Raw genomic sequence first — 141,703 nt, 5'->3', positions numbered from 1 at the left:
AGGGGACCCCGTTTTCCATGACAATGCCAAGGCGGCGCGTACAAAGGCGCCGCAATCAGCGTTTTATTGGTTCGAGTTAATTATCTGAGGAGGGGAGGGCGGGCGGGGCAGGGCGATTCCTCCTGAGGCTTGGGGGCTTTGGGGGTGGAGGCGGAGGGGAGGCGCGAGACCCGAAGAGGAGGGGGCGGTGGGAAAGCGGCCTCTCCCAGTCTCGTCGGTGGCAAAGCGTCATCGCCCCCTGGTGGGTACCTCATTCATTCATTCCCTCATTCATTCGTTGGCTAGCTCACCAGTTACAGGGATGCGCTGCGAAGCATTGCATTTGAGTTAGTGGCAAGTGAGTCACATTTTTAAGATGTCCCTTCCTGGACTGGGCCCTTCTTAGTTCCATCCTCACCAGCGAAACACTCTCAGCCTAGGTAGGCTGACTTATAAGCAATTATAATGCATAATATCTGCCTATGCTAGAGTAAAGGCAGCAGCCAGGGATGGGGGCTCCCAGAGCAGGACCTTCGCTAGAGGAAGAAATCCGAGAGGCTTTACTGGAGGAGGCTCAGTGGAGATGAGACGGGAGACAGGTGAGCGGGTGGCCGGTCACAGGAGATGCTGGCCTTGAAGAAGAGGGTTCAGCAGGTGCAAAGGGGTTGTAGTAAGAACAAGTAAGGTATACGCTGGGAAGAGCAGCTTGTTGGGGAGAGGCCTGGAACTTACCTGCAGGGGGTGGAGGAGAGCACTGAGGTGGAGAAGTGGGCTGGGGTCAGATAAAAGCATGGGCTGTGGATGGGGCTGTACAGGAACTCCTGTCAGATAATTTCAAGATTGTCATCTTCTTCTTTAGGTTTGGAGAGCATTGGCTTGCCCTCACCCCCACCTAAATTGCTCCCATATGGGTTCAGGCCTTATCATTCTCCCACCCTGATGTCGGTTCCATTGTCTCCCTGTCTCTTTATTTTGCTGTTCAATCTGCTTGCACTCTGTCACCCAAAATGGTCTTTCTAAAAGCAAAGCTATGTGGCACTATTTTTCAAAATTACAAATATACATTTTCGATAACCTAGTGGCTGTCTGTGACAGAAAACTCATAATAATACTTGTTTAAACGAAGTAAAAGAATTTCTTGCTCCTGTAAATAAAGTCTGAAGGCAGGCAGTCTAAGGCTGGCATGGTGCTCCATAGTTTGGGGAACTAAACTCCTATCTTATTATTCCACTATACTGAGTCTGTGGCTTCCATTTCATGGCCCAATGTGGCTGCTAAAACACTAGCCATCATATCTGCATCCCAAATAGAGAGACTTCCAGTCATTTGAAAGGAGAAAGGAGTCAAGAAGGGAGGGAGGTCCCTTTAAAGACCCTTTCTAGAAGTCACATATGATCCTTTTACTTATGTTTCATTGGCCAGAACTTGATTACATGGCCAGTCTAAGCTACAAGAGAGGCTGAGAAATATGATGTGTGTTCTAGGCATCATTTGTCCAGATAAAAGTTGGAGTTTTATTTCAAAGGAAGAAGTGGAGCCTGGATATTGGAGGACAACGATTAGTCTCTGTCACACTAAGGATTTCCACTTCTTGGAGTATCCTACATGTACACTTGCCTGTGTGACATATCTACAAGGTTATTTATTCATTTCAGCTGTGCTTGTGACAGCAAAAGACTGGAAACAACCTCAATAGGGGACTGGTTAAACAAATTTTGAGACATCCATACAGTGGAGCATTATGCAGCCATACACACAAATGAAAAAGCTCACTGTGCACTGATATGAAATGGTATTTCAGACATTCCACTTTGGAAAACAGTGGCAGTTTCTTACGAAGTTAAACATGTACCTACCCTATGATCCTGTAACTTCACCCTAAGGTTTTTGCCCAGAAGAAATAAAAATATATGTCCCCACAAGGACTTGTACACAAGTGTTCATAACAGTTTCATTTGTAATAGACAGCAACTGGAGACAGCTCAATGTCCATCAACCAGTGAATGGAGAAACAAATCGGTGAATCCATATGGTGGACTACTACACTGTAGTATGAATGACTGAACTAATGATACATGCAACAACACAGAGGAATCTTAAGACAGGCTGAGCAGAAAACAAGCTGGACACAAAAAACAACTTGCTGCAATGATGCCATTTATATGAAATTCTAGAACAGGTGAAATTGATCAGATCAGTGGCTTCCTCTGGGGGTGGGGAGGTTGATTGGGAAGGGGCATGAAAGTATTCCTGGTTCTGGAAATGTTCTGTATCATGATTGGGTGTCGGTTCACAGGTGCATTTCGCTGCAAGTAAATTATACCTCAATATTTTTAAAAAGCAAAGTACAGAACAGTGTATAAATTATGCTATCCTTTGTGTTTAAAAATAAAAAAAATTGCTTGTATCTGCATAGACTCCAAAAGAGGCTGGTAACAGTGGCTGCCTATGGGAGGGGAACTGGGTGGGTGAGGGCTGGGGAAGAGGGAGGTTTTTTGCCATATCCTGCTGTACCTGTTGACTCTTAAAGACATAAGTGATTGTATTACCTAAATAAAAATGAAGAGATCAGTTGTACGCAAATTTGACATCAACACACCCCTCCCTTAACTTCTTTAGTGGCTCCCCATGGCCCTCAGGGCAAAGTTGACTTTAAACTGCTCCTGCTTATCTGGCCGCACCCTGGCAGCATCCTCTCCAGCTACTCGCTGCCTACTGCAGACAGCTCCATGCCCAGGTGCTGGCAGTCCTTTCTGCTTACACCCAATCCCTCAGCTGTGCTGTTCCCTCAGCGCAGACACTCAGCTGGTTGGTGAAGCTCTGGTCCCCAGCTGGAGCCGGTTCTTCTAGCCTCCATGGGTCTGCTGCACTTTGCCCTCCCCTCTTCCTCATCTGTCCAGACCACCATGTTTACTGGCACCCACTGTGAGCTGGACCCCAGGCTCCCTGGAGACAGATGGGAGCAACCTTTAGGGACAAACCTACTTCCATGTCTGTTCCCCTCCAAACAGCAGGCTTCTTGTGCCTGACCAGACACTCCATCAGAGTCCCCTCCCTCCGGTCCAGCTCTGGCCTGCGGCAGAGGCCTTGATAAAATGTATTGTTATAAAATTCAGGGATGACTGCATAGAGAATATATCCAGTGAGAAGGCCGACAGTCTCCTGCTTTCAGACTGCATCGAGGAAATGTGCTTGTGGGGTTGTGAAATAGACTGTAGTCCTCACCCCTGGAACCTATGAATGTGACCATCTTAGGGAACAGGTCTTTGCAAATATAATCAAGTGTGAAGTCAGACTGGATGAGAGTGGACCCCAATCCAAGGACGAGTGTCCTTACCGGAAAAGGGAAATTTGGACACAGACACAAGAGAGGAGAACGCCACGTGGTGACAGAGGCTGAGGTCAGAGCCATGTGTCCACAAGCCAAGGAGCAGCAAGCACGCAGGCAGCGCCCGAAGCCGGGAAGAAACCAGGGCGCACCCATCCTCCCACAGAGCCTTCAGACAGAGCAAGGCCTTGCGATGCCTGGGTATCTACCTTCTGGCCTTTGGAACTGTGAGCGAATACATTTCTGTTGCCTTAAACCACTCAGTAGTAGCACTTTGTTACTTCAGCCTGAGGAAACTGATACACACACTAAACTGGTCAACACCTAAGACAATTCTAGATGGTAACAAACAGTTTGGGAAAACAAAACTGAACATGTATACGGGGCATGTGATAGAGAGTGATTGGGAACAGGGTCACATTAGCCAGGGTGGTCAGGGAAGGCCTCCTGGAGGAGGTGACATTTCAGTGGAGACCTGTAAGACCTGCAAGAGGAGCCCACCACATAAGCATCAGGCAGAGGTGCTGGGGGCGGGACCATAGGTGTGGTGGGTCTGAAAGCTACTGGATGCAGCCCTGACAATGGAGGACACCTTGCTGAGGTCTTTGGGGAAGTCCCCAGGAGTGAACCAGGAAGGGACAGTGCTCTCGTTGCTTCTGTAGGGCCTCAGAACCTGCTGTGTGGCTGATGCAGGTCACCCCTCAGCCTGGGCCGGCTGGCAGCCGATAGAGGAGGCTGGCTTCACAGCTGACACTCTGTGCTGTAATTGTGATTAACTCCCGGGTCCTCCTCCCTGCTTGGGCCTGAGGCCGTGGGTGTGACAGCTGCAGAGTGAAGCAATGAGGCCAGGAAGGGGTTAATGGGCTGCCCCTCCATCTGAGCCCTTTAGACAATGGGGGGAGGTGGGAGGCCTCTGGTGGGCTGTGTGGCATCAGCTGCTGTGAGAGAATGGAGGGGACAGAGGCCTTGTCCCTGCAGACAAGGATGAGTGTTCTGTGGGGAGAGGGGTCAGAGCCCTCCCCCTTGCTATTATTTTCATCCTCTCCCCTCCCCGGCCCTGCCTGAGCATCCCAGGCAACTGCCCTCCTGGCTCTGGAGTGGGCAGCCTCTCCAGCCTCATGGAATACTCTGGGGCAGAGGCTGAAAACCAAAGATCTGCTGAGTCCTGAAATGCCACCACTGTGCACAGTTCATTGATTCCTGTCATTTTCAAACTTCTTTGCTTAATTATTAGCTATAGAACCCAGAACCCCCACCCCCACCTCATTTTCTCCCCAAAGAATAAATAGTGGGTTGATTATACTGAAAACAGTCTGGGTGCCCGCCTGCCTTGTTCATCCCCAGTTCTGCCACTGACAACTGGGGCACCTTGGGGCTGTCATGACAAATGCAGAAATCATGTAACTACCACCACAATTGATATATAGAACATATCCACCACCCAGAAAAGCCCCCTCATGCCCCTTTCCCCTAATCCCTGGTGTGGTAAGGCCCCCAAAGACATCAGGTTCTAATCGTGAATTTTCTAAATGTTATATCCTTTGGAAAAAAGCATCTTTGCAGATGTCATTAAATTAAGGATCTTGAGAGAAGGGCATTACTCTGGGTGATCTGGGTGGATCCCAAATGCCATCATGAGTGTCCTTATTAGAAAGAGACAAGCACACAGAGGGAGAGGCTGTGTGACCAAGGAAGCAGAGACTGGAGTGATGTGGTCACAAGCCAAGAACTCCTGAAACCACCAGAAGCTGGAAGAGGCAAGGAGCAGCTTCTCTCCTGCAGTCTTTGGTTGAGTGCCCTGCAGACACCTTCATGTCAGACTTCTGGCTGTGGAACTGTAGGAGGATACATTTCTGCTGTTCTAAGCTGCCCAGTTTGAGGTGCCTTATTACAGTAGCCCTAGGAAATGAGTACATCTGACAACAAGACCAGGTTTCTATCTGTATAGTTTTGCCTTTGCAAGATTGTTTGTTAACTGGAATCCTACGGTATACACAGTCTTTTGAGTTTGGCTTCTTTCACTCAGCATAACAGCATGAGAGATTCATCCACACTGTTAGGCTTAGCAGGAGTCCCCTCCTTTTTATTCCTGAGTAGTATTCCAGTGAATGGACACAACATGACATATTTATCCATTCACTAGTTGAAAGGTATTTGGTCATTTCCAATTTTTGGCAATTGTGAATAATGCTGCTGTGAACATGTGCACAGTGGTCTTTGTATGAACACAAATGGTCGTTTTTCTAGGGTGGTCACAGGAATGGGATTACTGGGTCATATTGTAAGTATATTTATGATTCTATGAGAAACTGACAAACTGTTTCCAATGTGACTGCACCATTTTGCATTCCCAGTACTTAGGGAATAAGTATGTAGTGATCATAGGGTTATCGTGCGGATTAAGTGCACATATTGCTGAGAGTAAAGCCTTGTGCATCAGCACATGGTCCCTGCCTCAGAAGTGTTAGCTCCTCCTATTTTTATCACCACGGGGAGGCCAGGACATAACATGGGTTGGAAAACTCCAATGTTGGGTGGGCTAGACAGGGGCACTGGGGAGCTGGCAAACACATGCCCACTGTGAAGGCCGGGGTCCCTAGGACACAGACCATGACATGGAGATTTGGGGTCAGGTGCTTTTCTGGGGAGTGCTCATGAGATCTTGGGGGCATGAAGGATGCAGAGTCAGGCAGTTGCAACAGAAGAAGCCCTGGCCAGTCACACGGGGAGCTCTGGAGCTGGGATAGCCCTGTGGAGGTGTAGACTGGGCAGACAGGCCTCTGTAACCTGCACTGAACAGGGTGGCTTTGGAGCAGCTGCCTCTGGGAGAGATGTAATCTTGGGTAAAGCAGCCCCTGCCCATGAACAATTAGCAGCCAACATTGTAGGCATGTGGGGGCTGGTGCCATGATTCAGGGGACGTCCTTCAGGAGGGAAAGCAGGTCCAAGCAGTCAGAGCTTTCAAATTTTCAAAAGTAGTTTTAAATCTAGATTTTGATGTTGTCTCCCAACTTTAAAAAAATTCTGGAAACTCTCTCAGGCTTTTAGAACATGTTAGGAGGAGCTAACATGCCAGGCCCAAGAGCCGGATGGGGCCTGGGGCTCCTTGCTGATGTCCCCGGATATAAAAGTTGCTCTGCCACCACCTGACAGGTTAAATCATTTTAGGGTCTGTTTCCCTAAGGGGTAAACTCCATGGGGCAGGAACCTTTGCGTTGGATCCCCCAGCATTCCTAGCATATAGGGTGGGGCTTGGCATGGACCCAGGGTGAGCGGAAGAAGGCAGAGCCGAAAGGGGTGAATCGCCTCAGCTTGCAGGGTATGTATTTGCAAAGAAAGGAGCCACTATGTTTTGAGTTAATTTGTTACCCAGCACTCAGTAACTAATACCTTATTACAGAATGTATGTTATATATTTTATTGTGTATAATAACAATTTCTCTCACACCCACACATCAAATTCTGTTAGTTCGTCCTTCAAAACCTATCCAGAGTCTGAATACCTCCTCTCACTTGCAAAGCCACTCCCGGGTCCACAGCATCATCTTACCCATTGGGCCATTGCCATGGCCTCCTCACTGGTCTTTCCACTTCCCACCTGCCCTCCTCCAGCCTCTGCTGCCCCTCACTGCATAGGTGGAACAGACACAGAGGGTGGTGTCAGGGCCCCGTTATGGCCTGTTCGCTTCACAGCATGCAGGGGATCTTGTACTCTGCACAGTTTGGAGCCGCCCTGGCTGAGCATGTGTGAGAATGGGGTGTGCCTGTGCATACCTGTTTGCCCTTTCCCAGAAGGCCTGGGAGTGCCGTTGCTTAGAGCACAGCTCTTGTGTTCTGCCTCTGTGGCCTGGGGCAAGTTGCCTAATCTCTCAGTGCCTCTACTTACTCCTCTGTAATATAAGACTGAAAATACTAATACCTGCCTCATAAGGCTGTTAGGAAGATGAATGAGCTAATATGTACAGAAGGGCTTAGGCCAGTATTAGCACATGTAGGAATTACATAGGGTTAGTGGTTGATATTATTACAGGAATAGATCAAATCCCAGCTCTGTCAAGGTCAGGCTGTATGACCTAGTCAGAATAGTGCCTGTTCAGAGAGGCAGGTCACTGCCTCTCTGGGCTCAGTTTCCCCACCTGTAAAATGGGATCATTTTGGCACTATGCATAGAACAGCTGTGAGAATTCAAGGAGATCCCGTATGGGAGGGACTTGTTCTCATTCAACACTGGGGGAGCCTCTGGGTGTCTGCCTAGTAGGCATGGGCAGGCACACCTGTGGCTCGGACTGCTGTGTCTGCTCCGAATGCCCCGGCTCTTCAGGTCCCCAGCTGATGGACCTAGGCGCACCACTTTCTTGTCCCCCATTCCTGCTTCTTGGGCTGCAGTGTCACCTGCTGGCGGAAAGCTACATTACACCCAGAGCCCACCGCCTGCGTGAAGGGAAGGGAATATGCACTTCAGTCGCTGCCTTGTGCAGAATACTTACATTTACATATATACACGCCAGTGTAGGCATCAGCCTATATCTATACAGACTGAACCTCAGGGAAGTCACACAGAGCCAGTTGTGAAGCTGGGGTTTGAATCCTCATCCCCTTTCCTCCTGCTCCTAGAGTGAGCTCAAGTTATTTGGGGGACAAGCCCTCCCCTCTAATCAGAAAGGAGTCAGGAGCTGAGGCTGGGGGGTCCTTGTGAGAATGTCAGGGAGAGTCCAGACTGAAAAAGAAAGGGCACTGGACTGGCTTGCTCTTGTTCCCCAGACACCAGCTCAACCACTCTTGGAAAACCTCACTGTTTATTCCAGCACTTAGCATTCTGAAATATAGTTACTATGGGGACAGCATTTAAGGTGGGCATTAGGTTCTAGTGTGAAGAGAAAATTACAAAAATAAATAAAATTTTAAAAAATCTTAGAAGTTTTAAAAATCCTCCATAAAGTACAATATGGACAGTTTTCTGAATATAGTCCTTTGCAGTCATAAATATACTGAACATAAAAGGGGCAGTGTGTGGTAGCATTGGCATAGGTTTGCAAGCTATAATTTTAGATTCAGCTCTCAGATGTGTGGGATTTCGTCCATGTCCCCCGTGTCTTGCTCACAGCTGGGCTCACGTCCAGGCAGAATTGCCCACACTGTGTACAGCCTTCTCCCTTCTCTCGCTCTCTCTGGGCCCACACAGTTGCATTTCTGAAGTTTCGTAATAAAAACATCTAACATTTACTGAGCATTTATTATATATCAGGCACTATTCTGACCCCTTTACCTGCATTAATTCATATTATTCTAACAATGCTACAAGGTAGGTACTGTTATTACAGATGAGGAAACTGAGGCACTGAGAGGTTAACTAACCAGCTCAAGATTACACAGCCAGTGACTGGTAGAGTACAGATTTGAAACCAGAACCCACACCTCTAACCATCATGCCACTCACTTGAATGGAGGCCGCATGGGAGCCATGTATACATGTCTGTGTGTCTGCTGTTACCCACAAGCTCCACTGGGCAGGCTGGGTCAGTCTGGATCATCTTGCATCCCCATTACTGGTCCTTTCAGTCCAGGGCTCACTCAGGGTGTGTGCTCAATAATTGTTGAGCAAATGCACATGACTCACTGAGCTCCAGCATCTTCACCTGTAAGGGAGGAATAATAGCCCTTCAGATTGCTGGAGGGCCCCTGTTAGCAACTTGGTGGGGAAGCTCTCTTTAAAGAGCCTCCTTTCTCCCTCCATTCTCCCATCTCCTGTTCACCTGCTCCTTAGGCTTTCCATCTGCCCAATTTAGTGGCCTCCATCAACCTGGGAGAGTTGATTGTGTGCATCTTTTCTCAACACTGCACTTTGTACCATCATATCTATAGCTTGAAATTAGCAACAGCGATGGTATTTATACCATGGAAACTGGCAATGGTATAAAGAGGGTGGTTTCCCTTTAGAGATGTTAAGCATTAACCACTGCCAGGAGGAAATGGATCCTCTAATGATCCCCTGCAGGGAGCAGCCCAGTGGAGTGATCACACCTATTGGCTCTGGACCCAGACCACCTAGGTTCAAACTCCAGCTCGGTCACCAGCTGTGTGACCTGGTTCAGTTATTTAACCTCTCTGAGCCTGGTTAGTCTCATCCATAAGAAGATTACCTATTTCATTAGAGATTCACTGTGAGCATCCATGTAAATGCTCTCTCGATAAATGTTACTTATTAATACTATAAATAAGCCTAGAAGGTGGGGGAGCTTGTTTCTGCACCTGAGGGAAGGGGTGATGGGAATGGGGCTTGCAAAGTCAAAGAGGAACCTTGGCAAGGGCAATGTGTAATCCCAGGCTGAGGCCCTAATGGAGGGTGTCTTGAATAGCAGCATGCCAGATCTTTGTGAGCCAGCACCAGCTGTGTGCATGGCAGTCAGAGAATAAGGGCCTCCTCCAGTTCCTTGGAGGGAGGGCTGCTGTTAGCTCTGGATCCCAGAACAGATTTCTGGGGAAGCAGGTGATCTAGCCAATGATTCCCTCTGCCTTCCCCTTGCCTTCCTTGTTACTAGTGAGCATTCCGAGAGGGAGTGTTGTGGGGTTTTTAACATATAAGATATAATACATCTGACAAGAATAATACAATAAGGGAAAAGAAGGAATAGAATATATAGGAGTAATGTTTCTATATCTCACTCTAATTTATTATAACTCTAAACTTGATCCTGATAGATGAAGATGTATATGGCAAGCCTAAGCAGTCATTAAAACAAAAACTATTAAATAAATTAAAATGTTACATCAGAAAGACTCATTTAATGTGAAAGAAAGCTGTAAAGGAAGAATAGAGGGAAAAAAACACAGGAAACACATAGAGAACATACAGTAAAGTGGCAGGCATAAATCCAATTCTACAGTAACAGTGAAAATGTGAATGGATCCAATCAAAAGGCAGAGATTTTCTGAATAGATAGAAAAATCAAGCTCCAACTATATACTGTCTACAGGAGACATACTCTAGATTCAAAAGTACAAATAGATTGAGAGTTAAAGGGTGGAAAAATGTATTATGCAAACAGTAATCATAAGAAAGCTTGATTGACCATATTAATATCAGAAAAAACAGACTTTAAAACAAAATATGTTATAAGAGGCAAATAAGGACATTTTATACTTTTAAAAGGGTTAATCCATCAGGGTGATATAGAAGTTATAAACATATATGTACCTAACAACAGAGCCCCAAAATATATGATGCAAAAAGGGACAGAATTGAGGGGAGAAATGGACAATTCACTAACAATAGTTGGACACTTTAATACCCTACTTTCAATAATGGATAGAACAACTAGCAGAAGATCAATAAGGAAATAGAAGACTTGAAAAATTCTATAAGCCAGCTAGACTTAAAAGATATCTATAGAGCACTCTACCCCAGCAGACTACACATTCTTCCCAAGAGCACATGGAAAATACTCTAGGGTAGACTACATGTGAGGCCACAAAATGAAATTTCAATAAATTTTAAAAGATTGAAATCATAGAAGCATCTTCTCTGACCACCACCTTTAGGAAGTCTGTAAAAGGGTTCCATATTAAGAATTAGACAGAGGATTTCATGTTGTTTGTCTGAAAACTGGAAGCTTCTAGAAATTTTCAGAGCATCTTTCTAAGCATTACCTTTCTAAGTTAATGCTTAGAAATATCTGCATGTCTGTCAGCAGGAAGGGGGAAATGGGAAGTGGAGGACCTGCCCTTTCCTTTTAAGTACACAATTCAGAAGTTGTACATGTTATTCTCGGTAACATCCCATTTGTCTGAATGTAATCTCATGGCCATCCCTAGCCACAGGGAAGCCTGAGAAATATGGTCTTTACTCTGGAACATTGGGCTTTATAGGAATATAGAAATGAGCGGTGTTATCTGTTGCTTATCTTCATTCTCTCAATAATAATATCTTTCCCCATCAAGAGAGAAAGTTCTGTATCTTCCATTCTAACCGTTGAACCCTCTGAGAGAACAGTGGCCTGGGCTAAACTGCAAGTTGTAGCAGGACAGACTTTCTTTCTTAAAGCACACCTGGATGCCAGCTGCTCCACCAGCAATTTTCAAATGCCGGGAATGGCCAGCAATCCCTGAGACGGTGGGTGAAGGATTATTCCACACTACAGGAAGAGAGGAGAAGGCGAGGAGGTCAGCGCTCAGAGGCGAAGACCCTTTTCCTCCGTTCGCTCTCACATTTATCGTGTGTGCTTTCAAATCTTTACAACATGATTAAAAATACCAGAGGTGCAGATCACAAGAGTGCAGAAGTTACAGGGTGTGATTAATCTTAAACCTTTCTACAATCAAAGGTTTTCACGTGTTGATTATTATCAGAGACACAAAGCAGAGCTCTATGTGTGCTAGGTGCTTGGTTAAACTAGAACCATACGATGCAGAAACAGCATTTGTGAAAAACACCTTCTGGCTCATGGGAACAACAGGAGCAGGCAACTCTCGTGGCTTTACAATGATAGTCTTTTTGCAGACCCCAGCATTCCAAGGGTCCACACCCCGTCCTGCAGTCTCATGAGGCCTTCTGGAAGTTTCTATGTATGTCTTAGCACAGCCCCATCATTAACATTTCCATCCCCCACATTCAAATGAAAGTCACAATCCTGACCACTCCATTTTTCATGGCACGTTTGTGTGATGTTACATCATTACTAGGATCGGCAAAGGCCATCCCATCGTAAAACTGGAATTACAAGATCAGGTGTGTGACGAACCTCTCTGGCAAGTTTCAGCCCCTCTCCTCATCATTTTGAGAGTGATACCATTAGTCTGTGTACATATGTGGAAGTGAGATCCTACCTACAAAAGCATTAATTTCTTGTCCCTTCTTTTCACTTCCAGAGGAGTTGAAGAGTGTGTGTGTGTGTGTGTGTATGAGAGGGGTGGAGGTGGGGTGGAGTAGGGGCCATGGGAGTGGATTGGAGTGTTTTATTTCCATTTGAAATATTTCCATTTCAAACCAGAAGGCAATGAACCCAGGCAGGCACTTTTATCTCTGGGTGGCTCCATTTTCCCATCTGAAGCCAAGGTTGTCCTGACTGGTTCACGTGCTTTGAGACTCATGTCTCTGACACAAAAAGTTCACTTAATATGGAGCCTAGGGAGCCTTAGTCTGAGTCCTGGTTCTGCCATGCGCTGGCTGGGTGGCTTCAGCCAAACACTTGACTCCTCTGTGCCTCAGTTTCTTCATTTGCAAAATAGAACTGATAATGATAAGAATTTCATAGGGCTTCTGTGAGAATTAAATCAATGACGCCTCAGGAATTGCCCAGGGAATGGCGAGGTCCCAAGCAGATGACTGCAGGAGTGACTCTGTGCCCTGGCATCCGGCCAACCAGGAAGGGGGAAGTGGGAAGCCTCATTAGAGCCATGAAATTGATGGTGATGGAGGTGGACATCAGTGGGGGTGGGCAGGTTAGATGCTCCGTTTTTGGGCATTCCAGGGCTGACCAACCCCGAGGAAGCATGTTGGTAATAATACCTTCCCAGTTCTTTCAGATGACTTTGTGGGTCTCTCCTCAGCAGTCCTGACCTGATTTTACATTTCCCAATTCCTGGAGCCACGTTCCTCCAGGATAAATCTGAAGTGTGGAACCTCAGTATTTATGCCAACAGCTAGCTCATTAGAAAGAGCCCTGGATTCAGAGCCAGGGTCCGTGCCTTGACTTTCCGGCCCATTTTCTGGGGGACTCTGGCTAGATCATTCCCCCGTCCAGACTTTGGTTTCCATATGTGCAATGTGATGTCGGATTCTGGGGACTGTTTTGTGGCTGTCGAAATGTTCATGAGTGTACTTTACAAGCCTAAGAGGCTGCTCAGACCAGGGAGGGAGCCCAGTGTCATAAGTTTTATGTTGCTACTGTAACAAATTACCTTGAACAGCAACTTAAAACAATGCCAATTTATTATCTCATCCTTCTGTAGATTAGAAGTGGGACACAGGTCTTACAAGGCTAAAATCAGGGTGTCCCCAGGGTTGTGTCCTGACTGGAGACTCTGGGGAAGAATCGGCTGCCATGCTCACTCAGTTGTTGGTAGAGTCCAGTTCCTTGCTGCTGCAGGACCGAGATTCCTGCTTCCTTGCTGGCTGTCACCCCTGGCTGCCCTTGGCTCCCAAGAGCCTCTTTGCCTGTGGGCTCCTCCTGCATCTCAGAGCCAGCCCCCTTGGAGTCTCCCTCCCTCCCTTCCCCTCTCTATTCCCCCCGGCTTTATTGAGATATAATTGGCATGTCGCAATTATGTATAAGTTTAAGGTATACAAGAAGATAATTTGATACATGTATATATTGCAAAACAATTGCCACAATGTTAGTTACTGCCCTCATCACTTCACATAGTCACCATTTGTGGGTATGTATGGTGAATATTTAAGATCTCCTCTCCTACAACTTTCAATGTACAAATAATATTGTTAAGTGTGGTCCCCCTGCTGCACATTACATCCCCAGAACTCACTCATCTTGTAACTGGGAGTTTGTGCCCTTTGACTAATATCTCCTCCTCTCTCTCCCTGCTACACCACCCCAGCCCTTGGCAACCACCATCCTATTCTGTTTCTGTGAGTTCAGTTTTTTCAGATTCCACATGCAAGTGAGATCATGCAGTATTTGTCTTTCTCTGTTTGACTTATTTCACTTAGTATACCACCCTCCAGGCCCATCCAGGTTGTCACAAATGGCAGGATTTCCTTTTTCATGGCTGAATAATATTCTATCATGTATGTATAATATGTTTTCTTTATCCATTCATCTGCTGGTGGACACTAAGGTTACTTCCATATCTTGGCTATTGTGAATAATAATGTGGTGAACATGGGGAAGCAGATCTCTCTTTGAGATGGTGGTCTCATTTCCTTTGGATATACACCCAGAAATGGGATTGCTGGATTGTATATGATAGTTCTATTTTTAATTTTTTGAGGAACCGCTATACTGTTTCCATAGTGGCTGCGTTTATAATCCCACCACCAGTGCAGGAGGGTTCCCCTTCCTCTCCATCCTTCCCAACACGTATCCCTTGTCTTTTTTGTGACAGCCATTCTGTCAGGTATAAGATGATATCTCATTGTGGTTTTGATTTGCATTTCCCTGATGATAAGGGATGTTGAGCATCTTTTCATGTATCTGTCAGCTGTCTGCATGTCTTCTTTGGAAAAATGTCTACTTGTGTCCATTGCCCATTTTAAAATTGGATTGTCTGTATTTTTGCTATGGAACTGTGTGGTGCCTTGTCTTTCTTCTTACCTCTTCGGATGCTCTGCTTTTTGGGCCTCATGTGATTAGATTGGGCCCACTCAAGTAATCCCAAATCACCTCCCTGTTTTAAGGTCAGTAACCTTAATTCCATCAGCAAAGTCCCTTTGCCATGTAATGTAACATATTCACAGGTTTTAGGAATTAGTGTGTGCACATTTTGGCGGAGCCATTCTGCCCGCCGCTGTCTGGTATGTGCTGAGCCTTTCTCAGGGTGAGGCACTGTGCTGGGTTCTGGGAGGTCCGAGGTGAACAGTACAAGTACAGACTCAAACTCTCTCTCTAGGGGCTTGGAGACTTGAAGAGCAAGGACCACCACTGGCACACCACCCCATCTGCAGGGCCTGAGACATACACCTGGAGGCTCTTGTGCCCTGTATGAAGCATTAGAAGGTACGAATCAAATCACACCCATTGTGCACCCAGCTCTTTGCAGTTTCCCTGGGAGGCGTATAGGGTGTTCCCAGGACAGGGCAGGGCAGGGCAGAAGCCATGTCCATGTCATGACTCCCCAGGGCACTGCGGCCTGGGGGACCCCTTCCCAGGCCTCACTTTTCAAGGTCCGATTTCCAGACTGTTCTAAAGTCTTTCAGAGTATACTACCCAAGCCACAGGGCAGGAGGGAATATCTCCTGTGGACCCTTATTTTGGGAGTTTGGGTGACCAGCTTGAAACCAGAGCAGCAGCCCCTCTTGCTCTGGTTTCCTGGGCAGAGGCTGGGACGTCAGCCCTTCCCACAGTCATATCCCTTCAGCTCCCATCCGCTGGCATGGGGTGGAGGGAGGATCGTGCTATCCTTTCCCTATAGACTCCCTTGCTCAATAGGTCACTGACCTCCAGAAAAAATTCTCAGGAGGCCAAAAAGAAGGACAGAGTGCACATTTCAGTCTGTAATTCAGGCCCTTTTACAATGCTCACCCAGGGCAGGGCCCTCTATTCAACATGCCTTCAGTAGCTTCCGAGTCTGTCTTATCTGCTGTGATCCCTGCAATGTCACTCTTCTCGCCTGGAAAAAAAAACCCCACACTGGCCAGCACAGCCCTCCACCCCTTCATAACCTTGGCCTCTGAGGTCGGGACTCTGCACACTGCCTCTGGGCTCCTTTCGGATGCCTGAATGGAGCTTGCTGTCTCCCCACGGCTTTGCAAGTGCAGTTTCTGCAGGTTGGAAGACAGCGTCCTTTACCTCCTTCCCTTCAAACACCTTGTGATCTAGCTTAGGGGGGCAGCCTCAGGGAAGCCCACCCACCGCCACCCTAGGCCGAGTCCTGAGTCCTAACCTCATTCTTGGGGCAGTTACTTGGTTGGGCCAGAGATGTCACGTGACTCACACGTGGCGTTAACTCTGGGACGGCAGGGCTGAGAGGCGGCATCCAGGATCGGTAATGGAAAATCCCACAGAGTGGATGTTTTTAAATGACATTTATTGAGCATTTATTGTTCGCAGGTGTGGTGCTAAGAAGCACTTCACACTTATTAGCTCAATTAATTCTCACTACAACCCTGGGCGGGACATGCTTTTATCGTCCCCACTGTACAGAGGAGACTGAAGGAAGCCGACTCACGCGCCTTAACTTAAAAGGTCGGCAGCGCCATGAAGATTTCCGAGGACGGTGGGTGAGGCCAAGGCAGAGAGGGGGCTGCCAAATGGAGGTGACTTTTTGAAACACTCAGTCACTTACCCTCTTACCTAGTCCTTGAGAGAATATGTCAACATGGCTAGCTCCATACTTGGCCTGCTTTCCGTGCATGTCTGCTTTCCCTGCGTGTGTAGTCTTGGAGCACCTTCCCTCATCAGCACAGACATCTTCTTGCTCATTATCCACCCAATACCCTTGTATTTGCTAACATTTGCATAATCTCTGCAAGACTAAACACAGAACTAAAAGTGTAACCAAGTGGAAAAGTTGGTATCTCTTCCTCCATATTGTATGTCTTCTTTGCTGCTTAGTCTTTGGGTCAAAAGAACTTCTGCTCAGCCCTGCAGCCCACACATAGGCTTGTTAACCATCAAAACGAATTTTGCTCATGACTGAAGATTGATGCAACCAGCCCCTTATGCAAAACTCACTTACCTGGAGGATATAAAGTATGTACAAAAATGATGACTGGATTGTCAAGGACTTGGGGAACATAATGGCCCGACTTTTGTCAAGAAAATGACTGGAGTCAGCTGACCAAGGACAAGGAGTTTCATCACCCTCCTCAGACCCTTGCTGACATCCAGATGTCTGAGCCTATTGTCACCTCCTGACCTCAACCCCTCCTGCTCCCTGCTTCCCTAATATAAAAGAACCTTGAAATCAACCCCAAGTTAAGATAGTTCTTTAGGACAAGTCTGCCAACCTCTCAGTCCTCTGGCTTTCAGAATAAAGTCGATTTCTGTGCCTCAGCACCCTGTCTCTTGACTCACTGGCATGTCATGTGGTGAGTGGTGCAAGCTTGGACTTGCTGACAAATGTGCTCATGTGTGTTAAAAGGAAATGGGAAGATGGGGGAGAGGAGAGGGATGCAATTTTTTTGCTGAACATCGTTTTATATTTTCTGATTTTTGAAACACATGACTATATTATCTATTCAAAATAAATAAAAAAGGAGGGGTGGTGGCAAGCAACCAAAACAGGCCACTAAAGAAAAGAAATCCTGGGAACCAGATGTTCTCTAAGCACTTGATTCTATTCATTTCTGAGCTTATCCTTGACCCCAAACAACCAAAAATTGATTATATTGATGCATTTTTGGTTTCAGGCTGGACTTTTCCTTGGAGGGCAGATCTTAGTGTAAAAGCAGGGAATTTTTTATTATTTAAAAAAAGTAAAGCAAAATAGCAATCAGTTAGCTAATGCACTCCTCCCTCCAGTAGAGAGAACTGCTTCCCAGGGTCCTCAAGGTCCAGTGCTTGGCCTTGGTGAAGTGGGGACACACACTCTCAGAGGCTTGGTGTAGCTCCTCCCCACGTCATCTCCCTCCTCTCCCAGGAGGTTACTTGCTCTCCAAGGAGCAGGGCTTCACAGGTCAGGAGGAGTGACAGGAAAGAGTGTGTGGGGTGCAAAGTCCATCCACACTGGGAACTGGGGAGCCACATGCCTGAAATTCCACCATTAGCCATCTGCCCTCTAGAACTTCCTCTGTGAGGATAGTAAAGGAAAAAATGATACAGAGCAGGGGTCATCTCTCCAATCCTCTGGCCACTTCTAGGTGGTGGTGTCACTCTTGCTGTTTCTGTGGGGGCATCAGCTCAGGAAGTGGACCAGGAGGGTTTGCTCCATGTTGGGTATGCCTCCCTTCTATCCCTGTGCCAAGACTATGAGGTAGGTGTTATTTATTATAATCCCCATTGTATGGATGAGGAAACGGAGGCACAGAGATATCAAGTGACTTCCCCAAGGTCACACAGCTTATAAGGGCCAGGTCACCTTCCCTGCTGTTTCCCATCTAACACCCTAGAGCCTGCCTTCAGCTGGATGTTGCAAATCAATTCTCTCTCAAGAAATGAGAGGAGTTCTGAAGTGGTGGAATCACAGGCCTGGTGACAGAGCTGGGGTAGGACCGCGCTTTGCTTTTCCATGGCCTGTGGGATGCCTGTGGTGTTCCCCACCGTTCCCGAAGCAAGGTTTGCGTTGATGGTTCAAGTACTCAGGCTCTGCCTCCCGGCTCTGCCTTGCCCTCTGACCTCGGAAGCGTTCCTGGCCCATCTGGGCTCCAGCTTCAGGCGTTAGTGGGGGCGGGTCAGGGCCTGTAGCGGATCTTGCCCCTCCAGGTGGCCTAGGTGGAGCAGTGCAGGCTGCAGAAGTCAGCGGACGAAAAGAGCCTCAGGACGTTGACCAGCGGGAACATGAGCCCCGCTCCCAGCAACGAGCCCAGCTGCACCGCCGCCCCGCACCACACGAGGGCGCTGCGGCTATGGTTGCGGAGGATCACGCCCAGCATCACTTTGACGTAACTCAGACTGCCAGTGAACAACACCCACGAGACCACCTGCGGGGATGGAGAGAGGCAGAGTGAAGGTTTTTGGGGCAATCCTCACAGGCAAAGGGTGCTTGTAGGGTGACCTCACAGGCTAAGGCGACCCTCTGAGCTGAGCCCCTTAAGGGCGAAGGAGAACCCCATGACTTTTCTGGTCCCCATGGTCAAGTCAAGGGAATCCGGAGAAGGCCGCATGGTGGGAAGAGTGCGGCAGTTGGGGCAGAGGCTGGACCATCACCTTGGACCAGGCACCTCACCTGCCTAAGCCTCTTCCCAAGTGAGAAGCGTTCCTCCTCTCCCTGCCGCCACCCAGGGCTTCCTGAGTGAGCAACCGCAAACACTGGTTACCTGGAAGACTATACCCCAGGTCTCCCCATGTCTTGGCTGGGTGAGTGGGGAAGGAGGAGGAGCTGCACAGGCCAGGTACTTACGATGAGGACTTCTCCACCCCAGTGGCCCTGCAGGAGGGGGCAGGGGCTCATCACAGCCATGGCCATGTTGTAGGCCCCAAAGCTGGTCCCAAGCATTGTGAGGACCCCCAGGAATGTCAGAGACCTAGGGAAGAGTGGGGTTTGGTGAATGGAGGAGGTGAGAAAGCTGACTTCTGCACCCCCACTCTGGAGGCCAGGTGGAATGGTCAGCATCTCCAGGGTTAGAGGTTAGACCTAGGTGGAAACTTCTAGGCCTTCCTGCTCAAGTAGGTCAGTGAGGCTCCTGAGGAACAAGGCTGGCTGAGGTCACCTTGAGCATTAATGGCAGGGCCCAGCATCCCAGCAGGAGAAATGGAGCAGACTCTGATGCTACACAGACCTGGTTCAAATCCCAGTTCCCATCTAAGCTGCAAGACTGGGCCCTGAGCCTGTCTCCTCACCCTGCTAGGTGAGTCTTGCCAGGCTTTGGGGACCTGTGGGAGCAGAGCGTGGGCCCTACCTGATATTTCTCCTGCTGCCATTTCCTCCTGCAACACTCCCAACCTCCTCTAAGAAGCCAGGCTGACAAGAAGGTGGCTTTGATCTTGGCATTGGCACTGAGCATGTGCTGTGTGACCTTGGTTGACCCCCTTTCCCTCTGTCTACAAGGTGACATTTGCATAATCTAGAGGGCCTGGTGTCTGGCTCAGATGTACTCGTGGCCTTTCATGTAGGCCCTATGTGTGACAAATGCGGACACCATCCTTCATTTAGGTCTGTGCTGCCAGGGTCTCCCTGTGCATCCTCTTCTGAACCCTAAGACTGATCTGCACTTCTGGGTGAGTAGAGGGTCTGCCCCTGTCTAAGTACTCTTAATGCTTCAAGATTCTTGAATTCCCTGACTCTCAGGTCATGTATATCTAACATTCTGGGCATATGAGATTCCACAGGTCTGTTGCCTTTGGTCCTGCTTACCCAGAAATCTCCAGATTCCCTCCATAATGTTTAAGCCCTAACAGAAAATTCAGCTTTCTGGCAAGCTCACATTTTCTGTCTGGCAATCTGACATTTTCTAACTCTCCTGTCCTTATTCTCCCTTTTGTCTGGACTGGATGAGGTGAGTACAAGCAAGCCTGAGAGGCCAGTGAGGGCAATAAGGCAGAGGGGTGGATGGGAGGCTGTGGGACCTGAAGTTTCATGACCCCAAAGTTTACATTTCTGTAAACCCCAAAGTTTACAGGTCTGAGCCCTTGCAGCAGAACCACTGAGGGTGCTTACTAAAAATTGAAAACCCATGTCTCAACCTAGGCTGGCTCCATCTGCACTGCATCAGTTTGCCCAGCCACACTTCTAGAACTCTTTTTGCTACTCTAAGGGAGCCAGTGTGGGCTGGAGGCAGGAGAGCAGGGCTGAAATTCTAGGAATTAGACTAGAGAAAGCCCTTTCTCTGAGCCTCAGGGTTTCCATCTGTAAATGGGAGCCTCAGTTCCTGCGGTTTGCTCCTCCTCACGGGCCAGTGGCGGTGCTGGCTGAACACAACAGACCTGCTGTGCACCAGGCACTGCTCTAAAATCATTACAGTATTAGCCCATCTCATGCTCCCAGTGATGCTAGGAGGTAGGTCTAGTATTATCACTAGGAAGCGGCAGAGGAAGGATTTGAATGCAGGGAGCCGAGCCCTAGAATCCATATTCTTAACCATAGTACACACAATCCGGTGTGTGGGGTTTGGAATTCTGGCTTTTGGAATGAAATGTGCCCCCAAACCAGAATTCCCCAAGGCTAGATGGGGGTAGACCTGTTAGGCAGGAACATGGAGAGGAGGCAGGTGAGAGGGCTGGCCATGGAGCTGAGGGTGGCGGACAGGTGGTAGACAACAGGCCCGTAGGACAAGCAGGAGTAGGTCTGCACAGAGGGCAGCACGCCATTGGTGAGCGCGTTGACAAAGGCCACCAGGGTGTAGATGAAGGCCAGGCGGGCTGAGTGGTGGGGCGCCGTCTTCTCCTCTAGATCCCCCTGGCCCTTGTTGCTGTCCACTGGGCCTGGGCCCAGGTCCTCTTCCCGTGGCCGGATGGAGTGGAGAGTGACCTGGGAGGTGAGAAGGTCTTCTATGGAGGCTTCCCAGTGCCTGGCTTGACGCTGGAGGAGGAAAAAAGCCACGAAGCAGCAGGCCATCATGGAGGAAAGCAGGAGGAAGAAGACCAAGGGCGAGAAGTTGGCGGGCAGGTAGCGGCTTTCCAGGTGGACCATGGGAGACGCTGGCCCAGTGAGGTCAGACAGAAAAGTGGTGTTAACACCCTGCGGAAAGACAATACGGTCCGTCAGTTCCCTGGGTAATGTCGGGGCCGAGGGCACAGCAACATTAATCATGATGACATGTGATAGATATTATGCATTATTAATAAATAAGTGACGGACAATAAGCACATTCACTACTAAGGTAATAATAGATGCTCACACTGGCTGCTCATCGGGCATGAGCACTTTGCATGTGTCAGCTTGTGTGCACCTGTGCAGCAGGGACCGTTATCCCAGGTTTGAGAGGGAACAGTGTGTCCTATGAGGGGAGCAGGGAGTATAGGGTGGAGTCCATCCACTGGCTTCTTCCTGACTCAGAAGCTGTACCTTCCCCCATGCTGCTGCCTGCCCTCCAGGTCTGGCAACTGAGAATGTTCTGGAGGAGCTGGCCAGAGACTGCCCAGTGGGAGAACAGCCCCACCCAAAGTATCCTGTGCTGATGTGGCCCCAGGGTGGCCAGATGTCTTTGCAAGAGATACTGCACATCTAGATTTATATATATGAGATTTCAAAAAAAATTAAATGTGATCTGCTAATTTCAACACTTAAAAAAAAATGCTTGAGGGCTAAAGTAGACACTGACTGGCAACCACTGCTGTGGTTTGGGTAATACCAGACCTATTGGGTAAGTTGTCCAATAACCACTGAAGAAAAGTTTGACGTTTTTAACGAGGTATTGAAGTAATGGCTAGAGTCTATGGTTCTCAGCTGTGGCTGAACATGGGGAATTTTGAACTAATACAAGATTACAATTTTTACTTTGCAATTCTGAATTGAAATAAGTTCTGAAAGTTAGAAATTTTTCATGACTCAGCTGGCAGGAATGGAAGGCAAGTGGGGCTCTTTACAGCCCTAATCTGCTTACAGGGGACCCCCTCCGGGGCTGTGGGAGGATTAACACTGTGTTGAATAATCATACTCTATCAGATGGGGTAGGTGTATTCTCACATCTGAAACTCGAGATTCCAAAACAAATCTGGCCTCAAGAATTGAAGAGAAGCTCCACCCTCAGAGAGTCTTGTGCAATGGGTCTGTGTGTGGGGGATGGCTCTCTGGTCTGTTTCATTCGACCTCCCAGGTGATCTAAGGTGCAGCCAGGTCAAGAACACTGGTCTACCCAACATATGGAGAACACAAGCCTTCTGCATGATCTTGCTGTGACCAGGCTCGGAGCCCTGCAATGGTCTGGGTAACGCTGGGTACCTGTGGGATGTCGGTCTTCCTGGTGGTCTCAGGGCTTGGGGTGGTGTCTGATGTAGTGACATTGACACAGGTGGTGAGACCTGAGCCCTGGGCAAGAGCCACCAGGGCAGGCAGGAGGCCACTGAGTCCTTCGCCGATGAAGAAGGTGGTAAGGTAGTGGGTGGGCAGCCGGCTCATGAAAGGCAGGAAGGTGACAGAGGAGGTACAGTCCACCAGAGCCAGGAAAAAGGTGAGGACCATGAAAGTGATGCTGTGCTGGCTCCCCAGCACCCAGGAGGTGACGTTCCAGAGGAAGGCGAAGAGGGTGCAGGCAATGGTGCCCACACCCAGCACAGTGAAAACAATGGGCACCTCGGAAAGGTAGCCAGGCCGGAAGTGATGGAGCAGAGTGACGAGGAGGGGGCCGACATTGGCCAGCTGGATGACCACTGTGAGGTAGGAAGGCAGAAACCAGCCCTCGGGCAGCTCCGCCACCAGCAGAGGCAGCTCTACCCAGAGGCCATTGATGGCCACCCAGGAGCCCATTCCGAAGGTGCAGACCAGCAGGTGTATCAGGAGGGCCATGGTGATGTCTGCCCTGGGCTGCAGGCTGCCACCTCCCCAAGTCAGCCTGTAGTGGGGCCAATGGAGAAAAATACCATATGAAAACGAATACATGACTATTAAAATTAAAAAAGGAAAGAAGTTCCCCATAAGGTACCTCCTGAAATCACCAGTAATATATGCACCATTTTGGAAAGAAATGTTGATTGGGCGAATCACCTCCTTTTACAGATGGAAACCAGGATGGAAGGGTGGAAGGCTCTCCTGAGACTGGGAGGGAGATTTTCAGCTGGCTACATCTGGCTCCCTTCCACCCCTTGGTGACACCTGATCGCTCGGTTCCACCCAATTCACACGGTCTGTCTTTAACACCTTGTCTCCCTTCTAGAGCATGCAGGAGTGTCCCTTGTCACTATGCCTCACCCAGGAAATTCTTGACACTCCAGGGGCTCCCCCACATAGAATTGGGGCTCAAGTCCTGGTCTCCCTGCCTACTTCCTCCACTGAGAAAACCCAATCCACCCCTGCCCGGAGCCACATCCCTTTCAGAGTGCAGCCGATCTGCTTTCATTCCCGCTCCACCATTTCCTGCTGGGGGCCTTAGGCAAGTCCCTTAAGCTGCTGTCTCACCTGTGAAGCTGGCCTGACAACTGGCACAGGACCCACCGAGAGAGACGCTCCAGGCGACTGCCCCTAGCTTCTCTGCCCTTGCCTGCTCTCCTAGCTTAGGGCACCATCCCTCTGTCTCTGTTTACAGCACAGCTTTCTTAAGGACCCCATCCTCCAGGAAACCTCTGCCTGCCCAGCCCCGGCTCCAGGGTTTTCTCATTTGAATATGTGCAGGTACGTTTCCAGAGCTGACTGAAGCTTTTAGATGGCAGCAGGCAGTGTTGGAATCTGGCATTTTGAAGGCAGAAGAGCCTCTTAAGATGACCTAGCTCAGGATTTTTAAACTAGTAACTCAATGGCCACTGCCAGGCAGCAGATGTGTTATTTTGGTTTGCTGTGTGTTTTAAACAGTTAGTTATTGAAATATGTAAGTCAGGAGGTGGCACACAAAACTCAGGATTTCTGGTTTCTCTGGAGTGTTTTGGAAGACAATGGCAGCAATCACTCTTGGCCCTCTTTAACTTGGGGCACCTGCCTGAGCCCTTCTGTAGGCACTGTGACCCCTGAGCAAGCCCAGACTTTATTTTTTATAGGGAGGTGTGGCCTTGTCAAGGGTCCCTCAGGAACTAGGGGCTGGAAATCCAGTCTTGGTGCCTGACACATAGTAAGTGCTCATTAAATGTTAACTATTGATTATGACTTCAATAAACATGTCAATTGTATTTGAAACATGCAATTAACCTGAACACACTTCTGGGTACAACACAAATAATTCATGATGGCAAAATTTTGTCATCACTTCCTCCTAACCAATCAGCGGGGGACTATTAAGCACCTACTTTGTGTCCAGTACTGGACAGAGCAAGAAGAAAAGCCATAGGAGCCCTCCCCAGGGAAAAGTGTGAGGAAGAGGTGTGTGGGCCACAGAGCCCAGGGGTGATTACTGGCCGAGGCAGAGGTGGAGTTGTGGCTGCAGAGGGGCAGCTGGGACAGGGACAGGGAGGCGGAGCTTCCCACCCTACAAAGGCTACAAAATGGAGGCAGTTCCTCCCTGGAGGATGGAGAAGACTTTTTAAAAAGGCTAGGAGTTCTGCATAACTTCTTGGGTGCCCCCCACCCCACCCCCAATCAGAATCTGGTGTCAAGCATGCAGAATCCCACTGGAAAAAAGCTACCCTGTGTCAACTCAGGCAGAATTCTGCCTATGATTGGTGAAACAACATGGAAGGGGAAAAAAAAGATAGGGCATTGTATGATACTCTAAGGCAGAGGTTGTTAGCTGCTTCCCATTAGCCACTTGTTCCTTTCTCTTCAGTTATAGAGACCATACTTTTGGCTGGGCCAATGGACACCAAGCTAAAGGACTACATTTCCCAGTTATCCTTGTAGCTGTGCATGGCCATCCTATCAAGCCTAGGTCAATGAGGTTGTGAGGACTTTGAGAAATCTCCTTAAAGATGAGGCAGTGTGCCCTTTTGCTCTTCCTTTAACCTGCTGTCTGGAATTCAGATGTGATGGCCAGAACTCCAGCAGCCATTATGTACTATGAAGGATGGTGTAGGGATCTAGGTGGTGAATAGAGGCACAGAACTCCCATACCAGCCCTGTTTTTCCTGCCACTGAACTATTTTGTTTGTTTAATGTTGTTGTTTATGTTGTAAATAAGCTTCTACCTTGTTTAAGCTATTTTTATTTTATATACAGCAAAACACTGGGCATGTGTACAGAGATGTGTGTTCAGGGATGTATATCAACTGATTATAGTAACCAAAAACTAATGAGCCCATTTACCTTCATTACTATCAATGTCCCAATTCAGAAACTTAGGTGGTCCCCAACTGGGATTTGATAAAAAAACCAGCAACAAACAAAATTAATTGTTGAGATACAACTTAAAGAGACACCAAATGGTTAGGAATAAACTTGGGGACAAAGGTCTTCCAGAGAAATGCAAAGAAAGAGATGGAGAGAGAGAGAAACAAAGAGCTCTGATATGGAATTTGATGCCAAAAGTATACACTGAGGCTCAGAGTCATTTCATATTCATAACAACTATAATTCATAATGGAGTTAAACAAGTAGTGAAATGTACATTCTGTATAATATTGCCCCAAAGCCTCAGACATGTGAACAGAAGCACAGTCATGATGGGGCGTTGACTCACAGTTTCAGGCCTCTACAGCAGAAAGTGATGTAAAATAAACAAGGATACAGAGGAGGTGATAAGTGGTAATAAAGAGGGATAAGTAAATAATTAAAGGGAGGAGGTGAATTTGCAGAAGATGGTTACTTTTATCATTTGAAAAACTATTAAACTAATGAGAGAGTTCAGCAAGGTAGCCAGTTACACATTTACAGATATGTAGTTCTCCTGCATAGAACCAGTTGTGACTGGGTCATCTTTTGGGAAAAACAAATAAAGCTAGATATTTCTTACTTCTAACCCTCCTTATGCCCCTGCCCCCCAAATCAATTCCTGTTGGATCAGATGTTTAAATATTTTTTAAATTGAAAAATAATTAAAATGCCCAAAGAACATATAGGCAGAGAGAACAGTTTGTGCAAATTTCCTGGGGGCAGGAAAGAGCCTGAGCCAGTATGGCTGGAACAGTGGACGTGATGGGGAAATGAGGGTAGATGGCAGGTAAGGGGTGTGAATTTCGTTGATGTGCGATGGGTCCTCTTAACTCAGAATTTGCCATGCAGCTGAGTTCTGATGCAAGTACCACAACAGTTGTGTAATTTCAGGCAAGTGACTTGTTTCCATGAGTCTGTTTCCTTATCTGAAAAGCAGTCATGACGATGGTATGGCTGCCCTGCTCTGGCCTACTCCCAGTCAGCCACACCAAGTGCTATGTGCTCCTGAACCTAGGAGACGCAGGAACCCCACTGATGGGGGACACAGCCATCAGTGACAACGAATGGAGGGATGCCCTAGGCAGAGGGAACTACATGTGCAGAGGCCTGGCTAGAACTAAGTAGTGACTCGGAATGACTGATACTCAGAAGTTGTTGGGGATATTTTTAAGAAATGCATATCTCTTTTCTGTTTGTTCTGTAGTGGACTGTTCTTGTTCATTCATTTAACCAGTGTTTAGTGGGTACTTGCTATGTGCTAGACAACAATTTCTTCTCTCTTTGCGCTAAGCAAAGAGCAAAGCAGGGATACGGAGCAAGTCAGCTGGGGTTCACGGCTGTGAAGGAAAGCGAAGCTGCAAGGAGCTGGCAATCGGGAGCAGTGGCTGCAATGGTAAATGGGGTTGTCAGAGAGAGCATGGAGGGAGTGTGGGAGTGAGCCATGTTGGGGAAAGAGTAGTCCAGGGTGAAGGAGCAGCAAGTGTAAAGGCCCTGGGGTGGGGCCTCATCTGCCATGTTCCAGAAAATGGGTCTTAGTATTGGAAGGGCAGCCAGGCAGCCAATGTGGCTGCAGCAGCGCTAATGGGGAGGAGATGGGAAGGTCACATAGGGCTCTGTAGGCAAGAGTTTGGGTGTTTTCTTGGAACCAAATATTCCATTGCTGGGCAGAGGGAGGACCAGCTCTAATTTAGTTTTTAACAGAATCATGCTAGCTGCTGTGAGGAGATGATGTGGGGCCAGGGCAGGGGCAGGAGTGAACCTGTTGACTGGAAGCTGGTGTAGTAATCCAGGCAAAAAATAAAAATAAAAATATAAACAGTAATAACAACTACAAGGGCAGCTGCTATCTATTGGCTGCTTAGCCTGCCAGGCCCAAGGCTAAGCACTTCACACACATTATCCATCAAATCCTTTCAATAGTTCTGATAGTCATTATGATTATGTCCATTTTATAGATGAGCTACTGGAAGCTCAGAGAGGGAAAGTAACTTGCCCAAGGTCACCCAGCTGGTCATCTGGGAGCTGAGATTTGAGCCCAGGCATATGTGACTATGGACCCGCCCTCTTAACCAGCCTGAGCAAGGCCGTCAGGCTGAAGAGGTTGTGAAGCAGCCACAGAGGGCCGGCTGAGCAGCATCTGTTTTCTCTCACCCCCCACCTCTGCAGCACTGGGGTGGGAAGGGGAGAAATGGAAGACAGGCTCCTGAGAAGCTGAGAGGAACTCCAGGACATACCTGTCTCCTGGAGCCCCTCCAGTGATTGTAGGAGACTGAAAACCTAAGGCTGTGACACTAAGGTTTGAAACCCAAGATGCAAGATGCTCCCCTAATAGATGGGAAAACAGACAGAAGCCAGAAGGGCCACCCGGGTAAAGCTGAGAGCCCCAGGCCCGGGGGAGTGCAGGGTGTGGGCTGGACCACCTCCTCCCCTGCCCGGCAGGAAGGGCCCTGTCTGACCTTGACCTTCAGGGCCCGGGCAGCCTCCACCTCCGTGGCCAGCTCTGCTTCCCTCCCTCACAGTGTGATCGGGCATCAGCCTGGTCACCGGCTCATCTGTGTCCATCTGCTGGGTGCCGCTCTCTCTCCATGTGAGCAGGGCCCTGTCCTTTCTCCCTGTGTCCAAGCGGCCACCTGGTTTGCCAGGGGCTCAGCCCCCGACCGAGCCTGCCTCACCCGTGCGGGTTGAGTGGGCCGGGCCACGGCCAGCCGGCAGCATGAACAACGGCCACATCCTGCTTCTGCACAAGGGTCTGGGTCAGTGTTGTCCCATGTTCCAGACTCCTGGGGAACATGGCCCAGAGCCCTCGGTGAGTCCTACAGAGACCCCACCCTTGTGAGATTAGAGCCCGGTGGATGTAGTCCAGGCAGGAGTGGGGTGGCTCTGAGGTGACAGAACAGGGAGACTGAGAGGATCAGAAACAAAAATCCTACAGGGAGAGATGGAGAAAGAAAGGGGAGAGACGGAGACAGAAAGAACCATGAGCTAGAAGCTGTAATGGGCAGAAGCAAAGACAGGGGCACAGGCAGGACCCAGGAAGGAGCCGAAGCAGGGGGGCGGGGAGCCAGTGCCCTCAGCACTCCGCAACACGAGGCAGTCACCTGCCCTGCCTCAGAGGCCCTCCAGGCCTTGTCCCACTCAGTGCTCCCACCTCACAGGTGTGGGGGACCCGAGGCCCGGAAAGGTGGCCATGCTTGCCCACCCCCTCCCTGCACCCCCACGCCTGTGCTCACTGGCTGTGTGTCCTCAGACCAGCTGCTCACTGTCTCTGGGCCTCAGTTTCTTGGCTATGAATGGGTCTGGGGAAGCCCAGGCTTGCTCAGCTTAGTTCTAGTGAGGAAGCAAGGAGATAACGGGAGCCTAGGCCTGCCAGTGGGGACTGTGAGTTCCCTTCCTTCTCCTCCTCCCTCCCGGGGCTTGGAAGGGCTTCCTGCCACCCCCGGGGCTGACCTTGGCCAAGCAACCTCCCCTCGGTACCCATCCCAGCTCCCAGTCCCTGTGCCAGGCTGGTGAGGTTCCAGCCCCCACCTGGCAGGAGCAGCCATTTAGACATACCAACGGAGGGAGCAGAGGCAGTGGGGGGCTGGGTGGGGGTGGGCACCCAGTCTTCTGGCCTGGGAAGGCCCTGGAGTCCGTCCAGCTGGCTTGGGGTGTCTCAGCTCTGACCCAATCGGCCAGCCGGCAGAGTAGGAGGCCCTTCTATCTATCCTCTGGCCTCCCGACCCAGCAGCCTGAAACTGGCGGAAAGGCCACAGCCACCCCCTGTCCGCAGACAATTCCCCCCGCCCCATCCCTTACCGCTCGGTGCCTGGTGGTCCCTGCCAGCGACCCCTGGTACCTGCTGCCCCCACAGGCCCGAGCCACTCAGCTCTACCCACTTACCTGCTGGTCCAGTTCCGAAGCCACTCTGCACGGGAGGGGCTGGAGCAGCTGGGTTAGTATTAACCTGTCCCCGCCCCTGAGGTGGAGGGAAGGAGGGGAAGGCTGGGTGGGGCTCCCAGCGTCCCCAAGAACCTACTGTGTGTCTGGAATCCTCTCAGCAGCCTAATCCTGATGGTCCTACTGATACAACAGTAACAATATACAGGGCTCATATTATCAAGGGCTTACCCCAACCAGATTTTACGAGGTCTGATCCCCTAGAAGGCAAAAAACCTGCCTAGGCAGTTGGCTCTGACCCCACCCTGAGGCCACTGTAATTCCTTCCACACAGGAATAGGGCTCCCTGGTGCAGAAACTCTTGGTTCAAATACTCACATAAGCAAGTCACTTGGAAAGCGGGGGTGATACTAGCATCCTCTTTGTAGGGCCAAAATCTTAACAGTCAGTGTGTGCCAAGCTGACTCAGTGCCTGGCACTGAGCTTGATATACATTCATGTATTTAATTTTTACCACAGTCTGTGGAGAGATACTGTTACCATCTCACTGTACAAATGAGGAAATGGAGGCCCAGAGAGGTCAAGAGTCTTACAGAGTCGATCTCTGATGCCCACTGACTACTACTACTCTGACTGACAGTAATAGCTCACATCTGATGGAATCTTTCAGTAATCCCAGGCAGTAGACAGGTGCTACTTTACTACTTTACAGATAGGGAAACCGAGGCTCAAAGAGGTTAAGGGACTTGCTCAAGGTGCTATAGCAGGAAGTACAGGGTCAGGATTAGAACCAGACTCAAACTGGTCCCACATGGTATAAAAAGTATTGCACAGGGCCTGGCACCTAGTAAGTGTTCATTGCACATTGACCTCTATGAATAATACTGACCTGCTTTTTGTGTTGCTCTCCCAGACATGCATTTCCTTGATAAGCAATCTCTCTTCAGGCAAATTCTTGGGGTGGGAGATGAGCTGTCATGGAGGGAGGAGACTGCCCCTTTCTCAGTGGGTAGGGGCTCAGCAAGTGTTGGTACCAAACACTCTGGGTTTCTGGACCCAAGAATTTGTCCCCTAGGGGAGCCTGGAGCATGTCCTGCACCAGGGCTCAGCAGGGAGGCCACTCCCCAGGCCCCTTTGGACCCCAGCAGGATGTCTTCTGTAGGTGTGACCCACATCCCTGCTGAGGTACCTTCACTTCTGGTCACCTCACAGTGGCCTCTTACTTTATTTTCATTTTATTTATTTATATATTTAATACAAATATGTTTTTATTACCAATCTTCAAAGGCTCTCCTGTGGCTCCCCAAATTAAGAAAAATGTCTACCCCTCACATTTATGTCCTTTCTCAGCTGGTACCGATAAACCTTGCAAGTTTGCCACTTGCTCTTTCTTATGTGTAGGCTTTGCTGTTTACAGACAGAACTGCTTCTTATTTTCTAAGTATTGCTAGTACGTCTAAGCCACCGAAACTTCCACACAGATATTTCCATTAAAATATCCTTTCTGCCCCATTTCTTTCTGCCCCAATCCTATCCATATTTCAAAGTCAATCTCAAAAGAAGCCTTTCCTAATATCTCTAATATAACCAGTATATATCAGGAGCTTAATTACTGTTTGTTGCACACACAAATGAATGAAACCCAATCAAAATGTTCTCCCCTGCCTTGTCAAATACAGATATTTTTATAGCCTTTGTTGTTATTTAATTAACAGACTTTTTTTTCAAGAGCAATTTTCAGTCTACAGGAAGACATTCCAGCCACATTTTTTACATACGAGGGCATTATCATCCACCTTGTTCTGAAGCTTGCCCTTCCTGAGAGTTTTCTCTGTCCCGTACATAGAGATCTTCATTCATGGAACACAATTCTATCAAGTGCCGGCTGTATGTCAGGCACTGTGAGAGGTGCTTGGGATATATACTTGAACCAAATAGAGCCCATGCCCTTGGAAAGCTGACATTTTAGTAGTGCAAGATGGACGGTAAACATAATAAATAAGGAAATTATTTAGTATGTTAGAAGATATGTTCTGTACAAAAATGATAGCAGGATGCGGGGCACCGGGAGTGGGGGAGGCAAGCTGCAGAGTGGCGGAGCCAGGAGAGCCTCTCCGAGGGGCACAGAGTCCCAGGCTGACTCCTTGGGAAGGGCAGACACCTAGAGGTGTCCCATTATCCAATGAACCCTGATGATGTAAGCCGGTCCCCAGTGTTGGTTGTGTATCATTTGCCATCAAGAATAATGCTGCAGTAAACACCTGGTAATCTCATTCTGCCCATTTGCAGAAACTTGTAGAATCAATTTCTAGAGTGAAGTACCGCAAACTTGATAGAGATCACCCAGTTAGTTGCCTTTGAGGCAACCAGGACCTTGAATTCCTCACAGAAATGCTGCTCCAGGGCACTCTCAAACTGTGGACTCCTTTGGCAGGTCATGAGGGCGCTCACATTCCTCCAAGAGAATTCTCAGGGCAGAGATCAATTAATTCGAGTCTGGGTCCCCCCGGGCAGGCCCTTGGATATAGATGGTGGGTGGGCAGTACTTCCTGAACCGGTTGATGGGTGAATAGTTCAGAGGCTAGAGGCGCCGCTGCAATTACTCAGAGAAGACACCAGGGGGCGCAGGGAGCTCCAGTCTCCGGAGATGACCCTTTTTAAGGGTATCTGGTGGCTTAGGACTTTCAAGGAGGTTGTGAAGGGCCTAAGTGCCAGGGTGGGAAAAAGGTGGGAAGAAGGGGAGTAAGGGTAGGGAAAAAGAGACATGGGAAAAGACGTTAAAGAAAGGGACTTCCCAGTGTGCCTCCAGACCAGTTAGGGAGTAGTTTGCTCACATTATAATACAGCCGTTCATCAAAGCAAATACTATCTCACATCCATGAGTTGGACTCAGAGCCCAGAACAAAGTGGAGAAAAAAGACACAGGATAAATATGTACAGTATTACTCCATTGGTGTAAAAAAATTCCTGCAAATAAATGATACATATTCTTGAGGTGTGTGTGTGTGTGTGTGTGTGTGTGTGTGTGTGTGTGTGTGTATTTACCACAAATACACTCATAAAATCTGCAAGGATGGATTTCAAGTTGACAATAGTTATTATCTTTGGAATTGTGTGTATGTGTGGAGAGGGTCAGGGAATGGGAAGGGGGATAGGAGGTGATCAAAATGGATTTTAGCCTTAACTGAATTATTTAAATTTTCTAGATATCTATAATCCTGCTAGGTGTGGAACCTGAAATTAAAAATGAATTTAGAAAAAGAAAAATGAAGAAAAAGACATAAAAGAAACATCTAATGCCATCGTGTGTTGCATCAATAGAGGTCTTACATGCAGCTCAAGGGAGGTGACAGTCCTCTCTGCTCTGCTCAAAGCACACCTGGGACCTCCTTTCCTCTCCTTGGCCCTGTCCTGTGAAGAACAACAGCTCAAGGTACGCCAAGAATTGAGGGTGGGGGAAATTTTGGTGCCATTTGAATGGGGTGCAGATAGGGAAGCATGTCCTTTATGCAAACTGGAGGCACTGGGCTGGGAGGGAAGCAACTTCCAGGTGTATGTAGCAAATGGAACCCTGTAGTTAGACCTTTGTTGGGTGCAGGATGGTGGGAAGTACAGTGCAGGTGGGATAGAGACTTCTCATCCTGCTAAATAGGGATGATATGGGCTAATTTGAGGACTTGGGAGTGCATAGACCTAGAATGTATGCAAGCCTAGGCAGTGTGATGCTTCCTAGGAAGGTAGGAATGTCCAGAATGGACTCCTAGTATCCTATGGGATGGTGTGGGGGATTCCCTGCCAGGCCCATTCAGCTCTGAAAAACAATAGCTGAGACCAGAAGGGGTGGCTGTTGAGATGGAGATGAAACCTCAACCTTAGGTGGGCCTCAGTTAAATGGATGAGGGGTGTAGTGTGGTGTTCTGATCTTATCCAGCTTGGAATCTTCCAGGGTGCGCCTGTCTGTGGCTCATGGTCCTACAATTTGCAGTCCCCAAATTGCCACTAGAGGTCGCATCTGACTGGCTTGAGAAAGAAAACGCCAGTCTGGTGTGAAGGTGGACCTTGAGGCTGGAACTAATTTTTTCCTTTATTTGCTCTTTCTCTTTCAGTAACTATTGATTGAGGTCAACCCTGTTCCATGCCCTCGGGTAGCAGCAAGGAACACTGCCTTTAAAATGGAGGGTGGCTTTCTTTCTGACTCCTTTTTCCTTCCACACCCCATGTCTGATCCCTTAGCAGACGCAGAGCTGGGCCACCCTGTCCAGCCTCCTTCATGTCCTGCCTGGACTATTGCAGTAGTTCACTGCTATCCTACTTCCATGCTTTCTCTCCTTCACCCCCTTTTCAGCCAAAGGGATGTTTTTGAAACACAAGTCAGAGCCTTTCCTGTTTCTGCTCACAACACTCCCAACCACGCTCAGTTCTCCTACCTGGAACCTACCACCTGTGTGGCTCTGCCCCCATCCACGTGACCACATCTCCCTCCCTCCTGCCCCATGTCCTGCCTTCCAGCCACACTAGCCACTCTCCTCTGGCAAGTTCAGTCCCTGCCTCAGGGCCTTTGCACTTGCTGTTCCCTCTCCCTGGCATTCCCTTCCTGCAGATGGCCCCATGGCCCCTCCTCACATTATTCAGGCCCCCTCAGAGGTGACTCCCTCATAGGATATTTGCTGTCACTCTCTGTCTTCTCATGCCACCCTATGTTTCTTCCTTGTGCCCTGGATGGTGTGATATATGTTCACTGACTTACCTTGTTTGGTGTCTGTCTCCCACCCGTGCCAGCTCAACAAGAGTGGGGCTGTGTCTGTTTGGTTCACGGTGGAGACCCTAGTACCTAGGTTGTGCCTGGCACACAGGAGGAGTTTAGGAAATATTTGTTGACCGACTGAACAAAAGGGGAGACCTTGAGGAGGGCATGTGACTGGACTTGGGGGTGAGTGAGAGTCAGGGCGGACATCAACGTCCGGGTTTCTGACTGAAGGGGGCACCTTGCCTTGAGCTGGGGAGACTGGGGGGCTCACTGAGTGTGGGGCATGCCTGTGGAGGGGAGAATCCTCTCTTGCTGGGCTGGAGGCCCACAGACTGCATCGATTCCCTCATTTCAGATACTGGCCACGTCTGCAGTCCTGTCCCCTACCCTCTGCCTATGACCTGGACTGGTTGGGGGCCAGAGGCCAGTTTCTGCCCTTTTTATACCCTGGGCCTTCTCTTCACATCTTCCCTCTGCAGGATTGTGTGTCCTGGGCCCTGGAAACAGAGAAAATGGGTCAGGCCTGGGCCTCAGTTTCCCTGCCTGTCTGATGATGTAAACAGCAAGACAGGTGCCTAGGCCCATGTCCACAGGGGTGGGGTGAGCTGAGGAGAAGGGGCTGTGTCTTCTGCCTGCTGCTCCTGCTCTCACCCCCACCCAGACACTAGCAGAGTGGTCAGCCTCTCAGGGCTCAGACACAGCTAAGCTGTTGGCCTCCTCCAGGTGCCAGACCTGCGAGCAGATGTACCTGGGAAAGGGGACAGTCAGTGCCAAGGCCCTCAGAGCTGATTGCAGCACTGATGGCAGCGCTGCAGGTGGGGGGGGGCGGCGAATTGGGATGTCCCAGGGGAAGGCGCCTCACGCAGAAAAGAGAGGCATGGGGCTTGTTTTCCCAGCCCAGAAAGTTCTTCCTAGCTTGCCCAGACTTCTACTCTCCTTTCATGTTCACAAGTTTGGCCATACCGAGGGTCCACCGTAATGATTGTTTCTTAATGTTTTTCTTTAAAACAACTGGCTTTGATTGAATTGGAATAATTTTAGATACAAACTGAAATAGAGAATAACATTATGAACTATATGCCCCAAACCCAGATTAATTAAGCATAAACAAACAAATAAACAAAGCATTTTTCGTATTTGCTTCATTTGTTTCTTTCTGAGGTATTTTAATGTGAATTATAGAAATCATGAATTTTCACCTTTACATACTTTGGTCTGCATCTCTAAACAGTAAGGCCATTTCCCTGTGTGACTCAGGGCCGCTGTTTCATCCACAATACTATTTTTCTGATATCTAATACTTAGTCTACAAGTGGTGTCTCCAATTGTCCTGAAAATGTGTTTTACAGTTGACAATGGATTTATTTTAAAAGGAGACTTGGTACACAAAATGAACAAGTTATCTTTTGCCATAAATAGAAGGTACCTCTGGAAATGGACATGCTCCATCCTGGGCAGTGCCCAGGCTGTGGCTGAGGCCCGCTCTCTATCCATTATAGAGGAGGTCAGTGGGCATTAGGCATTAAAGACAGAGCAGCCCCAGAGACAACTTTCTCTCTGATGTAATGAAACTGCAAAAGGATACTCAGAAACAGAATCACCTTCTCCATGGGGTCAGTGTTATTTAATGCAGGACTGGTCTGCCGGAGTGGAGAGGAAGGTGGAGAAGTCCCTTCCCAGGACTTCAGAAGGTTCTGGGGAAGAAATTGGTATTCCCAATGGTGATGTAGTGTGAAGAACCCTGCACAGGGAGTTGAGCGCATATGCATCTGTCCCTGCTCTGATTTGGGCTTCTATGTTTTTGTCTGTAAAATGGGGAAATAGTACTGCCAGGATAGGGCCTTCTCACCCCACTGTCCCGCCAAACTGACAGTGCCCCTTCAGGACCTGTGTGACCTCTGTGATCTGGTTTCCCACCTCCCCTGGGCCCAAACCTCTTTCTGTTCCCCTCCCATGCTCTGGCTGGCTCATGTTTGCCATGATACGGTTAATTAACACATTTGTCATCTCACATAGGCACCATGTGTGTGTGTGTGTGTGTGTGTGTGTGTGTGTGTGTGTGGTAAGAACATTTACAATCTCCTCTCTTTGCAACTTAAAGTATACAATACAGTACTGTTAACTATGGTCACCCTGCTGTACATTACATCCCCAGAACTTACTTACTCATCTTATAATTGGGAGTTTGTGCCCTTTGACTAACATCTCCTCATCCCTTCCCCCGCTAACCCCAGCCCCTCACAATCACCATCCCACTCTGTTTCTGTTCAGTTTTTTTAGATTCCACAGGCAAGTGAGATCATTGAGTATTTCCCTATTTCTGTCTGACTTATTTCACTTAGCAAAATTCCCTCCAGGTCCACCCATGTTGTCACAAATGGTAAGATTTCCTTTTTGTGGCTGAATAATATTCCATTATGTATACATAATATGTTTTCTTTATCCATTCATTTGCCAGTGGACACTAAGGTTTCCATTTCTTGGCTATTATGAATAATGCTGCAATGGACATGGGGGAGCAGATCTGTCTTTGAGATGGTGATTTTGTTTCCTTCAGATATACACCTAGAAGTGGGATTGCTGGATCACATGGTAGTTCTATTTTTAATTTTTTGAGGAACCTCTATAGTGTTTTCCACAGTGACTGTGCCGGTTTATAATCCCACCAACAGTGCACAAGCTTCCCTTTTCTCCCCATCCTCACCAGCATTTGTTATCTCATCTTTTTGATGACAGCCATTCTAGTAGGTGTGAGGTGATAGATACCTCACTGTGGTTTTGTATATTTCCTTGATTTGTGACCTGAGTGCCTTTGAATATACTTCTTGGCCATTTGTCTACTTTTGGAAAAATGTCTATTTGGGTCCTCTGCCCACTTTTTAATTTTTTTTTTTTGGCTATTGAGTGGGTTCCTTGTATATTTTAGGTATTAACCCCTTATCAAATATACAGTTCGCAAAAATTTTCTCCCATTCCATAAATTGCCTCTTCATTTTGTAATGGTTTCTTTTGCAGACAGAAACAGTGTGGGTTTGATGTGGTCCCACTTGCTGATTTTTGCTTTTGTTGCCTATGCTTTTGGTGTCATATCTAAAAAATCATTGCCAAGATCAATGTCAAGGAGCTTTTTCTCCTGTGTTTTTTCCTGGGAATTTTACGGTTTCAGGTCTTAAGTTTAAGTCTTTAATCCATTTCCAGTTAATTTTTGTTAATGGTGTAAGATAGTGGTCCAATTGCATGCTTTTGCATATAAATATCCAGTTTTCCCAACACCATTTAGTGAAAAGACTGTTCTTTTCCCATTGACTATTCCTGGCTCCTTTGTCAAATATCAGTTGACTATATATGCATGGGTTTATTTCTGGACTTGACTATTTTTATACCATTCCCGTACTGTTTTGAATACTGTAGCTTTGTAATACTGATTTATGTTTAAAAGATTTGTCTCAGCTGGGGGGGAGGATGAATAGGAGAAGAGAGGGCAGGAGTGGCCCAGGGTCTGATGCAGAATCCAGGCACAGATGGGTCATGCAAGCCCATCTTATGTCCCCCAAATGCAAGGGGCCTGAGGCTGTGCTGAGGATGGGCCTGGGATGCAGGCCTGGGGCTTCTGTGTCCTAGATGGCCTGACCTGGAGGATGGGCCCCAGCAAGGGAGAAAGGGAGGCGGGGCTGCAGCCGCAGCCACAGGATAATTTGCATCTGATTTGCACGTGGACTGGAGGGGTCAAGTTGAAAGCCGGAAAGGCCCCCTGCAGCCCCTTGGGTGGAGGGTCTTGGTGTTATGTTTCCACAAAGATTCTGTCTCCAGGCAGTGACCTTTCAATTCCGGAGGGGCCCTACTCCCCAACCTCCCTCCGGCTTGGCCCTACCATCTGTGATTGGGATGCGAGGACAAAGGCCCCCTCACTCTCAGAATCCTCTTCCCCTGCAAAATCCCATCTGTCAGGTCCAGCCTCTGACCTTGGACAGCTCTGTCAGCACAGGCCTAAGAGTAGGGAGGGGAGAGCCCGCTGACCCTAAGGGAGACCCAAACCTCCCCTCCCAGCCTCTGCCATCTGTTCCAGGCGGCAGGAACATCCTGGTGCTCCTGACACCTGCTCAGTGTAACCCAGGCCAGTCACCCCCATTTTCTGGGCCTTGGTTTCCCCATGTGTCACATGCAGAGGTGGGACTGGGTGGCTTTTCCAAAGATGAGTGACTTGTGTCCCACTTTTGTAATTGGTGCCATATCCATGATCCCCCTGTTCCATTAGTGACAAAGTTTTTTAAGGGAACTTACTCTCTTTAAAACAGATTTAATTTAAAAAGAAATTTCATAGTACCACTGTAGGTGGAAATTCATTATCATTTGCTGTAATTAGAAAAATATTAAGAAAAAATATTGGAGTGAGAATAGAACAATGTTATTAAATTTTAATCAAGCTTCAAGTGAATGAAGCCCGACACATTTGTATGATATTTTAGAAAAGGCAAAACTCAGAGAAAGAAAACAGATTAGTGGTTGCCAGAGGGAGGGGCAGGGAGGTTTTCCAGGTGATGAAAACTATTGCTTGATTGTGGTGGTATTTATAGACTATACACATCTGTTCAAAATCATGGAAGTGAACACTTGAAGGTGGTGAACTTTATTGTTTTTACCTTTACCTCAACAAATTAAAAAAAAAAACCCAAAATTCTAGTTTAGCTCCAAGTTGAAGGCCTCTTCTTTTTGTTAAGATAAGCCAGTTAGGGAGCAGCTGACTAACAGATTAACAGTGAACTAAGCCCGTTAAGGTGACCAGAAATTGGAAACTGTGAAAGAGAATTGAAGAGGACAGAATTTTGACTCTAGAGCCATTCTGTTGAATACAGTAACCACCAGCCTCATGTGGCTATGCTCATTTTAATGAACTAGAATTCAGTAAGATTTAAATTACGTTCTTCAGTTGCACTGGTCACATTTCAAGGTCTCAACAGCCACATGTGCCTAGTGGCCACTGCACTGGACAAGTACAGCACATTTTGCCCTCACGGAAAGTTCTAGTGGACAGCCCTGCCCTGGAGGATTTATTTGATGCATATATTTTAAAACAGTCATTCTTCCTGTCTCTTGCTTTGGGAAACACTGGGTTTGATTGTAACCTCACTCTGTGAGAGCCAGCATCTCCTTCCACTGACTTCACCTGTGTCAGATGATGACCCAAAGACCAGTTCACTTACACAGACTAAAGGCTGAGTGTGGTGGGCATCTTGGGTTTTAGACTGAAGGGATTCTAAGGGTTTGAAGACCTCAGGCTTAAACAATTCTGGGATTTTCAGATTCAAAACTTGTTCCTGCTTCCCACTGGTGTCTGAACACTTTGGATGTAGGGAGATGACGGGGCGCAGCCAGGGCCAGCTTCAGCCTTATAGCAGGCTTCTCTGGTCCCTCAGCTGCCAGCCTGCCCCTAACTGCCAGAAGGCTGCTGGAAGCCCCCAGTCGTTCTATGCTGGTGCTTGGTTGTGTGGCCGGCTCCAGGGCACAAGCGCGTGTGCTCTCTGCCAGGATTTGAGGAGGTCTCTCAGGAGCTCCATGGTTGTGCTAATCTCTGATACTGTCATTACCGTAGCACACGTTTAGGAAGCCACCCTCTAGCCAGGTTCTGTGCGAAGGGTTTTACTGGCATCATCTTGGGGACTCAGCCTAACAACTTACAACATAGGTGAAATTTTTCTTCCCACTAAAAATGAGGGAACTGAAAATCCAGATTATGGAACTTTCCTAAATCAGGCAGCTGGCAGGCGGTAGAGCTGGGATTAGAAAGCTGACTGGCTGACCTCAAAATTCCCAATTTTGACCTTGAACTGCTGCTTTTTAAAAAATCTAAACTCCTCCCTGTGGCCTACAGACTCTCAGCAATTTAGCATTGGTCTCGTACTGTCCCTCCATTCTAGCCACTGGCTTGTTGGCTCAAATATACCAAGCTTGTTCTTGCCCCAGGACCTTTCCACATGCTGTTCCCTCTTTATTTTCCTCTAGATTTCCACATGGCTGCCTCTTTCTTACTCTTCATGTCTCACCTCATAGGAGAGGTCTTCCTGACCATGCTATATAGAGCCACGCTTTTTCCATCATGCCCATCCCCTTACTCTGCTTTATATTTACTTATAACATTTTTCACTTCTTGGTTCACTTACTTGTCAGTTGTTCTGTCTCCCTCACTAGAATATAACTCTCTGTGTTCTCATCTCTCTCCTAGTAATTGGCACAGACCTGGGGCTCAGAAAATATTTGTTGAATGAATGAATACATCTTGAAACAAATGAAGAGGAGGTGAATGGGGGAGGTCTACAGGGGCAGGCACACTGTGCCCACGTCCTTTCTCCAAATCAGCAGCTGCTGTCTCTTGATTATCCAGACAGAAAGCTGAAGCTCAGAAAAATCGAGAGACAGAGGAATGCTCAGCCTCAGCAGCAGCTCAGTGATAAGAGCCCCACCTGGAGAGCCCTGTTTTCAGACTTCCCAAGCCCTTTTCTCAGATGCTAGGCCCTGGGAATGTGCAGGAGGTCAGCAGGTTGCTATCATCGCCTCCATCTACCTGATAAAACCCTGCAACCTGTGAAGTCAGGAGACTTGCCCTGGGGCTGGAACACTGTAGTGGTACAATGGGGGGATCTTAGGTTTCCTATCTCTGTGCAGGGCTCTAGCTTTACTGTCACCCCTTGCTGGGGCCAGAGGTTGAAAAACACAGAATCTTCCCTCCCCCAACATGATAGAAAGGGGGTCAGGGCTGATCTGGCCACAGATGGGGCTTTACTCTGATGGGACAGCCCAGGATTCAAACCAGGAACTTTTTAGGGGAAACAGGTGGGACTTTCACTCTGAGCTATACTAACAATAATTGTAATAGTAGTAGCAATAGTAATCATAGTGTTTTTTTGATCACTTACCATGTGACAAGCCCTGGGCCCATTATCTCATTTGATTCTCATAACTTCTCTGTGAAGCTGTGTCACTATTCCCAGTTTGCAGTAGAGGAGATGGAGCTCAGAGAGGTGGAGACATTTTCTGAGGATCACATAGCCAGGAGAGTATAGAACAAACAGCATTTGAATGCAGGCCCATCAGGGCTCCCAACCTGCACCATATCACCCCTCTGAAAGGCCCTCAGGAGGAGAGGACCAGGGAGGATGGGGGTGGTGTATAGGCAGCAATTTGCAGGTTCTTTCTCAGTTCTGTTCTCAAATGTTTATTGAGTGCCTGCTGTGTGCCCTGTGCTGGGCACTGGGGCATCAGAGACGGAGCAGGCCAATCCCTCCTACCCCTAACATGCCCACTGTCACCTGTGTAGGGAGAGTAGATGTGTGCAACACAATCTGCTATGATGGGAGAAACCCAGGAGACCATGGGAACATGGAAAAGGGCCCCCCAGCTCAGCCAGGGAGGGGAAAACAAAAGGTTCTGAGGAAGTGGCTTCTACAGGATGTGGTGGAAGAAAGCTAGAAGAAAGTGAGGGAAGAACATCGTGGGCAGAGGGCACTGAGGAAAGCTTGGATGCCATGGGGCAGGCGGGGGATGCAGCTCCAAGCAGCTGGAGGTTGCTGGGTGGGCTGCACAGGGCAGAGAGTAGGGGAGTGGGGACCTCAAGGGCTGTGCTCTCAGGGTGCTCCTCCTGAGCTGAACCCCACACTGCTGTATCTCCCGGCTGCACACCTCTTCCCCGGAATCCAGGGGAAATAGGGCCCCATGAATTCGAGGGTTCGGCAACTACAGCTTGGGCCTGTGGTTGCTCTAATCCTGTCTGGTTTGTGATCAAATCTTTCCTGTGGATGGAAGTCCAGAACCTCACTTGGCCTGTGTATTTGGGGCACCTTCCTGGGTCCACTCGAAGTGCATGTCATTATCTCCATTGTACAGATGAAGAAACTGAGGGTCAGAAATAGGAAGGGCCCAGCTCGTGGACACACAGCCTGGCAACTGAGCCAGCAGGGGATATCCTTAGACCTGGAAAATGACCACAGCAAGGTGAACCCAATTCTTTGGCAACCTGGCTCCCTGGAGACACCAAGGTGGTTTGAGAGGCACGCACTATGGGACCTGGAGATGGAGGGCAGTTCCAGTGCCTGGGCAGTCTGGTCCCAGAGGAGGTATCCTGTACTTTAAAGGGAGCACTGGCAGAGGATGAGGGGACTATCATCACATCCCAGAGACCCACCCTCTGGAGGCAGTGTTTTCAGTGTTTCTGTGGGCTGTTTAGTAAATGTTGTGAGGACATAGGGCTTCAGAGTGGAATACATTTGGGAAACAGGAGTGAGTAAAGAGTAAGGTGTTTCTTTTCCAGAACTTTTCAGAGCCTTTACTATGGTGATGTGCACTGTGAATCTCTATTTGCAGGAAAAGTGTGGAGAAGACCATTTGGAGGGGGACTGAGGCTCCCAGCCTACATCTGTACCAACTTGCCAGCTATGTGCAGGCCCACCCTTGTCAGACCTCATGAGAAACCCTGAGAGAACTGCCAAACCAAGCCCTTCCTGAATTCTTGTCCAACAGAAACCATGAGAGAGAAAAAATGATTATTGTCTTCAGCTGTTAAGTTTTGTCATGATTTGCTGGCCAGCAGTAGATAATACCTAGGGAGTTTTATAAATCCCAATGTCCTAGTTGCACTCCAAATCAATTACAGCTGAATCTCTGGGAAGGGGGCCCAGGTATCAGGTTTTCATGTGCAGCCAAGGTTGACACCCACTGGGAGAGCTCCTACTCAGCTCCCAGCTCTTGCAGCTCTCAAAGACCTTAACTAGTTAGCGGCCACTCCCCTGGGCTTCCACAGCCCCCTGTGTCAACTTGGCCTATGCAGACCCAGTATTGCACATGTAATGTACATTTACTGTCTCTCTCCTGCACCAGAATGTCAGTTCCATGAAAGCAGGGACTTTTGCTCGCTACTGTACCTCCACCTGCAGCCAATACCATGCTTGTCACATGGTAGGGGCTCAAAAAATATTTCTGGAATGAATACATGAGTTGAGAGATACACTATTAAAATCTTGTCATATCATTTAATCTTCAAAGACATCATTTTTAATGGTTGCATAGTTTTCTATTACAGTCTCATTCACTGTTTCCATTGGCTTGTATCCAGGTAATTAGGTTGTGGTTGTTTTTCTCTTCTCTTCTTTCCCTGTTTCTTTATTTTTTTCATCTCTTTCTTTCTTTTGTCTTTTTTTCTTTTGCTCCTTCTCTCCCACCCTCCCTTCTTTCCTTTCTCTCTCTCTCTTTCTTTTCTTTTTTTCTCTTACTAGCAATGCTGTAACAAAAATTCTTATTGTTAAATCTTTCTGGAATTTCCATTATTCACTTAAGGTCAATTTATGAAAGTACAGTTACTAGATCACAATATAGACCTATTGATATAACATTTACATTTTTTTGGAAAATGTGCTATGTTGCCCTCCAGAAGGGACATCTAAATTGACTGTCACCTGCAGTGTCTAGAGATATATTTGGGCCGAGCTTTCTTTTAATTCACTGACAATTTTGTTCTCTCATAAAATATTCTTAAAAGTGTTACTTACAGTTTTAGAAAGTAAAGAATCCATTTATAAAGTACAAAACCAAAAAGGTCTAAAAATATTTTCTAAAAAGCTTTCCTTCCTGCCTGGTTCCCCAGTCATCTCAGTAGTCACCACTGTGACCAGTTTCTGGTAGGTCCTTCCAGAGAAGTTCATATGCAAGTAAATATGTATAGAGAGAACAGCCTTTAAATTAAATGAAACAAAACAAAATGCAGGCATGAGGTGCAAAGACTATAGGGAGCTGCCGTCTTGTGCCTGATTTCATCTCAGTTTCAAACTGAGTGGAGAAAACACTGCCAAAGTCAAGGTGCTGGAGGAGGCACTGAAGCAGCCTCGGGCCTGTGCATGGGCAGGATGTTATTGTTACCCACATGCTGGATCAGGATAAGGTCATAAGGATGCTCCAGCTCCCTCCTGTCATTAGGGCATGCTAATGACAACTTGTCCACCTTTCATTCTTATGTGTTTTCCCTCCCACATGGTAGGGGAGGGGAAGGACTGGGATCATTTCAATCACTGGGAATTGGCACCAGGTGCTTAACAAATCCTGGTGACGATTGGGGACATCACCAAATGCTGGCAGCTCATGAAGATGCTCAGAGTTCTAGAATCTGAGTGTGCCCAAATAATCTCTTTGTGGGACCTAATTTGGAGTCCAGGGGAAATTCATTCAGCTCTCTGTTTGACTCACTTTCTTAATCTGGGAATGAGGCTCAGAGTTTTTGTGTTGTTTTGTTTGTTTTAAGCTCCAGGGCATTTGGAGCAAACACAAGTTTTGAAGATCCAGGGTCAGCAGGGCCTTTTCCCAGGCATCTCAAATATCTGCCAACCCCTGAGTAAAATTGTCCAGCAGCACTGCTGTCATTCCCATTTTAATGACAGGGAAGCCAAGATCTGGGAGGCACCCTAGCAATTTGTCCAGGTGGTCACATGCTTTGTAAAATTTGCCAAAGTGAGGTATTTAAACTTCATTCTGTTAAAACCACCATCTCCTTCCACTCTGACTTCTCCTTGTATCAGATGGTGTTGCAGTAAGTGCGAGCATTTTGGGGATCTGGCTAAGAGGACCTTGACGTTTAGTTTGGGTTTAGTGGTTTTATTTATGTTGTTTCCAGTCATTTTTGTAAACAGTTAAATTATTAACAATTGACCTGGTATAGGAATGTTTTCCAGGAATACCCCTACCTAGCACACAGAGCCTACTCATCTGGTACTGTGACATGAAAGCGTAGGGTCAGAAGTCATATCTCGATCTATATGAATTGTTTTACAGTGTCCAATACCACCAGCATGTGGTAGCAGAGGAGAGGTTTCAAGTGTATACATGCAGCCAGGAGCTTGTTTGTGGAAAAAACTATAGAGGTATGTCCAACATGTAATTCATAAAAATAATGTTTTCTGGATTTGTAATGTTTGTGGAATTTCTCATTTGTTGAGGTTTTATCTTTCTAACCAAATAATTGCTTTATTACCTAATTTTATGTTTGTAATTTTGTAATTATTTTCTTAAATAACTCTCCCTAAATTGTATAAGCCACAGGAAGCACAAAGTCTGGATCTGTTCCTGCTCAGTTTCTCCATGTCTTTTAGGATCACAGGATCCTCCTTTTGCTGCCATTGTCAAACAGGTCTTGCACATTTAAGTGGGACTATAACAGAATGGTTCAAAGGACTCCTGCTGGTTGCAGAGAAACCTTAGTTATCTCATCTATAAAATGGGAATAGTAATAGAATCTCTCTCCTCAGATAGTAATGAAGTCAAATGAGAAAATGTGTGTAAGGCCTTGAGCACAGTCTAGCAGAGGGCACAGTTAGTGTCAGGTTTGGTATTTAGTTGCTTCTTATGGATATAGCAGGACTCCCTGTTTATGACAGTACCTGTTCCAGTTTCATTGGTGCCCATGCCAGAAAACACAATTGTTAGCTATTGACATATTATTAGTTCCCCTCCCCCACTTACCCAAGGCATGTATGTAGTAAATACTCAGTCCTTGACAATGCAATCAAAGAATAAAAGACACCTGGAATAGATAACAGAGGCTGGCTCCAGACTGAGCAATGCCCTAGGCCCAAATAGTGACTCACAGCTATAAAATTTCCTCATCTAGTGCTTGGAATTAATTTATTCTAATCCTCTTTAAAAAGTGTGTGTGCATGTGTGTGGTTTCTTGAGATGTTGTGTTGGAAATGTGGAAAGTACACAAAAGTACAATGAAGAAATTAACTGCCACTATTCTAAATGTACATATATACATGTGAAATTACAATCATATATTTAATAGATATTTATGTTGCACATAGTGCTTTGAAACATACTGTTTAAAAACCTAATACTTTTGTAGCATTTCCCCCACACTTTAAATATATTTTAATGACATAATTTTTAATGGCTGCATTAATATTCCTCATCGGAAAGTGGGGATAATTAAAAGTATCTGTCTCAGAGGGTTATGCCATGAGCACTGACACGAGTTATATCATATAAAGCTACCTGGCACGTAAAAACTCAGTTAATTTAGCTCCTCTGCAGGAGGGATGGGTTTCTATAATCAACCTTCTTTCGCTGAGCTTTGAAGTCATTTCCATCATTTTTTTAGAATTTATAATTCTGTGCTGTATTCATCTAGGGTCATTTCCTTTGTAAATTTCGGGACTGCTGGGTATGCACATTTTAAAACTAACCCACTCTCATTGCGCAGTTAGGGGAACAGAGAAGGAAAGGGCCCTGTCCGGTCTCACATAGTGCGTTAGCTGCAAAGTCAGGACAAGGGACCAACTGGGAACCCTAAAGGGTGCCTCATCCAGTTGGGGACCAGGAGAAGGTATCGACTGAGTAAAGTAAGAACTAGGCGACGAGCTGAAGCAGCCGCTGTAAGAACTGGAGGCCAGCGGCGATGGGCGGGAGGCGTAGCCTCCGCCCTCGCTAGTCCGGCCGCAGCTGAGCGGTCGCCTGGCAACCCCGGGCGGCGCGGCGTTCGAACGGAAGCGAGGAACCAATCAGGATATCCGGGGCAAACCATTCCGGTGACGGCGGGGGTGAGAGGGAGAGCGGCGTGCTCACTTCCCCTTCCTCTGTGTCCGGGGGACTGGAGCTCTGGTGGGGGCCTTGGGACAGTCAGTTCCCTCGCTAATCACGGGGCGGAGGGTATCTCGGAAGAGGCCTCTGCGGGTCCCCACGCGGGGCTGGGGCCTCCCGAGCCTTACTGGGCGCGGCCATTCCCCTGCGGGTCCGAGCTGTCACCCTCTCCAAGACCCGCTCTGGAGGAGCCAAGACTCGCTTAGCGCGGGCTCCAGGTGAGAGCGCGGGTGGTCTGGGGCAGGAGCCCGGGTCTAGGGAGAGGTGGGCTTCAATCACCGAGCACCTGCAGTGTGTGTCCTACTTGTGTCGTACCTACGGGGAGGCGGTGGTATCCCATTCCACAGATGAGAACGCGGAGGCCCAGAGAGGCAAGTGTCCTAGCCTGGCGAGGTCTGGTAGAGAATAAACTCCCGGACTTCCTGCTTCACCTTCCAGTCTCTAGTCCAGATAGATCTCGATTTTGAGAGGCCCAGATGGGCAACTGACGGTCACTTTCTCAGCTTCTTAGCAGCAGGGACATGGCCAGAGGATCCCTGGCTGGATCACCTCCCTTCTGCCCTTCCCTCGCACCATCCTCAGAGCGGTATCTGGACATCTGTCTTCTCTCCAGAACACCAGGGGTTGGACTGAAGGCTCATTTGGGGGTCCTTCTGCGCATGGGGTTCCGAATTGCAGTGTTCTCCCTCTTGGAGCGCTGCTCATGGGGGGAATCTGGCTGGATTGGTATTTCTGGGCTAGATGCCAGGTGGGCAGCAGGTATGCTGGTCCTGGAGTCTGTTGGATTCCTGGGAATCTGCTCCAGGAAGAAAGGATAGAGGTAATTCCTCAGCTGAAGCCACCAGTCACCAGAGACTTTGGAGTTGGTGGGTCCAGGACCCCACCTGGTGGAGCATCTGACCTAGCCCAGACTCTGCCTCCTGGGGATGCCCCTCACCCTAGATTGCTATTGTTGGTTTCCTTGTGTAATGGGGAAACTGAGGTTCTAAGGAGATAAGTCCCTTGTCCAAAGCCACCCAGTCAGACTTGGCTGGCACCCTGTCTGCCTGGCTTCAATCTTAGATTCCTAGACACTCAGAATCAAAACATCTGAGAGTCTTCAATTTCTTCAAGGGGAGTTACTTATCCTCTCTCCTCACAACCCTTCTACTGGCTTTGGGGAGAGGAGCTCTGGGAACTCAGAAAGAAAACAAGTCTTTCATTTATTCTTTCAACAAATATTTATTGATTTCATAAGCCCTGTCCTCCCCCCTGTCTATTTTGTGTGTGTGTGTGTGTGTTTTCAGTAGCATTTACTCCATCTGATGTCCTATATATTTCACTTATTAGGGAGTTTTTATATCTTCCCTGACTGGAGTGTGATGCAAGGAGGGACTGAGGGAGGCAAGTGAGGAACTTGCCTCCAGTGCAAAACTGCGGGGTGCCAAAGACCTCTGTAATTAAAGTGACTAAAGCTAACGTTTATTGGCCATTTGTTGTGTGTTCCGCTGGTGGGAGTTCAACTCATATGGCCTCCCTGGAGCACAGTCCCCCATCTCTGTCACAATTTCAGGTGAGTGCCTTGACCCTGCTGTCCCACCTCCAGGGGGAACATGATGTAGGTGCTGGAATGTGGCAGTATTGTTTGTAATAGGAGTGCCAGCCTCTTTCCTACGGTTTTGAATGATATCTCCCATTAAGTTTCCCCTGCAAGCTCCTTTGTCTTAAATTTTGCAAACTTAGATATAAACTGAGGCCCAGAGATTCAGTTGGTAGAAGTGGGCCAAATAGGAGATAGAAGCTTTAGGCAGCTGCACTCATACCCTGCCTTCAGCCTGCTCACCTCTCCCTTCTGAGGTTTGTTTACGGCTGCCCTGGGCAAGGTTGACTCCAGGCAGGCCAGGGCATGAATGTCTGGGGAGACTCCAGAAATAGTATGGGGCCTGACGTGGCCCTGGAGGATGCCCAGCTGAGTGTCTCTGACCCGGACAGCTGGGCTGAAATCGAGCTGGGGCTGCCCTACTGGCTGGGTCCCTCCCCACTGCCTGGAGCCTCCCTGATCCTCCTTTAGGGCAGGTGAGAGCCTCCCTGTCTCTACCCAAGGCTGGGCCATGCTTCTGCTGAGAAGAAAGAGAAGCAAGTGGAAGGAAGGGTGGGGGTGGGGGTGCAGAATGTCATGAAAAGTATAAACAGAAAACACACCTCCCACCCTCTTGGCAATGAAGAAAAATCAGTAACATCCCTGGAGCACTTACTGTGTGCCAAGTACTTTATGAGTATGAACTCACTGAGTTCCCTCAGTGCTATGATGTAAGGTTATTCCTGCTGTTATTGTTTGCACCTTACAAAGGGAAACAGCACAAGAGAGATTTAGTAACTTGCATGAGGTCTCCCAGAGAAATCTATTGTTCTGCGAATCCAGGGAGTTGGCTTCTAGACTGCACTTTCTCTCTCTCTCTGTTTTTTGGATGGAGGTGTAAAATGTATATAAAATAAAATTTACCATTTTAACCATTTTTAAGTGTACAGTTCAGTGGCATTAAATATATTCACATTGTTGTGCAATCAGCACCATCATCCATCTTTAGAAGTTTTTCATCTTCCCAAATGAAAATTCCATACCCAATGACCAGTAACTCCCCCTTTTCTCTGACCCCTATGCCCTGGAAACCACCTTTCTACTTCGTGTCTATGGACTTGATTACTCTTGGTACCTCATACAAGCAGATTCATACAATATTTGTCCATCTGTGACCGGTTCATTTCACTTAGTATAATGTCTTCAAGGTCCATCCACGTTGCAGTATGCATCAGGATTTTCTTCCTTTTACAGGCTAAGTAACATTACATCGTGTGTATAAACCACATTTTGTTTATCTATTCTTCTGTTAATGGGCACTTGGGTTGCCTCTACCTTTGGGTTCTTGTGAATAATGCTGCTGTGAACATTGATGTACAAACTAGCTGTACATTCCCTGCTTTCAATTTTTTGGGTATATACCCAGAAGTAGAATTACTGGAGCCTATGGTAATTCTCTTTCTAAGTTTTTGCCTGTCATACCATTTCCACAGTTGCTGCACCATTAGAACCAAAATAGGATTCTAATTTCTCCACATCCTTACCAACACTTGTTATTTTTTTTTTTTTTTTGTGTGTGTGTGTGTGTGTGTGTGATTTTTTTTTACAATGGCCATCTTAATGGAGTGACATGCTATCTTATTGTGATTTTGATTTACATTTCCCTAATGATTAATGATGTTGAGCATCTTTGCATGTGCTTATTGGCCATTTGTACACTTTCTTGGGAAAAATAACTATTTTAGTGACTCTGCACTCTTACATTTGTAACCTCTGAGAGGAGTGGGTCAACATTCTGGGCTGATGAAGCCCAGAGAGCTAGGCACTGGGGTATCAGTGTGATCGAATAGTTTCACAGCTCACATTTGGGTGGCATTTGTCATGCACAGGTCTCATGCTGAGAGGGAGGCACTGTTACAAGTCCTGTTTTACAGTTGGGGAAACTGAGGCCTGGAGAAGTTGAGATCTTACCCAAGGTCTCATAGTCACTGGTGGAGCTGGGATTTGAACCCAGGCAGACTGGTGCCAGAGCCCATGCTATAGATGTGGCCAGGGGGATGGAGTGGAAAAGGGCAGTGCTGGCTGCAGACCCAGTGTGTGCACAGCTTTGTATGTTTGGAGAAAGCACAGGCTCAGCTTGAAGTGGCTGGGTGGGGGTAATTTGAGGCTGGAGAGGGGGGTGGAACAGATGGGGGAAGGTCTGAGGCGGGGCTTGGGGGTTGGGAGGAGGCTTCCTATTGAATGGCCTTGGCCTTTGAGGTGGCCTGGGTCCCAGTGATGTGCCCTCATGTGCTTGGTTTCCAGAAGAAGAAAATATGGAAGAGTGTAAGGGAGTTTCCAACCCAGTGGGAGAAATAGGAAACAAGTGATAGAGAAGTGACTATTTATAATGACAGGGTGTGATGAATGCTTAGAAGGGAACACCCTGGTGAGACAGTTGGCAGGAGTGTTGGGGTAGTTAGGGAAGCCTCTCTGAGTAGGTGACATTTGAAGTGAGCCTTGAAGAAGGTGAGGAAGAGGTTCCAGGCACAGTACAGGTGGTGCAAAGGTCCTGTGGCAGAAAGGACCTGTGTGCTCAGTAACAGCGGGGAGAGCTATGTGGTTAGTGCAGAAAAGGTTGAAGAGGTGGGAGAAGACAGGGGCTGAATCCTGGAGGGCCTGAGGGTCCAGTTTTGAGTTTGGATTTATTCTAAGGTGTTGGACAGCCACAGGGGAATAGCAGCACAGCGACAAGATATGATTTCTGTTGGGAAAATATTGCCATTATCCCCCCCACCCCCACCCCAGTTTTATTGCTGAGGAAACTGGGACCCAGAACCACAGCCAGGGAGTGCTTCCTAAAGTGGCGTAGGGAGGGAGAGGGAAGGGCCCAGAGAGGGAGGCTACAGATTCCTTAGGAGTTCCCTGATGAGTGGCCAAAGTCCAACACCGAAGACTTATCTCCTCCATCTCCTGGTGTGCCCTGAGACTCTTGCCTGGGTTCAAACCCTGGCTCTGCCATTTACCAGCTGAGTGACCTCAGGTTAGTGGGCCCACCTCTCTGTGCCTCAGTTTTCTCAGCTGTAACGTGGGCATAATAGTAGTGTTTACCTCACAGGGTGGGTGTGAGGATTAAATGAGTTCATATATATAAGGAACTTAGAACTGCCAGGTACAAAGATGGCACTCAGAAAAGTTCTTAGATATTTTATTATGAACATTGTTACTGTTAACTTGTATTTACTCCTATTAATACCTAACTGAGCCCTCCCCCTTTGCCCCTACCCCAGTGTTGCCTCAGTGGAGGGCCAGGCAGACCATTGTGGGGAATGATGGTCTTGTCACCTCCCTCACCCTCCTAAAATCAGCTCTAGGGCCTGGAGGAGGCCTCAGGGCTGACTCACTCCCAGGAGGTGGAGAGCTGTTGCCTGAATCACTTCCTCTTCCCTCATGCCCTCCACCTCAATCCAGGCATAGCCCCCACCAGCCACAGATGTGGAACAGGGCCCTTTGCGGCTTCCCCAGGGCTCAGGCCTGAGGCCAGTGGGCATTTCCTTCTCCAGGCCTCAGGAAACTGGGCTAACCAATATGCCACTGGGAGTGATACAACAGGGCTTAGGCTGGCAGAGGGGACATTCATCTCCCTTCCAAGGGGGTCCAGAGATTTAAATAAGCACAGTGCCTGGCACTCAAAAGTTCTAGTTACTATGACTTATTGCTGTTGTCACTGATGTTTATAGCTTGCACAAAGAACTCATACTGACTAGGCCTGGAAGGTGGGCCTCTCCTCACTTGGGCAGTCGGCAACCTGCTCAGGGACGCACAAGTAGAAGGGGGTGGCATTAAGGCTTTGTCTGGAGGAAAAGTGCCCGGGTTGGACGCCTCGGGGTGACTTTGGGCAACTGACTCAGTTTGTCCCAGCCTCACTATTCCATTAGTCAGTTGGGGTTAATAGAGCTTACCTAATAGGGGTTGTTGGGAAGATGAAAATGGGTTAATTAATAGTAGGTAAGGCACTTGTCTGTACCTGGCACAGTGAACATCAACCGTGGTCATTGTTGCTGTGGGGGAGGGGGTCTTCAGTTTTTCCATCTCCAAGCTGGATGCGCGGGCTGGTGTGGGCCACTGACACTCCATGCGCCAGATGTGCGGATGTGGCCGGTGCAGCTGTGGAATGGGCGGCCCGGCTCGCTTCCTGGAGTAGGCCAGTGGTTGGCTGGGACCGGGTTGCTGCCCTTGCCTGCCTTTCGTTCTCTCTTTTCGGGTAATCCTGGCCGGCCGTTCACCTGAAGCGGGAGGCCGCCGGAAGTTGCGCAAACGCGTGTTACCTGAGCCTCAGGTGGGCCGGGCCGGAGGAGCGCAGCGTAGCGGCGCGGGCGCAGCCAGGTACGTGCGGGCCGGGGCCGGGGGTGGCGGGCCGGCTTAGGGAGCTGCCTGGGCACACCTCCCTCCTCCAGAAGAGGAGACAAGGCAAGGGCTCGCCTTCTGGCTTGGACGAGGCAGTAGGAGTCGTGCTGTGAGCCCCCTCATTAAGAGCTAGGCCAGCCCGGGCCCAGAGCGGGGCGGCGAGGGGCTGTAGTCACAGTGCGCCCGCCAGGCTCGCGGCCTCTTCTGCCGCTGGGGGGTCCCCAAGGTTGTCCCGAAGCCGAGAAGGGCAGAAGCCAGACCGGGGATCCGAGCGCCCCGTACTCGCCCTCCGCAGCGTTCTGAGGCTGACTTCGCGGAAGCCGGCGGGGAGGGGGCAGGTGCGGCCGCTTGCCCCGGGATGCCACCGAGAAGGGCCCGGGACCGGCGCGTTTGGGGCCATTTGTGGGTGGCGTTTGAAATCCTTGGGCGTTGAGAGGAGGCCTCAGAGAGGACGAGGACTCTGGCTTCAAGGGACTGGGACTTTGGCTTCAAGTTGCTGGAGCCGCCGCACCTCCCTTGCCTACCTGTGAAGCAGGGCTTGTTCAGATCAGCTCACTGACTAGCCTCTGTCTTGTGCCTCCTTTGTCCGCGGCTCCCATTTGGAGTTGTTAGGGACCCCTGCGAGGGGGTGCTCTGCAGGCTTGGGTCATCAACGCCATCATAAAAAACAGGATCCGCGTTCTTGGACCTCCACCTTTTTGCTAGGTGCTGAAGAAAGTCCTCGGCCCGTTTTCTCTCTCCATCTTCACGGTGACCTGGAGGCTCAAGAAGGTCTATTTTTAACCGCATTTCACTGATAAGGAAACCTAGTCTGTGAGAAGTGCAACTGCTTGCGCAAGGCGCACAGCAGGCCGGTGGGCGAATCCCAGACGAGCGGGCCCGGGGCCCCAAAGCCGGCCTTGGCTTGGGGCAGCTGTCCGGGCCCCTTGGGAGGAGCCCCTGAGCCAGCTGGTCGGCCGGGGCTGGGCGTGGGCGTCGTGTGGGGGTGAGGGGTGGGGGTCGCGCGGGGCATCCGGCCAGGCCCTGCCCATCTGACCTCCTTCCTCTCTCTGTTTCCCGGGATGGTGCCTAGGAGGGAACTGCCGCAGCGGACGGGTTGGACTGGTTTGGGAGGCGGTGGCCCAGGGGTGGAGCAGAGTCTACCTACTTAGGGCTTAGCAAGGGTGCTTTTCCCTCCAGACCCTTTCCGCTTGAGGTCTCCTGGGGGTCGACTATGAGGGGGGCAGCCTTCCTTTCCCACCTATTCCAACCCTTCTACCTCGGAAGTACCTGTGGGCTAAAACCCCCAAAGTTCTATTCTCAACTTGCCATTGCTGCTGCAGAGTTCTCAAACTGGAGGTTGGGGGCCAGATTAGGGGAGTGGGGAGCAGATATGTTTACAGACATGTTTGCCCCATCCATGCAATGTTTTAAAATTATAATTACCGACTATGCTAAGATTTAAGAATCTAGAGTTGTCATGCACTTCTGGATTTCTGCTTCCTAGAACACTCTGCACCTACTGCTTTGGACCTATATGCCTGTAGTCAGCGGGTGTGTCCCTTTCCAGTTTATCCCCACTCTGCCCATTCACATTTGGCTTCCATAGGCATCCTAATTCCATAAAAATTTATTGAGTATCTATTATGTGTTGAGAGCAGTATCTTGAAACAGATACAATGAACAAAACAGACAATCCCCCCTTCCCCCTGCCCCACCCTGCTCATGGAGTTTATGTTTTAGGGGAATGGGAGCAACAAAGAGTAAACCTGCCATAAACAAAATAGATGTGTGACTCAGGCTTGATAGGAATTTGTGCTGCATTTATCATCTCTGGGATCTAGCCTGGTCACTTTGCTGAGTCGCAGTTCTCCAGTGAGATGACAGTGACCCATCTTACAGGCTTGTTAGAGGGTTACGGGGGAGGACGGTGTCAGACATCTAGCACACGGTAGAGATCCCTGCCTCCCCACCCCAATCAAGACTCTCTCTCCTGGCATCGAATGTCTAGGTGGGGCTGTCCAGCATAGCTCTCTGCTGTGGACGGAAATGCTCTAATTGGACCACTGTCCACATATAGCTATTGAGCATATGTGGCTAGTGTGACTGAGAAACTGAATTGTATGTTTTTATTTAGCTAGGGTTGGGTACCATATGTGGCTTGTATTGGATTAGACAACATAGTTGTAGATGGCTTGAACTGCCAATCCCCTTGGGGATCGCCTGGACAGAGTCCTCCTTTCCCTATTTTACAGATGAGAAGATTTGGAACTTGGCCTATGGTTTTTCTTCTAGACTATCTTCAGGGGGATTTTGGAGGCACTGCTCCAGCCCTTCATTGGAAAAAGGGTCAAGGGTGGCCTTATGCCACCAGGCCCTGATGCTTCTGTGATCATGTGCCCAGGTGTGGGCCTTCCAGCTCATGGGTGCCCATCCTGTGGCTGCTGGCAGATCCAGAGTCTGCCGGATGCTCCCAAGAAGGGCTGTGCGATCTTGGGCATTCCTGGCTCCTCTTGGAGCAGCATAGCTGAGGCCTGACGTTTCCACCTGACAGATCACTGTGGGCTTGGTATTGAAGTCCCATATTGGAAGCTGATGGGTATCTGGACGCCACTGAAGCAGGGGTGGGGATTTTCTACACTCCTCCCGCACAAGCTCTGCTGCTATGCCTAGGGCCTGGCATGTCTAGGCTGGTGGATGGCACAGGGCAGCTTCCTGCCTGGGTGGGTGAGGAGTAGAGGTGCTAGCAAGCTCTCTGTAGGTAGTTCAGGTGGGGTGTGGGGTTGGAGTTCTTTTTCTTGGTCACCCAACCCCGAGACCCCTCTCCCAGCACTTCCCTGCTTGGAAGCAAGGGAAGCCACCAACCTCCTGAGTTAGCTTAATCCCGTTGGTTACCCGCCTGGGCTTCAGTTTTCCCATCTGCAACCTCAGTGAGAACCCACTGGTGACCAGCACACAGCCCACTTTGCTTCCTTGAAAGCGTGCCTTGCCCTGTATTTTCTGCTCTGATTGCCCGTGTCTTTCTTTTTTGGCACCTTTTTTCTCTCCCGGCCTGGTCCTCAGAGAAGGGCGGGAATGTGGGCGGAGCCACAGGCCCTTCAGCTGTTGCCTTCTGCCCGCTGATTGGCTCTCTCAGAAATCAGGGGCGTGGCATTTACCTTTTAATAGGGAAGGCGTCTTCTGCCTCCTTTCAGTCTTTGCTGAGCCTTTGTTTGAGCGTGCTCAGCCCTTCCCTTTCGTCCCTTGCAGCCGTTGCAGGCGTCTTTCTTCTTGAATCTCATCTCCTCATTCTCCGGACTCTTCATACCGAAGCCTTCAGGGTATGTAATAGCCATGCCTGTGGACACACTGAATCCTGGAGGTCGAGACACCCCCTCCCTACCTTTCCGCCTGCGGACCAAGGTTCCCAGCTACCTACTACGCCGGCCAGCAGATGGTGGAGCCCGGAAACCCAGTGCTGTGGAGCGCCTGGAGGCCGACAAGGCCAAGTACGTCAAGAGCCTGCATGTGGCCAACACCCGTCAGGAACCTGTGCAGCCCCTGTTGTCCAAGCAGCCACTCTTCAGCCCTGGGACTCGCCGCACGGTGCTCACACCTAGTCGCCGAGTCCTGCCTGGCCCCGGCCGCCGGCCGCAGCTGGACCTGGACATTCTTAGCAGCCTCATCAACTTGTGTGACAGCCCTGTGTCCCCTGCTGAGGCTAGCCGTGTCCCCGGAAGGGCAGAGGGAACCCGTCAGGACCCCCCAGCCACCTCCCAACGCCCGCCGCCCAGTACGACTGCAGTCCGCCGAGTGGATGTCCGTCCCCTGCCTGCCTCACCTGCTCGGCACTGCCCATCCCCAGGCACTGCCACTGCCTCCAGCCCAGCTCGGCCACCAGGATTGCAACGCTCCAAATCGGACCTGAGTGAGCGCTTCTCGCGGGCAGCTGCTGACCTTGAGCGATTTTTTAACTTTTGCGGCCTGGACCCCGAGGAGGCACGGGGCTTGGGTGTTGCCCACCTGGCGCGGGCCAGCTCGGACATCGTGTCCCTGGCCGGACCCAGTGCTGGGCCGGGCAGCTCTGAGGGGGGCTGCTCCCGCCGCAGCTCTGCCACTATTGAGGAGCGGGCCCGGGAGCGTGTCCCCTATGGGGTGTCGGTGATAGAGCGCAACGCCCGCGTGATCAAGTGGCTGTACGGGTTGCGGCAAGCGCGGGAGACCCCAGCAGCTGAGGGCTAGGCCTCCAGTGGACTGGGCATTAGCCACAAGGCCCGCCTTAGACAGGCAGGTGGCCCCTTGATCTCTCCTGCGTCTGTTTCCTGGCTTGGGGCAAACCAGGGGCCGTGCCTTGTGTGAACTTGGTGTTGAGGTAGAAGCTCAGAGGCTGGAGCAGCATCTACCTGACAAGGAATGACCCTGGAGACAATTGCCTCTTTGTCATGGACCACCCCCTACCCTTCACATGTTGGGGTGTTGACATGAGTGTACCGCTGCTTGGGTGGTCTCATGGGTTTGGATTTAGGGCACTTAGCCTTCCCCTCTGAGAGTGAGGGCCAAGGGAATCTCACCAGGCCTGGCTCACCCAGCAGCTCTGTTCCCTTCTTCCTTGGCCTCTGTCCTTTGCTGGCTTCCTCTTCCTTACCCAGGAGGCCCTGTTTCCCCGGGAACTCATCCTGGGGTGGGGGCAGGGAGGAGTGGCCTGTGCACTATATGTCCAGGGCCTTGGCAGCCTGGCCCAGATGGGTAGACTATAGGAGGGACTGATAAGAGTCTGCAGTGCTCTAACTTCCCTCCCTTTGGTTAATAAACACAAATGCTTGTTTTTTAAAGGCTGGGTCATCAAGCTCTTCTGTGTTCATAAGGGGAAGGGGTGGGAGAAGTCCTGTGGTGGGGCCTTCAAAACTCCCTGTTTACCACAGGGTCTGGTGGGCATGAGGTCAGTGCTGGCCTGAGACTTGCCTCACAGGGGATCTTCACAACCCCTCTGGAAGATTGTGGGCCTCCTTCATAGAGGAAGAAACAAGGTCTGGCCACAGAGTGAGTCTGGCTAGAGCTGGACCTGGGGTCTTTCCCCTGTACCAGGAAGCGAACCTGCAGGGGCTTATGGGTACATGGACCTTCCCTCCCCCTTCTGCCCAGTTCCCAAGAGGGCAAACCCTCAACTTGTGGTTACACAGGCTGTAGATTGGGGGTTGGAAGTGGGAGTTCTTGGAGGAAGAGGGAGTATGGGGAGAACAGTGCAAAACAAGTGGCCCTTCCTCCAACTTTGGGGGACCCTGGACAGGATGAACTCCCTCTCTGGTTCTCCATGGGAGAGTTGGAGGCATAGACCTATCTGGGTTGCAGGGAGGGGAAGGAGTAGGCTGGTACTGCGCTTTGAGGTTTCAACAGTTTCCTGTCTCCCTCTAGGTTAGTTACCTGCTGGGAGGCTCCACCATGGCTGGAGCTAGGGCTAGGACTGGGCACACAAAGGGTGAAAGCCTGGGTGGCCTCTGCCCACCCCTGGGGTAGGAGTACAGAGGGCCTGGGTGGTGCTTCCTCTCCGCAGACTGCCTTGGCTGCAGCACTCAGGAACAGGAAGCTCTAATATGGGCCCTGGTGACAGGTTTGATGTAGGTTTTATTTTAGGCATAAAGAGGAGATTTCCGTTGGCTGTTGACAAACATCCAGGTCAGCCCAGCTGTCTGTCTGTCTATCTGACAGTCTACCACCAGCCCCCAGGGGATTGGGCTGGGCCTGGGAGGTTGGGGGAAACAAGGGAAGATAGGGTTACAGAAGAGTTTGGTGTCCAAGCTCTAAGAATGGAGTCTACCCCCTCATGGTACAGATGAGGAGACTGAGGCACAGAGAAGAAGATGACCTGCCCACAGGCACCCAACAGCTTTGATACTGCAGGAGCTGGGCCTCCTGGTCCTCACGTTAAAGGAGTCATATGGTCAGTGTGATAATCTGGGCAGGCTCTGCAGAGGCACTGTCCTTTGAAGTGTCAAAAAACCAGCAGGCAACCAATCCAGAATTCTGTGCTAAGCCTCACCCTTTGCTGTGACCTGCCAGCTACCTAAAAACCCAAGAAAGTGGGGTGTTGGCTGCATTTTACATGTGAAAAAATTGAGGTTCAGTTCACAGGACTGATGGGTGATGGGCCAGGAGACCCTTGTTCCTGGAGGAGGCTTCTCTGCCGGGCTCAGACCCTTCACATGCATTCTGTCACTGAATACTCTAGGTGACCTTTTGAGGGTCACCTTAGAAGGTTATCTCTGTGTTAGAGAAGGAGGGTGGCTTGTGGGCTGTCACAGAGAAGGTCTGCACTCCAGCCTGGGGTCACACCCTGCCACTAGACACCCCACAGTTAGCAGCAGTCTAACTCCCTGATTCTCCCGACACAGGTGTTTCCTCCTGGTCACTTTCATGAGCACTTACTGGATTCCCAGTAGTGGGTAAGACAGTCATGGGTCTGTCTTGGGGGAAGAAAGGGCAGCTAAGAAGCAAGCACATAGTCAGGTAATCTAGAGCAGGTATGTTCAGTGACTCTGCCCTAACACCAGAGCTGTTCCCAGGAGCTGGGCTGGGGGGCAGCTGAGAGGTCATGGGAGGGTCTGTTGGGAAGAGAGCCGGGGTGGTGGTGGGGGGATTCTCGGAGGTGGAGAAGGTGCCTATTCGAGCTTTGACTTCCCTGACAAGGGTTTCCTGCCTCCAGGAGGGCTTCCCCTCCACCAGGATTCTGAAGCTTACCAGCCTCCCACATGGAGATCCGTGAATGGAGCAGCTGGGGGCTTCTGCCATTCGTCACTCCTTCACCCAAAACCCCAGCCCGCTAGTCCCAGCCTGCTAACCTCGGGGATCTGCAGAAACAGCCCCTCTATTGTTCTGCCTCCAGTTGGAGTGTGAGGGGCAGTAAGCGCAGCCGCTGCGTTTCAGCCCCTCTGAGGGCCTGCAGCTGCTGCCCCATCCCCTGGGGCTGCCTGGCCTCTGTAGCAGCTACCCCAGGACAGACTGGCCCCAGCTGCCTAGCCCCTAATTAGAAAGAAATGAAATCTGCTCCCTGATCTAGTTCCCACCAGCTAATTATATACACGTGGGCTTGGGAGACCAGCGACCTGGCTGCTTGCTTCCATCATGAAGGTGTGATGGGCCCCTGGGAAAGGCACCTGTCCCCACCTGCCAGACCTCAGTTTACCTTTTAGGCAGAGGATGGGAGGTAGCCCTAGAGGGCCTTGTTCCTGTCCCTGGTGAAATAGTTCTGGTTCTGTTCCTGAGGCATTTATGGGGAGGCGACTCCCATCCTGCCTGACATCCTGTGTCCAGAGGGAGCAGTGAGGGACTGAGAAATTAGACTCTAGGGTCCCAGCTTGGAGTGGAGACATAAGTGAGAGCATGGTGACAACTGCCCCAAGATGGACATGCACACAGGAGGGCTAGTGTTCATTCAGGCCCAAGACAGAATGCCCCATCCAGGTTTTAAAAAATGTAGTAGTATTTTTCAGGTAATACATTCTTATATTTCCCCCAATACTTTATTAAGAAAAATGTAAAACTTAAAGTTGAAAGAATTATACAGAGAACACTTCTACACCCACCTATTGGATGTATGATTCTTAATATTTTGCTAGATTGCTCTATTAGGCATCTGTCCATCCTATTAAGACAACTTATTTTTGAAGCTTTTCCAAGTATGTTGTAAACATCTATACCTGCCCCTTAAAGGCACCTTAGTGTGCATCTCACTTGTTAGAGTTCAATATTTGTTTACAGTTCTTTTTTCTTTTGCAGGTGTACAGGAGGTAAAATTTACATACAGTGAAATGCACCCACCTTAAAGGTACCATTTGCTGAGTTTAGACAAGTACATATTGTACCGCAAACCCCAATTAGGGCATAGAGCAACACCATTCCCACGGAATGTTCCCTGGTCTCTTCCTTGTCACTTCCTGTCCCCACCTCATGGATATATGTATGTGTCTATATAAATTAAATAGTACTAGTATAAAAACATTCCCTTGCCCTTCCTTCTCACTCCCAACCCCAAAAGCAACCACATTCAATTCTTTTAACTATTTCTTTTGATACTTTGATCCATATTTCTAAGTAACCTGCTTTTCCTGCTGTTTTCTTTATTAATTTTAGGCAAATATTGACCAACTTTCTAGTCTATGTCTTCACTGCGTGGTTTCTGTAGCCTGACTGCCTGGGTTTGCACCCCATGTGACCTAGGGCAAGTAACTTAACTTCTTGTGCCTCAATTTCCTCATTTGTAAAATGAGAGTAATAAGAATATTTAAATTATTGGATTGTTATAAGGATTCAGCATGTGCCTGGAATAATGCACATTATCCAGGAAGTGGTCAAACCATTTCCTTTCATAATTATTACTGCCAAGGAAGAATTAATTTTTCTCCCCCTTCTCTCCTTTCAATCTACATTTATTACAATTTGCCATTGAATAAATATTTAGCGTTATTTATATTGTAACTTTATAAATCCTGTTTCCTGCCAAGCCAAATCACATATTATGGTTACATTTCCTTCCTTGTGAAACTCCTGGTTCTTCCTGGAGTCACTGTCTGCTTTACTTGCTTTCCCTTAGTTTCCTGTTAAGCCATCCTTAATTCTCTGACATCCTCAATTTCCCCATCTTTCCACACAGAAGGTTAATTTATTGGTCCCAGTTTCCTTCCTGAAACCTTTTCAATGATTTTTAAACCACCCCCACTTTTTAAAAAGAAAAAGTGGAACAAATTTTAAAAATAGAAGCTCAGGCACAAGTACAATCTGTAAGATAATCATTTATGGGCACCCACGGTAAGTCCCTGCCAGCATGGGTCTCCAAGAGGGATGACAAGTGAAGCTACAGCCCCACCACCAGGCCTGTTTACCCACAGGAACCCTCAGCACCCTCTGCTCACTGGGGCCAACCTATGGCTCCTTCTGTGCCCTTTGCTTTATTCATCCATTCATTCCACAAAAGTCTGCAGGGTCCTTCTCCATGCCCTGTACTGCGCTGCAAAGTGCCAGGGACATAGAGCTTAGGTATTGTTGACCCACCCATCCCCAGATTGGCATTTACATTGACATGTGAGCAGCCAGGAGAGTGGTCTGAACAGGGGTGTGTGTGGGGTCGTGTGCATATGTGACCTGTGAGGAGCATGTGAGTGTCTGTGTGGGTGCTGACAGATTTTCTAGGCAAGGCCATTTCTGTACACTTATGTGTATATGTGTATGTGTTCACCAGGTAGTGTATCAGTTAGTATTTGCTGTGTAACAAATCCCCCTAAACCCAGTGGCTTAAGATAATAATTTATTAGTCCAAGATTCTATGAATTGACAATCTGGTCTGGCCTCAGCCAGGCAGTTCTGGTTTTTCTCAGACTCACTCATGTAGTTGCAGGTAGCTGGGTTTGGGTGTTGTAGAGGGCCTCACTCACATGTCTGGCAGTCGACAGACTATTTGCTGGGGTGGCTCAGTTCACCTACACGAGGCTAGTTCAGGCTCATTCACATGGTAATCTCAGGGCTCCACATTTAGCAAGAAAGGACAAACACTAGTGTACAAGTGCTTTTTAAAGCCTCTGCTTGTGTCATGATTATTAATGTCCCATTGGCCAAAGTGACATGACTAAGTTAGATTCAATGGGTTGAGAAATAGATGCTATCTGTTAGTCACGTTGCAAAAGGGCATGAATGCAAGCATGGAGGAATTATTGCAGCCGGTTTTCAATATACCACATCCTATGTGTGCCAGGTAAAGTACTGGGGAAAATTCCTAGCATTGGAATCAGAAAAAGCTGGATTTCCAGGTGCTACTACCTACATGCTCTCCAACTTTAGTCAAGTTGCCTCACCTCCCTGAACTTGGTAAACCGAATAAAATTGAATGAAATGAGATGATATTTATAAAGTGTCTATGCTGTTCATTTGTTCATTAATATAACACATCTTTATTAGGGCCTACTATATGCCAAGCCTTAGGCATGTCCTGGGGATATTGTAGTGAACAAAATGTGCCAGAACACTTGTCCTTGGGGAGCTCAGTCTAGGTTGCAAGTAGACATTAATTAATTGATCATCCCAGTAATTTTATAGTCACTAACATTAGGTTCTGGAAGAAAGGATGAGTAGTTGACCTGGCCAGAGAAGTCTGAAAGCCTGAAATAATTGAACTGAGGTATTAAGGATAGGTAGGCATTAATAGGAGAAGAGAGGATAGGAGTGGAAAAGGATTCCAGATTGAAAGAACAGCATGTACAAAGGCCCTGTGGTGGGAGGATCAGATTCTAGGAACAGAGAGAAAATGGGTGAGGCTAAAGCTGGAGCATAAGGGCCAGACCATGTGGGTTATGGGGTTATTTGAACAACATGAGAGTCCATCTTGTCAGGCAGCCTGAAATAAAGCACAAATGTCTAACTATGATCTATGAGGCCCTCATGACCTGGATTCCTGTTACTTCTCCCACTTTCCCTTTATCTGCTCTGCTACAGCCATACTGCCTCCTTGACGTTTCAGGAGTGCACCAGTCATATTCCTACCTCAGGGCCTTTGCACTTGCTGTTTCCATTGCCAGTGTCTATCCTACCCCAGACATCTGCATGATGCATTCTCTTACTTCATTCAGGTCTCTGGCCACATGCCACTTCCTCTGAGAGGTTTCCTCTGACCTGTCCACTTACTGCCCTCCCCAGCTAAACCATCAGCATCCAACAGTTGATACTTCCCCACCCTGGTTTAGTTTTCCTGATAGGAAAATACACACCATCCCCTGACTTACAGTAAACAGAGGCTACATGACCTGTTTCTTGTCTGTGTCCCTCAACAGAATGCAGCTCCAGGAGACAGGGATTCTACTGTGCTCTGTGCTGTGTCCCCACCCCCTGGGGGGGGGAACAGTAGGTGTTCCATAAATGTTTGTTGGATAAAAGAGTCAGTGAAAGTGAGTGTGTGACTGGTATGCTGGAAGAAACGGGCTCTTGGAAATTAGGAGGTCTGGATTTGAGCCCCAGCTGGGTGACCTAGATAAACTGTTCACTGCTCTGCTCCTTGGTTTTCCCGGCTGCGCTGTGAGGTATTGTGGCCTATAGGTAGGTTCTGCATTTGGAAAGGAAGACTCCAGGCTGTGCAGGGGACAACCTATCTGGGCAGAAGGGGCTGGGCCCCATTCCTGTCCCTTCTGGGGATGAAAATAACCTAGCCCCTAGGCTGGCCCCTACCCTCACTGTAGCATCCAGCTGGAGCCAAGGGAGATCTGCCTGGAGCCTGCCAACCTGGCACTTGGCTGGGACCGAGGCTGCCTGACAGCTGGCCCAGCAGCACTGGGAGGGTGTTAAGGGCAAATCAGGCCTGTTGGATGCCCTCAGTCTCCACCTATCCCTCCTCCATCGGTGTCCACTGGCGGGATAAATCCCTTAATCCTCTGCATGCCTGCAGCCTCTGCAGCTTGCAGAGCTCTTTCTTGGTCTGTGTCTAATTTCAACCTGCATAGTAGCTGTTACCAGTGGGGACACTGAGGCTCAAGAAAGGACCACTGCCTCACTGGGGGTTACACAGCTGGGATGTAGTGTAATTACTATTGAACCCACGTCTGGCCCAGTCCTGCCCTGTGTGTGTGTGTATGTGTGTAAGTATTTAAAAATGTAATTAGTTGCTAGTAGTTAAGCATTTAAACCACTGGAAGAATCACATACACAAACCAACTGATAAACATCTATGAGGCTCCAAGCACCTACTGTGTGTCTAGCATGGAACAAAGTGCTCCCAGGGGAACTCATTCCTGGGAGTGGGTACCATTGCCACCCCCTCCAACAGTCTCAGAAAGGTGAAGCCTCATGCCCAAAGTCACACAGCTGGTGGGGGTGAGGGAGGGCAGCGAGTCGAGGTGGCTGAGACCTCAGCACTCACCCCTCCCTGAGACTCAGTGGCATTTATATAGGCAGATGTGTCACTTACTGTCTGAGTCTTTGTGTCCCTCTTGGTGAAATGGGGCGGGGCAGTGGTGAAGGAGATGCTCTGCCCTGGCTCAGAGACAATGGGGGCCCTGTCCCAGTCCACTGCCACATCCCAGGAACATGGGCTCAGTAGGGCCAAAGCTCCTGAGTTCTCATAAGAATCAGTATCTCAAAAAACAGTGTGTTATTTTCTCACTGTTTAAATGTGGGTAAGTAACTATTTAAATGTAAAAACACCCCCCTACAAAGTGTGTAATGTTATTTATTATGCCATTGTTTGTAATAGCAAACAACTGGAAATATCCATCAATGAGAGGTAGTTACATCAACTCCAGTGCAGCTGCACAAATGGAATCCCATGCAAAAGGTGCCCCACATGCACTTAATATGGAAGGGCAAGACCACTGGTTTGGTGAACAAAGCCACATGTGGAACAGCATGCACAGTGTGCTACTGTTTGTGGAAACCGGGCTATGTTTCCAGACACTCTTGTACTGGCATAAAATCCCCCTGGCAAGTTACATAGGGAACTCCTGTTGCCTGTGGGGGAGCCTCCTAGTTGGAGCCAGGGGTTGGAGGGACACTCCCTTCTTACATTTTGTACCTTTTGAATTTTGAACCAGGTGAATGTATTATCTTTGTGGAAAAGCAAAAATAAATGTAAAGAAAGTGAAATAAAGCAGACAACAAGAAGTCTAAAGTAGACAGACAGACAGACATGAGGCCTGTAGGCCCAGTCGGCTCCACCAGGGCTCTGGGGCGACCGCAGGCTACATTCTGAACTCTGCCCAGTTTGGTTTTGTGGCTCCACCCTCCATGGTGATATTTTGGTTTCCACATGCACAGCACCCATGGAAAAGCCCAGCCAATGGGCCTCAGGTTCTGGGCTGGGCCGCCTGCCAAGGTTAGTGGTGGGCATGACACAGGCCTAGGAACAGCGTCATCCAAATGCCTGAGTGATGGTGCAGCCCTGGGTGGAATGATGATGCTTCCCACGGTCTCACAAGCCTTTCCATTCTGGTGTTTGTCTGGCAGCCTCCAGGAGGGTATATGGATGCTTCAAAACAGCTGTCGCCATCAACTGGCTCTGATCCTTCAGGAGCTGAACTCATCCATCCCTCCCTCCACCCAACCATCCAATATTCATTAAGCACCTACTATGTGCTAAATAGTCTTCTAGGTACTAAAGATACAGCAGAAATCAAAAAGAAAAAAAGGCACACAAATAAAATTTCCTGCTCTTGGGGTGCTAACATTACAGTGGGGAGACAGGCAATACATACGAGAGAGTGGAAATGCTGTGCAGAAAAATGAAGCAGTGAAGGGCGGCAGGGACTCTGGGTTTCTCCTTTTTATTGTGGTGTAAGTGATACACAGTAAGGTCTACCCATTTTAGGGATATGTTTAATGAGTTTTGACAGTTGTAGACATCTGTGTATCCACCACTACAGACAAGTTAGCAATCTCCATCACCCCATGGAGTCTCTGCATGCCCCTCCCCACTCCCACCCCATTCTCATCTGGGAAACTACTGGGCAGTTTTCCTTCACAGTAGACTCGATTTGTGTTTCCTGGAGTTCATACAAATGAAATCTGGCTTCTTTCATTCAGTATCATACATGTGCAATTCATCCGTGTTGTTGAGTGTTCTTCCCTTCTTAGAGCTGAGGAACAGTCCGTGTCCCATGTCTTGCTTATTTATCCAGACTGCTGATGAACAGCCGGGTCATTTCCACTTTTTGGTTATTATTACAGATAAAGTTGCTATGAACATTTGTGTACAACTCCTTGTGTGCACATATATTTTCATTTCTCTTGGGCAAATGTCTAGGAATGGAATTGCTGGGCCTAGTAGTACATGTATATTTAACTTTATTAGAAGTGGGGAGTGTGCTTTTAAACAGGATGGTCAGGGCAGGCTTCACTGACTGGGTGACATTTCAGCAGAGACCGGGAGGTAAGGGGAGCCTCGTGGATGTCCGTGGGCAGGAGTGTTCTGGGCAGAGGGAACGGGGCAGGGGCATGCCTGGTGTGTTTGAGGAACAGCATGGAGGCCAGTATGGCAGGAGTGGGGTGAGTGAGGGGGAGAGGGCTGGATGGTGCAGGGCCTGTAGGTTACGGTGAGGACACATAGGAGGGTTCTGGGCAGAGGTGGGACAGGATCAGACCCCTCTTCCCTCAAGGCTGCCAAGCAGGGCAGCGAGGGAGGAAGCAGGGAAGCCAGCGAGGAGGCTGCTGCCACAGTCCTGGTGGGAGATGAAGGAGCTGGACCAGGATGGAGGGGTGGAGGCTGTGGGGTGTCAGATTCTGGATCTACTCTGCAGGTGGAGCCAACAGGCAAGGACTGGATGTGGGAGGAGAGGGAAACAGGGACATGAAGATGACTCGAACCTGAGGTAGCCTGCAGGGGTTGAGACTGACCCCCAGCCAGCAGCCATCAAGGAGATGTGCAACTCAGACCAGAAACCACCAGAACTGAACTTTGCTGACCACCGGAATGACCCTGAGCCACCACAAAGGAACACAGTGCAGCTGACAGCTCCATCTCAGCCTGCTGAGACCCAGAGCAGAGAACCCAGCTATGCCGTGCCCTGACTGCTGACCGATAGAAACCGGCAGATTATTGTTTTCAGTCACAAAGTTGTAATAAACTTTTGCTCAGCAATAGATGACTAATACAGGCATCCTAGAATCCTACAATGTCAGAGCTAACAGGATTCTTAGCAGCCATTGAGTCCAACCTCTTCATGCACAGATGGGGAAACTGTGTCCCAGAGAGCTGGCAGGACTTGAACCCTGGTTCCCGCAGGGAGGCAATGTCAGGCAGAAGCTGTCCCAGCCCTAGAAGTCCTGCGAGGCCCAGCTTCTCGTCTCCCGGGAGGCTGCAGTACCAGCCCCTCTGCCAGCTCCTCCTCTGTTGGGGCCTCTGGCCACCTACTGAATACCGTCAGCTCCCAGGGCAGCAAGCTCAGGCAGGCTCTCCCCGGGCCGGGCCAGGTGCGTAGGAGTAGAGCCCTCGCCCCACAGCAGAGCAGAGCCCCCGGGTGCAGGAGCCAGGCCCGAATCTGGGACTTCAGAGGAGAGGGACAAAGTGCAGGCATAGGTCAAAGGGACCCTGGATGGGATCTCAGATGTACTCACCTGTTGTAGGACCCTGGTTAAGGGATGCCCCTCTGCTGAGCTGCAGCACCCACATCTGTGAAAAAGGAGCAGGCATGCTTTCCTCCAGATGGTCAATGGGCTAAGGCACATGAAATTTTTGGTGGGAGCTCTGTAAAAGTACAAGTGCATTTCCCCAACTGTTTCCTTCATGTGGGCCTCAGTTTCCCCATCTGCTAGATGATCTTGTGCCCTAGATATGTCTTAGGGCCCTTGTAGTTGGCCATTTTAGGGATCAAATTCTGGCTTCTTGCTAGCTGTGTGACCTTGGCTAAGTCACTTAAGCTCCCTGAACTCCAGTTTTCTCACCTGTAAAATGGGACTATTAATAATACCGTTACATGAGAGATGCAGGTCAGGTAGCTAGTTGAATGCCTCAAAAAAAAATGCCAGCTGATTTTATGACTGACATTATCATTCTGAGGGTATGACCTAGAATGTAGCTGCTGGAAGAGGCAGCAGGACAGAACTTCCAAGGGAGCGAAGTTTGGTTTACTTGGAGATACATGTTTGTGGGATGGGCCAGAGCCAGCATTTCTGGGAAACAAATTAGTTCTTTACCTCCAACCTTCTGGCTCTGCGCCTATCTAGAGCCACGCCCCAAGTGTCACTGTTTATAAATAGTAAGTCCACAGGAAGGTTTTAGGAAACAAAAATATGCATTTCTTTCTGTTCTGTTTATGGAACTGCCTGTAAGGGGATGGCAATAGCTTTGTGCAAATGGCTGGGGTGGGAATGTGTGTTTCTATCATTATGGTATCCCCACCAGCCACGTCTGAATTATGCATGCTGTCCTCTGAGCATAGCTGATTTCTCTGGTGGTGACAGACACCTGAATGCAGGCTAGGCCGGCAAAGTCTCTTCTGGGAATTCGAAACTTGAATGGAGGGCACACAGGCAGAGACTGGCTGGAGATGCATTCCTGGCCAGTTGTCTAGAGAGCACAGCCATAGGCTCTGCCACTGAGCCTCCAGGTGTCTCTGAGGAGTATTCATGCTGGAGTCTGTCTTCCCCCATCCTGGGAATCCCTTCCCATAAATCCCCCTTGGGCTCCTTGGTTAGTCACTTTCTAGTGTTTGCCATCCACCTCCCCTTGGCTGATGTGACTGGGGGAACAGAGCACTGTTGGGGGTTGAGGGCAGACTGTGGGATGGAGCAGTGGCCCCTCTGGTCCGTGCAGGCAACTGTGGGGTGTTTCTGTGCAGAAAGAGCACTGGACTTAAAAGTTCGATTCTCCGTGACTTACTGGCAATGTGACCTTAGGCAAAGACTTAGCCTCTCTGTGTGGTCCACTGGGATGGAACCAGGGGGTCCTCAATGAGCAGATGGGGAGACTGAGGACCACAGAGAGGAGGGACTTTACATAAAGCCACACAGCAGGTTTAAGACAGATCCTGGAGGGCTGCCGAGTCCCCCTAATCCTGGCCCTAAACAGGGGCAATTCCTGGAGTTGGGAGCATGTCTCTAGTTAGTAGCAGAACCTGTTTCCCCCATATCAAGCTTGGGTCCCCAAGCAAGTCACAGATTACAAATTCCTTTCCCAACCAATTGTCACATTTGGCCTGGCAACAGTATTAATATCCCACTCAGGGGCTGAGCAAACTGAGCCCAGAGAATGTCAGGGACTTGTCCAAGGTCACACCACAAATTCATGGCAGACTGGGGTCTGAGTCACATTTGAAATGCCTGTGCCTTTTGCTCCAAATCAGTGTTTCCCAAGGTGATATCTGGGGATGTACTGGGGATGGTGGTAAATGAGTTCGCCATAAGGATTTTTAAATTTTTTGCTTTCGTTTTGATGATAACCCTAAAAAAGTACCTCGGATGTATCATGAATCATCTGCATGACTATAAGTGAGCCCTGCTTGAGATTTATTTGGTCTTGGAATGACACTGGCACCAAAGAACAGCATTTATTGAAAATAGCATTTACATGGGCCAGGCACTGTGCTTTGCCAACATCAAGTATTATTCATTTCGCCATCATAACAACCCTCCCTATACGATAGGGACTGTTAACATCCTCATTTCATGGCTCAGGATGTTGAGGCACAGAGAGGTTAACTAACTTGCAATAAGGTCACACAGTGAGTAAGGGCTGTAGCCAAGGTTTGAACCCAGGCTGACTCCAGGAACTGTGGTCTTGACCACTATGCTTTACCACTGTATCCAGCTCTGGGTGATGAGGAAAGGGCAGAGGGTGCCTTGATGTGTACAGATGAATTCCTGGTAAGTGAAGCCCAAATCATGCAGGAGTAGAGGCTGGGAAGGAAGTTTTACTGTGAACATAGAGCTGAGTCGAGGGAAAATAAAGTTCGTGCTCGGACTTGGGTTGACCTATGTGACAAACTCGGAAGAAACAGCATGGTTGATTGTCCCCCATTCACACTGCTAGTGGCAATTCAGGTCTAGTGAAGCAACATCATCCATGTCACTAAAGTAATGTTAGTGATGCCAGGGCAGTATCCTTAGTAGTCAGGGCCACAGGCTTAAGAGCCATGATTTCCGAGTTCAAATCCATCTTCCTCCTTGCCTAGTCTTCAGACTGTGGGCAAGTCACTCAACCTCTCTGAGCCTGTTTTTCTCATTTCCAAAATGGAATTATAATATCATATGAAAGCCTGCCAGTTGACTATGCAATTCCTTCCTCTCCATTTTCTTTGTTGATCAAACCCTAATTTTATTCCTGGTTGCAAAGTATGCACCTAAAAGACTACATTCCCAACCTGTCATGGCTATTCCCAGCATGGCTATTGGTGGCCAAGAAGTGGAAGTTGTTAGGTGAATTTTCTGGAAAATAGCCTTAGGAAACACTCATGTAGCTGGGAGGAAAGCCAATTTGCCCTTCTTTCTCTTTTTTTTCCTATATGGGACTCAGGCATTATGGCTGGAGCCTCAGCAGCTATCTTGGATCAAGATGTGATTTTGAGAATGAAGCTGCATGAACTAGAAGGAGCCTGAGACAATGATAACATCATAGAGACCACCAGCTCCAGTCTGGATTGATATTTCCAGACTTCTTTTTAAAAATAAACTTTTTCAATTTACAGAATTATTGCAAAGGTAATACAGAGTTTCTATATACCCCACACCCAGTTTCCCCTATTATTAACATCTTATATTAGTATGATATACTTGGCCTATTTAATGAACACATATCATTGTATTACTATAAACTAAAAGGTCCACACTTCATTCAGATTTCCTCAGTTTTTCCTAAATATACGTTTTCTGTTCTGGGGTTCCATCCAGGATACTACATTACATTTAGTAGTCATGTTTTCTTGGCCATCTTTTGGCTATGTCAGTTTCTCAGAGTTTCCTTATTTTTATGACCTTGACAGTTTAAGGAGTACTGGTCAAGTATTGGTAACTGATACGATTTTTCTTATAATTAGAACAGGGTAATGTGTTTTAGGAGGAAACTACAGACGTAAAAGTAGCACCCTCTTCACGTTTACTCAGAGGTAGATACTGTCAACATGCCTCACCAGTGTGGATGTGAACTATGATCACTATCAGGTTCAACATTCTAAAGTTACTCTTTTTTCTCTTTCCATGCTGTGCTCTTCAGAATAAGGTCACTATGTGCAGCCCACACTTAAGGAGCGGGGAGTTATGTTTCCCTCCTTAAAGGTGGAGTATCTACATAAATTACTTGAATTCTTCTGCATGGAAGAATTATTTCTCCTCATTATTTATTTTTCCTACTTATTTATTCAATCATTTATTTGAATGATATTCAAATATCCATATTTGAATATATCTATATTCCAGTATGGACTCATGGATATTTATTTTGGTTTTTGAGTTATAATCTTTTTTTTTTTCTCAAATTGTTCCACCTTTGGCCATTGGGAGCTCTTTCAGTTGGCTCGCCAGGCTTCTTGATGTGAATCCAAGTAGATATTTTGCAACAATGGTCTCAAATTCCTCTCATTCCTGTAAGCTCACCCCTTTGCAATGTGACTCTGCAGCTTCCCTCATCAAGACCTGAATCTCCTTCTCCATCCCCAGAATCTGGGCTGGACCATGTGACTTGCTTCAGTCAATGGAAACAGGCCAACTCTTGGAAAGGGCTGGGTGTGGGGCTTGCTGCAGTAGGGACTCTGAGACCACCATGTGAGTAAGCCTGGGCTAGCCCGCTGGAGGATGAGAGGCCAAGTGACTCAGTTACCTCCTACCCTTGCCTAGAACCAGACAACAGCCATGTTAGTGAGGCCTTTGACCACAAGTGACTGCAGATGGACGATGACCCTGAGACAAGCTATCCCCACAGAACCCAGTCCAAGCTGCCAACCCACAGAGTACTGGGCAAATCAATGGTTAGTTTCAGCTAGTAAACTGAGGGGTGGTTACACAAGCCACTTTCTTTTTAAGTCTGTGTTTAATTTTTCTGTTACATGAAATCAAACCCAATCCTAAATGGACACAGATTTCATTTTACAGGGAGGTTGTGAGAACTGAATGAGAGAGGCAGGGACATATGTATAACTGACTGGGTGGACTAATAATAACATAATAATAGTAGTTACTAGTATTAGTTTTATAGTGTGCTAGTATTTAATTTGTAGTTTCACTTAAAAAATTGTTTGAGCATTATAAACTTAAGGAGCTGAGATCTCATTTTATAAATGTACACAAATAAATTATTTTCTGTCCATGCCCTCCAGCCCAAGACCTCCAGGAGCACACTGTAGGTAAACAAGCTGGGTTTGTTACTCATTGCAGCGAGAGCGAATGCATGCCAGGGGGAGCCCTAGCTCAGTAAGGGGGTATTAGATAAGGCTTATTATAGGACTTGGGCTGTGTTGAGTGATTTTAGGGGAGTTTAAGGAAGTGGGATTCTTCTCTAGATTGGGTGTTGACAGGAAGCAGGAGTAATTAATTATATGGTTGGGATCTTGATAAATCTTCCCTAGAGAGAAGGGAGACTGGAGCCAGGCTAAAGCTGTAAGTGGTAAAGAAGCAGCAGTCATTTTATTAGCCAGACAGGGGGATGCGTGGTCATTTTTGTGGCTTGGAAATGTTCAGGCTTTGTGTTTGGAGTGACCTTGTTTCGGTCTTGATTCATCCGTCACAGAGTGCCTTGTCTGCGCTTGTGTTCTTTGTGCTTGCATTCACCAGAACATCAGCTGGAGCCTGTGAGTGTCAGGCTGGCTGACTGCCACCTGGGCCAGCTCCTGGATGGCACTCCTGCTCTTCTCTCCTCAGTTTAAGTCAACTCTGGTGGGGCTGGGGGGATTCCCTCTCTCTAAAGATCTCCAGATATTACTCAGGTTGAAGCAAAAACCTCATTCCTGCTCAAACTGGGCAGGCAATTTCAGGTACTTTTCTTCTCCCAGAAGTTTTTCTTTTCCATTTAGATATTATATTAACAATATATTAACTATATAATTATAGTATTAGTTTTACATAAATGGATTATATAACTAATAAGATATAGCAATAATAATAATATTTATCCAGCACTTTTATGTACCAGGTGCTGTTCTAAGCATTTTATATGTAATTCATTAAAGGATTCTTAACCTGGGAAATACTAGGGGCCGAGATGGAATTTCTCTTCACTCACCTTTAATTAAATTCAGCACTTCCCTTCAATTACGAATGTAAGTCACAAGCCCCAGTACTAGCAGCAATGCCTAGAACTTGGTCACTTAGAAACCATAGCTACTTTCCTGTTCCATTACAGTGGTTAGGGATAGCTCAAAATACTGTTAACCACTCATTATTACTTTGAAATCTCAGTACTTACTAGACCTACCACTAGATCTTATTTAAGTGTTAAAAAAGAAGCATACATGTTTCTATATCAAAACTGTGTTCTTCACAGATATTTTGATGACCAGGTTTTTAATATAATTTGTTTCCTTTGTAATGCAATGCATTCTATTTCAAGCATTTGAAAACACCATTCTGAGAAAGGTTCCACTAGATGCCACAGGGATCCATGGCACAGCACATGTGAAGAGCCCCATGCGCTGATCCAACGCCAGCGACCCCATGAGCGTGTCTTATTACTGGCTTCTTACAGAGGCGGCATGAGGCCCAGCGACGGTGCCTAGTCTGCTTAAGGCCTCACAAAAGTGAGGGGTTGTGCATTATGAAATCTGTCAGCTGGTTTTACAGCCCATGGGCTGCTGTGGGCTTGTTCTCTGTATTATCCATATGCATGAACACCCCAAGGTGGGTAGCAGGCTCCTGGATGTGTGTGTGTCTGTTTCTATGTGTGTAACATGTATGTGTAGAAAAGGGAACCACAAATACCTGTCCATCCTGTCTGACTTCTGGGGTCACTTTGTTTAACAGCCTCCCCACATCCCTTGGGCCCTGAGGGATGAAGGGCTGGGCTGGGGGAGGATGGAGGCCCAGGCAGGGGTGAAGGAGCAACCTGTGGAGAGGGGTAGGAGGGCACCTATAGCCCCAGGGCTCAGCCTCTGGCCTGAAGTTAGTCCTGGGACCTGGGACAGCTTGGGTGCAGGGTTGTCTGGGGAACAGGGAATACAGATTCCACAGTGAGCCCTTCCCTGGGGACTTGGGACTGAGGATATCTGGGACTGCCGTCGCTGCCCCAGGCTGCCTGTGGGGAGCCATAAGGGAAAACCGCACTCCGCTGCTCCCCTGCTCCCTGTCTCTGCTCAAACGGCTTCAGGGCTGGTGCCACACATGCGGGCTTTCCCCCCATCAAGTCTGCCACACCAGCCATATGTCCTACGACTCAGCTCAGACACTGTCTACCTGGGGTCAGCATCAGATCCCACAAGACGGCCCTCCCTCCCCTCAGACACCAGTCTCAAGTTCAGGTTGTCACCTGTGCTTCCCGAGCCCGGTGGAAGAACTGCACCGGGCAAGGCGTGGGGGAGGGGCGCAGATCTCCTGCACACTCTGGGTGCACCGCCCTCCCGGCACCTCTCTGTTCACCAGCGCAGATGCTCTCCAAACCTCATCCTTTTGGGTTTTTATGGAGGCTTCCTTACATAAGCATGGCTGATTACATCATCAGCCTCTGGAGATCAATGCAACCTGTAGTCTGCCTCCCCTTCCCGGAGTCGGGGGTGGGTGTGGGTGTGGGTGAAGCTGAGAGTCTAATCCTGGTTGGTTCCCAGGCAACCAGCTCCCATCCTTAGGGGTTTCCAATAGTCGCTTCATTGACAAAAACTCAGGTGAATAAAAAGATATTCCTTTCTCCTTTACGGCTCTGCAGCATTTTCAGGAACCAATGACAAGAGACCAAATATGATAAAAGATACTCTCATTGTTCTTATTGCTCAGGAAATTCCAGGGGCTTAGGAGCTGTGAGCCAGAAAATACAGAAGAATACAGAAGACCAAATCTGTATATTTCTTACTATAATCACAATTTCACAGGAGCCTAATACAGCCTGCCTCCTACCTACCTGGGGGTCCTGGATTCTGTAGCCTGAAGGGAGGGAGTCCCCAGAGGGGTGTTGGGATGTGGGCCTTCTGAGCCAGAGAGCTAAAGGCTCCTCCCACCACACGGCCCCTGGGACAGGAGTTCCCAAATGGGTGCCTTTGGTAGCAACTCCTGTCTCCCTCTCTGCTTCCCAGGTGTGCCTCAATATGTCTTTCTAAAAATGCCAAGTCTGGTTAATTGTTTTCTTCCCCAAGGTTAAGTGATGTCAATAAAAATAATACATATGTGGCACGTGGATTATTTGTGGTCCTCATCTGCTAATCCTCCTCTGTGCCACACAGAATCAATTATTAATACTTTGTGATGTGCTTTATAAGAAACAGAGACAAAATGGAAAAATCAAGGCAAGTCACTTTATCTCACTTTAAAGAACAGGAACAATTACTTGCTGAGCTGTGAAGATTAAATGAAATCTATTTCCTCGTTTATAAGGAATATCTATGTCTGGTCCATGCTATGTCTGAGGAACTTTAGGCACAAAGAGAAAATAATTACTTGTATCTTATCTAATGTCTAATTTAGTATTTTTAAAAAACAGTTTTATTTAAGTAAAACTGACATGCAATAAACTGCACATATTTAAAGTGAACCACTTGGTAAGTTTTAACATATGTATACACTCATGAAACCATCGCCGTAGTCAAGATAATGAACACATCCATCATTCATAAACATTTCCACCTGTCAATCAGAGTATGGTGTTGACTCAGAGCAAGGGCTCTGGGAGCTGTTATTTGTCTGTGATTTTCAGAAAAGATGAGAACAGTTGTCTGGTGTCTGTCACCATATCATAGCTCAGTTGCTAAGCCTGGATAGACCTGGGCATCCTCCGTTGACTTCCAAAACCCTTCAGAGCTGTGCTTTTGTGCCATATGGGCTTCTTTAAGCTATAGGAGACAGAAACCCAACTCAGAGTTGCTTGACAAAAACAGAACTTTTACTGGTTCAAGGAGCTGAACGGTTCACGGTGACACTGGCATCAGCTTGATTCAAGCCTCCGGACATCCTCTCTAGATGCCTGCCTTTTCCTTGGTGCTCTCGCACGGCGGACTCTTCAGGGAAGCAAGATGGGGGCAGCAGTTCCAGGCAACGTGGGAGATGAAGCTGGGAAGGGAGGGAGGGGTCAGCCCCTACTCTGGGGTTTTCTTCTTTACTCTGGAGTCAGGCGGCAGGGGGCAGCCCTGGGAGGGGGTTTTTGAGCATGAGAATGATCTGATTAGAGCTCTGAGAAGATCAACACCAGCCGCGGCACAGAGCCAGATGGGTAATTAAAAAGAAAATATCCTTTCTTTAAAAAGCCTTTCTTTTTTTTTTTGAAAGATTCACAATAGGTTTAGCACCAGGCAGCATTCTGGGCTTTTTTTGGATCTCATATCTTCCCACAAGTCCCTGGGAAAAAATATATCAGTTAAGATTTTAAGTCTCAAACAACAGTGGCTTCAATAAGATTAAGTTTGTTTCTCTCTTGTTTAAGGTGGTCCAGGGCTGGGTGGCAGCTCCACGATCAAAAGAAATCCAGGCTTCTTTTATTGTTCTGTCTTACCAGCCCAGTTAGTGGCTTCGATCCTCAAGCTTACCTCATGGTCCAAGCTGCTGGTGCTCCTATCATCACACCTGCATGCCTCAGGTAAAAGGAAAAGGGGAGGGCAAAGTGGTCCATCTCCTGTTTGGGTCAGTTTCCCATTTTCCTGACATGACATCTCTTCTTACATCATTGCCCAGAATCTGGTCACATGCCATGCCTTAGTATCAAAGGAGTCTGGGAAATGTGACCTTTATCTGGGCACATACCATCCAAAATGGAGTGTATGTGTGTTTTTAAAAGGCTGTACATTGTTTGACACTGTTCTCATTGAGAGGTGGGGTCTGTGGCACCCCCTCCCTGAATCTTGGCCAGGGCTCTGTGACTGCTTTGACCAGCAGAATAGGGTGGAAATGATGCTTTTATAATGTGAGTTCCCATGTTAGGTTATAAAAGGCCATGCAGTTTCTGTCTGTTTGGCTTGAAACCAGGACTGGCTTCGTGGGCATATGACTCCTTAAGTTGCACAGAGCTTTGTATTCAGAAGGGTCCTTCACTTGTTTTGATGCTCTGCTGTCTTGAAATTCTTAATGATTGCATCTTTGAACTTGTGTTTTGTAAGTGAACTCTGGTAGGGCAATAGCACATGTGTCTATGCAAAGGATGCATGTGCCCCATTTCCTTGCCACCCTATTAATACATGTGTTTGTGATGGCTGCTACACAGCTTCCATTACACATTTCCCTGTATGTAGGGTCCCATGCTTGGAAGGACTCCTCTCTTGTTTTAACTCTGCTGTTACATCTTGGAATTCTTAATTTTATCTTTGAACTTGTATATTGGAAGTGAAGTCCAAGGGGACAATAGGTCATGCATGTGAGTAGAAGACATACATGCAGTTTGGGTGTCCACCGCTCACATAGTGTTTATAATGCCCCATGAGCACAGAACTCTGATGAACCCGCACAGCACAGACAGCAGCAAGACTCAAAGTAAGTTCAAGGTGAGCATGTGATATCTATGATTGAGTAGGCAGAGGCACAACTCCAGGAGGCCATCATTTCTGTTTGATCCAGAAGTTCTTTTGGTCACAGAAGAAAGACAATGGTATTCTAAGAAACACAGACAACCAAGGAAACTTATATCCTTCTTATTTGTGTTGCCTTTCTGTTAGCCAACCTCTTACACCAAAAGTGATGACACAGAAGGAAAGGGAAAGACAGGGTGCCCTTTCAGCCGTCCTTTCTCATCAGCAAGCAGGAAGTAGAGAGTGCTGGTAGAATATGTGGCTGTCAAGAAATGAAATAAGAGCAATTTATCTCTATTATCCTGGTAAGAATGAAATACGCACACATGTATGAGTTGTGAACCACTCATGTAATTTTGGTGATTCCACATATGAGTTAAATGCTCTACATTAAAGTGGTCATTGCACAGTATAAAGATTAATGGGAAAATTCACGCAAATAAGTTCCAATTTTAACTTTTCTTTACTTATAACAACATGAAGAAGTAAATAAAAACAGCATGACAAGTTGAGAGAGAGACCGTAGCAGAAGGAAAAAGCTTTGTACTTCAGTACTCCCTCTGGTTCCTTTTCTCCTTACTTTTTGCTCAAGGGGCCCCACATTTTCATTTTGCACCGAGCCTTGCAAATTATGATGCTCGCCCTGTTTGAGAGGCTTGCTCTCAGATTATTGCCTTTCAGTCACCATGTTGTGAGGAAGCCCAAGCCATACGGAAAGGGCATGTGTAGGTGTCCCACCCAAGCCCAGCCTTTGAGTCCTCCCAGCCCAGGTGAAAGAAATAAAGCCTCCAGGCAATTCTATTCCCACTGCTTCCAGCCATTTCCCAGCCCCAGCCAACTTCCAGACACCTCCATCCATCTGGGTCTTCCAGCTGAGACTCAACTCTCACGGAGCAGAGACATGCCATTCCCACGATGGGCTGTCTGAATTCCTGACCTACAGAATCTATGGGCAAAATAAATTACATAGTTGTTGTTTTTTGCTACTGAGATTGGGGTAGTTTGATATGCAAAAATAAATGTACCATGGTTTATTTGTTTGGGTTGGTTCCAATCTGTTGTTGATACAGATGAAGCTGCAATGAATAACTATGGCACATACATTGTGTATATTCAGGGCAAGATTCCTAGAAATGAGGATTACTGTGTTAAAGGGCAAATGCATATATCATTTTTTTTAGCTCCTGTCAAATTCCTCCCTAAACCCTTATTTTTCCCCAAATAGTTTTCTTTGTGTTTACAGTATATTTGTAACACGTACAACTTTCCTCCCAATATCCCTACCTACATATGGAGAAAGTTATGTGGAGAAAAATGCACAAATAAAGGTATAGCTTGAGGAATTCTCACAAACTGAACATGTGTGTGTAACCCTCACAGAGGTCAAGGAAAAAACAGTCTAGCATCCTAAAAGCTGTCCTAGTGTCCCTTCACTGTGAATACTCCCTTCAATGGTATGAGTTTTCCATTATTTATCCATTTTCCTCTTGACGTTTCCAGTTAGGGGCTAATATATTCTAAATTTCTTGGTTTCTGTTGTGTCATCAGAACCTGTTGCACACATGCCAGGTTTGTTAGCAACTCCTTTACCTTTCTGTTGGGTTACTGTTCTCAAACTAGGCTCCTGTGGAATGAGGGGTCCTTTCCCAAATGACAGGAGAAAACAAATGCATGGCTTGGCTTCTCTCAGTTTAAAATTTTCCCTCAAACCTCTGAGGTCCACTCCCACATGTCTGTTACCAAGTTTCTGTGGTGACAAATGTTCAAGAAACAGGAAATAATGGGAAAACCCAGAAAAGCCATATACTGTTATATTTAGAATAACAGTAGTATTGTTTATGGAGCAGGTTTTTCATGTCGGGATAGGTGTCTCATGTACAGTAGAGAGATTTTCCCTAATGCCTTGGCAAAATAGGAATCAATCCCTATTTCATAGGGAGTGAGCACCCAGGTTCTGAGAGGGGAAGCAACTCAAGGCCACACACTCACATGGGAGGATGGGAAAGACCTCAGGCTCTGGGCTACCCCATGGCACTAGCTTCCTGCTGCTTAGACTGCATCTTCTTGTGTCCTGTTCTCAGTCTGGCACCCAAAGCCCTGCCTACCTTAGGTCTTCACCAAATCTCTGGTTTCTTCTTCCTGAATGCGCTGAAGCTTTACTTTGGACCAGCCCCTGGGTCTTTGCATGTACTGTTCCCTTTTCCTGGAACCTCTTTCCTCTTCACCTTATGTCCTCCTCATCCTGCACAGATGCCCTCCCTGTCTAGGTTGGTGTCCTTGCTCCAACAGCATTGCAAATTCCCCCATCATATTCATTGTATTTTTAGTTTTTGTTTAATTCCTACTGAATTTCTGCCTCCTTCTGCCCACTTCAGACAGTAAGCACCCTAAAGCAGGGATCAGTCTGTCTTGTTCATGGCTGAGTACCCATGGCCTAACACCTTGCCGGCACATAGTAGGTACTCAATAATTATTTGTTGAGGGAAGGGACCATCTGATTTGAGTCTCCCAGCAAGCCTGCGAAGCAAGCAGGGCTGGGCTGCTCACTCCTATTTTATGGGTAAGGAGAGTGAGGCCCTGAAAGGGGAGGCACTGGTTCAGTCTTCCGATCTGTGGCCATAGCCAGACTGTGGTCTTGACACCTCTCCCAGACACCAAAGGTCAGGTGAAGGCTGAAGGAGGGGACCTCAGCCAGCCAGGGGGCTTCCAGGCTTCCCAGATTAGAATCAACAGGTGTGGCCTGTCCCTGCCCCTCCCTGCTTCACAGCAGGGAGACCAGAGAGGTTGACACTGAAGAAAGCTAAGTCCCACTCAGACGACTGCGGGTGGCAGGCCTGTGGCCAGGTGTTCTGAAGCCAGGGCAGGGCAGTCAGGAGGTCAGAAACAGGAAAGAAGGTCCTGGCCCTGCCCCAGGAGGGTCTAAAGGGGACCATGGGCATTTATCTGCCTATGTGTTTCAAGTACTGGCCAGCATGAACTTGGCAATTGCTTATGTATTTATTTTCCTCTAGCCTTGGTCCCAGGGAGTGTACGATCAAGTTGAAGCATGCTCTGGAGCAGGTGATTTGGGTCCAAAGCCATTTCCATAACTTCATGCTGTCTGACTTTGGCAAGGTGACTTTACTTCTCTGGGCCTCAGTTTTCCCATCCATTGAAAGGGGATGGTAATAGTACTTACCCCATAGGGCCATTACAGGGCTTCCATGGATAGCCTCAGGGAAGTTCTTCACGTGGTGCCCGACACAGAGAAATAACTGGGGATAACATCACAGAGAGTGGACTGCCTACAGGCCCTGTCCTAGGGGCCTTACAATTTTCTGAGCCCTCACAGGGATTTTGGAGGCTTCAGCATTATCCTTTAATGGGCAGAAGTGGGACTTGGATCCAGCTCTCAGGAGAGCCAGAGGGCTGAACCAATCCACCATGTTACTTAGAGCAGCTACTGCGTGCTAGACCCTGTGCTCTGTGCCACAGGGACATACAGGTCAAGTGGAAAATGGGCAGTTCTTCCAGAACAACCAACTGGCTTCTGGGACCCTTCTCCAGAAGGAATGCTTCAGGTCCGAAGCCTCTGAACTCCAGTTTAAGAACAGAGCTGAGGTGGAGCTAGGGGAAGGCTGAGCTTGCGGGTGAGGAGCCCTGGTTGCAGGCTGAGTACAAGGTACTGGGAGCTGACATGCCTGTAGGCCAGAAGGGAGCAGACCTGGGGCTGGGGCTCTATTGGGATGCTGCTGGGATCTTCTAGGCAGAAGACGGGGCTAGGGAGAGAGAGCAGGTGCTGGAGGGGAAGCAGTGCTGTGTCCTGTTCCCCTTGCTGCCCGTAGAAAATGTGGAAAATGGCAGCTGCTGTTAATCATGGCAGAGCCACCCACCAGCCATCGACTGCTCAACTCCAGACTTACATGGAAGAGAAATATTTAACCTACTGAGTTTTGGGGTCTTTTTGCTACAGCAGCTTAGCCTGTATCCTGTTACTGTGTGACCTTAGGCAAGGCACTTTACTTCTCTGAGCCTCAGTTTCCACATCCATAAAATGGGGGTAATGATAGAACCTAGTAGGATTCAAGGATGGTGCAGGTAGGCCTGGCAGTGAGGAGGGGTACTCAATGCCCGGTATTCCTACCAGCTCCTCCTGGCTGGCCTCTTGTAGGAGACCTTTCAAACTCCCCACTCAACCTGAGGGCAGGCCCCAGGATTTCTCTTCCTCCTTCTGAACCCCACAATGACACCCAGCTTGGGCAGTGGACACAACAAGTCCCTTGACCCAGATTTATACAAATAACAGGATCTGGATGATTCTCAGAGTGATCCCACTCTTACATTTTACAGATTGGGAAAATGAGGTCTAGAGAGAGACAGGAATTTGCCCCAGCTCCACAGAGGCTCAGACAGAGTGGTGCCTGGATCCAGACCTTGGTGGGCATTGGGGTGGGGAGTCCATCTCTGATGTAGGTGCTCGGAGGGCACATTCTCCCACCACTCTTCTGTGTTTGCTGTGCTCCAGCTACATTGGCCTCCTGGTAGTTCCTAGTGACCACCTCAGGGCCTTTGCACTTGCTGTTCCATCTAGTGGGCCTGTTCTTCCCACAGCTCTTCCCTGGATGCTGCTTTCTCACCTTATTGGCCCTCAATTTAGGTATACCTCTTCAGAGGGGGTTTTCCTGATCACCCTCTGTTGGACCCTCTGTAATCTCTTCTCTCTATCTCATGTCTTCTTCCTTCATTTGCAATATATTAGTTTCTTAATTTGGTTTTTCAATTTTTTAAAAATTGCTTTTGGCCAGTCTCCTCTCTAGCCTGTTAAGCTCTGTGAGTATAGGACCACAGATGTCTGTCTTGTTCACTGTCCCATCCCCATCACCCAGCCAGGCCTTGGCCCAGGCAGGTCCTTAATGCTGACTTGCATGAATGAAAGGATGCAGATGAACAAATACGTGAATGAATGTGCTGGGCCTGGATGTCCACCATGACATTGACTTGCATGACTTCCTTGTGAACTGGATCCAGTCTCCTCATTGTGCATACGTAGAAAGGGAGTGCAAAGAGGTCTCAGGTAGGGCAGGAATGTGTTGGATGTTATTGGATTTCCCTGCCCTCAGGACCCCTGAGAACCTCAGCTGTGCAATCCCATATTAATCTAACACTAGAAAGCAACACATTTATGTTGGACACAGCCTGGACCAGAATCCTGCAGAAGGGCTGTTCCTTCAAAAGTTGCTGATGCTGGTGTTGCCAAGGCAACACTGTTTGCTTTCTGAAGCATCTTTTATGAGAGACGTAAAGGCCCATACAGACACTGGGTGGGAGGAAAACCTGGAAAAAGGGGTCAAATTCTCTAGCTACTGAGACAAACCATCCTAATTCTGGCTGCCCCTTTTCCCCTGCAAGGGCTACTTTGTCCTATGCCCATGCTCATCATTTCTGGAGTGTGCACAGAGAACTCTCTTCCCACTGTGGGAATTGTCTTTGCCAGGAACATGCAGAGATCTCAGGAACAGTGTGTTCTGCCTGGCTGGCTCCATCAAGATCTACAAGGTGCCAGCGGGAAAGGCAGAATGGTCTTGGAGGGCTTTCCAGAAAGCTCCTTCAACCCATGATACAAGTGAAGGGGACACCACTCCTGCATTTTTTTGTGGTTGGTGCCAAGATGCTTCCAGAGAGCTCTGGACAAGGGAGGCAGCTCATAGGTGCAAGCGCACTGGATGTGGTGATTGTCTGTGCTGCCTCATGTTAAACTCCTTCCCTCTCTGAGCTCTATTTCTTCATTGCTAACATGGGGAGAACACTGGTCTGATGCAGGGAGAGGTGACAGGATTTTCTGTAGGAACCTGTAGATGCAGGTGTCCCAGAAGCCAGTTCCCATAAGCAGCGGTCCTCCAGGACACCTGGCCAGGGCCACGACCACACCAGCTATGCCCACTGGAGGCTGTTATGCTACCCAGAGCCTTTCATCTGGTCTTGTCTGCAGCCATTGTGAGTCAAAGTCACCGTCAGAATGGCTTTTAGAAGTCAGCAGGTGGTCCATCCTTATTGCACAGACAGGGAATGGAGGCTCAGAGTGTCAGGGGCTATGCTCCAGGGCAGGGCCAGGACTGCAAACCAGGATTGGACATCTCTGGGCAGGACACAGCTGTGTCCTTGAGAGGTTGGGGCAACTGGCAATGAGCCAGAGGCTGGGGCCAGGCCTTGGGGCAGGAAGGCTGGAGAGGGAGCAGAGATGGAGAGAGGAGAGGTGGGAGTCAGAGAGAGAGAAAAAGTGATCACTGGTTGTTGCCTGCCCAGCACTGCTGCTTCCTGAGACAGCACCTCAGGTTCCCCTGCTAGATCCATGACTTGGATGGGACTGGCCCTGACCCTGGTTCTGAGCATGACCCTATGACCAGATCTGGTCACTGAGAATCACAGTGATAGGTGCAGGGTGGACACAGGGCCAGTCCTGGCTGGAAAGAATCATGCCTTTGCTGGAATCACTGGGTCAGGGGAGCTTTCTGTCTTAGGGGTGTGGAGCTGGGAGGACATGAGCCCAGGCTACTGGAGACATCTGTTAGGAGAGAACCTGACTGAGAATCAAGTCTGCACAGCAGATGCAGGGCTGAGAGATGAAGAGGGACATCGTTTGAGCTCTTAGATCTAACTGCACCTGAATCCACCCGAAGACTTCCTGGTATGTGAGTTAATCCATTCCTTAGGCGAGGGCTTCTATTCCTTGTGCTGGAGAGTCCTGGCATGGAGGAGGAAGGCAGGCAAGAAGGAAGAACGGATATTTAAGAACTGGTGTCCCAGGGTAACCCAAATCAGCTTCTTGGCCTTTTTAAGGGAAACAAGTGCAGACAAGAGATTTGGGCCTTCCCCACACCCAGAGCGGTGTTTCTGCAGGGCTCAGAGCTGTGCCCTCCTCTCCTCTGCAGCACACTGCCAGCCTACAAACTGTAGTACAAAAATAAATGCTTACCTTACCTGGGGCTAGAGAAGGGGTGGCATGCACTGGATGTCGATTTCCTCATCCCTCTCACCTCTTTGGGAACTAACATTTTATTAGGCACCTGCTCCATGCCAGGCTCTGTTAAGAGGCTGACATACATGGTCTCACTGCCACAGTCCAGCAAGAAGGGAGTCCAGCAAGAAGGGAGTATCATCTCCACTTCTCCAGAGAAGACAATTGAGGCCTTGAGAAGCTGAGCCACTGGCCTCAAATTCAAGAGCAGGGTTGGGTCTTTCTTACTCCAAAGTTCTGTCCACAGCACCACTCTGCACACAGTAGGTGCTAAACCAGGGCCTGAGGAGCAAATGCTGTGTAAGGCCATGTGAGCATTTTGGGCAGGAACCTGCCCTCCCTCCCTCCCCTCTTCCTGCCTGAAATGCCCATTAACAACCACATCCTTTGGTTTCCCTGAAGGAGGCCGGCGTTGATGTGCGCTGGGTTTACTCAGAGGGTTGGCTGAGGTGGACCCGGGCCGGGCCAGAGCAGGCTGGGAGAAGGTGTCCTGCCTCCACTGCCCCAGCCTCATCCAGGAGGACATCTCAGGACAGAGGCGCATCCGGCTTGGTCAGTCCTGGCTGGCCCAGGTGTCAGCTAGAGATGACAGGACTGTGGTGGCCTCATCAGGACCGAGGATGGTGATACCGTGATGGGGGTGGGTGGCAGAGGGTCTGTGGCTCCTCTCTTACCTGATCTTCTGAAAGAAGCTCAGAGGAGCCTCTGGTCTCCCGACTCAGGCAGAGGCCCAGTCTCCTCCGCTCCCACCTCCCATGGATGCCCAGCTGCAGTGCCACAGCTGGATGGGGCAGGAGGAGGGCTGGGGTTCCAGCTGGGAGGCAGGAAGGATCTGGACCTGGGAACTGGTGTCCTGGCAGAGAGGCCAGGTGAGCTGGGGTTCCAGGGTGTGCTGAGGGACAGTCCCCAGGTAGAGATCTGGTGTCCTAGGGTCAGAAGGAGCCTGGGAGGACACCAGCTAGCACAGACAGGACACTGAGCCCTAGACCTTCTTCAGGGATGGTGTGTGTCTGCCTTAACCCAGAGTTTCCTTCCAGTTGTTTCCAGAGGCTGTTTGAGGCCATCATTGTAGCCCTTGTAGCCAGAAGTGGTGAGTGCAGGTGGGGGTGGGGGCTGGGCCTCCTCATGACAGTGAGGACCAGCTGTTTCCAAGGGCGTCCACAGCCCTAAGAGATGCTCTGGGATAAATGGGGCCCATTTTCAAATGAGTACATTTGGAGAAGGCTGCCCACTCTAACTCCTTCATGGGCGTTCACAAGGACCACATTTAAGGCTCTGACAAATCCTGCAGCTAAGACAGCCTGTTGACATTGATTTAACCTGGTGTTCCTCTTTCTCACTTGACCATTGTTACTTTTATAGGGGAGCCTGAGTTATTTTTTCTGAAACCATTCTAGGGCATTCTGAGGGCAGAGGAATCCCTCTTAGATCTCCTGGAGCCCTTGAGAGATCAGGTCTGAGCTCCAGATGCTGGGGCCTAGGAGGGGTGGATGGTGTTGGGTGGATATAATGATGCTCATTATGGGGTGGATGCAACCCCTTCAGCCTTGAACAGAAAGTTCAAAGACATCTCAAGGATGAAACAGGAGATGGCCTTCCCACCAAGGGACAGAATCTGGGCCCCCATCTGAGTAGTTGCCTGTTTGAAATACTTTCCCACCTGCCTGAAATCCTGCCATTAGTCCTGTATTCCTCTGAGGGGCCAAATCAAGTTTGTAGCTCATTCAGGGTATTGCAACCCTCAAGCTGGCACATGACCCCTGCAGGAGACAGGAGGAAAGAAGAAAGAGGGATACTGCAGAGGCAGGGACACCAGATGCCCCCCCATTTCACAACTTGAGGGGAAGGAGGAGGCAGCTGACTCTTCTGGCCTCCGGGGTGAGGAGGGCTGGTTCAGGAGACCCAGCGTGTCCAGGACAGGGCCCTGGCACTGTGTCCCGTGTCCTGTGACCAGCTTGTCCAGGCTGCCAAGTCCTGGCTCCTCCTGTGGGTCCAGCCTCCGGGCGCCGCTGCTTGTTAGATGCCCACGGGACGCACCATCATGCGAGTGGCCCGCAGCGAGTAGCTGGGGCCCTGGAAGTAGTGCCAGCGGATGCCGTTGAGCTTGCGCGCGTGGTGGCGAGCCGGGTAGTAGATGCCGTTGAGGTTTGAGAGGCCGCAGGCATCAAACCACCAACCTGGTGGAGGGGAGGGAAACGCTTTGGGAAGGTGGGGGTCCAGCCAGTGGGGTGAGGGCTGCCCCTTACCTCAAAGACCAATCAGGGCTATTGCCTCCTCCAGGAAGCCACTTCCAGAGATGGTGGGGGGCAGGGGATGGGTAGGGGGTGGGAGGGAGACTCTCAGATCCTCTGCTCAGCCTGGGGCCTCTGGAGTGCAGCCCTCTGATGGTCTCTCTGCGTGTCTCTCTCTGATGTCTCTGTCTCTCTCTTTGGCCTCCATTGCCCTGCTTTTCTGGGTCCCTGCCTCACATATTGTGTCCATCTGTCTTTCTGTGGTCTGCATTTCTCTCCATCTCTCTTTCTATACTTCTGGCCCCGTGTAGCTCTCTGTCACCATTGCTCTATGTCTCTGTCAGTCCTGGTGTCTCTCTCATCTCCATTGGTCCCTGTCTCTGTGTCTCAGGAAGTGTCTTCTTCTATCTCTATCTTTGCCACTCTTCCTGTCCCTCACTCATCCCCATCTCTCACTCTCTGACCTCTGTCCCCCCAAGGAACACAGCCCAAGCAACAGTTGTGGGGAGCTGCCCCTCTGCGCTCGTCCTGGTTCCCCCATCCTGGTCCTGCTTGGCCTGGGCGTGGGGACTTCTCAGGTCTGGGGGGGACTGATGGGGCCTTGTGCCTCCCTTAGGTGCCTCCTGGGGCCCCACTCTCAATGTTCTCCAGCCTGGTCTCAAGGGAAATGGGTGGCCCCAGTTTTAGGAGGAGGTGAGACCCTGGAGGTGACCTGGAGGACCCAGTGGCAGAAGGTATGGATGGAGCACAGCCAGGCCAGCCAGTGAGTGGGTGAGACCCCGGCTGCACCCACATCCTGACAGCACGAGGCTGTACAAGGACCTGGGAGGGGAGGGAATGGGGGCGTCCAGCTAGGTGGGCCTGTGGGGAGATGGGGCTTCTCCCCGCCCCGCACCCACCTCCAGACAGCATCTGGGCGCACTTGCAGAGACAGTTGTCGTTGTCTGCATCACGGGTGCTGAAATTGGTGCCTTGCAGGACCAGGCTGCTCTGGCGCCCAGCTGAGCCGCTGTACCCACTCAGAGAAAGCCTGGAGGCCACCAGAGGTGGTGACAGGAGAGGGGCCCAGAGTCAGGATGGGGCTGGTTGAGGAAGAGCCTCCCAGGAGGCTTTGTCCCAGGCTGTTCTGGGAGCTGTAGTCAGGCGGTCTGTCCTTCCTGGGTTGCCCTCCTTGCCTCTGCCTCCCAGGAACAGAGCACCAAGTGTGTGCCAGGCCCCCCTCATCTCACTGAACGAGAGTCTTGGACAGTTAAGAATGATCATGATAATAATAATAATGAGGACAATGGCTAACATTTTTTTGAACGTCTACTATGTGCCAGGCATTGTTCAAAGTGCTTTATATGGGTTAACTCGCTCGTTTAATCCTCACAACACCCTATTATTCCCATTTTACAGATGAGGTAACAGAGAGCCCAAGAACCAAAGAAGCCTGCCTGAGGTCTCAGAACAATTGAGGATGACTACCAGATCCCAGCCTAGTGTGGCCTGACTTGGGAGCTCTGTGCATTTTGCATCCTAGCTGACCATCCTGCAGCCCCAGCCCCATCACACATCCTGACACCCACCACTGCCTCCAGGAAGCCTTCCCTGATCACACCAACCTATATGGATCTGTGCCTCAGCGCACCCCCTCACCCTGTGACGTCCACTTCTACAGCTAGCTGGCCACGGTTTATATTTCTCTGCCAGGATGTGAGGCCCTGGTGGGCACATTTAAGCCTGTGGGATGTTTACGACTGTGAGTTTTGGGGGCAGAATGCCTGGATTCATTGCCAGCTTTGCCATTCATCAGCTGTATGACCTTGGGCAAAATGATTCACCTGTCAGCTTCAGTTTCTTCATCTGTTAAAATGGTGAGTTTAGTAACACTAACTGATTCGATGGCTCCAGCGTGATGAGCACAGAGCAGTGCAGTGCGTGGTAAGTGCTCAGCCCAGTTAGTCCTTGTTATTCAGCAAGGCTGTGTTCCCAGCCCTCCGCACACAGCTGCCACAGGCTTCCACTGAGCCTGGCCCTAGAGGGTGTTTGGCGCTTGTAGCAGGGGCGGGGCTGCACTGGCAGTGGAGGCGGGCAGCCAATTTGGAAGCAATTAAGGAGGTCCTGTGAGTGGAGGCAAATGGACACCAGATGCAACTAGGGGAGCTAGGGGAAGCTCTGGTTCCCCCAGGCCAGGACCTGGGAGATGCCCTCAGCAGGATCCAGAGGGAACATGGGGTCAGGGCATCTGTCCTGGCTCGGTCTCTGCCCCTTCCACCCATAAGTTTTCTGTCTGTGGTAAGGCAGGGGCACGGCCCTCAGGGTCCAGACGGCTGTGGCCGGCAGCAAAGCCCCAACCATGCCCTTTAGACATGCCACCCTGTGCTCACATGACTGGCATTGCAAACCCCCTGCAGAGGCCTGGCTGGGGCTTCCTGGGGTGGGGACAAGAAGGCTGGCCCAACAGCTCAGTCCTTGTTTCTCTTTGTGGCCACTGAGGGCTCCCCTTGAGGTTTTAGTGACATTAGTTCAAGGCCAGGCTTGGGGGTCAGGCTGAAGTCTGGGGTCACATTCTGTCTGAGGCTGTGTGGAATCAGGGCTGGACAAAGTGGCTGGTCTCATGGGGTCACTCCAGCAACACTGCCCCACCCTATTGTTCCCAGGCTCCAGCACAGGCTCTGACTCTCTTACCTTCCCTTCTGGGGGATGGGATCTGTGACATCTGGGGGCCCCTCAAGTTATGGACCAGGAACCCCCTTTGACCTGTTGTTGTTCAGATGCACTTTTGGATACAATTCTACATTCCTGAGCGAGTATGTGTGTGTTTGTTTTGAGTTTGTGCTGGAATATCTGTGGTGGGTCTGAGCTGTGCTCAGGAATCTGCTTTGTGCCTGGGACTGTATGTGTGTGTTCACCTGTGAGGGCCTCTGTGAGGCCCATTTGCACACGTGTCTGTGTGTGTGTGTGTTTGTGCTGCAATGCTCCCGTGAGTCTGTGTGTTTGTAGGCCCAAGCATGTGTTCTGGAGTCTGGTGAGCCCCTCCACATTTGCATGTGTGTCTGCTTATGTATCTACATGTGCATCTTGCGCTTGTAGTCAGATCTGGGTGTGTGGCACCTCTGGGAGGCAAGTGCCAGTGTCTGTATGTGCCTGTGCCTTGTCTATGCCTCCCTCCATCCCTTTCCATGCACCACTTCCTCTGCAGACTTACGCATGCACCCCAGCCAGGCTCCAGAAGGCCCCCATTATTGTGTCTGCCAAATAAGGGCACCGCTCCTGCAGCAGCTGTTGACTGCCCATGCTTTGCCACCTCTGGGCTTCCCTATGACTCTGAACAGTGGGTGTACAGGGATCAGAATTTGCTCTGTCACTCTCCCTATGGCCTTTCTCTGGCAGCTTCCAGGGCCCTCTGTGCTTTCTAGGATCTCTACTCAGTCTCCTAAACTTTTCCTGAATAAGCGGGGGCTCTTCCTTATGACCCCAGCAGCCCTTGAAAGAGCTTTGGGGTATCTGTGGCCAGCTGGGTGGTCACCTCTCTCTGCTTCTTTTCAAAACATCCCCACTCCCTGAGATGCCCTTCCTATCCTTTCTTTGTCTGGAGAATGCCTACTGTTTATAGGTATCACCTCCTCCAGGGGAGTCCTCTCTGAGTGCTCAAGCACCTCTTTGCTCCTGTACTTTCCCCTTAGGCATCTCCTGTCTCCCCGGGGGTGTGGGATTGCTTGTGGACATTCTCACCCCCAGATACACATGACACACTGGACTGTGAACAGCTTTGAGGGATGGGGCCCAGGTCTGATTCTCCTCAATTGTTCCTTCCTGGTGCAGGACAAGGGTTCAATATACTGTTATTATTTAGGGCTCTGCTGAAGGCCAAGTAGCTGTTCCTTTGAGGCCTGGGAATAATAGTTTGGAACCATGGGTAGGAAGTGCTCCATGGCTCAGATAAAAAGCCAGAGGCAGCATATCAAATTCACATATGAGAGCATAGCAAGGGGTTTCAAATGTCATAAATATGTTTGCATAGATGGACATAAATTACAGAGATGCACAAATAGTATATTTCTGTCTTGGAATACACTGTATATCTCCAACACTTATTTAATGTTTACTTTACGCTAGGTGTCTTTGCAAAGATTATCCCAATTATGACACAGATACTATATTTCATAGTGTGGAAACTGAGGCTCAGAGAGGTTAAGAACTCATTTAAGGTCACAAAGCCAATAAGTGATGGAGTTGGGATTCATGCCAGGCAGTCTGGCTCAAGCACTATGTTCTTTAGTGCAGTAAGGTACTTCTCCCAATATTTCTTCCCCAAGAAAGATGGCAGATCCTAGACTTAGGGTCACAGAAGCTACTACCTAAGAATTGGGTCAGGGAGATGAGGATTAACTACTAGGTATGTAGGAAAAATCCCCCAACTTCCTGTTAATGCACTTACCATGTACAGGCACTGGGGATGGGTACAGCAGTGAACTCAGAGCAGACCAGCCAAGTGTGTGAGGCTGCCCTGGGAGCAGCAATAACAATATTATTTGTTGAACATTTTCAGTCACTGTGTTAATGATCTATGAGCAGTATCTCATTCAAGCTTCATTAATACTTCGAATATGGTAGTTATACCTAGGACACCCATTTTCTAGATGAGAAGGTGGAGGGACTTGTTAAGGGTCACTCGAGGAGAGAGGGATAGAGTCAGGACTTAAGCCTTGGCTTAAGTGGTGGGCAGTCACTTAAATAAGAGTCAGCAGGGTGTTGTGACTACTTACTGGTCTGCTTGAGGAGTAGGGGGACATCCAGCTCAGCCCTGTCTAGCCCAGACCCAGGGGACGTGTCATTCAGCTCTGAACCTTGCAGTTTAAGGAGAAATATGGTCAGATTGGGGTGGGTCCCCAAAGGAGGGATGTCAGAACCACCTAGCTGGAGGAAGCAGGGACATTTAAGAAGAAGAGACCGGGGTGGGGGCCCAACATTGAAAAGCCCCCAGAGGTGGGATTAGTGCAGGGAAACAGAGAGTCATCAGAGATTCCTTGAGAGGAAGTGACCTTCCCATCAGTGGAGGCATTCCAGTATGGCTGGATGATGACTGTGGCTATGCAGGAGATTCTAGCAACATGTGAAGAACCAGATGACATGTACAGTGCTTTGCAGCCCTGTGAGTATGAGTCTATGAATTCAATTCTGTCCTGGTTCAAAGACAACCAGAACCAGGCATATATCTTCAAGATCCTGAGTTTCTCAGAGAGGCAATGTCATGTAATGGAAACACCATGAGTTTTGGCAGCATGGAAACCTGAGTTCAAATTCAGACTCTACCTAACTAGTAACTCTGGGCAGGAGACTTGAGCTCTGTCTGTGCCTCAGTTTCCACATCACTAAAGCAGGTAAAGCAATACTTACCTGAGAGTGTTGTGGGAAGGGCTGAATGGACTAATGTGCCTGGAGCATAGTAGGTGCTCAGCAAATGCTCATTCCTTTTTCTAAACAGAGCCAAGAACCAGGTTGAGGGAGTGGGAGAGACCTAGATGATTTTATAATAAACTCACATTTAAGCGCATTCTGCACTTAAGAAGCAGAGGTACAGAGAAGCCAGAACCTTGATTTGTCTTAGTTCACAAAGCAAACTGGAACACAGCCAGAATGAGCCCAGGCTCTCCAATTCCCAGATCAGGGACCTTTCCACCTTGCCCCACAGCACAGAACAAGCTGGGAAAGTCACCTCCCCATTCTGGGCCTCTGTAAAATGACTGAGTTGGGGGTGATCAACCTTGGAAGGCCCCTGAGCTACTGGGATGGCAGCGTCAGTGACATTCCACTCCACCCAGTGACTGGGATGTGTTGAGTGCTAACCAGCCCGCCTCCAGAACCCATGACGTGCACCCAAATGGGTGGCAGATGGTAGGAACAGGAGACGCCCAGGGACTGACCCTTGGTGCAGACTTTGTAGTCACTAGCCTGGGGACACCAGCCCACCCACCAGCTTGGGCCCCAAGCCCACCTGTACAGCTGCCCCTCGCTGCCCAGCTGGAAATGTTCATACTGGGCATAGGCCTCGTTGCCTTCCCAGTCTTGCAGCTCCACACGCAGACAGTAGGCTGCCCTGCTGGTGAGCTGGTGCACCACCTCATTGCCCAGCCAGTGCTCCCCGGCCGGGTCACCGAAGCCCTAAGGAGAGTGGAGGGTGGGGTGGGCTTCATGCCAAGGAGGGAGGCTATGCCCCTGGCCGAGAAGCTTGGCTGGGCCAAGCTCAGGGGCCACTAATCCAAAACCACTTTGCCTAATAATCAAGTTCATTCCACTGGCCTGCCAGTGGAAGCTTCCCAGCAACTAGAGCAAAAAGACTAAGACGCTTGTAAATGTAAAAGCCTGTTGAAAATAATTGAAATCACATTTCTTTGAAGTTCAAAAACAGGAAAAATGAATCTGTGGTGATAGAAGTCAGAATAGCAACTACCTTAGGGGAATATTGACTGGGAGGGGGCCCAATGAGGACTTCTGGGGGTGCTGGAAGTGTTGTATATCTAGCTTGGAATGGTGGTCACACAGATGAATACAAGGGTAAAAATTCACTGAGTCTCACACTTAAGATTTGCACACTTAGCTGCATGTATGTCAAACATCAATAAAAAAATTAAAGATTTAATCAGCTGCATAAATTGTAGAGCAAACTTTGTTCAGTGACATGGCAGCCACTGCAAAATTTCAGCAACACAGAGAAGTAAAGCTAGGACAGTTGGGAGTCACCAGTATCCCAGGTTTAGGAGAAACAGATGCCTTTAACCAGAACAACAATTCAGCACCAAGGACAGGGGAATACCTAAGCCCCACTCCCCATTTTAGTCACATTGTACCACTGATTGCTTAATGGTTAGTATTCAGTATGCTTTTGTGTATTTCTGCATCTAAGCACCCTATTTCTCTTTACCATTTTTAATGATTTCTTAAAGCCCAACTGGTCCAAGAACACCCATAGCTTAATTTGGTATTTATTTTTAAATATTTATCAAATAAACAACAAGCAGACACAGATAACACTGCTGTATTTCCATGTGAGTATCTTTTTCTATTTCTTTTGCTTTTAAAAGTGTAAGAGCTTTTGTCAGCTTGCCAAAAACCCTTTATTCAAAATTTAATTAAAAAAAGCTGTAAGAATTGTGCACTATTTCTCATTTTGTAAAATGTAATTTTGTAAAATGTAAAATGTAAATTACATATTTCTCAAATTGTAAAATGAGGGTCTTTGAGCAAGTCCACATTAAAAACTCTCTCCTACAGATGTAGTCACAGTGTGTGCAAAGACAATGCAGCCAAAGGTGGGGAGGAGATGACTTTTTTCTGTTCCTCTTTTTGTACTCTTTAAAAACCTTTAGCAATGTATGTGTATTATCTTTCCAAAATTAAAACAAAAATAAAGTTAAAATATCATTTTTAGGATATATATATCATAAATTGCAAAAAGAAGGTTCATTTTCTGGTGATGGAGTTCCCGAAAGTGAATGTACATGGGGCAAATCTGAAGGTTGTTGTTTTTCAGTGGGCTGATTTTTTTCTGGGAAGGGTTGAGGGCAGACCAATCCCCTGTCCACAACCCACTTCCTGCCCCAGGTTTCAGGGCTGAAAAACCCCTCCATAGGGCAGCTGTGTTACCTGTTTGTAATCCTTCCAGTTCCGCTGGAAATTCACACTGCCATTCTCACGGCGCTGGATGAGGGTCCATCCGCCTCCACTGGCCTCCATGTCACAGAACACCTGGAGGGAATTGAGGAGTAGGGGTAGGAGTTGGAAGCCCTTGGAGGCAGCCAGAAGCAAGACTGGGCTAGCCTAACTGTGAATGGTTGACAGAGCCCCACAGAGCAAAGGTGAGCCTGGTGGTCAAGGGCATCAGAAATATCCAGGTTCAAATTCCCCACCTGTTGTCATCATTATTCTAAAGTGGTGGGCAAATGGTGTCCTCTCAGAGCCTTCCTTTTCTCCTTTGTAAAATGGGGATATTAATACTTTAGCCTCTTTGTGCCTCAGCTTCTCATCTGCAAGCTGGGCTTATGAGAATGACATGTGTCATCTAAAGAACAAACAGATGGACATGCAGATGGCTGACAAACACATGAAAAGGTGCTCCACATCACTACCTACCAGGAAAATGCAAATCAAAACCACAGTGAGGTATCATCTCACATCAGTTAGAATGGCCGGTATCAAAAAGACAAAAAAATAACAAGTGTTGGTGAGGATGTGGAGAAATGGGAACCCTTGTGCACTGTTGGTGGGAATGTCAATTGGTGCAGCCACTATAGAATGCAGTGTGGAGGTTCTTCAAAAAATTAAAAATAGAAATACCATACAACCCAGTAATTCCACTTCTAGTTATTTACCCCACAAAAACAAAAACACTAATTCAAAAAGATATATGCACCCCTATGTTTATTGCAGTATTATTTACAATAGCTAAGATGTGGAAGCAACCTAAGTGTCCATTCACTGATAAGTGGATTAAGATGCAGGATATATATTATATAGTGGAATATTACTTGGCTATAAAAAATATTGAAATCTTACTATTTGTAATAACATGGATGGACCTAGAGGGTATAATGCTAAGTGAAATAAATCAGTCAGAGAAAGATGAGTCCCAAATAATTTCACTTACATGTGGAATCTAAAACACAAAATAAATGAACATACACAACAGAAATAGACTCATAAATACAGAGAACAAACTGGTGCTTTCCAGAGGGGAGGGGAGTTGGGGGATGGGTGAAATTGGTGAAGGGGATAAAGAGTTACAAGCTTCTAATTATAAAATAAATAAGTCATGGGGAAGAAAAGTACAGCATAAGGTATATAGCCAATAATACTGTAATAACTTTCTATGGTGATTACACTTAGCATGGTGAGCATTTGATAATGTATATAATTGTCAAATCACTATGTTGTATACTTGAAATTAATATAATATTGTATTTCAACTATACTTCAATAAAAAGAAAAAATAAAGAACAGAGCCTGGACATACTAGGAACTAAGTAAATGGAGCTTTTCACTTGCTATTGCAGAGTTGCTGTAAGGAATAAATGCTGAGAGGTATAACATGCTTGGCACACAGTGTAGACTCAGGAAATGTTATTACGTTCAGGGGGCAAATGTTCTCTCCATACCTACTATGTGCCAGGCTCTATTCAAGGCACAGGGGATGCCAAGATGGATAAGATGAAAAGAGTTCTTTCCCTCAAAGAGCTTACCATCCATCACAGTCACATCCTTCAGTCTAACTTTGTTCATATTATTTTTCCAGCCAGTTCACTACATGTTCAGTGTTCAATGAGGACATACTTGGTGCTTGGCTCTGTGCTAGATGAATTTGAGATAAGTGAGAGATAAATCAACCCCCAAGCCTAGCTTGGTCTGGAGGAGGCTATGACAGGGCAGGCAGACTATTGATTATGAACATTTGGGCTGCTACAAAGATAGCTCTTAAGAAGGAGACATGGGGCAGCTGTAGAAGGCTTCTCAGAGGAGGTGTCATTGGAACGGGGCTTTGGATGAAGACGTATCTGCCATGAAGAGACAAGTGGGAGTGGCATTTCCAGAGGAGGAAGCGGCTCTAGGATGCTGAAGGCCAGGTCAGGGTGAGAAGACAGTAGCATCTGTTGTGGGGGTAGCAGAGGGAAGGGAAACTGGGGCTCACAGACAAGGGACTTGCTCAAAGCAAGTGAGTCAAAAGTAAAGCTGAGGTTTGAGCCCATATCTCTTGCCTCCCAGGCCAGCTCTTGCCTCTCTATCAGCATTCCTAAATTTCAACCATTCACACTTTCCCAAATTCTACCATAGCTGAATTTACTTAATGTCATATAGAACATTTACTTAAAAAATAGTGTCCTTTTCTTTAAACTTAAATACTTAGATTAAATGTATTTTAAAAGGAACTCTTATCAGTACCATAAATGGAAAACTAGTAATACTTACCTTTATTCAGATAATGTAAAGATAAATATAACAAAACCAAAATAGTCTGCAGAATTCTAGCTAGAAATTGAGAGCCAGATGTCTCTTTGTCAAGAGGAGAGTCTAGCAGGTGTGAGAAGTGTTAAAGACAGTCTGGAAACAAACTGAGCCATTCTTCCTTATACATTCAGAAGGCCTGAAAAGGGAATCTTGGAGCGGGAAGACAGGCTAGCTGTTCCACATTCTCTTCCATTTCTGGGCCTGGCCCTGAAACCCTCTGACCTGATATCCATGCTTTTCCTTAACCCCCCTATCCACCTGATATCTGGATCTGAATGCTCAGGGCAACCTTGGAAGCCACTCATTGAAGATGGTGGGGTCTTCATTAGCCCTGGTCCCTAATTTCCCACATGCAGCAGAGCCCCCATGCTTGCATTCAACTGGACTATAGGTAAATGAGAAATAAACTTTCTGTTAAACCCCTGGAATGTCAGAGTTTTTGTTATATTTGTTATTTGTTAACCAACACAGAACTTTTTCCTGCTTTCCAAGTAAAAGCTGTAGGACAAGGATGTCCTTCCAACTCTAGGAACTTCTGCCTTAACCCCATGATGATCCCTGACTGGGTGTGGGCTCTAGAAGGCAGGGTCACCCGACCTTCTCTGGTATCTCAGATGTTGGACAAGGCCTGAAGCTGGTGGTGGTGGGGTGCACCTGTCTAGGAGGCCCTTGGCTCAGCACCCTAACAGCCTCAGCCCCCAGGGGGTCCCCTAACCTTCCTGGGGTCTGTCATATTGGCCACATGGATGGTGTAGATGCCACTGGCATTGGCCCCGAAGCGCTGGATCTCTGCACAGTCCTGGAATACCTGCTCAGCTGTCCTCATGGAGGCTGCAATGGGACAAAGCAAAAGCAATTGGAGGTGAGCTAAGGAGAGAAGGGAGGGGCCAGGTGGACACTCCTGCCAGCTCTATGCCAGGTTCTGGGTTGGGAGGTGCTGGAGATGGGGAGATGTATCAGATGTGGGAAGGTTCCCTAGGGGAGGTGACAGTGAGCTGGGATCTGGATGAGGAGCAGGAGTTACCCAGGTGGAGAATAGGAGGGTGTTCCAGGCAGTGAGAAGAGTATATGCAAAGTCTCCAAGGTGGGAACAGTCCTGGTGTGTGCAGGGAATAGGGTGAGCGTTAGGAAACTGACTGAGGCCAGGGATGTGCAATAACTCACACCCTGAGAGCAGAGCTCAGGATCAAAAGAGCACTGGCTGCTTGCTGAATCTAAGAGGAGTAGGGCAAGGTGGCACAGAGGGGTCACCAAGGAAAGAGAAATGAGCTGAGACTGCAGCAGGGCCCAGGTCAGCCTCGAAGAGGATGAGGGGCCCAGCCCATGTCAAGGAAGAGCACTCTGGCCAGGATGTGGAACAGACTGAAGGGGATGAAACTCAAAGCAGGGAGGCCAGAGAGGAAGCTGCTGGAGTGTTCCAGGAGAGGTAAGTGGGGCCTGAACTCCAATGAGGTCCTTCCTCATTTCACAGACCAGGAAACTGTGGCCCACGGGTGAGGTAATTGGCTCAAGGGCACACAGCTGGGTTGGGCAGAGCTCCTCTCTCTCCAGGTCTTATGGCGGATTTGTTCTCAGAGCTTCCTTGGGCAGGAGGCCTGGGGCCCCCTCCACAGCCCACTCCTCCAGCCGGATATCCCCGCATCCCTGGAGGTGGGCCCCTCATTACATCCTCCTGAGATCTGACTGCTGATCTTAGGGGCCTGTGTTTCTTCCCTCAGGAGAATACTAGTTTAATGACTGAACCCCACCAGGACCCTGGGGGCCTTCAGGCCTAGCCTGAAAAAAGTGACTGTTGATAAATGACCTACAGGGGTTTCAAATCCCCTCTCTGGTTCCTTTAGTGGCATCCAGTTGGGAGGTATGGGCTGTGATTCCACCAGAATCCAACCTCTGTGTGGGTAGGGCTAAAGTTCCGGATGGACAGGTATCCTCACCAGTGAGGAACCAGAAGGCTGCCAAGGGGCAGGACTTCCTGTTTTGACCTCATCTTGAACCTGGATCTTGGGTCCTGGTGCTGGAGCACCAGTTGGAAGGAGGCTGTTGTTCCCAGATCACAAATGGAGTGACTAAGGCCCCAAATCCATCCTAGCCCATGCAGAAACATTCCCTGGACAGGGTTCCTGTGGCCCCACCTGTCAGCCCCCTGGCTCATTGCAAAATGAAGTCCAGCCAAACATGGGGAAGGTGCTGGCCTAGAGGCAATCAGGACAGGTCCTGCTTCACCCAGCCAGGCAGAGGCAGAGCTGGGAGTTGGCCTCAGATTTTCAGTCCTCCTTCCCAAGGCTCTGCTCACTATTGTTTTCCCTTAGTCAACAAAAATAATAACAATAAAAGTGAAACACCCACTGTATATTGTAGTGTTTCTTAGCCAGGTACTGCCAAGGACAGTTTGGACCCAGGAAAACTATTTTGGGTGGCGTTGACTAGGGATGGACCAGTATTGATATGCAACATAGTTTGGCCTCAGTCCAGACTCCCTCTGAATCTTTGTGCCATCTGTACCCCCTTTTGGCCCTAGGCACTGTGCTCAGCCCCTTCATGTACCTGAACTCATGCAATCCTCTGTACAAGAAGTCTGTGAGATAGATGCTATTATTATGCCTATTTTATAGGTGAGAAAATTTGAGACATTAAATGACTTGTGCAAAGTCCCAGGGCTAGTAAGTGACGAGGCTGGAGCTTGAACTCCGGTCCATCTACTGGAGAGTCAGTACCTTGCCCTCTACCCACCTCCCCTTGGGTCTCCACCACTGAGCCTGTTTAAGGCTGGACAAAAATACTGAGTCAACGAAGTCTGCTTTTTATATTGTGCAGGGGGTTAGGTCTTTTCTACCTGTGTCCCTGTCCTTCTAACCTGCTGAGCACCCTGAGTTCTCCACCCTTGGCCAGCCTACATCTGCCTGGAACAAAGCCATGCAGAGAGGAGGGTGCATGCGTCCTGCTAGGCTTTAAGGATGCCTGGTTCCTGGGCCCATTTCCATCCAATCTTCTGTTTTAGACCTGGTGGCTAATCCTCTTTTAGTGTCTCTGTCTAGATGAGGAAGAAAAACAGCTCTGTAGTGCCCTTTCCTGGTGTCAGTGTGGCAGAAGGACAGGGCATTTGGGAAAAGGGTACCCGAGGCGAGGTGCCCAATACAACCTCCCACCCAGAGTGGTGAGCAGACACTGGGCCACAGCTCGAGACAGTGCTGGGTGAGCCTGTGGGGAGAGGCCACATTGCCAGGGCCATGCACAAGCTGGCAATGGGTTCTGGTCACTCCACATCTCATGGTTTGGAATGTTTCCACCTCTTCTGCCTGCGGCTTCCTTGGGACCTCAAACCCCCAGCCTGCACGGCCTGCCTGCCTTAGATGCAGCCACTGTGCCATCCTCTGCTCCCAAATCACTGCCAGCCACAGTGCCTGGAATCCATCACCATTGCTGGATTCCTTGTACCTTAAAGGCTTTGCAGCCTCCCTGTGGCGAGCTTTCCTCGCTCTTTCTCACCAAGCCATTCTCCACTCCCTGGTTCCAATCAAGTTTCCTAAAACGTAGTCCCACCTGGTTCAAAACCCTCCACAGCTCCCACTGCCCTCAGGTTAAAGTCTCCTTTCCTCAGCACAGCCTTTTAGGCCTCCGTGGTCTAGAAACTTCAGGAACACTGCTAGCACAGAATCTGGCACATAGCAGACACTCAACAGATGTGCTACAGACATCCTCCTCCTTCTCTGAGACTCACAGGCAGAGGCTTGAGCAAAAGAGGCAGGGGCCACAGCTATGCTCTTCACTGCTGTGTCCCCAGCACCCAGCACTGGGCCTGGCACACAGTGGGTGCTCAGTGAAGGTTTGTTGACTGAGTGATTGACCCTGAAACCGGGAATGCCTTGGCCACCTTGAGTGGGCCCTGTTAGAGGGAGTCAGTGAACATGAGGACCCTGCCCAGGCACTGTCTTCTCTGCTCAGAAGCCAGGCCCAGAGATGCCTCCTCACCGCTGTTCGGCTTGGAGGCAAGGGCATTAGGGTGAGAGAAGCCCTTCGGGGCGCTGAGTCCAACCTTTCCATTCTATCCATAGGAACACTGAGGTCCTGGGAGTGGGGTGCAGATGGACGGTGGATCCTGGAACCCAAACTTGTCAGTCTGGGCTCCTGGAGTCCTTGAATTATGATCACCCCATTAAAGAGATGGGGAAACTGAAGTCAAGAGAGGCTCAGGGGCATGCCCAAGGTCACTCATGAAGTCAGCGGGTAGAGTCTGGACTGGTTCCTTTTATGGCTGTTGTCACCATTGTTATTATTGTTTGTTGCTATTCCTATTTCACAAGTGGTGGGAGAGGGGTGGGGCCTTTCCAGGGCCGGAGGGAACCCTGAGGGGAAGCGGGGTCTCCTTCCCCTCTCCTGCCGTCCTCCCTCCCGCACATGGCTCACGCCACTCGCTCACCCGGTCCGTGGGCCACGACGCGCACCAGGCGCTGCACCGACTCGAGCAGCTGGCGCTGCTGGCGCTGCAGGAGGCTGGAATTGCTGCTGGCGGCGCGCAGGCTGCGCTCCAGGCCGGCGAGGGCGCCGTTCTGGCGGCCCAGCAGGCGCCGCAGCCGCTCCTTCTCGCCGCGGAGGCTGGCCAGCTCCGCCTGCTGCTGCGTCTCCAGGGCCTGCACCCGCGTCTCCAGGGCGCTGCGGGCGGGGGCGCACTGGGTGAGGCCGCTGTCCCCACCGTGCAGTCACGCTCGCTCGCTTTCCCCTGGGTCCCGTGGGGACTCTGCGTCACAGACCGGCGCTGGGCTCAGAGAGGTGGAGCGGCCTGCTCAGGGTTACACAGCTCGGAGGTCCGTGCACAGCAGTGTCTCAGAGTGAGGAAGGGAAGAGAGAGGGACCTGGCCCTGGAGTAAGATGCACTGGGATCCAGTAGAGGAAAGAGGTGGGGGTGCAAGGGACACGCCAGCAACCAGGGAACCATTATCAAACTCCAAACACGCCTGCCCTTTGCCCTAGCAACCTTCTCGCAGGAGCTAACCTCCAAGGAGCAAGGCAAGAACGCCCCTTGGGGGAATGGTTATAACAGGGAAACACCAAACGGCCTGATGCCCACCGGCCAGGAGCGACAGAAGCTGTTCTGTTTTGGTGTCCCTGGCAATGTTCTGGAGCCATGAAGAGGAAGGGGGCAGAGCGGGTTTGCACAGAATTGGAAAGTTGCCCAGGACTGGGAGTGGGCCGACCTGGGCACATCAGAGCCTCTAGTCTAACATTGCACTTGGGAAGATAAAACAGAGAAAGAGAAGAGGTACTAATGTCAGTGTAGTACTGGTGAGCTGACAGGACAAGGTGTGGGGAGACAAGGGGAAGGACACAGTGGTGCCTGTGTGTGTGGAGGAATGGAAAGGCAATCCGCTAGGTGCTGTAACTCAGGCAGAGCAGGTTCCAGTGGATGGAGATGGAGAGGAGGCAGTTTGGGGGCAGGTGGAGGGGACCGATTTGCCCTCTCATTTTCCACAGGTCTCTATTGTCTGGTGAGGTAACAAGCATGAGGCATTTTTGTCATGAGTTAAAAAAAAAAAGAAGAATTTTAAAAAAGAAAGAAGCATTTTCCTCAGCTCTTCTGCTTTTGGCATTTCATCCTACAGATCTGCGCACATGTGTGCACCGAGATATGGGGACATTATTCATCACATCACCGGTTAGAGTGGGAAAAGACTGGCAACAGCCTCACGTTCCCTGGGGACCGGGGAAGTAAATGGAGGGACAGCCATACCACAGAATGTCATGCAGTTGGAGGAAACAATGAGCAAGTGTGACATGCAATTACAGAACTGTTTCCAGGATAACTAAAAAAAAAAAAAATTTGTGGAAAAGCTGTCTGCTACATTTGGATTTAAAAAGGGCAAAAAAAGGGACTACGCATGCGTATTTGTCTAAATATCTGTAGGAAACCCTGGAATATCAGCTTTGAGAACGTCAGGTCCATGAGGGCAGGGATTTGTGTCTATGTGTTCACTTCTGTAACCCCGGCATCTGATAGTGCCTGTCGTTTGATAAGTGGTAAGAGCTTCCAACAATAATTGTCAATTGCACATATGGAAGGACACACAAGAAACTAGGAACAGTGGTCACCCCAGGCTGTGAGAGGGTGGTGGCTGAGGCATAGGGAGAGGAAGCTGACATTGTCCTATATATGAGATGATGATGACCTGTTTTCCAGACTAAAACAATGAGTCCAGCCAGGACAGAGGCATTTTCCTTGGACTCCAAATTATTCTGCAGAAAGAGAGAGAACTTGGGCACACTGGGATTCTAGAATTTTAGCTGTCTCCGAGGTCTGAGAGCTTATTGATGATCTCCTCCATCTTCACCGGTTTCTAGGCACCTGGTGCCAATTCAGAGTGATTCAAAGTGTTCTAAGTCTTGTCCTCCCACACCTTAGGGTGGGGAATAAGAATAAGAAGGCAGACAAACTATCATTAACTGTATGCAGATCAGAGGGAGCTGGGCCATCCTTATGGCCTTATCTTGACCCAGCACATGAACAACAATAACATCTCACCCTGTACACAGGCCTATGGCTGCTTCAGTGCATGGGGTTTGTCTCCTCCAGCACCTTGACATTGGTAGTTTTTCTACACTCAGCTTGAAATTGAGATGAAATCAGGCTCAGATGTCTGTTTATCTGTCTTATCTGTACCCCATGACTCTTTGTTTCTTTATAATTTAAGGGTGTTCCCCTCTTGCTTATTTACTTATAACTACAGAGATTCTTTGCTAGTGTAGACAAGAAACTTGTAACTGTGGTTGCTTTTGGGATGGGAATTGGTGGATTAGATCAGATTTATTTATTTGCAAAATAGTCAATCAGATTAAAATTTACAGGGTGAATTGCATGATATGTAAATTGTAGATCAATAAAGCTGTTAAAAATTTATAAAATAAATAAATATAGGAAGGAAGAAAAGAAAGAATGGAGAAAGAATCAGGCTGTCCTGAACCTCAGGAAAATGCCAGTCCCTGTCCCCACCTGGTGTGGGTAGACAGGCTCCAGCCCCAGCCTGGCTCAGTGCATGTTCACCTTACTCCCAGCTTCAGTCTGGTCTCCAACCCTGGTTACAGTCCTTAGCCCAGCCCTAGCCAGTACTTACTCTAGCTCCAGCCTCAGCCCCTGAAACAGTCCCTACCTCCAGTCCTATGCCAGGTCCCTGGCTCTGGCCCCTGTCCCTGTCTCAGGCACAAGCCCCAGTCCAGCCCTGGCTCTGCCACCCATCCTGGGTTCCAACCCCACTTGGGCCCCAGCCCTGGCCCCAGCCCCTGTCTCGGCCAGGTGCCAGTGTGCCAGGGAGCCAGGGCCCACCTGTTGTGGTCCTGAAGCCGATGGAGCTCATGGCCCTGCAGCAGCAGCTGCTCCTCCAGCTTGTTGGTGGACAGCGAGGTCTCCAGCAGCTGGATCTCCATCCGTGAGGTCTGGTTCAGGACCTGTTCCGGGGAGCAGGAGGGTGTGGGGGGCTACCTGAGCTGCAGGAGCCCTGCCTAGCAGACAGACGCTCACCTGCCCACAGGCTCTGCTATTTCCGAAACTTGTTGACTTATTTCCACCCTCCAGTAGTTAGTTCTTGTGGTTGTTCATCCATTCATCCATTCACCCACTCACAGGCCCTAACTGAGCATGTGATCTGCTTCCTGAACTTCACTGCGTATAGCCCTTCCATCCCTCCTGCAGCTCAGGACCTGGGAGGAGTCACCCTCGATCCCCACATTCAATCTACTGGCAAGTCCCATCAGCTCAGCCTACCAATAGGTACCTAACCACCTCCCTCCTTCTCTGTGGCCCCCACTCTGGCCCTGGCTTCCATCGTCTCTATCCTGTGTCCTGTGCCAACCTCCTCACAAGGCTTTCTATTCCCACCCACCCTTATCCTTGCAGTCCATTCTCTGCTCAGCAGCCTGAAGCAGCCTTTTAAGGTGTAGCCCCTCTGCTCAAAATCTCCCTGAGGCTCCTACCTCACACAGTGGAAAAGCCCCAGTCCTTACCATGGGCTGCCAGGCCCAGCAATGCCATCTGTCCCCACTACTCTACCCCTGGTCGTTCCAGACACACTGGCCTTCTTGATGTTCCTGGAGCTTGTCAGCAGGTCCCACCTCTGGGCCTTTGCACATGCTGCTCCCACTGTCTGGAAGGCTCTCCTAGTAAGCCTGGCTCCAATCCTACCTTCTCAGTGGTAGCCTCACTATCTAAACTGCAACTCATCCCTTCAACCTCTCCCAGCACACAGTCCCTATCGCTCTCTCATGCATGTTATTTTTCTCCTTAGAACCTTCATCATCTCATACACACACACATACATTATATATAATTTATCCTATTAGTTTTCTTGGTGTTCATTAGAGATGAAGTTCTGTGGGGATTGGGATGCATGCCTGTTTTATTTACTGCTATAAACTAGAACCAAGCATCTCCAACTATGGCTAGCACACAGTAGCAGTGCAACAAACACATACATGCCCATGTGTCATTCATCTTTTCATCCATTCATGGACTCACCCTCTTGTTTATACACCTGCTCTCCCACTCCGTCTTTGCTGCTTCCAGTGCCCCCTCTCTCAGAGTCGTAGGCCCCCCTGAGATCTGTCATTGGCTTCCCCTGGAGCACTGAGCCCCCTGAGGGAGTGGGGGAGTGTGCTGTCCCTCCCCGCATCCCAATACCCAGCACAGACTTGGACATGGGAATCACAGAGGCAGAAGGGCCATACCCAGTATCCACCCCCAGGGCTCATGGCCTGGTGGGTACCAGTTTGGTGACAGGGGCATCAGGGAGGGGCCCCAGGGGGCTGCAGGCCCAGAGGAGGCCCTAACTTACCCAGGGAGGACAGAGGTCAAGACAAGATGACCTGGGCTGTTAGCCACAGGCCCCCTGTGTAACCCACCCACCCTCAAGTACCTGCGCCTCCACATCTGTCAGCTTGCGGGTCTGGGCGGTGGTCTGGTTCAGGAGGTTGGTGCCCAGCTCCAGCATGGTGGCTGTCTGGTTCTGGACCATGTGCTGCTGGGCCTGCGCCAGCTCAGACCTCAAGTTCAGCTGGATGTACCTTTCTAGCTGTGGGGAAACCATGGGCTAGGGATGGGTAGGGGTTGGGAGAAGGCTCCTGTTCTTTCCATGTGTGATTTGAAGGACATAGAGAAACCAGGGGAGGCCTCCCTGCCAGGCCAAGCCACCAGTACCTCGTGCCTGGACTGTTCCAGTAGCTTTCTCCCTGGCTTCTCTGTCTCTGTCCTTGTCCCATATACAGTCCATCTTCTACTCTACAGCCAGAGGGATCCAGTTAAACTAAGTCAAATCACATTCCTTCTCTACTCAAAACCCTCCCAGGATTCCTATCTTACTCAGAAGAAAAGCCAAAATCCTCCCTATGACTGCAGCTGCCTCCATGACCTGGCCTCCCACTATCACTCTAATTTCCTCTCCTGGTCCTTTTCCCCTCAGTTTTAGATGCACTGGCCCCTATGACATCCCTCCAACACATCAAGCGTGTGCCTAATGCAGGGCCTTTGCACATGCTGTTATCTCTGCCTGGAAACCCCCCTCACCCCCATCTCCTTCTGCATGGCTTACTCTCTTATACCATTTCACGTCTCTTCCTACCACTTATCACTCCTTACCTTATGTTACATATTTATCTATTGCCTGTTATACCCTTGAAATGTCAATTGAATGAAGCTGGGGGCTTGGTCTTATTCACCACTTTACCTCTGTGTCTGGCACAATGCTTAGCACACAGCTGGTGCTCAATACATATGTGTTCAATGAATTGATGGAAAAGTGGGAGCAGTAAGGGTCAGAGTACAGCCCCCAGTGTCATGCCTGTTAGCCAGCTTCCTAGGGGTGAGCCAGCCATCAGGGAGTGGGGACACATTTTTCCCCTTACAAGAGGTTACAGGTCCATCTGCCAAGCTGGGCTTTCTATTTTCTGCCAAAGGAGGCTAAAGCTGCCAGTATCCAGTGGTTCTCCGAGCTGGGATGTTCTGGGATCTGACACACTAACATTCATTTTTTCACAGGCTGCTTTCTTTCCCAAGAACTGGAGAAGCTGGTCTGGCTTGAGATCAGGATCAAGTTGCAAAGGTGAACAGCGTGTTCTCAGGGCTCAGGGCCAGTGGGCACAGCCGGTGCCCTCCCCCACCCCTCTCCATCCTACGCATAAGCTGGCCTCTTGCCACCGTCCCTACCTCCTGCCCTGGCTCCTTCCCTCTCCCTCTCCCTCAATCTTCCAGGAGGTCTGACAGAACAGCTCTCAGGGTCCCTGGGGAGACTGGTGCTCCCTGGGGAGAGGTGATGACCCTGGCTGGGGGGCCAGGCTTTGGCTGCTTCCTCCTTCACCTCCTCTCCCCTCTTCCTTCTCGACTGTCTGCTCCCCTCTCTTCCCTCAGTGCTTCTGAGGGAGCCCGTTCACTGCAGTGCACGGTCAGATCCTGAAGGGGGCGCCCTGGGCGGTGCTCATGCTGATGAGAACGGACTCTCAGGTGTGGTCCCTGGAACAGCATCAGCAGGGCCCTTGTCTGAAACACGCATTTCTAGATCTCACCCCAGACCTACTGAATCTGAAATTCTGGGATGGCGTTTAGCCATCCAGGTCAATCTGATGCTTGCTCACTGTGACAGTCCGTGGGGCAGAGGTCACAAAAAGGACCGAGGACCAGGCAGACAGGATGTCCAAGTTTCTCAAGCCTTTGCCCCTTTGGCCCCTTCCTGCCTCCCCTGCCTCATCAGTTCCCCACCTCACTGTCCCCTGTAGGAGACAAATATGTTCCAAAAGCTCCTATCTGAGAATTAGAGAAAACAACTCTTGATCTCAGAGACCCCTCCAGCTGCATCTCCAATTTCTTTCCTCTCAACAACAAAACGTCTTGAACAAGTTGTCTCTATTTTCTTACCTCCATCCCCACCCTCACCTTTAAAAAATTAGCATTACCTGGTATAGGGGAGAGCCTAGTAAACATAATATTCGTCATGTAAGTGTAGATTAGTGATAGCAAAAAAAAAAAAAAAAAAAGGGCAGTTCCTGTGTGGTAACCTCCAACGAGTTCTACACAAGGGTATAAAGGGCATATAAAAGTGTAGGCAAAGGGTCTTTCTGTGTTTATACAGAGGATCAAAGCCTAATTGGGCTACCCCGAAAATGAACTAAGATACGATATGAAAAAGAACTTCCAACATCGGCACCCTCTGGAAGACTCATGCCAGAAGATGATCATCAAAAAACCCCAACAAAGATCCACGCACTGCTACAGCTGTAGATGCACTCATCCCACCAGTTCCTGGACCTGCCATGGGAATGAGGAAGGAGATATCTAAGCTGGCCTGTGCATACAGTAAAACAACAAAATTGGACTGGATCTATACTGTTGGAACTCAACCAAGAATTTGGAGAAGTGCAAATTGTAGCGCTCCAAAGTCTTACAACTACAAACTATTTATTGTTAAAAGAACATATGGCATGTGAACAGTCCCCAGGAATGGGTTGTTTTAATTTGTCTGATTTCTCTCAGACTGTTCAAGTTCATTTGGACAATATCCACCATATCATAGATAAGTTTTCACAAATGCCTAAGGTGCCTAACTGGTTTTCTTGGTTTCACTGCAGATGGCTGGTAATTACAGATATGCTTTGGTTATGTAACTATACTCCTATTATGTTAATGTGTGTGTGCAATTTAAGTAGTAGCTTAAAACCTATACATGCTGAAGTTACTCTACAAGAAGATATATCAAAGAAATAATCAATCTTCCCATGTTTTCTTCCGCCTGCTACTTCTATAGCTTTTCTTCTTCCTTCCTAATTACAACCCTTAAATAGAATTCGTGCCTCATATCAAATTTACCGAGTATCATAATTCTTCCAAGTGGTAAAGATACCTCAAGACAAATGCTGGGCATAGAAGCCACAGGGCATAAATATGCAAAGAAGTAAAAAGCTAACTTTTTCAAACAATAAGGCTTCTCTCTCACTTACCAACTTCACATTTCCCTGTATGGCCCCGGAAGATGACTGGTTAGCCAGAGACGGGTAAGATTCCTCAAGGGAGGAACAACCTAAGACAGGCACAGTCGCAGGGGGGCCATCAGGTGAGAAATTGGGGTTCAACAGAGGTGAGGCTTAGAACCTCACCCCCCCGTTCTGAGAGAAATCTTCTGCATACGTGGATGTTTTATTGCCCTGGTCTAGCTTGGATTAACACATAGTCTACAGGCACACACCTGATCATCTACATGTGCTCTCTTACAACACTAAACTATGTTTTCTACCTTTATCTTGTATCTACCTACCACTTCAGCATTTTATTAAAAATAATAATAATAAAGAGAGAAATGTGGTATCCACATATAAATCAAGTATAAAAACCAAATCAGTATTCATATTTGAACTGACTGTTTATAGTTCATAATGCATGAGCAAAACCGAAAGTTTCTGTGATGACTGCCCTTGTACTGTTCACTATGTAACTTATTCATTATGTAAGAATTTGTTCTCCATGTAAAAACTTGTTTGTTATGCCTCAGAAGATTGGAGACTGACAAAAATTAGGCTTGGGGTGGAATAATGATTGTGCATTGAGCATTGACTCCCCTATACAGAATTTTATTGTTGTTAACAACCATTTGATCAATAAATATGAGAGATGCCCTCACAAAAAAAAAAAAAAAAAAAAAAAAAAGGACAGACTTCCAATGGTAAAATAAATTAGTAACCGGGATGTAATGTATAGCATAAGGAATATAGTCAAGATATTGTAACAGCCTGGTAGGGTGATAGCTGGAACCTAGAATTATGTATATAAATGTTCTACCACTGTGTTGTACACTTGAAACTCATGTAATGTAATACTGTGTGTCAACTACCCTTCAATAAAAAATAATTATTAAAAAAAAAAAAAAAAAAAAAAAGCAAGCTAGAGCAAAAAAAAAAAAAAAAAATTAGCATTAATTAGGGTATACTTCACACATACAAAAATGCATAAAGAATTGTGTGTATTGACCACACTCAAGAAAAAATATAACTCCTACCGTTGAACCCTGTGCACCTCGGCCTGTCTCCCCAGACCAGGGAGCCCCTTTACTCTTTAATTTGCCTTGCCATGGCCTCCTTGACAAGGGGTGGGGGGCAAAGGACACTTCCCTGTTCTCATCTTGCTGTCCATCTCCGCACCAGTCAACCCAGGTGACCACGCCCCTTTTCTGGAAGCACTTCCCGGATACCTGCTCATCACCTCCTAGCTTTCTCCTACCACCCACGCCACCACCCCCTCTCTGAGTCCTCCTTTGTCAGGCTTCTGCATGTTGGGGGACTCTCCTAACCTAGTCCTGGACCCTCATCTTTCTGTACATTCTCTCCCTAGGTCAAAGGTCCTTAATGGGGGACCACAAGTTCTGCGAAGAGAATTCGGGTGTCCGTGAACTTGAGAGAGAAAAAAAATCACATCTTTTGCTCACTAATCTGTAATTAAAAATGGGCATTTCCTTTAATTATGAGCAGAAGCCACAAACCATAACACTGTTAGCTATCCTGTGACTTCATTACCAATACAAATCACAAATATTTTCTTACCGCAATGCAGGTGTTATAATATCTTAAAATATTGTTTTTACTTGTCACGACTTCGGAACTATGGACATTCCCAAACCCACCACTGGATGATGCCACAGGTACAGTACATCTAATTTTTAATGTTTTGATTACAATTGCAATAGCACAGGGGGCTCTTATGCTTTTATTTTCTGTATTTAAAAGTATTATTCTGAAAGGGACTCCAGTAGCTTCCCCCAGGACCAGATGCCAAAGTGTCCGAGAACCCAGACGGGTCAGGGCCTCCTGCAGGTGCTCCAGGGGGCCTCAGGACATTCGCAACCCTTACACGCGATGGTGTCATCTCCTTCTCCCACCCAGACTTCTCCCTAATGTCCCGCCTACTCACCACCCCCCCGGGGGTTTCCCCCAATCATCTCAAGCAAAAGCATCCAGCGTGGACCCCTTGATTCCTCAGCTCCCACTGCTTCTGTCCCTGCAGCCCCACCATCTTTTCTGTTCCAGAAAATGGCTCCACCCAGTTCTTAAGCCCCAAACACAGACCTCACCCTTGACTCTTCTCTTTTGCTCATCTGCTGCACTCAGGCCCCTAGTAAGTTCTGGCCTCTTATTGTTGTGATCTCAGGGTGAGTTTCAAATATGTTCAGTTTCTTCCACTCTGGGCCAGGCTACTGCCACCCCCATGGGTGAGCCCCTTGTGCCCTCCCTACCACACCCGTCAGATCCCTGGGGAGTCTAACATGTGGCTGGCTGGGGTGCAGCAGGCTGATAAAGGTAAGCAGAGCTATACTAAGGCTGCTCTTGGACTTTCCTATGAGTCCCAAACTGCAAGGGACCTTGTTTAAAGTGCAGACTCCCATGCCCTGAGCTTCAGCTCCAGGCAGACAAATAGCAAGTTCATTCCTAAGGTGAAACCTTCTCAGGCATCTCCCCTTAGCCTCTCATTTGCAGATGGACGAACTGAGGCCCAGAAGATTTGCCCAAGGTCACCACCTGGCAGGCTAGGTTCCCTGATTCCTTGCCCAGGGCTGCCTTCAGTCTGCAGAGCTGGGCTTGGGGGTCATCTCGAGTGATAGGAGTTCCCTAGGCGCCCTCACTGGTCCCCACCTTGTTCTGTGGTGGCAAGCAGCTAGGTGGGGGGATGGCTGCCACCCAATTTGCCACACCTGCCCACAGATGGGCCCCGAGATGGATAATCGGGGCCAGATGAGCTCAGTTTAGCTAGTTTGGGGCTCTGGTGACTAATGTCAGCCTGTGCGGTGGACGCTGGGTCTGGCCCAGGACTAAGGCACAAGCTGGAAGTGTGGGGGAAGGAACAGCCCTGGATGAGAGCTGCCACTGCCCCTATCCCCAGTGGATTGACCTGCCCCTTCTCTGTTGCCCTCATGCTGGAAGATTCTCAGGGCTGAGGTAGGAATTGTGGGCCTCATCTCCCACCATCCCTCCAGCCTACAAAGAGGCTAATCTTTGGCTTTTGGGCCACCAACCCTCTCTCTGGTTTTGAATTCTGGCTCTCCCGTACTCTAGCTGTGGGCCTCTAATAGTGGAGGGCTACATCTCTCTGAGGCTTGCTTCACCAATCTGTGACATGGGGACAGTAAACCCTGCTCCTGTTGGGGAGAGGGCATTTGCAAAGGTTCTTGAAGGAAAGGAAAAGAAAGAAAAGAAAAGGAGTTTTGACAAACAAGGGTGGGGGAGGAAGGAGGGTTTTGTGGACAGACTAGAGATGAGCATCTGAAGATGAACGGTCTCAGTGGCTGAGGGGACCTGCTCAAGCCTGGTTTCTCCTGCATCATTTATGTAAAAAAAGACTTCAGTTGGAAAACATATAAACAGCTGGGGTCCATCCATCCAAAGGACTCCACTCATAAATAAAAAGGAAGGAAGTATTGATGTACACAGCAACATAGATGAATCTCAGATATATTATGCTGAGTGAAATAAGCCAAGCTCAAAAGGCCATACATTGCAGGATTCCACTTATATGGCATTCTGTAAGTCAGAATCCATGGTTCGTAGGGGTCTGAGGGCAGGGATTGACTGCAAAGAGACATGAGAATTTTGGGGGTGTTGGCAAGTTCTATATCATGACTGTGGTAATGGTTACATAACTGTATACATTTGTCAAAACTCAGAACTGTATGTTAGAAAGGTGAAATAGGTGAAGGGGATAAAAAGGCACAGATTGTCAGTCATAGTGTAAATTAATCATGGGGATAAAAGTACAGCATAGAGAATATAGTCAGTAATTCTATAACGTCTTTTTATGTTGACAGTAACTACACTAATTGGGCTGAGCATCTGATAGTATAGATAACTGTTGAATCACTATGTTATATACTTGAAACCAATACAATACTGTATATCAACTATACTTCAACTAAAAAAAGGTGAATTTCACTGTATGTGGATTATACCTCAGTAAAAAGCAAACTCACCAACACAAGGTTCTATAAAATGACCTATATATAAATCTGTGTGATAATAATAAACACATTTCCTCAAACTAATCCCTCACCCTCTGAGTTTCATTCATGTATTTGCTCGGGAATTATTTCTTGAGTACCTACTATGTGCTATGCTAGAGACTACTATGTGCTATGTACTAGGGACTAGAGAATCAGGAATGAACAAAATTGACAAGTTTTCTGATTACAGGGCACTTTCACTAAATCCATTGGTTAGATTCCAATAGTGATGAGTGTTATGGAGAAAAAAAGATAGGGTAACAAGTGGGGTTGGGGCAAGGTTAGCCAGAGTGGCAGGGAAACCCTCACTAGAGGGGGTCATTGAGCCAAGAGGATATGAAGGAGCCAGAGGTGGGAAAGTCAGGAGGAAGGGAATCCCAGGCAAAGAGAAAGGCAAGTGCAAAGGCCCTGAGGTGGGACTGTGTCTGGTGTGTTAGAGAATCAAAAGATCAATAACAGTTGACCTCTGCCTGTCTCTTCCATGGAAAATGGTGTATGTTGTTCATCTTTGGGAAAAGCATTTTGTCAACTACAGGTAAACATTCTATAGAACCTTGTGTTGGTGGGTTTGGTTTTTATTGAGGTATTGGGCAGGTACCTCTACCTTTCTGGGACTCTTCTTTAGAATAGAGATAATCACCCTCTTATCTACAGGTTGTAGGGAGAGTTACCAACATGAGCCATGTAAAGGCCTGGACCATGGTTACATAATCAACACATGATAAATCCGGTATGCTTGTGTCATGGATTACTATGCGGCTGTTAAAAAGAATGAGGTTGACCTTCATGAGCTGCTGATCTAAAAAGATGAGCCAGATATACTCTTGGGTAAAAAAAGCAAGATGCAGAACATTACTTAGAGTGTGGATCCATTTCTGTGTAAGAAAGATCCAAATGATGTATTTTCATATGTACACAGATAAAAGGCACAGAGGACACAAACTCTTAACAGTGGTGATTTGCTTCAGAGGAGAGGATTACAATGAAGGTGATGGTGATGGTGTTTTATTTTTTACATATCCCTAAATTGTTTGGATTTCAAAAAATAGAATGAGAGTGTATACAGATATGATTAATACTTAAAAGCCAGTATATATACCAGGTGTTTTTAACAGATGTCCTTGGGCCCCTGAGGGATCTGTGAATAGAATTTAAGGAATCTGTGAACTTGGATGGAGAAGGTTACATTTTATTTTTTTCCCCACTAATCTCTAACTGAAGTGAGATTTTCTTACAGTGATTAATATAGGCCACAAACAGTGGTAGTCACAACACGCATGATTTTGTCGCCAGTAAAAATCACAGATATTGTTGTGTCTTACCACAGAGTTGTAGACATCTACGACATATTGTTTACACTCATCACAACTTTGAAATGATGGAAGGTACTAGATCCATCGCTAGATTTTGTAACTGAATGCATTAATACAGAAGCAATATGTGATCATCACAAATCAGTTTTAAAAAATATTTTGATATTTGTACCTCAAGGCTACTTGTTTCCTTTGTAAATCTATGCATGTAATCATGCATTTTTAAAAACCTTCATCTGAGAGAGGGTCCAGATTCACCAGATGCCAGAGGGGCCCAGGGTACAGGAAAGGGCATGACCTCGGTTTCTGGTCCCAGCTCTGTATCTCTGAGCTATGTGACTCTGGTGAAATTATTTCATCTCTGAGCAAATAGCATCCTTCTGGTGCTGTAGGGCCCCTCTTCTCTCCTCTCTCTCACCCCCCATCCAATCTGTGATCGCTACTCTGGGGTCACACCTAGAGTCTGGCTGCTTCTTCCCCACCCCACCACTTTCACATGGGTCCCGGCCTTCATCAGCTCATCTCGTGGGGGCTTCTCAGCCCCCTCACTGTGCTCTCAGCTTCGGTCCATGCTCCCTGGCCCCCAGTCTCTGCCCCACACAGCAGGCAGAGAGACCCCAGTACACCTAGGTCAGGTCACAGAACTTTCTGCTCAAAACCCTGCTATGGCTCCCATATCACTTAGAGACAACCAGGCTTTATAAATTCCTTTCCAGGAGGGGAAAAAAGTCTTTGCTTTAGAAACAGGCAGAACTGCCCAATAAGCATGGTCCAAACGAGGCAGCCTAGGAGGTGGGATGGGAATTAATGTGAAGCGGGGCTGAACCTAGGCCCCAGCGTGAGGGGTGGAGATGAGAGCCTGGCCTGATGATCCAGGAGAAAGGGCTTCAGCAGGAGTCACCTAGGGCCCAGGGCCTGGGTAGGGAGGGATATGGGAACCGAGATGTAGAGAGCCTGAGAGACCTGCAAGGACCACACAGCCCAGCCCCATTTCTCGTACTGGGCACCTGAGGCCCCTGTCAGGAGAGCTACTTGAAGGAGGCTGCACACAGGCACTGGTGGCCCACTCTAGCCAGGCTTGTGGAAATCTGGAAGGACAGAGCTTTGACAGCTTTGTGCGTGTGTTTCAATTTAGATGTGAAATATTGTAATTTTAATTATTTTGCAATGGATGATGTAAGCACACTGCTCAAAATTCCAAGGAACCAAAGGATGTAGAGTGATAACAAATCTCCCAGACCCGCCCTGGTTACCCTCCCGTTGAAGGACATTCCTGGGTTTTTCTCCCAGAGAAACTTGATGCACGCACCAGCAATAAGAATGCACACATGCCCTGGCTTTGGTCTATAAAAACGTCAGCTCACTATTCTGCATCTTGCTTCCTTTCTCTTGATATAAATGTTGGAGATTGCTTCACATTCATCTGGACAGACCCGCCTTGCTGTTTCAACAGCCACACAGTCTTCCATTGATGGGCCACCATTGTTTGCTCATCTAGTCCCCTACGGCAGGGCCTGTAGGCCATTTCCAAGCTTTTGCCATCACACCAGGGCTCCTGGGAATGTCCTTTTCCACTTATCTTCAGTGCCCTGCAAGGCTGAGTTGAGGATCAATCCCTGGGTGCAGAACCGCCCAGTTAAAGGGTGATACACCTGTGATTGCAGCAAACTGCCCTTGGCAGAGGTGACGTCTGTGGTTTCCACCCTGAGTTTGGAGGCGGGGCCCTGAGGTCTGAGGCAGCGGCCATGGGAGCCAGAGAGCTGCCTACCAAAGCCTCCTGATGCTCCCCTGCTCTCGCAATCTCACAGCACCTGGGCTTCTCCTGGCAGCCTCTTTCTGACTTTCAGGTCTCCCTGTTAACGTCACCTCATCTGAGAAGCATTCCCTGGCCACCCAGCAAAGGTAAGTCTTGCACGCCCTCCCTGCTCCACCGCTGTGACTGTCTGGTTTGTTCACAGAGCCTAGCAGCCATTTCTTATTTGTCAGTATCCCCCCATGGAGTATCAGCCCCAGGGGCACAGGCCTGCCATGTTCAGGGCCACATCTGTGCCTCAAACAGAAGGGGTGCTCAGTAAGTGTTTGTTAAAATAACAAATGGGCCAGTTTTATGTAAGGGGTGCCACATGTCCACTGAATAATATTTTGGCTGCTGGAAGTAGGTCTGGACCTCCTGAGCTGGCCCCAGCTGCGGCTGGACACTGCAAGAGGTGAGATGAGGCCACAGAGGCAGGGGGCTGGAGAGCAGGCGAGGGAACGGTACAAGGGGAAGAAATGCTTCTACGGCTGGGAGGGCCAGCAGGGCACTTACAGGAGGAGCACAGCCAGGCCCACATCGCAGGAGGGGCTGGAAAGGGGTGTCTGTAGAAGTGTTCCAGAAATGAACATGACACAGTCTTGGTGCTCAGTCATCTGTCCAACACACTTGCTGAGACATGCCAGGACCTGTGCTGGGCGCTGGGGAGAGACCAGTGCCCAGGCCTCGTTCCTGCTTGGGGTGGACCCTAGCTGTGCCCAGCTGCCAAGGCCTCCAAAGGCCGAGCTCTGAAGCACTAAGTGTGCCAGGCATGGCCCTCAGGGCCTTACAAATAGAGCCCATTTAGTTCATGTCATTGCCCCCATTTTACAGACTAGGAAAGGAAATACAGAGGAGATGAGCCCTTGGCCCAAGTCACACAGTTTGTGAGTGACAGAGGCTGGCTCGGAACACAGGCCTCTGGGTGCCAAAGACCACACACCCCTCCGTGGCAGCCAGACTGCAGGACGGGTCGAGCAGTCCCACCTGCCAGGACGCATGCCCATGACTAGACCCTCCCTCATTGAGTCAGGACTGGCCAGTGTGACCAACAGGATATTGTAGAAACATTGGAGAGTGACTTCCGTGGCTACATCATTACATTTGGCTTCTGCTTTGCCACCTCTTGGATCACTTGCTCATGGGAAAGCTGGCCACCATGTCCTGAGGACCCCCAAGCAGCCCCATAGGGGGGTCCACCCAGAGAGGAACAGCGGCCTCCCCCCACCAGCCAGCAGCCCTGTGAGTGGGCCACCTGGGAGGCTGATGCTCCAGCCCCAGTCGAGCCTTCAGGTGAGTGCAGCCCTTGCTGATATCTGAGTGTAACTGCATGAAAAAAACCTCAATTCAGAACTGCCTTGTTAAGCTGCTCCCTAATTTCTGACTCTCAGAAACTGTGAGAGATAATTACTATTTGTGGTTATTTTAAGCTGATAAATGTTTTAGAGTAATTTGTTATGCCACAACAGATAACTAAGGTACTGCTTTTGCAGAGGTTACAGAGGTCAGACCTTCAGGCTTCCGGGTCCTGCCCCACTTGCTTATCATATCACATCCCTGCCCTGCCCTTTCCCAGGCCTCAGTTTCTTTGTTCTCTAATGGGGCTAACTTTGTGGCTTGTGAGCTGGATAGCCAAGGGTTGGCTCCTCCTCCTCTGACTTGCTCCAGCCCCCGCGCACCCCCTCTGGGACCACACAGTCCCTGATCTTGTGGTTCAGTGTAGACTGGGGTTCTTAGTCTTGTTTTCTCTGAGCAGCCAGGCCCAGCCTTCCTTGGCTGATTTCCTCCCAGCAAGACATTCTGTTGCTCTTCTTCTGGGTTAGGGCTCAGAGTGAGTGGAGAGAGTGGGCAGGCGGCCAGGGGTGCAGAGTGTCAGGGACCAGGGGGCTGTCATGGAGGGATGTGTTTTTCAACTGGCAGCTGGGCCCAGAATTCCCGGCACAGGCCTGGCTTCTCCAAACTTCCAGCTGCAGCCCTGAGTCTAGTGTGGGCCTGAAGCGTTGTGCTGAGTCGGGCACTGGTTCAATCATAGCTTTGCCATTTCCTTTCTGTGTCAGTGATGTAACTTCTCTGGGCCTCAGTGGCCTCATTGGAAAATGGGGCTCATTGTTGCTCTCTCAAGGGCTGAGGAAAATAAAGGAAACAGGACTGCAATCTAGGTCCTGTGGGGGCTGGGATTCTTGCGGTATGGTCACTGCTGTAGTCCTGGGCCTAGCATCAAGCTTGGCATGTAGTAGGTGCTTACCAATATTTGTTGACTATCTGTGACCATTCTGCCCTCTGGGCCTCACCTCCATGAGGTTGGGGTGCCCGGGTCCGTCCAAGGTCAAGGGGCCACAGGAAGAAAACAAGTAGTGTGGGGAGGGAAACCAGGCGTGCCTCTGCCTTCTGGGCTTGGGGTGCTTCTCAGAAGATGGGGAGAGGCTGCTGGTGCCTGGGCCCCCTCAGGCTCAGCTATCCATTTGTGGTCACCTGTGCTGACACCTCTTGGAAGGTTTGCCTAAAATGAGGCCCAGCAGATTAACTTTCCTCATGCTCACTCATGTTGAAACCAGGAGTTTAATTGAGAGGAAGTGAAGAAGCACATTTTTTGCACCTGCTCACCTCACTGCCACCTGTACATCAACCCTTGCGTGGAATGTGGTGGTGTGTCTGTTTTGCTTGGTTAATGTCTGTTGAACACTTATTATGTGCTGGACGCTGTTCTAACCACTATGTATGTTAAATCCTGTTGCCACCCTCTGTGGTAGGATCTATTGTCAATACATTGTGCAGATGAGGCATGAAGAGGCCAAGCTACTTGTCCGAGGATGGACAGCTTGTCATGGGCAAACCCAGGCTGGCTGGGAAGAGCCCTACCTGGCTGCACTTCTGCAAAGGCTTCTTGGTGAAGTGACCGTGGGACAGCACCCCCGAACCTAGCTCCACCTGGTGGGAATAGAGCCAAGCGTGCCCTCAACAGAGGGAGCCTTGCTGGGCTATGTCCTAGTGCGGCACCAGGCTTTCCTGCCTGCACAACTCCAGTGTGTAATTCTGCTCTCATCTGATCCCCAGTAGCCTGGAGGAAAAGAGTGATTGTTCCCCAATTGTCAAATGAGCAAACTGAGGCCCAGAGAGGCCAATCACTACCCACAGCTGGTAGCTGAGGCTTTGAATCCAGTGGCTGAGCTCTTTCTATACTCCCATCTTGCATCCTTGGTGTCTGAGCCCGACCCTGTAGACGGGGTAATGGATGGGATCAGGGTCAGGCAAGGAGGGGAGGAGCAGGACCAGATGTCCATAGTCACTGCCCGTCACAGAGCAGTCCTCTCTGGGGGTGGGACAGAAAGGTGGCCACATTGGTTCCCAGCGCTCAAGATACCCACAAGTAGGGTCAGGTGCAGGGGGGTCTGGTCTGGCCTCTGAGGAGCACTCCAGTCCCATCTTGGCTATACTCTCCTGGCTTTCTACACTCCAGCCACATGGAACACTTTCCACTTCCTCCCCGGCCCCTTGCTCCATTCCCTCCCAGGGCCTTGGCACTTCCGGTTCCCTGTGCCTGGAAATCTGTTCTTTTCCCTTCCTTGTCTAAGAACTGCCAATCTGCCCTTCAGGTATCAGCTCTGCCCTTCTTCCTGGTGTTCTCCATCAAGGTCAGCCTCCCCTGCCACATTACCCACCCCTTGAACAGATGAGACCCTCCTTCACAGCATGCAGAACGGCCGATCACTACACAGGAGAAACTACTAGGTTAGTGTCTCTCTCACTGCTCCTGGAGGGGCAGGACGGAGTCACTCTTGCTTCCTGCTGCACCTTCATCACCTGCCCTGCACTGTAAGCTCTCAATAAGCATTGGCAGAAGGAATGGCTAAGTGACTAGAGGAATGACCACTCCGACCTGGCAGACTAAGTTCAGATCTCTGTGTGTGCGCATGAGCACATGCACTTGTATGCCGGCACACAGCTCAGAGCTTAATAACTGTGGACGCAGGGAGTTGCCATGAGGCTCATGGCATGCCATGTATCCTGTTGCTATGGGGAAGGAGATGCAAGATGTCCTCTGCAGGGGGTCAGGAACTCAGTTCTGGTCCAACCCCTGCCACTGACCCTGGGGTGAATGCAGTCAAGGCACTTTCCCTCTCAGGGTCAGTGTACCCATCCATGAAATGGGCATAGAGAGGTAGTCTGTGTGGTGAGGTCTGCAGCCAGCCTGCTTGGTTTCAAACCCACCTTCCTTACTTCCTACTCATGTGAGCTCTCTGGACCTTACTTTCCACACAATAAATGGGGATCATAACAGTCTTCACCTTGTAGGATATTGTGAGGTGTAATCAGTTAGTGTTTGTAAAACACATTTGGTAGTGCCTGGCACAGAGAAACCCCCTCTGTGTGTTAGCCACAGCAGCACACTCACCCAGAAGAGAGAACAAACCATATGAGCATCTCCTATTTCCTTGCCCGCTGGAGTAGTACCAGGCACATCCCCAGCCCTTGGCATGTGCTAGTCCTTTGGGCCTTGCAGCAAACTCAGGGGTGCACTTACCATTGGCCCCAGTTTGCAGATGGCAAAACTGAGGCTCAGGCCTTTCCTACATTTGAGAGTTATAAATCTCACATATATAAGGTTGACTGAATAAAAGCAAATTGTAGAAAGATATAGGCAGTGTGACACCATTTATATAAGAAACAAATATTACACATTGGTTAGGGAGGGACAAACAGGAGTAAGAGGTTATCAACACCAAATTCTTTGGTGGGGGAAGGAAGTCACAGAGTGGCAGGGGCTTGATGGTATTGGTAAGGTTTTGTTTCTTAAACTGGGTGTGGGAACAAGGCATTTTATTTGACTTTTCTATCTTTTCATACTTCTAAAACATCAGTAAAAAATTTAAATGCACAGAATAAACTGCAAAGAAATTAACCAGGAGATGATCAGGGAACTGGGGAGAGAAGTGATTTTTTTTCTCTCTGTGTCTTCACATACTCCCGTATTTCCTAATTTTTGTACACAGAAACTTAGCAAAAAGCTCAGAAAAGTGACGAGGCTGTTGGCAAGAGGTAGAGCTAGGACTAGAACCCAGGTCTCCTGGACGCTGGAAGGAGAGGTCCAAGCTCTGCCCTATTTGCAGCCCTTCTCCTGCTCATCTTTGCTCCCCATGGGCCCATTTGCAGCCCCTGCAGAGATTCCCTATGGAGGCTCCCCTCAGCTGCTTGGAAATCGTCTACCTCCTTCAGCTGTACTTGGTGGCCACACTGTAGACCAGCGTTAGGCTGGAGGCAGGAGGGAAGGGCCACAGGGCTCCGCTGACCTGAGCTGCTGAGGCTCGGTCCCTCTGGCCTATTCAGCTTCAGGGGTCCCCAGAGACCCCACCAGATCTCTCTATGCTTTGCTTTGTTTTGTTCTTATCTGAGGGATTTGTTTCATGATCCCCACTTTGCAGATGAGGAAACCGAGGCCCAGAGAGGAGAAAAAGGACTTTCCCAAGATCACACGAGGCAGGACGTGAAGTTGGAGTTGGATTCCCGTGCTGACTCCAAAATGGATTCCCTTCCCATGCCTTCCAAGTGTGTTACGGATAGCAGCCACTTACTGAGTGCTTACAGTGTGCCAGGCACTGTGCCCAGGCCAGAATGTGTGTTAGCTCACCTAATCAGCGAGTGACTTCTCTTAGTATCCCTACTTCAAAGATAAGGCAACGGGCACAGAGTGGCAAAGTGATTGGGAACACATAGCCAGCAAGCGTGGAGCTGGGATTCAAATCGAGTCACTTGGTTCCCAAGGCTCAGCTTCCATGGGATTTACCCCAGACCCTGTGCCAAGGATGGGGTGGGTAATGGTTAGGATGCCCATATGGAGGTTCTGAGCTCCTCTCAGTTTTCAAGGGCTGCCACTGCTGGCTGAGGGGCTCCCAAATCTTCTGTGGCAGAAGAGCCCTCGAGAAGCCCTCATTGGCTTAGGGGCTCCTGGGGGAAGGGAAACACCCAGCAGCTGCGAGCTTCCTCTCTGGTGGACGGGCCCCCACTGGGTATCCAGGCCCCAGGTCACAATGGATATGTCTTGTTTATTAGCCAGGAAACTTGCCTAAGTGCTGAGAGCATGGGTTCCGGCATCAGCCAGGCTCAGTGTGACTCTGACCTCACCCTTCCTGGCCGTGTTAGGCCGAGGCAAGTCACCTAACCTCTCGGTGCCTCAGTTTCCTGATCTGTTAATGGGCAACGACCTTGCTTCATAGGCTAACTGTGACAATTAAATGCATTCATTTTTATAAGGCATGTAAGATAGTGTCTGGCACATAGTAAGTGCTCAATAAATGCTGGCCATAAATTCCATTATCTTTCTTTATCTTATGCTCTTTGTGGGAGGCAGGCAGTATGTTGAGTTCCACTTTACAGAATGAATGCAAGTGGCTTCCCCAGGGTCCCACAATTGCTCAGTGACACCACTGGGCCCTGACCCCTGACTCAGGGTTCATTCCAGACATTTCAGAGCCGGCTGTGAGGTTAAGCAAACACTCAGAGGCCAGTGTCTGGGCCTGGGTGCAGGCTTAAGGGAAGACTGAGGCCTGTTTTCTCACATTTCTTGCCCAGGGAGAAAAGGGGGAGAGGGTCTGTGTGCATCCCAGCCAGCAGAGCTCTGGGACCCAGGAGAAGAGAGCCAGGAACACACAGCCCCGCCCCTGTGCGCTGGCCCCGCCACACCTCTTGAACAAATGAGCAAGTAAGCCTGTCCCTTTACGGGGCAGCCCAGTGAGGTGCTGCTCCTGCGGCAGCTCCCCTGGTCATCTCCGGGCCTGGGGTCTCTGTGCCAGCCATTTCTAGGATCTTTTCTTGGAAAAATAGCCCCATTTCTCCGAGAGGCAGACGCTGTTTTCCCCATCCCATCCCCCAGCCTCAAACTGCTTAGAAAGCAGCCAGCAGTGAGGTTAGGAAATCAAACCCCAAGACATTCTGTTCGGCAACCGAGATTCAGTTGTTTGGACAACCGAAGGCTGAAAATGCCAAGAATTTATGGACAGCCTGGGGAGGCCGGGGCAGCTAGGAGTCCTGGGCCAGTTTGGGAGGGTCTTGGGCTGGGCTGGGACCCCACGCTGTGCTCCCACTGGGTGTGCTTTTGACCCGTGTCCAGCCAGGCAGGGCCTCATGACCTCCGGGCTGAGGGGCTGAGTTATTCTGAGGTTTGACGTCAGGGACCGGAGTAAGCGGCAGAGGCTGGGGGCAGACCCAGGTCAGGAGGCTCCTACCCAGCCCTGACCCTTCCCTGCTTGGCTTTGGGTGACAAAGGGGAAGAGAAAGAGCCCCTGCTGAGCAGCCCAGGCACCGGCCACCAGGTCAGTGTGTCTTGGGTCCTCCAGTGTGGACAGAGCACGTGGACACCTGGGGAGGGAGGGGCAGGAGGGACAGCTGGGCTAGTGGGGACGGGAGGAGGGTCTAAGAGAGGGAGACAGGGAGAGATGTGGGGAAAGGCCAGCCAGACAGGAGAGAGAACCAGAGAGTGAGACAGATGGCCACAGAATTGCAGCCGTGAGTCAGGGCCACCGTGAGACCCCAGGAGAGAGACCCACAAGAGGCAGAGAGACACAGAGGTAGAACAGGAGAGGCAGAGATGGGGAGAGAGGCAGAAAGGGCCTGTCATTGTTGGTACAGCTGAGATAACCCAGGGCCCCACAGTTCGTGGTTTGGAATCTGCCCTGCCTGTGGGGCCCCAGAGACTCAGAGGACCCTGTGCTATCCTGGGGTTGGGAGCCTGGGTCCCTGGGTGCTGGGTGCCCTGGTCCTCCTCACTCTCTTCATCTTCACAGCGGGTCTCTCTGGGGGGCATGGGAGAAGGTGGAGTGTGGTACCTCCTGGCTGGGAGACCCGGACAATGGGGGGATGAGAGTAACTGGGTGAGTCTTCACTGAGCACCTGCCGCAGGCAGTAGGTGCTCTCACTCTCCTGTCACTCAGCTGAGGCACTGAGTGCAGGGCCAGCCTGGGTCTTGGATGTCGGTGGACCCAGGGGGCCGTGTGGCTGACCACAGGGCTGCAGGGCCTAGCTAGGGAGGCCTGCTCCCCAGCTGGCTCTGTCCCCCACCCCCTCAACATTCCTGGCCATCTTCTCGCCTAGATGAGGGGGTGGAGCAGAGCCAGGAGCTGATGCGCAGCCCACCGATAGCCAACTCTTGACGTGAGTCACAGGGCAGAGGCTTTCCAGGAGGAGGAGGCAGAGAGGTGGAGGAAGGGCAGGACAGTAGAAGGAAGGGAAACAGGAGTGGTACCCGGGAGGGGTGTGAGATACGGGACAGGGAGCAGCCCCTTCACGCCTCAACGCGTTCTGAGCACAGCAGGAGAACGCCAGTCAGCTGCAAGCTGGGAGAAAGAAGTGGAGGTCCAGGGATTCAAGAATCCGGAGACAGAGGATATTGTTTTAGGTCACACCTCTCCCACCTCCTTGCCACCCTTCAGAGTCAGGAGAAACAACCTGGGGTTTGGAGTGGGAAACCAGGCTGGCTCTCAGTGCCATATGACTCAGCAAGTCCCTTCCCCTCCCTGGCCTCAGTTTCCTCACCTGCACACCTGGGGGACAGGGGCAGAAGTTGGGAGCACGAGATGAGCACGTGCTGGAGTGGAAACTCATAACAGAGAGGGTCTCCCCTGTGCCCACCCTGATGAGCGGCATCTTGCTGACAGCTCTGTCTGGGGGGCTGGTCATCTCTGTCTCTCCCTGCTCATCCCTGATGGTGATGGTGATGATGATGATGCTCCTCGATCAGAATATTTTGGAACTCATTTTTTTTCTCTTTTTGGATGTTACAGCAGAAGCCAAAAAGAGACTTTTGAGTCTCCCCCAGAGGGCATGGAGAGGGTTCTCAACCCAGGGGGTCTTTCCAGGAAATGGCAGAGCAAACACTTGCTTGGACCCCACCCCACCAGAGATTCGGCAGGATTGGAGATCCCTTGAGAATGAAGGGATGGATGAGTGACATTCACAGCCCCAAGGTTACCTGCAACCCTTGGACTGACTTGACCGAGATTGAGCTTCCCCCACCCAGTAGTGCAGGGCTTAAAATAGATTGTGTTGAATTATGTTCAACAAAGAGTCTAAGTCTTGGGAAACACCAACATTTTTGGGGTGTAGGGTGGCAGGAGCCACCTGAGGGACTGGAGGAACACTCATGCATGTGTCTAACAGACATGTATTAAGCACGTACTATGTGTCAGGCACTGTTCTAGGTTCTGGGAACCCAGTAGGGAACAAAATAGACATGGTCCCCACCCTCACGGTCTAGCCTTCTTGGATCTCATAGACCAAAATAAATGCTTTTAATAACTGGGAAGTGCTAAGAGAGAAAAATGAATCCAGGTGAAGGAATAGAGAGAGACAGAAGAAGGGGGGCTGTTTTAAATGGGGTGGACAGGGAGGATCTCTGAGGAGGTATCATTTACACAGAGACCTGAGGGAGGCCAGGGTGAGGCATGTGGTTGTTTGGGGAAGGGGTGTTCCAGGGAGCAAGGATTTTTAATTTTATTCTGAAGAGACAGGAGCCTCGGGAGGGTTTTGAGCAGAGGAGGGACAGATCTAATTTAGGCTTTTAATGGGATCCCTCTGTTTGCTGCATGGAGAATGGACTGTGGGGCCAGGACAGAAACTTGGAGCCCAGGTGGTGGCTGTGATGACCGTCCAGGCAGGGGATGGAGGTGCCTGGTCCAGGGTGGGGCTGTAGAGATAGGGAAAGTGGTCAGAGTTGGCATGTTTGTAGATGATGGAGACAGTTTCTGGAAGGATGGTGTTGGTCAGCAACATTCCATTGTCAGGTGATCAGTATGATGAAGACTGAGCTGTGGCCATTGGATTTGGGAAGTGGGGTGTGGGAGGGAAACTTACAGGAAGGAGTAAGTAGGATGTGAGGAAGTAGAGGCAGAGCATGTGGGCTTCTAAGAGCCAGGTCAGGAGCAGAGGGTCTGGGTTGGAAAAGAGACTTGTTTTCTCCTCTTCGTTCTTCTTTTTTAACATGGGAGATTATGAGAGGGACCAAAAGAGGGGAAGACACAGGAAGGGATGGCTTGAGGAGAATGATGGGCTGCAGGGGAATGGGACCTGCAATCTAGGAAGGAACAGAGGCCTTGGCCCAGGGAGGAGCCCCTCCTCTCTGAGTGTGAGAAAGGCTCTGGGGACTGGTGAATGCACAGGTGAATTTGCACATGTGGAGCAGGCAGCTGAGGGGCATCTCTCCTCTTGGCCTCAGTTCTCATTGAAATAGGAGGCCCATGGTCTGGTGAGAGGACAGGGGAGTTATGTAATGAAGATGGAGGCTCAGGGATAGAATAACCCTTATGTGACTGGAAATAGCTGTGTGAAGAGACACATACGATATCAGGGAAGCTTGGAGACCCCTCTGGGTCAGGCTCCATTCTGTGAGACAAAGAGCTCCCTCAAGGGGGATCCCGGGATGGGATGGGATGGTGGCATGTTGGAAGTATTGTAGGACAGGGGGGTGGGAGAGTGAGTGGGCAAAGAACTATGGGAAGATGGTGAGTGGGAGGCTGAGGAGATAGAGAGATGGTCAGGGCAGGGATAAGATAGGAGGTTGAATGGGCATGTGCACGAGTGTGTATGCCAATGTGCATGAAGCAGGTTGGTTAGATTTGGGAGTGGAAAATGGACTGTGGGGTCCAGGGTGGGGACAGATAATGCTGGGTGCTCAAGGCCATCTTTTGGAAAACAGTAAACTACTAGAACTTCAATTTCCATGATTTCACATGTGTCTTTTTAAAGTTCTATTTTCATTTGTGCTATACCTTGTACATATTAACATGTACATAAGTATTAAATAAACATACACATATCAGGGGAGTCAACACTGTTTGCTGATTAAGCATGTATTTGAACAATTTGGAAACCACGGGGTAAAAAGGGACTGCTCCTTGGAGAGGCAACTTGTCAGAAGCTGTCTGCTGTTTAATACATTTGAAAGCCCCAGGAATTGATCCCATGACCCCTCCATCCCATGACCCTACTAAGACTTTTTCCTGTGCCGGGGGCCTGAGGCCTGTTCTCTCTCTTGGCAGCACCTACTTAGGCGCCCCTGCCGGCCCTGTCTTGGACCCTGCATGACACCTTTCCTGCCCTGACACCCACCCAGAGCCAAGCCTGCCTCATTCCTGTCTGTCTCTTGGACACAGTAGGTGCTCAGGATGTTTGCTGAAAGAATGAGGATAGGAGATCCTAGAGCAGCCCTGGCCTTGGGCCAAAACATCTGCGGTGTCTTCCACTCCTGCTTTCTGCCGCCCATTAGAGCTGATTAGCTCCCCCTTCAGAACATACCAGAATCTGGTTGACCACACCCCCTTCCAGCCCAGCCCAGCTCCAGGCCTTCATCACTTCTTGTCTGTGGCTTCAGTGAGTGGCCTCTGATTTGGGCTCCCACCACCCACATTGCTCCCTACAATCTATTCCATTAAAACTAAATCAGGTGTGTCTCCCCTGGCTCAAAAGCCTTCAATGGCTTCTGTGATGCACAGAGCAAATGCCAAGGTCCTCCCAGTAGCTCCAAGGCCTGACATCGTCTACCCTCCCCTCCTCTCTCAGTCTCTTCCTGCACCCCTTTCTCCTCCTCCTCCTCTGCCCAGTTACAGTGGCTGCCCTGCTGGTCCCAGGTCCCAGGTGCCCCAGCTGCATTCCCAGCTCTTATCTGCTGGTCCCTTTGCAGTGAATGCCCTCCCGGCAAACACCTGCATAGGTTGCTCCATCACATAACTTGTTGTCTGGGTTCAAACATCACCTCTTCTGAGAAGTCCTCTTGAATTATCTGACCTCAACTAGCCACCTCTGGTCACTCCTTGCCCTCTTCCCTCCTGCATTTTCCTTTACCACCTGACATCATAGTTATTTATTGTTTCTCTCTTTATCGCCTCTTTCCCCCATTAGTCCAGCAGGGGACGTACTGTTCTGTTTATTGTTGTATCCCCAACACCTAGGATTGGCCAGACCCACGGTCTGTGCTCAGTGAATTTCTATCAGTTGAATGAATAAATGGCCTTTAGGGAGCCAGGTTTCCAGTTCTGACCTTGCTCAGTCTTGCTGTGTGACCTCAGGCCCATCCCTGGCCCTCTCTGGTCCTCATTATCCCAATCTGTACAACACAGGTACAAGGGTCCCATCAGCCCAGCCCTCTGTGCCCAGGGAAGCCCCTGGGGTGGATGCTCCACCTGCCCAAAGCCACCCACTGTCCCCTCTGCAGGCCCAGCTTACCTTCTGCAGCCACTGTGTGTTGTTCTCCAGCACCTTCTCCAGCTGCCTCACCCGCTGGGTGGGCCAATCCCCCAGGTTCAGCACAGTGGCTGGTGAGTCCCTCTGGAGGCTGTTGGAGCCCCCGAAGGCCTCAGGCTCCGGCGGGCAGGGCTCAGGCTCAGGCAGCACGAAGGTGTAGCTGCACTGGCCGTGCTGGACTCTGTGTGCCCGGCGGCGCCCGCCCGCCTCTTGCCCCCTCTGCTGGGCTCCAGTCATGGTGGCCACGAGGAGGAGGAGGCCCCCCAGCAGCATGGCTGGCTGCAAGAGCATCCAGCAATGTGGCAACAGTGAGAAGTGTCTGGCCAGAGCTCCTGGGGCTTTGCTTGTCCGCTGCCCAGCCCCTTGCCCAGGTTGTACCCGCCGCGGCCACCAGTGCACAGGGCTGCCCGCAGAGCCGGCGGCTGCACCCCACGCTGGCCGAGCTCTGTCCAGGCAGCTATTTATACTTGCTCCGAATACCACAGCTGCTCTGCTTCCTCCCCCAGCCTCTGCTCCCGCCCCGACACCCCCTCACCTCTATTCTTCCCCGGCCCTTCCTCCCTTCCTTCCTCCTCACTTGTGCCCACTGGCTGCCCTGTGCCAGCTCTGCTCTGCCCGCCTGGCCTCTGAGTCCTTTATTATCCAGTAGGGGCTTGGCCTCCCTGTGAAAGGGAAGGAAAGAAAACAACACACACACACACACACACACAACCCAAAGCCCCGACACTACCCCTTTCAGAAAACCAAATGCAACAGCTCTCTCTCTTCCTGTCTCTGTCTCTCTGTCTCTCTCTCCAGCCTTCCCCCACCAAGGCTGAGATCTCAGGTTTCAGCCCCCATGCTTCCCCTTCTTTACCCCCTCTGCCTCCCCCACTCTGTTCCATGTTAGTGCTTGGAACACAAGTGAAGTGACCCCCAGAGAGAGCAGGGGAGGCAGGGAGTAAGGCTGGGGAGGAGGCAGCGAATCCAATCTGTTTCTAGACACAGAAAATCTTTGCATTCAGGGAAGTGGGCACCCTGGCGGGAGCTGACTCCCATCCTCCCTTTTCCCTTGGGGCCCTGGGAGACCTTGTGCTCTGGGTGGCCCCAGCTCAGTTGCTGTGGCAGTAATGAGAGGTTGTCCTCATTACTGGGGCAGATTGTTCTGGGCCTCCTTTGGCTGGAGTGGGGAAGTGGATTGTGGGGAGGATGACTTGGGGTGCAGAATATCTCTGCCAGCCCCAGGATCAGAGATGGCTGCTTCTAAACCCTGCTCCCCAAGTGCTGGCTGTGAGACCTTGGGTGGGTGGCTTCACCTCTCTGGGCCTCCATATCTTGATCTGTAAGCCAGGAAAACTCCATCTCTTGCATGAAGAATATATGTGAGTCCTCAGCCTGGGGATAGAGGCACTTTTTATTTCTTGTTTGCATGTTTACTGGTTCAAATCCAGGCTCCATGACTTACCAGCTGTGTGACTTTGGGCAAGTCACTTAACCTCTCTGTGCTTCTGTTTCCTGTCTTAGTGAAGAGAAGAAAATAATACCACCACTTCACAGGGTGTGAAAATCAGGACAGTTAGAGTAGCACTGGCACACGGTGAGCACTAAATAAATTTTTTTTATTGTTGTTATCAGAGGCATAGTTATTATGTATCCAATCCCCCAGCTGCCTGGAATTAGACCCCATAAGGGCAAGGATTTGCCCCTTGGGAGACATGGTCACTGGGCAGGAGGTGCCCAGGAGTTGGTTGGGCCTCTCCTGAGTGGGCTGCCTTCCAGCATTCTCTGCTCATTTTCCCAGAGTGGGGGCCAGTCCAGCTGTTCGGTGTTTTTTTCTCTTTGTTTTCCCAAATCCTGATGGAATTTTGAACCGGGCAGCCTCACTGGGGGCAGCAGCAAGCTAGGAGCTCATCCGGGGGACTAAGAACATTAAAGCAGATGTGTGGGGCTCTGGCAGGAAAAGGAAAGGTGGCTGGTTCAGCCACCAGCATTCGCTGAGCTTCCCATGTGCTCAGAGCCCTGCCTGTTCACCTCCGCCTCAACTGTCTCGACTGTGAAGGGGTCATAACACCTCTAGCCTTGTGAGGAAGAAGCCATGAGCTTATCACAGTACCTGGCTCAGGTGAGCCCAGAGTAGAGGTCGGCTGTCATTAGGATTGCATTCATCGAGCCACGCAATAACCCCAACAAGGGCAAGCCTTTATCTACCCGATTTTACAGAGGAGGAGACTGAACACCAGAGTAGGAGAGCGATTCACCCAGACTCACACAGCCTGGCATCCCTGACCTGGAACTGAGAAAGGAGGACAGGCTCAGCCACTAGTCTGGCCATGGAGCCCAGCCCCCATCCTACCACTCCTCCCTCAGGGCAGTATTGGAGGACACGTGCCCCTCAGCCTCAGACTCCTCATCTGAGCCCTGGAAGGAGCATTCACACGACCTGGTAGGGCACCGAGATGACAAAGGAAGCTCCAGGCACAGGAGAGGCATTGAACCTAATAAGATCGAGAGAATGAATGAATGAAATGTAATTCCCTTCCATGAAAGGGCTTAAATAGAGGGCCCCGAAATTATACTAATGGCTCTCTGCACAGAAGAGGAAACAGAATTACCTATTCACAGGGAAATGTAGGTAGGAACAAAAGGAGAGTTCTGGAAAGCCCAGGAGATGGCCCTGCCAACCTCTGTACCTTTAATTCAGCACCTCCTTCTCACCTCAGGACCTTTGCATATGCTGCGTTCTCTGTGTAGAAACTTGTCCACCCACTCTCACACCCCACCTTTCATCAGTGTTCCAGTTACTGTGGCTGCCAACAAAATACCCCAACACTTAGTGGCTTAAAACAAAGTAATAACCATCTATTATCTCTCAGGACTTTTGTGGGTCAGGAATTAAGAAGTAGCTTGGCTCTGGGCTCTCATGAGGTTGCAGTCAGATGACAGCTGAGCTCGGGTCATTCTGAAGGCTTCTTCCCTCATCTGTCAGCACATGGGCATGCCCCACCCCTACCCCTTCCTGGGTTCTTCAGGTGGTGTCCCCAGCTTTGGGAAGCCAGGCTTCTCACACAGCCACTTAGGGCCACAAAGGTGCATGTCCCCAGAAAGCCCTGTGGAAGTCACATTGCATTTTATGACCTAGCCTCACTGGAGCTTCCACCACATTCATCAGTTGGCGTCTGCCTAGTTCATGACTGGGAACACAGATAGCACCTCTCAGTCCGCGAGATGAGCACACGGGATGGGAAGCACCTAGATGCGGCCCTCTCTGGGAAGGGCTCCGGGAAGGCCCTGTCGGGGCCATTCCAGTCTTAAATCAGATCTTCCCTCTCAAAGTCCCGTTCCTTTATCTTACCGCTTCTCAAGGTACTAAGAGGTTAACTACTCATCTCTGTCCCCAGCATTTGATGCACAGTATTTTGTAAATATCTGCCAAAAGCATGAGTGAGTGAGCGAGTGAATGAGTGAGTGAATGAGTGAGTGAATGAGTGAGTGAATGAATGAGTGACTGAGTGAGTGGTGAATGAGTGAGTGAATGAGTGAGTGAGTGAGTGAATGAATGGGTGAGTGAATGAGTGAGCAAGTGAGTGAGTGAATGAGTGAATGAGTGAATGAGTGAGTGAATGAGTGAGTGAGTGAGTGAGTGAGTGAATGAGTGAGCGAGTGAGTGAATGGGATGCTTGAACCAGGCTCTCCCTGTCGGCTGGATGAGGGGTGGGCGGCTGGCATGCTGTGGAGCCTCGTGGTGCTGGCTGCATGTGACACAGATGTGCTGGGTGCCCTGGGCAGATCACTGATGGGTTTGGGCCACAAATTCCTTCTCAGTCGAAGAATGTGAAACAGGCTCTACCCACACCTCCTGGAGATCTCACAGAGTTGATCTAGGGAAAGTTTACAGAACTGGTAGACCACTGAGGATCTTTAAACTCATGGCCATGGTTAGCGTTGGTTGGGCATAAGTCTAGCCCGGAGGTGGATGGTTTACAAAGTGGCCAACCAGCCCTCAAGAAAGTGGGGACCAGTCATTTCCAGAAAGGCAGCAGGTGCCATGATGGTTGTAGGTAGGAGGAACTGGCTGGAGGCATGACCCAGACAGGGAACTGGAAAGGTGCCCTCTGGTGTCACTCAGCAAGCCCAGGGAGCCCATGAGCCAGGTCCAAACGCAACATTGAACTTTGGGCCTGAAAAAGCCTTTGGTAACCTGTAGGCTGTGTGCACGGACACATGACACATGCATCAGAAGGGACCCAAGACTGGCTTTTGAAGTCATCCTTACCACCCAAGCCTGTCAATTAAGAGCCCATACTCCTGCCCCTGAATCTTGATTGCACTCAAGTAGTAAAGTGCAATTGAGTATTGCACAGATAAGACTCAGTTTCCTCATCTATAAAATGGGAAAACAGTCCCTCATCAGCAAGTTGTTGGGGGTTGTCTTACAGTTACCAATGCTGTGTAACAAACTACCCCAATACTTTGTGGCTTAAAATAACAGCAACACCTATTTTACTCATAAATGTGCAGTTTTTGCCAGGCTTGGTGGGGATGGCTTCGCTAGGCTCCATTCAACATCAGCTGGAGTGGCCTGAAGGCCAGAGCATGGAATCAGCTAGAAGTTCCTCCACTCACACATCTGAGCCCTCCATTGGGTCTATCAGCCAGAACTACTGCACATGGCCTCTTCCGGTGGCTGGGGTCTCCTCACAGCTTGGTAGCTGGGTCCTGGAGGCAAGCATCTCAAAAGAATCAGACAGAAGGTATAAGACCTTTAATGACCTAGCCTTACAAAATCACACAGGGCTAACTCTTCTACATTCTATTCATAGAGGCAATCACAGAGTCCCACCCGAGTTCAAGGGGAGGAAGGAGAGATTACCTCTTGATGGGGAGTGGCAAGTTTCCAGAAGAGTACGTGGATGGGAGATGTTGTTGTGGCCATTTTTTGAAAATACAATCTGCCACAGGAGGGTAAGGATGAGAAAATGCCTTTGCAGTAGCTGGTGAGCGCTCGAGGCTTGGTAGCTATTGCTATTACCCTTGCTAGTACTAGAAAGATCCAGCATCTCTTTGCATGAAAATGTCTTTCAGACACTGTAGTAGCTGGGATTATTTCCATTGGAGCTGCCAGAGAAATTGGCCCAGAAACAATCTTGGGTTTATCCAAAGTCACCCAGCATATTGGCACCCAGGCCAGTCCCCCGAGATGGGCCTTGGACACAGCTGCCTCTGCTGTCAGCAGCACTGTCTTGCCCTGAGGTATCCACGCTGGTCTTGATTTCCTCTCTGAACAATGGGGATGTCCTGGCTCTGCCACCCAGAGGCTGAGGGGTCCAGGGTGGAGGAATGAGCCCCCTTGGTTGTACTGCTCCGCCTGGGACACCAGCCACGCCCACCCTTTCTCAGGCCTGGGGACTTCGGCCACCTCGCAGCCCCTGTCTGGCACTCACTCCAGGATGTGAAGAATGAGCCTGCCAGGTCAGAGGGCAGATCTATTTTGGAATCTGGGACCCCACGGAGGCCCAGAGGAGCCTGTGACCCAGAGAACCAACAAGCCCCTCTGTATTTAGTTTGTTTTTATTAAACAAGCACAGCCTGTCCCTCATAGAATAGTCAGAAAATACATATTAGTGAGAGGGAAAAAAAGATGTTGTCTGTGCTCTTACCAACCTAGGCAAAAACCCCAGCTAACATTTGGAGTGCTTTTCCTGACAATTATCCTCTCTATATAGATACATATATTTTTGGATGGGCTTTCTAGCCAAAAAAGAAAGAAAAGAAAGAGAGAGAGAGAGAAAGAGAGAGAGAAGGAGGGAAGGAGGGAAGGAAGGAAGGAGGGAACGAAGGAAGGAAGGAAGGAAGGAAGGAAGGAAGGAAGGAAGGAAGGAAACTCCAAATGGCATATGTCAACATTTTCCATATTTGTCCTGGATTTTTTTAAAGAAATGAAATATGGTTATAGATAAAGTTAGTGTTCCTCATATCCTACTTCCCAGTCTCATTTTCTTTCCCTCCCTGCCCATAGACATATATATATAATCTCCATAAATAATGTATACTATTTTTGTGTTTTCAAAACTCAAACACTGTATATGATATTAAGCTATAAGTAATGCCCTGCTTGCACACTATGCTTTCCAGATCTCTCCAAATTACACATATAGATCATGTGACCAGGCTCATTTTCTTTGCACTGCTGTGCAGTATTGCACCATGTAATTATACTAATCTTTATTTATCCAGCCTCCAGCAGATGGATATTTGGGTTGATTCAATTCTTCTGTTATTCTGGAGGAGGCTTCTGTGGTTATCTTGTGCCCATGAGCAAGGGCTTCTCTAGGGTACTAATCGAGGAGTTCTCCTCTTGGCATGGGCATTGCCAGCCTGAGTAGATTGTTAATTGTGCTTCCAAGTGGCTGCACTGAGTTACGTCCCACCAGGAGAGTGGGAGAGTTTCCATTGCTCTGTACTCCTGTTACCCCTTGGTACTGTTAAGCTTTACTTCTGTGGCAATCTGATGTCTGTGAAATGGCACACATATTTTATAGCCCACTCTTCCTATTTAGCAGTAGATTATGAACCACTTTCCTCAGCAGAAGATTCTCCTATGAGCACATGTTGAATGGTGGTATAAGCCTCTGCTGGGGCACTGCTGGGATTTTCTTAACTGATTCTCTATTGTTGGACGCTGGGTTTTTCTTCTGTGGTAGACTGCAGAACTGACCACAGATCCTTCCCATCCCTGTAAGCAAGCTCCTTCACAATGTGACTTTGCAGCAACTCCAATTGGGAGGTGGGGTCTATTTCACCACCCCTTGAATCTGGTTTTGCCTGTGTGACTTGCTTTGGCCAATGGGACAGTTTCAAAGGTGAGGTTCCTGAGGCTTGAAAGGAGCTGTGCATTGGGGCTTGCTCTCTTTCTGGCCTGGGACCCTGGGACCACGGAGGGAGCAAGCCCAGGCTAGCCTGCTGGATGATGAGAGACACCTGGCCAAGTCATCCTGTCACCCCAGCTGACACTGAACCAACTCCAGATTGGTGGACATCCTAGACCACCCAGTCCAGATCAGAAGCATTGTCCAGTTTACCCACAGAAACATGGGGAAGAATAAATGTTGCTTTAAGCCACAAAATTTTGGGAATGGTTTGTTATTAAGAGTTGATACAGCTTCTGTCAGCTTTTTCCTTTGCTCAGCTAATTACTGGGTATGAACCTTGGGCTTTTTATCCCCTAAAGCCATTGTGAAGATGGAATGAGATGATGCCTGTCAATATGAGGACTCAATACCCAGGGGGTTCTCCTTCACCAACTGGTGGTCTTAGACACGGTTTGCAACCTTTCTTATTTCCCCTTGGTTCTCCCTCCTGTCCCTCTGTACCAACTTACTTGCCAGGTTTTCTGGAAAGCATCAATATTTAAATGTAAATGCAGTTGTGAAGACTTCAGTCTTTAATGGTGGTGGTGTGAAGGTCCCTAGTGCTGGATTTCCAAGGCTTTCTCCTTCCAGGACACTCCTTCTTGACCTCAGGCATGGCCTCGTGACTCACTTTGGCCCCAAAATGTGAGTGGTAATTTTTAAGAACAATTGTGTGATTCTCTGTGCCTCCTCCCCTACTGCAGAGAATCAAAAGCGACAGCATCGAATGGTAGACATCCTTGGTCCCTGTGAAGATTCCATGAGCCTACCTGATGATTCTCACTGGACAAGAAACATATGAAAGGAAAGAAAACCCAACATTTTGTTATATTGGGCTGTTTGTTATGGCAATATAACCTATTTTGGGTTGAATTCTGTTCCCGCACAAATATATATTGAAATCTAAACCCCCAGAATATGACTTCAGAATGTGACCTTATTTGGGAAAAAAGTTGCAGATGTAATTAGTTAAGATGAGGTCGTCCTGGAGTACGTGTGCCCTTCATCCAGTTTGGCTGGTGTCCTTACAAGAAGACGATGTGAAGACAGGAGGGCAGAATGCCATGTGAAGATGGAGGGAGAAATGGAGCATAGTTGCTGCCAGCCAAGGAATGCCAAGGGTCAGTGGCCACCACCAGAAGCCAGAAGCAAGGAAGGATTCTACCCAGTCTCAGAAAGAACATGACCCTGCCAACACCTTGATTTCTAGCCTCCAAAGCTGTCAGAGAATCAGTTTCTGTTGTTTTAAGCCATCCAGTGTGCTGTACTTTGTTAGGGAAGTCCCAGGAGACTGAGACCCTAATTTCCCTGGCTAATACGAGGGTGGACACAGGCAGCCTCTTACAGTCCTCTCAGTGTCTGTTTAGTGAGAACTTCTCTGCACCAGGCGCAGTGCTCAGCGCTCTGCATACAATATTCACCCATTCATTTTTATCATTTATTATTTACTTATTTATTGTATACCTACTGTGTGCCCAATGCTTCTCTCCAGGCAATGGGCACAGTGGCCCCTGCTCTCATGGAGCTGGCAGACCAGAGGGGTGGACACTGGCAGGATGGTGAGGTGGGTACATGTGTGGCTTTTCTGAGGTGGTATTTGGACAGAGACCAGAAGGAGGCCCCATAGGTCCAGCCTTGGGGATTTAGAGGCCCTCTGCCTGGACTTCCCCTCTTCCAGAAGGGGAATAAGAAACTGTAGCAAGTTCATGGGATGGAAAACCAAGGAGCTATTAAAAAATGAGGTTGTAAGAGAAAGATTCATGACACATTGTAAAATTAAAAAAAACAAAAACCCTTAAGCCAAAATTCCTTAGGTAGGATGCAAAAAAACATGAATCATAAGAGAAAAGATTGGTAAATTGAATTTTATCAAAATCAATCACTTTTATTCTTCTAAAGGCATGATTAAGAATAAAAAGGCAAGTCCCAGACTGTTAGAAAATATTTCCAAAACATATATCTAATAAAGGATTTATATCCAGGATATATAAAGAAATCTTGAAATTCACTAACAAGAAAACATGGGCAAACTTTTTGAGCAAACTCTCAATGAAAGAGACACAAATGGCAAATAAGCACATGAAAAGGTATTCATAATTATTATTCATTAGGGAAATGCAAAAACCGTGGTGAGCTGTCACTCCACAGTCACCAAAACAAGGATAATCAAAAAGACTGACCATGTGCGCTGATGAAGATATGGAGCAACTGGAACTCTCCTTCATTGTGGGTGGGAATGCAGAATGGCACAGCCATTTTGGAAAAACAATTTGGCAGTTTCCTATAATATTAAACATAAATTTACCATACAACTCAGCAATTCTCCTCCTGGGTATTTATCCAAAAGAAATCAAAATGTATGCCCACACATACGTATGCAAATATTACTATGAACAGCATTGTTAATAATTGCTCAAAACTGAGAATGGCCCACATGTCCATTAACAGGTGAATGGATAAACAAACTGTGGTACAGCCACATAATGGAATACTACTCAGCAAGGAAAATAAACAAATGATAGATATGTAGACTAGTATAGCTGAATCGCAAAAACATTGCCCTAAGTTGAAGAAGCAAAACTACAAAGAGAGTTCAGATTGAGAGATTCCATCCCTAGGACACTCCAATCTATAGTGACAGGAAGCAAATCATGGCTGCCTGGCCTTGGGGCTGAAGGTAGGGATTGGCTGGGAAGGGACATATAGGAAACATCTGGGGTGATGGAAATGTTCTATATTGAATTCAGGTATATAAATTTGTTAAAACACAACAAATTGTAAACATAAAATGTGTGAATTTTATTGTATGCAAATTATACTTAAATGAAACTGATTAAAACAACGTGTAGTATCATAAGGAGGTGGTTGACTCTTGGTGATCACCAAGGTGTCTGACCACTGCCTACCTGAGAGATCAGGTACAAGTCACTGCACCTCTTCATCAAATGAGCATCCCTGCCCACTTCATCGTGCAATCCCTTGTGAAGATTAGAAATGATGCAGGGAAAGAGCCCAAAAGATCATGGTATGTAATGGTAACAACTATTAGCTTTAATTAGCATAAGGAAGGGTGAGTTCCTTAAGGAGCCTTAGCATCCTTTCCCTCCATCTACTAGGAATTCATCCATCCATGCCTCCATCTGCCCATACATTCCTGCCTCTGTCCACCCATGTGTCCTCCAATATATCCAACATCTATCCACCAAGCACTTGTGACATGGCCAGCACTGTGCTTGGCCCTATGGATTCAGGAACAAACAAGAAGAAATGTCCTTATTGGTTTATGTTTCAGGGCAAGACAGTGATACCAAAACAAGAAAATGAACTTCAATTGTGACAGATGCTAGTATATAGGGTCTTGAGCTAGTCAGGGTTAGGGAATGCTTCCTTGGTAAAGGAACATTTGAGCTGGACCTGAGGGGTGGTGAGGAGTTACTCAGGCACCTTCCAGCACCGTGTGGGCAAAGGCCGAGCGCAGGGAAGAAGCCGTGAAGGAGGAAGGCTTCCCTTGTGCATGGGTCAAGAAGATGGGGATTCCTAGTGGGAGCGGAACAGCTCCTCTGTTGCTTCATCCCTCTGCAGGGCTGGGATCTGGGTGGACAGCTGGCGTGGCTGCTCTCCAACTTTCTGCCCAAGAGCTCCTCAACCCCCACCTACCCTGGGAGCAGGGGAGTCAGAGCCGGGAAGGTCTGTGGAGTGTGGGGGCTCAGGGATCCGTGAGGCTCTGGGGAGTTCTTGACATGAATGAATTCCCCATCCCTCCGTGCCAAGCCCTGGAGGTGGAGATGACAGCAGAAGGAGCCCAGCCTGCACGGGAGACAGCAGACGTTACGCCGTCTCTACCACAGGGGTCACCTACGCTACCTCTTTCTCCTGGCCCCTGGCTTCCTCCACTCTGCTATCCTCCCCCCACACTGTAATCTGAAACTTGCCCCAGAAATCCTCCCAGCCCTTTGAACAGCCCGATTTGAATCACTTTTGTTTTAGGCCCTCCTCAAGCCAAAGGGTACCTGTGCTTCCTGACACAAGAGCTTCCCACCTCCAGCCCAGGTGAATTTGGCAGCCGTCCTTGGGTGGAAACCGGCTTTTTACATGTTTACTCTCCCTGGCATGCTGCTGCCCATGCTGCCGCAGCCGAGAGAGAGGCAGTGGCTAGCCAGGAGGCGCGTGAGCAGACGCTTTCCCATCCTTCAAGACTCCTTCCTGCAGGAAGCCATGCCTGACTCCCCACTTCACAGCATCCTCTCTCCTGTTCCTCATCTGACATTGAACACACTGCTATAACCGCTAGGATCTGCCTGCTGCTGCTGATAAGTAATAGCAGCACTGATAAGAATAACATTAGCAGTGGAAGATCCAGAGGATAAGAAAACAGCTCTGGAATTAGTTGGATCTGGCCTCTCTGCCCTCAGTTTCTTAGTCTGTAAAATGAGCTTAATTCAGAGCCTACCTACCTATGTAGCCGCTGGAGGATGACACTGGATCAACATACACTGTCCTTAGCACTCAGGGCAGGGGCTAAACCTGTGATGACAATTGTTGTTATTGTTGAGCAAGGACTTACACAGGCCAGAGTCTGCCCCACTACCTCCACGACCACACAAGTGCTGGTCTTATGGCACCCTTTCTGAGGCTGAGCAAAACTGAGTTTCAGTTAAGGTAAGGGATAGGTTCAAGGTACCACAGCAAAGCCAGCAGTGCGTTCATTGAGATGCGCGTGACACCAAGGCTGGGCCCTGATGGAGCTGACTCTGAGTCCCAGAGGCTGGAAGGCCCGCCTGAGTCCACACTGCTGTGCACACCAGCCACAGGAGGGCCCCAGGCTCACTGGTCTCTGGCCTATGACATCCTGGGCTCATTCCTCCTTGCCACTGAGCGGCCCTGGGCAAGCCACTCCACCATGAGCTCAGGGTCTGCCTTTGGAAGTTGAGATGATAGTCCCTCCGTAGCAGGGGTGGAGCAGGGATTAAGTGAGTACGTGGATGGGAAGCTGGAGCCTAAGGCCTGGCACACAGTGGGGCTGACAGGGAAGGCGGGAGCAAGAAGGCCAGGCCGAAGGCACATCTTCCCCCAGATTCACCTCCTTGGCAGAAATGGTCCTCTGAGAGTTGGCAGCAAGTTGAAGTTGTATGGGTGACAGAAACTCTCAAATTGGCCTGTTTTCCTAAGTGGAGTTTTTCTTCCTTCCGCAGTGGGGTAAGAGGAATATTCTTGGCCTAGGAGTTGCTGTAATGGGTTCATTCATTTGTTTAGACATTTCCCACATATCGGTCATGTAAGGCCAACTGGGGGGTCTTTGGCCTGGATCCCTATTCTCCCAGTTGGTATCTTCTTTTTCTCACTAGACTCAAATATCTGCCCTCAAGGTGGTCTTTCCTGGGCACCCTATAAAACAAACCCTTTATCCCTTTCCCTATGTGGTGGCTCTTTTACAACCTGACATTTTGTTTTGAACTTGCCTGTTTGTGGTCTGTCTCCCCCATTAGATTGTGAACTCCTGAGAGCAAGACTATCTAAGGCATTCACTTCTGTATCCTGTTGCCTACAACATACCTGCCATCCAGTAGGTGCTCAATAAATATTTGTTAAATGGATGAATGAAGTATTCTATTCTCTAATTCAAGCATTTCCTGAGCACCTATGGTCTATGGGCTGTGGTTCCAGAAATAAATCAGACAGAGTCCTTGGCCTCAAGGAGCCCTTGGTCTAAAGGAAAAAGAAATCTCAACAAATGCCATAGCTAGATATGGCTGGGCAGTTCATCTGTAGCTCCTGCAAATGTCATGTAAGTGAATGGAGGGAAGGAGGGAGGCAGTTGCTGTTTGTGGCACATTTGGCTTAGTCCTCATAAAAGCCCATTTTACAGATTAATCATCAGGAATTCAGAGAGGTGAAATGACTTGGCCAAAATCACACTCACAGCAGAACTAGGGCTGGAAGCTTGGTGACCCAATTCTGAACTCTGAATTGCATTTCTTCTACCATGAGGTCCTTCTTGCCCAAGAGAAAGAAGTTAAGTCCAGCATAACAGTTATATAGTTTTATATAAAATAAAGTATATACATTTTATATATAAAATACTTTGTGAAGTGTTTTATAAAATACATATTTTTACATTTTAAAAATAGATAATTTAAAATAGAAACATAATATATTATTATTATTTTTTGCTCATGTAATGGCTGCAACCAAGTAGTGGCCTTCAGGTGTGGCTGGATCTAGGATCTCAAACAACATCACCAGAATTGGCTCCTCAGATGGCCTCTTAAATCATAGTGGCAGTATGGCTGCCTTGGATCCTTCGATGCCAGCCCTCCCAGACCCTCCCACCTTCCCAAGCAATCTGATCCTGAGAGAAAAAGAGTGTCTCACTGCAGGCCCTGGGGTTGATCATCCAGTGCCATGCCCTTCAGCATCTTCCCACTACAGAGGCCATGTAGCCCAAATATCCACCTTTTCAGCCTTTCCTACAGCTCGGGGTGGAGGGAACATGACACAGTGCTGGCCAGTGAGATGTTATCAGCTGGCAGGAGGAGAGTGTTTCTTGCTCTGATAAGAGGGGCAGCTGTGGCTGGAG

At 49.0% G+C, this 141,703-nt stretch overlaps 3 protein-coding genes across 10 annotated transcripts; 1 reads left to right on the top strand and 2 right to left on the bottom strand.

Moving 5' to 3' along the window:
- Positions 1-17,239: 17,239 nt before the first annotated feature.
- SLC52A3 (solute carrier family 52 member 3) lies at positions 17,240-29,467 on the bottom strand. 3 transcript variants are annotated; one of them, XM_036924801.2, is made up of 5 exons: positions 29,348-29,467; positions 22,460-23,069; positions 20,757-21,256; positions 18,980-19,103; positions 17,240-18,560 (listed from the first exon to the last, which is right to left on the bottom strand). In XM_036924801.2, the coding sequence occupies exons 2-5, from the start codon at positions 23,021-23,023 to the stop codon at positions 18,348-18,350; spliced, it is 1,401 nt and encodes a 466-aa protein (XP_036780696.2). In that variant the 5' UTR covers positions 23,024-23,069; positions 29,348-29,467; the 3' UTR covers positions 17,240-18,347. The 3 variants fall into 3 exon arrangements, with proteins under 3 accessions (XP_036780696.2, XP_036780699.2, XP_036780700.2); XM_036924804.2 differs by lacking the exon at positions 29,348-29,467 and adding an exon at positions 28,699-28,935; XM_036924805.2 differs by lacking the exon at positions 29,348-29,467 and adding an exon at positions 28,729-28,935.
- Positions 29,468-46,652: 17,185 nt separating this feature from the next.
- On the top strand, positions 46,653-57,437 carry FAM110A (family with sequence similarity 110 member A). 4 transcript variants are annotated; one of them, XM_036924806.2, is made up of 2 exons: positions 46,653-46,921; positions 55,876-57,437. In XM_036924806.2, the coding sequence occupies exon 2, from the start codon at positions 55,960-55,962 to the stop codon at positions 56,845-56,847; it is 888 nt and encodes a 295-aa protein (XP_036780701.1). In that variant the 5' UTR covers positions 46,653-46,921; positions 55,876-55,959; the 3' UTR covers positions 56,848-57,437. The 4 variants fall into 4 exon arrangements, with proteins under 4 accessions (XP_036780701.1, XP_036780702.1, XP_057358842.1 ...); XM_036924807.2 differs by lacking the exon at positions 46,653-46,921 and adding an exon at positions 52,490-52,626; XM_057502859.1 differs by lacking the exon at positions 46,653-46,921 and adding an exon at positions 52,814-52,985.
- Positions 57,438-78,021: 20,584 nt separating this feature from the next.
- Positions 78,022-128,733, bottom strand: ANGPT4 (angiopoietin 4). 3 transcript variants are annotated; one of them, XM_036924809.2, is made up of 9 exons: positions 128,222-128,729; positions 105,797-105,952; positions 104,212-104,333; positions 101,317-101,549; positions 97,615-97,730; positions 94,545-94,646; positions 92,896-93,062; positions 87,815-87,945; positions 78,022-86,861 (listed from the first exon to the last, which is right to left on the bottom strand). In XM_036924809.2, the coding sequence occupies exons 1-9, from the start codon at positions 128,528-128,530 to the stop codon at positions 86,701-86,703; spliced, it is 1,497 nt and encodes a 498-aa protein (XP_036780704.2). In that variant the 5' UTR covers positions 128,531-128,729; the 3' UTR covers positions 78,022-86,700. The 3 variants fall into 3 exon arrangements, 2 of the variants coding, with proteins under 2 accessions (XP_036780704.2, XP_036780705.2); XM_036924810.2 differs by lacking the exon at positions 105,797-105,952 and having other exon boundaries at positions 128,222-128,730; XR_008997915.1 differs by lacking the exons at positions 78,022-86,861; positions 87,815-87,945 and adding an exon at positions 91,300-91,407 and having other exon boundaries at positions 92,298-93,062; positions 128,222-128,733.
- Positions 128,734-141,703: the final 12,970 nt, after the last annotated feature.

This window comes from Manis pentadactyla, chromosome 5, assembly GCF_030020395.1.
Source record: "Manis pentadactyla isolate mManPen7 chromosome 5, mManPen7.hap1, whole genome shotgun sequence".
NCBI classification, from domain to species: Eukaryota; Metazoa; Chordata; class Mammalia; order Pholidota; family Manidae; genus Manis; species Manis pentadactyla.
This window is presented reverse-complemented; position numbering and strand designations above follow the sequence as displayed.

Excerpts from the sequence above, each read along its gene's own strand:
- SLC52A3 (XM_036924801.2), bottom strand. The coding sequence starts at position 23,023 with ATGGCCCTCCTGATACACCTGCTGGTCTGCACCTTCGGAATGGGCTCC. Across the intron at positions 21,257-22,459 it reads GGAAGACCGACATCCCACAG|GGTGTTAACACCACTTTTCT; the intron begins GTACCCAGCGTT and ends GTCTTTCCGCAG. Across the intron at positions 19,104-20,756 it reads TCCATGTTCCTGCCTAACAG|GTCTCTGACATTCCTGGGGG; the intron begins GTCTACCCCCAT and ends ACTCTTCCCTAG.
- ANGPT4 (XM_036924809.2), bottom strand. The coding sequence starts at position 128,530 with ATGCTCTTGCAGCCAGCCATGCTGCTGGGGGGCCTCCTCCTCCTCGTG. Across the intron at positions 104,334-105,796 it reads TGACAGATGTGGAGGCGCAG|GTCCTGAACCAGACCTCACG; the intron begins GTACTTGAGGGT and ends TCCCCGGAACAG. Across the intron at positions 93,063-94,544 it reads ACTGGAAGGATTACAAACAG|GGCTTCGGTGACCCGGCCGG; the intron begins GTAACACAGCTG and ends CACTCTCCTTAG.
- FAM110A (XM_036924806.2), top strand. The coding sequence starts at position 55,960 with ATGCCTGTGGACACACTGAATCCTGGAGGTCGAGACACCCCCTCCCTA.